Below are 128,136 nucleotides of genomic sequence, written 5' to 3'. Positions count from 1 at the left end.
GAAGCTTCTAAAGCCATGACATCATTTTCTGGAATTTTCCAAACTGTTTAAAGGCACAGTCAACTTAGTGTATGTAAACTTCTGACCCACTGGAATTGTGATACAGTGAATTATAAGTTAAATAATCTGTCTGTAAACAATTGTTGGTAAAATTACTTGTGTCCTGCACAAAGTAGATGTCCTACCCGACTTGCCAAAGCTGTAGTTTGTTATCAAGACATTTGTGGAGTGGTTGAAAAACGTGTTTTAATGACTCCAACCTAAGTGTATGTTAACTTCCGACTTCAACTGTACATGCAATCTGTTTTGCTCTATGACGCTCACAAGCCAGGCAGGAGAAGATGGAAGGCACATAGACCCCAGGAAATCCCAGGACATAGTGTCTATAATACTGTAAGGGGTTCTACATAGACCACAGGAAATCCCAGGACATAGTGTCTATAATACTGTAAGGGGTTCTACATAGACCCCAGGAAATCCCAGCTCATAGTGTCTATAATACTGTAAGGGGTTCTACATAGACCACAGAAAATCCCAGGTCACAGTGTCTATAATACTGTAAGGGGTTCTACATAGACCCCAGGAAATCCCAGGTCATAGTGTCTATAATACTGTAAGGGGTTCTACATAGACCACAGAAAATCCCAGGTCACAGTGTCTATAATACTGTAAGGGGTTCTACATAGACCACAGGAAATCCCAGGACATAGTGTCTATAATACTGTAAGGGGTTCTACATAGACCCCAGGAAATCCCAGGTCATAGTGTCTATAATACTGTAAGGGGTTCTACATAGACCACAGGAAATCCCAGGTCATAGTGTCTATAATACTGTAAGGGGTTCTACATAGACCCCAGGAAATCCCAGGACATAGTGTCTATAATACTGCAAGGGGTTCTACATAGACCACAGGAAATCCCAGGACATAGTGTCTATAATACTGTAAGGGGTTCTACATAGACCACAGGAAATCCCAGGACATAGTGTAATAAGCTCACATAGTTACTGTCAGAAACTCCCCACAGTTGTCACTGGGTAGTTGGATATTTATTTCCCACTGAGCAAACTATTTCTGTACTTACAGGATTCTTATACATTCATTTTTTATCCGATTTTTGCTTGGCGGGCCTTATTTGTCAATAAAACTCATGAATGCAACTGTTTATGTCAATTATTTATGTTTTGTGTTCGACTTGTAGCCCTGATTTTCCTGATATGAAAATTGTAAAACACTTAATTGTGAAGCTAAATATAAGGGCTGGACATGGAGATAAATAAAAGTAGTGAAAAAGAAAAAAAAATTGCAGAGGTCCTCGGGCCTCTGAATCAATATTATACATATGAACCGCACAGTTTCCGGTTATGTTCACAACAGTGTGTTTTCAGTTATGTTGACAACAGTGTGTTTTCAGTTATGTTGACAACAGTGTGTTTTCAGTTATGTTGACAACAGTGTGTCTTCAGTTATGTTGACAACAGTGTGTTTTCAGTTATTTTGACAACAGTGTGTCTTCAGTTATGTTGACAACAGTGTGTCTTCAGTTATGTTGACAACAGTGTGTCTTCAGTTATGTTGACAACAGTGTGTCTTCAGTTATGTTGACAACAGTGTGTTTTCAGTTATGTTGACAACAGTGTGTCTTCAGTTATGTTGACAACAGTGTGTTTTCAGTTATGTTGACAACAGTGTGTCTTCAGTTATGTTGACAACAGTGTGTTTTCAGTTATGTTGACAACAGTGTGTTTTCAGTTATGTTGACAACAGTGTGTTTTCAGTTATGTTGACAACAGTGTGTTTTCAGTTATGTTGACAACAGTGTGTCTTCAGTTATGTTGACAACAGTGTGTCTTCAGTTATGTTGACAACAGTGTGTCTTCAGTTATGTTGACAACAGTGTGTTTTCAGTTATGTTGACAACAGTGTGTTTTCAGTTATGTTGACAACAGTGTGTCTTCAGTTATGTTGACAACAGTGTGTCTTCAGTTAATAGTTGATTCTAAGATTTGTATTTGATCATGTATATGTTTTTGCTGGTTGTTCATTGTTATAGAGCCAATAAGATTGGAGAAGTGGTTTACCCATACATCTCCATTTTGGATAGATAATTATTCGTGTTGTTGTTTGTTTAGTGTTTTCCAATTTTCCCAGAAGTGGTTAGAGTCTATGGATTCTTCAATTACATTGAGCTGATTTCTGACGTGCTGGTCCTTCTTTTTCCGTAGTGTATTTCTGTATTGTTTTAGTGATTCACCATAGTGAAGGCGTAGACTCAGGTTTTCCGGGTCTCTATGTTTTTGGTTGGACAGGTTTATCAATTTCTTTCTTAGGTTTTTGCATTCTTCATCAAACCATTTGTCATTGTTGTTTATTTTCTTCAGTTTTCTATTTGAGATTTTTTTATTTGATAGGGAAGCTGAAAGCTCAAATATACTGTTTAGGTTTTCTACTGCCTAGTTTACACATTCACAATTACAGTGGAACATTTTGTCCAGGAAATTGTCTAGAAGGGATTGAATTTGTTGTTGCCCAATAGCTTTTTGGTAGATTTCCAAACTGCATTCCTTCCATCTATAGCATTTCTTATTGTTACTCAGTTCCTTTGGCTTTGATGCCTCATGATTGAGTATTGCTCTGTTCAAGTAGACTGTGATTTTGATGTGGTCTGATAGGGGTGTCAGTGGGCTGACTGTGAACGCTCTGAGAGACTCTGGGTTGAGGTTTGTCCGCCTGTGTGCTGAGGGTGTCAGGTTCTTGTCCAGTTCTGGCATTTAGGTCGCCACAGACTAGTACATGTCCCTGGGCCTGGAAATGATTGATTTCCTCCTCCAGGATGGAGACGCTGTCTTCATTAAAGTTTGGGGATTATAGTGGGGGGATATAGGTAGCACACAGGAGGAAATTTTTTCTCTGTTAAGATGAGTTAGGTCTGCTCTATACCAAATTAGCATTAGTCCCTTCCCTGTTTCACACCTGGTAGTGTGGTGGATGGGACTACCAGCTCTCTGTAACCTAGGGGGAAACCAGTGGGTCCATCTCCTCTATACCACCCACCTGGTAGTGTGGTGGATGGGACTACCAGCTCTCTGTAACCTAGGGGGAAACCAGTGGGTTCGTCTCCTCTATACCACCCACCTGGTAGTTTAGTGGATGGGACTACCAGCTCTCTGTAACCTAGAGGGGAACCAGTGGGTTCGTCTCCTCTATACCACCCACCTGGTAGTGTGGTGGATGGGACTACCAGCTCTCTGTAACCTAGGGGGAAACCAGTGGGTTCGTCTCCTCTATACCACCCACCTGGTAGTGTGGTGGATGGGACTACCAGCTCTCTGTAACCTAGGGGGGAACCAGTGGGTTCGTCTCCTCTATACCAGGTTTCTTGTAGGATGACAATGTCTGTATTTCTTTGAAGTCCAGGTTCCTGCTCTTTAGGCCAAAGGCAGATGACCTCAGGCCTGGGATATTCCAGGATGAGATAGTGAAGGCTTTGTGTTCCATAAAGTGTCCAATGTTGTTGGTTGTGTGGTTTGGCCTCAGACCAGCAGAGCCTGCTGAGCATCTGGTACATTCCATGTGTGGGTGTGGGTTGGGCCTGTTTGCTTGCTTACGGCCTGGGCGTATGTGTGACTTCCATGTTGAGGCCCTTTTTGCTGGGGAGGGGTGCATGGGGTGGTCAGGAGGGGCATAGGTCTGATCTGAGGGGGCATAAATGGGGTGTGGGCATGGTTGACTTGGGGGATTGTTGATTGTTTGGAGTGGGGATGTGTATGTGACTGGTGGTGTTGTGGTCTGGATGTGAGTCCTCTCGGTGTGGGTCCTCTATGTGTAGGTCCAGGGGGAGGTCCCGCAGGTCTGGGAGAGTGTCTCGCTGGTCTGGGCGGGGTGTTTATTGATCTGTTTCTCCTGTGTGAAGTGTAGGGGCTACATTTGAGAGCGATGTCCTTTAGAGTCCGGGCGAAGGTGGGCACTGCTGCCTTGTAGAGGTGGACCTGGTCATAGAGGCTGGTCAAGTTCAGGGTGGAGTGGTGGGCCAGGGTGGAGTGGTGGGCCAGGGTGGAGTGGTGGGCCAGGGTGGAGTGGTGGGCCAGGTAAACATTTGGTTTTCACGGGAAATTCTTGCATTTACCTGTTGTATGGTAGCAGGGTGGAAGTCTTTTCGTGGTAGCAGGGTGGAGATAGCCACTTGTGCATTGGGGAAAGTAGAAGAAGCTTTTTCAGTCACTCCCTTCATTGCTGTGGCCACCCTTTCCTGCTGTGTTCTCGGGTGGTTTGTGCCTGTGTGTATTATTATGTGGCTGGGTGAACCTAGTTGGTCCTCAGACAGAAGGTCTAGGGCGCGCTGGGTGAAGCTAGTTGGTCCTCAGACAAAATGTATTGGGCGCGCTGGGTGAACCTTGTTTGTCCTCAGACAGAATGTATAGGGCACGCTGGGTGAACCTAGTTGGTTCTCAGACAGAAGGTCTAGGGCACGCTGGGTGTATTATTATGTGGCTGGGGGAACCTAGCTGGTTCTCAGACAGAAGGTCTAGGGCGCGCGCTGGGTGAAGCTAGTTGGTCCTCAGACAGAAGGTCTAGGGCGCGCTGGGTGAAGCTAGTTGGTCCTCAGACAGAAGGTCTAGGGCGTGCTGGGTGAAGCTAGTTGGTTCTCAGACAAAAGGTCTAGGGTGCGCTGGGTGAAGCTAGTTGGTCCTCAGACAGAAGGAGGGCTATCATGGTGGGCTTGGGGTTCTTCATTTGTCTGTTCTGCTGTGATGTCAACGCTGTGGTCAGGATCTGGTAGTCTGCAGCAGTCTGATCCTCTCCTCTAGTGCTCTGCTCTTCTCCTGATCCTGCTCTTTCTCCTGTTGAAGTTGTCTTACCACTGTCCAGAGTGCAGATATGTCTCTCTCCATCTCTCTCCATCTCCAGCATTCCGGGTCTGGTTAAGGGGGTGTTGTTGTGCTGGACTGTTGTCTGGGTCTGTGCTGACTGAAGTGTAATCACCTGCTGTTCCAGCTCCACCTGCCTTACCTCCAGCTGGGTGAATTTATCCTTCATTTCAATGAGGGAGTAGTAATCTGTGCTGGGAGGTTGACTCTCCGCTGGGGGTTGCTCGTCTGTGGGGTTACATAATGAAGAGGTCTGGTCTGACCCGCTCGGGGTGGGGGTATCTTTGTCAAGGGAGAGCTTCTCCTGCTGGGCTGATTCTTTAATTTGGTGAAAGTCCAGCTGAAACTGTTTGGGGTTACCCTGTACAAGTACTGTTCCGGACTTATAGAGGTTTATATTAGCTGACTCAGAGTCCTCGTTGTCAAGTATTCTGAGTTTCCACCCCTCGTTAACCCCCCTTCTCTTAACAAAGGGGTAGTGTGCTAATATAGCACTGTGCCATGCCAGGTTTGTGTGGAAGATAAGGTTGCTGATGTTCCCATTTTTGTAATAGTCAACAAAAAGTGTCTCTTGATTTTCCATAAGAAGCTTAATTTTGTCATCTTTTCTTGCCTTATCATTCTTTACATGCACAGGGTACTGTATTTTAATTACCTCTGAACAGCGGGAGGGAGCTTCTAAGGCCTCTCCATTTGGTTGGGGTAGACTGTGTGACTCTCCTGCCATTGTTGGGCTAATGGGCTTTGACACCTCTCACTTGACACGTCAGTGCTAGTTGAAGCTGTATCAAGCTTGGTAGAATTATGTTAGAATTCAGTCCTTATAAAGTAATGTTGTGTATTTTTCTTCTTGGCTTTTGGAAATAAAATATAGTTTCAGACTAAACATTACTCACTCAGTTCCAGGTTGGATGGTGTTTTCAGGTTTCTGTTGTTTTCCAGAGAGTTTGCTGTATAGAGTAATACATCTTGGTAGTTGTGAGCCTTCCAGGTGATTCCGTAATTCCGTCCAAAATCAGGTTGTAGGTTTTAAGTTTTGATTTGAACCATGTTGTAGAGGGTAGAATTCAGTATGTGTTCCTGACAAAAAATCCAAGTTTATCTAACTCCTAATCTATCTTTTTTTAAGAAAATGCTGAAAAATGCAGGAGCTCATCATGTCTGTTTATCTCCCTCTCTCCCCCCTATATGTCTCTCTCTCTCTCTGTCTCTCTCTCTCTGTCTGTCAGTCAGTCAGTCAGTCTCTCTCTCTCTCTCTTTCTCTGTCTCTCTGTCATTCAGTCTCTCTCTCTCTCTCTCAGTCAGTCAGTCAGTCTCTCTCTCTCTGTGTCTCTGTCTCTCTCTGTCTCTCTCTCTCTCTCTCTCTCTCTCTCTCTCTCTCTCTCTCTCTCTCTCTCTCTCTGTCCGTCTGTCTCTCTCTCAATTCAATTCAATCCAAGGGGCTTTATTGGCATGGGAAACGTGTTATTGCCAAAGCAAGTGAGGTAGATAATATACGAAAGTGAAGTAAACAATAAAAATTAACAGTAAACATTACACATACAGAAATTTCAAAACAATAAAGACATTACAAATGTCATATTATACATATATATATATATACAGTGTTGCAACAATGTACAAATGGTTAAAGAACACAAGGGAAAATAAATAAATAATAAATAATAATAAATATTGTTCTTCACTGGTTGCCCTTTTCTTGTGGCAACAGGTCACAAATCTTGCTGCTGTGATGGCACACTGTGGAATTTCCCACAGTAGATATGGGAGTTTATCAAAATTGGATTTGTTTTCAAATTTTTTGTGGATCTGTGTAATCTGAGGGAAATATGTATCTCTAATATGGTCATACGTTGGACAGGAGGTTAGGAAGTGCAGCTCAGTTTCCACCTCATTTTGTGGGCAGTGTGCACATAGCCTGTCTTCTCTTGAGAGCCAGGTCTGTCTACGGCGGCCTTTCTCAATAGCAAGGCTATGCTCACTAAGTCTGTACATAGTCAAATCTTTCCTTAAGTTTGGGTCAGTCACAGTGGACAGGTATTCTGCCACTGTGTACTCTCTGTTTAGGGCCAAATAGCATTCTAGTTTGCTCTGTTTTTTTGTTAATTCTTTCCAATGTGTCAAGTAATTATCTTTTTGTTTTCTCATGATTTGGTTGGGTCTAATTGTGCTGTTGTCCTGGGGCTCTGTGGGGTGTGTTTGTGTTTGTGAACAGAGCCCCAGGACCAGCTTGCTTAGGGGACTCTTCTCCAGGTTCATCTCTCTGTAGGTGATGGCTTTGTTATGGAAGGTTTTGGAATCGCTTCCTTTTAGGTGGTTGTAGAATTTAACAGCTCTTTTCTGGATGTTGATAATTAGTGGGTATCGGCCTAATTCTGCTCTGCATGCATTATTTGGTGTTTTACGTTGTACACGGAGGATATTTTTGCAGAATTCTGTATGCAGAGTCTCAATTTGGTGTTTGTCCCATTTTGTGAAGTCTTGGTTGGTGAGCGGACCCCAGACCTCACAACCGTAAAGGGCAATGGGCTCTATGACTGATTCAAGTATTTTTAGCCAGATCCTAATTGGTATGTTGAAATTTATGTTCCTTTTGATGGCATAGAATGCCCTTCTTGCCTTGTCTCTCAGATCGTTCACAGCTTTGTGGAAGTTACCTGTGGCGCTGATGTTTAGGCCAAGGCATGTATAGTTTTTTGTGTGCTCTAGGGCAACAGTGTCTAGATGGAATTTGTATTTGTGGTCCTGGCGACTGGACCTTTTTTGGAACATCATTATTTTGGTCTTACTGAGATTTACTGTCAGGGCCCAGGTCTGACAGAATCTGTACATAAGATCTAGGTGCTGCTGTAGGCCCTCCTTGGTTGGTGACAGAAGCACCAGATCATCAGCAGACATTTGACTTCGGATTCTAGTAGGGTGAGGCCGGGTGCTGCAGACTTTTCTAGTGCCCGCGCCAATTCGTTAATATATATGTTGAAGAGGGTGGGGCTTAAGCTGCGTCCCTGTCTCACCCCACGACCCTGTGTGAAGAAATGTGTGTGTTTTTTGCCAATTTTAACCGCACACTTGTTGTTTGTATACATGGATTTTATAATGTTGTATGTTTTACCCCCAACACCACTTTCCATCAGTTTGTATAGCAGACCCTCATGCCAAATTGAGTCGAAGGCTTTTTTGAAATCAACAAAGCATGAGAAGACTTTGCCTTTGTTTTGGTTTGTTTGGTTGTCAATTAGGGTGTGCAGGGTGAATACATGGTCTGTTGTGCGGTAATTTGGTAAAAAGCCAATTTGACATTTGCTCAGTACATTGTTTTCATTGAGGAAATGAACGAGTCTGCTTAATGATAATGCAGAGGATTTTCGCAAGGTTACTGTTCTCTCTCTCTCTTTGTCAGTCTGTCTCTCTCTCTCTCTCTCTCTCTCTGTCAGTCTGTGTCTCTCTCTCTCTCTCTCTGTCAGTCTGTGTCTCTCTCTCTCTCTCTCTCTCTCTCTCTCTCTCTCTCTCTCTCTCTCTCTCTGTCACTCTGTCTCTCTCTCTCTAGTATTTCCATTCTTAACTTTTTGACTGCCTTTTATTTTATTTGTAATAACAATAATAGTGATGTATATACAGTTATATAATGTTTATGAATGTAATGTAACTACTGAATCATGCTTTTTATTACACCTTTTAGTTGTGATACAGGAATTCTACCTGATGGAGAGAGAGTGTTATTTATACTTATTTTCCACCATAATTTGCGAATAAATTCATTAAAAGTCCTACAATGTGATTTTCTGGATTTGTTTTCTTCTCATTTGGTCTGTCATAGTTGAAGTGTACCTATGATTAAAATTACAGGCCCCTCTCATTTTTTTAAGTGGGAGAACTTGCACAATTGGTGGCTGACTAAATACTTTTTTGCCCCACTGTGTGTGTGTGTGTGTGTGTGTGTGTGTGTGTGTGTGTGTGTGTGTGTGTGTGTGTGTGTGTGTGTGTGTGTGTGTGTGTGTGTGTGTGGGTGGGTGGGTGGGTGGGTGGGTCCTATAGAATTGGTTTCTGGTTTGTCTGTGGAATGCAGAGTGGTAGCGTGTGTTAGTGTGTGGTGTTAGTGTGTGCTTGAACAGGTAGAACAGGATGAACATGGCCCGACAGGTTTGTTATGAAGATAGGAAGTATATAACGCAGAGAAACAGACCTGGACTGCGAGATACAGACACTAGCAACTAGAGAAACAGACACACCTGGACTGGGAGATCCAGACACTAGCAACTAGAGAAACATACACACCTGGACTGGGAGATCCAGACACTAGCAACTAGAGAAACATACACACCTGGACTGGGACGCTTCTGACCTGGGAAAATTAGAAATCAATCAACTTCATGGACATTGTGTACTTCCGGGGACTGTATGACATCACCATGACAACCCTGTTATGACCGTAACAGGGTCAGAAATGGCCAATGAGATGCTGCCCTGCTCCGAGACAGGTGAGGTACAACCACACCTCACAAGAGATCAACAAGGCTTCAGTTTGACAGAGTAACAAACCACATGGACTGTGCTAGCTAACGTTTGCAAACTATTTCACTTGAAGAACGCACCTTAGGCATCCCCTCTCTCTCTCTCTCTCTCTCTCTCTTTCTCTCTACCTTTGTCTCTGTCTTTATCTCTCTTCCTCTCTCTTCCTCTCTCGCTCAATTTCAATTCAAAGGGCTTTATTGGCATGGGAAACATGTTTATGTTGCCAAAGCAAGTCAAGTAGATTCTAAACCAAAGTAACAAAGTCAAAAAAAGTTTTACAGTGAACATTACACTCACATAAGTTCCAAAAGAATAAAGACATTACAAATGTCATATTATGTCTATATACAGTGTTGTAACGATGTGCAAATAGTAAAAATATATACATAATAATATATACAGTGTTGTAATGACGTACACATAGTTAAAGTACAAAAGGGAAAATAAATAAACATAAATGTGGGTTGTATTTAAAATGATGTTTGTTGACCTTTTCTTGTGGCAACAGGTCACAAATCTTGCTGCTGTGATGTCACACTGTATTTGTATTGGTATTTGTTTTGGATCCCCATTAGTTCCTGCCGAGGCAGCAACTACTCTTCCTGGGGTTTATTATGGATCTATATTAGTTCCTGCCAAGGCAGCAGCTACTCTTCCTGGGGTTTATTATGGATCCCCAATAGTTCCTGCCGAGGCAGCAACTACTCTTCCTGGGGTTTATTATGGATCTATATTAGTTCCTGCCAAGGCAGCAGCTACTCTTCCTGGGGTTTATTATGGATCCCCATTAGTTCCTGCCAAGGCAGCAGCTACTCTTCCTGGGGTTTATTATGGATCCCCATTAGTTCCTGCCAAGGCAGCAGCTACTCTTCCTGGGGTTTATTATGGATCCCCATTAGTTCCTGCCGAGGCAGCAGCTACTCTTCCTGGGGTTTATTATGGATCCCCATTAGTTCCTGCCAAGGCAGCAGCTACTCTTCCTGAGGTTTATTATGGATCCCCATTAGTTCCTGCCGAGGCAGCAGCTACTCTTCCTGGGGTTTATTATGGATCCCCATTAGTTCCTGTCAAGGCAGCAGCTACTCTTCCTGGGGTTTATTATGGATCCCCATTAGTTCCTGCCAAGGCAGCAACTACTCTTCCTGGGGTTTATTATGGATCCCCATTAGTTCCTGCCGAGGCAGCAGCTACTCTTCCTGGGGTTTATTATGGATCCCCATTAGTTCCTGCCAAGGCAGCAACTACTCTTCCTGGGGTTTATTATGGATCCCCATTAGTTCCTGTCAAGGCAGCAGCTACTCTTCCTGGGGTTTATTATGGATCCCCATTAGTTCCTGCCAAGGCAGCAACTACTCTTCCTGGGGTTTATTATGGATCCCCATTAGTTCCTGCCGAGGCAGCAGCTACTCTTCCTGGGGTTTATTATGGATCCCCATTAGTTCCTGCCAAGGCAGCAACTACTCTTCCTGGGGTTTATTATGGATCCCCATTAGTTCCTGCCAAGGTAGCAGCTACTCTTCCTGGGGTTTATTATGGATCCCCATTAGTTCCTGCCAAGGCAGCAGCTACTCTTCCTGGGGTTTATTATGGATCCCCATTAGTTCCTGCCAAGGCAGCAGTTACTCTTCCTGGGGTTTATTATGGATCCCCATTAGTTCCTGCCAAGGCAGCAGCTACTCTTCCTGGGGTTTATTATGGATCCCCATTAGTTCCTGCCAAGGCAGCAGCTACTCTTCCTGGGGTTTATTATGGATCCCCACTAGTTCCTGCCAAGGCAGCAACTACTCTTCCTGGGGTTTATTATGGATCCCCATTAGTTCCTGCCAAGGCAGCAGCTACTCTTCCTGGGGTTTATTATGGATCCCCATTAGTTCCTGCCAAGGCAGCAGCTACTCTTCCTGGGGTTTATTATGGATCCCCATTAGTTCCTGCCAAGGCAGTAGCTACTCTTCCTGGGGTTTATTATGACTGTGAAGACACATGACCTGGTAGTAGACCAGTCTCAACCTGACTGAGAAGACACATGACCTGGTAGTAGACCAGTCTCAACCTGACTGAGAAGACACATGACCTGGTAGTAGACCAGTCTCAACCTGACTGAGAAGACACATGACCTGGTAGTAGACCAGTCTCAACCTGACTGAGAAGACACATGACATGGTATGAAAGACAAAACAAAACTAAATGTGAAATATTATTGACATTACATTGTACTTTTCACTGGCTGTCCCTCAGGTTACGGCAGGAGGACACAAATTTGGCTTTTCTCCCAATAAATATCAGATTTTTGTTCATCTTTTATAGTTTGAAATTCGTTGTATTGAATGATTCTCTTATGTCTGAGTATTTGTCACAGTGTAATAGGAAATGCAGCTCTGTCTCTACCTCTCCCCTGGAGCAGAATGAGCACAGCCTGTCCTCTCTGGGCAGCCAGGTTTGTCTGTGACGACCGGTCTCTATAACCAGACTGTCCTCTCTGGGCAGCCAGGTTTGTCTGTGACGACCGGTCTCTATATCCAGACTGTCCTCTCTGGGCAGCCCGGTTTGTCTGTGACGACCGGTCTCAATAGCCAGACGGTCCTCTCTGGGCAGCCAGGTTTGTCTGTGACGACCGGTCTCTATAGCCAGACTGTCCTCTCTGGGCAGCCATGTTTGACAGCACCACCAGGTAATCTGTCTACAGCAGACCCTCCTTAGTGGGAGGCAGTAGCACCAGGTCATCTGTCTACAGCAGACCCTCCTTAGTGGGAGACAGCAGCACCAGGTCATCTGTCTACAGCAGACCCTCCTTAGTGGGAGACAGTAGACCCTCCTTAGTGGGAGACAGCAGCACCAGGTCATCTGTCTACAGCAGACCCTCCTTAATGGGAGACAGCAGACCCTCCTTAGTGGGAGACAGCAGCACCAGGTCATCTGTCTACAGCAGACCCTCCTTAGTGGGAGACAGCAGCACCAGGTCATCTGTCTACAGCATACCCTCCTTATTGGGAGACAGCAGCACCAGGTCATCTGTCTACAGCAGACCCTCCTTAGTGGGAGACAGTAGCACCAGGTCATCTGCATACAGTAGACAGTGTTGTGTAGGGTGAGACCAGGTGCTGCCGATTCCTCTGATGTGTTTGCCAATTCATTAATGTAGATGTTAAATAGTGTTGGACTTATTGGACAGCCCTGTTTCACTCCCCGTCCCTGAGAGAAGAAGTCTGTTGGCTTGATACCAATGTTAACCACACATTTGTTTTTAGTGTACATTGATTTAAAAACGTAATTTGTTTTCCCTCCAATAACACTTTCTAATAGTTATGGACTGGAGGGGGTAGAGGGGGGGCTGGTGGATGTTGTGTTGCAAGGCTGCTGTCCTGCTCTGTCCTCACTTTGGTTAGGAGCTCCTCTAAGGATGTCTGGTTGCTGTTTACACCTTGGTTAGGAGCTCCTCTAAGGATGTCTGGTTGCTGTTTACACCTTGGTTAGGAGCTCCTCTCAGGTGTGGATGTCTGGTTCCTGTTTACACCTTGGTTAGGAGCTCCTCTAAGGATGTCTGGTTGCTGTTTACACCTTGGTTAGGAGCTCCTCTAAGGATGTCTGGTTGCTGTTTACACCTTGGTTAGGAGCTCCTCTCAGGTGTGGATGTCTGGTTCCTGTTTACACCTTGGTTAGGAGCTCCTCTAAGGTGTAAATGTCTGGTTCCTGTTTAAACCTTGGTTAGGAGCTCCTCTAAGGATGTCTGGTTGCTGTTTACACCTTGGTTAGGAACTCCTCTAAGGTGTGGATGTCTGGTTGCTGTTTACACCTTGGTTAGGAGCTCCTCTAAGGTGTGAATGTCTGGTTGCTGTTTACATCTGGGTTAGGAGCTCCTCTAAGGTGTGAATGTCTGGTTGCTGTTTACACCTTGGTTAGGAGCTCCTCTAAGGATGTCTGGTTGCTGTTTACACCTTGGTTAGGAGCTCCTCTAAGGATGTCTGGTGGCTGTTTACACCTTGGTTAGGAGCTCCTCTAAGGATGTCTGGTTGCTGTTTACACCTTGATTAGGAGCTCCTCTAAGGATGTCTGGTGGCTGTTTACACCTTGGTTAGGAGCTTCTCTAAGGATGTCTGGTTGATGTTTACACCTTGGTTAGGAGCTCCTCTAAGGATGTCTGGTGGCTGTTTACACCTTGGTTAGGAGCTCCTCTAAGGATGTCTGGTTGCTGTTTACACCTTGGTTAGGAGCTCCTCTAAGGTGTGGATGTCTGGTTGCTGTTTGCACCTTGGTTAGGAGCTCCTCTAAGGTGTGGATGTCTGGTTGCTGTTTACACCTTGGTTAGGAGCTCCTCTAAGGTGTGGTTGTCTGGTTGCTGTTTACACCTTGGTTAGGAGCTCCTCTAAGGTGTGGTTGTCTAGTTGCAGTTTGCTCACGCATTACCTCAGCAGATGCACCTCCCCCTCCAGTCTGGTGAACTCATCCCTCATGGCAGCCATGGTGGTGAGGAGGGCCTGAGCCTGCTTTGCACTGAGGGGGTTGCTCTCCTCCTGGGGTGTGTCCTCCACTATGGTGGGAAGAGAGGTGCTGGATGTGCCTTTTTGGGTGGGAGGAGTAGGAGTGAGGGTGGTGCAGGATGTGCCTTTTTGGGTGGGGAGAGTAGGGGTGAGGGTGGTGCTGGTGGAGTTTGTCTTGTGGGAGGGCATGTCACTGGTGGTGTCCTTCTATCTCTGCTCTCTCCTTAATGGTCTGAAAGTCTGTTTCAAACAGCCTAATGTTACCTTGCACCATGACAGTCCCAGTCTGTTACCTTACACCATGACAGTCCCAGTCTGTTATAAACAGTCTGTTACCTGACACCATGACAGTCCCAGTCTGTTATAAACAGTCTGTTACCTGACACCATGACAGTCCCAGTCTGTTACCTTACACCCTGACAGTCCCAGTCTGTTATAAACAGTCTGTTACCTGACACCATGACAGTCCCAGTCTGTTACCTTACACCCTGACAGTCCCAGTCTGTTATAAACAGTCTGTTACCTGACACCCTGACAGTCCCAGTCTGTTACCTTACACCATGACAGTCCCAGTCTGTTACCTGACACCATGACAGTCCCAGTCTGTTACCTGACACCATGACAGTCCCAGTCTGTTACCTTACACCCTGACAGTCCCAGTCTGTTATAAACAGTCTGTTACCTGACACCCTGACAGTCCCAGTCTGTTACCTTACACCATGACAGTCCCAGTCTGTTACCTGACACCATGACAGTCCCAGTCTGTTACCTGACACCCTGACAGTCCCAGTCTGTTACCTTACACCATGACAGTCCCAGTCTGTTACCTGACACCATGACAGTCCCAGTCTGTTACCTTACACCATGACAGTCCCAGTCTGTTACCTGACACCATGACAGTCCCAGTCTGTTATAAACAGTCTGTTACCTGACACCATGACAGTCCCAGTCTGTTACCTTACACCATGACAGTCCCAGTCTGTTATAAACAGTCTGTTACCTGACACCATGACAGTCCCAGTCTGTTACCTTACACCATGACAGTCCCCGTCTGTTACCTTACACCATGACAGTCCCAGTCTGTTATAAACAGTCTGTTACCTTACACCATGACAGTCCCAGTCTGTTACCTTACACCATGACAGTCCCAGTCTGTTATAAACAGTCTGTTACCTGACACCATGACAGTCCCAGTCTGTTACCTTACACCATGACAGTCCCAGTCTGTTACCTTACACCATGACAGTCCCAGTCTTTTACCTTACACCCTGACAGTCCCAGTCTGTTATAAACAGTCTGTTACCTTACACCATGACAGTCCCAGTCTGTTATAAACAGTCTGTTACCTGACACCATGACAGTCCCAGTCTGTTACCTTACACCATGACAGTCCCAGTCTGTTACCTTACACCATGACAGTCCCAGTCTGTTATAAACAGTCTGTTACCTGACACCATGACAGTCCCAGTCTGTTATAAACAGTCTGTTACCTGACACCATGACAGTCCCAGTCTGTTACCTTACACCATGACAGTCCCAGTCTGTTATAAACAGTCTGTTACCTGACACCATGACAGTCCCAGTCTGTTACCTTACACCATGACAGTCCCAGTCTGTTATAAACAGTCTGTTACCTGACACCATGACAGTCCCAGTCTGTTATAAACAGTCTGTTACCTGGCACCATGACAGTCCCAGTCTGTTACCTTACACCATGACAGTCCCAGTCTGTTATAAAGAGTATGTTACCTGACACCATGACAGTCCCAGTCTGTTACCTTACACCCTGACAGTCCCAGTATGTTATAAACAGTCTGTTACCTTACACCATGACAGTCCCAGTCTGTTACCTTACACCATGACAGTCCCAGTCTGTTATAAACAGTCTGTTACCTGACACCATGACAGTCCCAGTCTGTTATAAACAGTCTGTTACCTTACACCATGACAGTCCCAGTCTGTTATAAACAGTCTGTTACCTTACACCATGACAGTCCCAGTCTGTTACCTTACACCATGACAGTCCCAGTCTGTTATAAACAGTCTGTTACCTTACACCATGACAGTCCCAGTCTGTTACCTGACACCATGACAGTCCCAGTCTGTTACCTGACACCATGACAGTCCCAGTCTGTTACCTTACACCATGACAGTCCCAGTCTGTTATAAACAGTCTGTTACCTTACACCATGACAGTCCCAGTCTGTTACCTTACACCCTGCCAGTCCCAGTCTGTTACCTGACACCATGACAGTCCCAGTCTGTTACCTGACACCATGACAGTCCCCGTCTGTTACCTGACACCATGACAGTCCCAGTCTGTTACCTTATACCCTGACAGTCCCCGTCTGTTACCTGACACCATGACAGTCCCAGTCTGTTATAAACAGTCTGTTACCTGACACCATGACAGTCCCAGTCTGTTATAAACAGTCTGTTACCTGACACCATGACAGTCCCAGTCTGTTATAAAGAGTATGTTACCTGACACCATGACAGTCCCAGTCTGTTACCTTACACCCTGACAGTCCCAGTCTTGTAGAGGTTGATTGTTATCATGGTGCTGTAATCTGTCTCTTTGACTTTCAGCTTCCACCCATTACAGATTCCCTATTTCTTTATGGATGGGTAGTGAGAGCAGACTGCTGAGTGCCAGGCATTTGGCTGGTCTGTGAGGAAGATGAGATTACTCACGTCACCGTGTTTGTCTGCTGCTAATGCTAGCTAGTTCTAATTTAGCACAAAAAAAAACAGCAAAAAGAGTGAAAAATCTTCACACAAAAAACTGAAGATATGTTCAACATTAGAGTCTCTGCTCCTTTCTGGTTTACTCACTCAGTTTGGTCGTTTGATGTCGTTTTATTAACTCCCCTTGCTAGTAGGTTTGTTCTAGCTCAATTTTTCTGGCTAGCTTGTTAGCCCGCTGGCTAGGTTTTCCTTGTGTAGCTAGCTAGCGAGAGTCAAAACTTAATCTAAACTTTGTCACCTCTTAATTTGAGGTGAAAAGTTACTTTTTCATCTATTCTTTTTAGATTCTTGTGTTTATCTCATTCGGGGCGGCAGGGTAGCCTAGTGGTTAGAGCGTTGGACTAGTAACCGAAAGGTTCCAAGTTCATATCCCCGAGCTGACAAGGTACAAACCCACTGTTCTTAGGCCGTCATTGAAAATAAGAATTTGTTCTTAACTGACTTGCCTAGTTAAATAAAGGTTTTAAAAAAATGAAATTCTAAAAACAAAGAAACTGAGAAATACATATCTCTTCCTCTCTCTCTCCATCTATCTCTCTCTCTCTCTTCCTCTCTCTCTCTCTCTGAGTTGGTGATAACTGACAAAAATGTGTGGTTTTCCACTTTAATTTTGAGTGTGACTCCAAATCCAGACCTCCATGGGTTGATACATTTGATTTCCATTGATAATTTTTGTGTGATTTTGTTGTCAGCACATTCAATTATGTAAAGAAAAAAGTATTTAATAAGAATATTTCATTCATTCAGATCTAGGATGTGTTATTTTAGTGTTCCCCTCAGAGGGGACATACAATAGTTCCAGACACATTCCCATAAGAAGACAAGCCTCCATTCTGTCCTCCTCCCCTTCTGATATTCTTCATAGCATCACATGGTTTAACAGATACATTGACATATGAAGACAAGCCTAACCTCTCAGCTCTCTGGGCCCCTAGTGACTAAGCCCGAGCTGAGAAGGAATAACTGCAACTGCCAACAGTATAGTCCAAAAGAAGACATTCTAATGACAAGAAAAATATGAAACATCTTATTTATCTATGTTACCTCACTAATTCTGAATCAGCCACGACAGTACTCCTGGCCAACAAAATCGCAAAAGCTCTTCAGTCTTTCTACTCTGACGGTGAAAATATGAAAATATCTTGGTGAGCAGGTACTCAACATCAAGGGGAATCATATCCAAAGCTGTTCTGGGCGTGTTATGAATGGTGTGGGCAGAACAACCTCAGCCAATCACCTCCCACTACAGAGCATTTTTAACTTTGGTATGGACATTGACCCTCCCCAGCCTATTCAGTCCTCCAAGGTTGGTATGGACATTGACCCTCCCCAGCCTATTCAGTCCAAAGTTGGTATTTGTGTTGTCGGCAGAGAATGCCACGACTTTGTTTTGCAGGTTACATTTTTGGATGACCACCAGGACCTCAGCTGCAATCTCCTCTGCTGTTTCTCCTTTCAATTCAACACAATCAAGCAGTTTTTATTTCCACAGATGTGTTGCCACCATATATCTGACAATATCTGACTACTACTGGCAGCAGCTTTACATGTCCATGATTGGACACATCAATGGGCAGGGACACATATTCAACCTGGTCTAGGTCCTGTGTTACCAAAGTAGTTGCCCGTGGTGCTAACACGCTACTGACTATGGCTTCACATTGTGTCCTAGCACATGGTGCTAACACGCTACTGACTATGGCTTCACATTGTGTCCTAGCACATGGTGCTAACACGTTACTCACTATGGCTTCACATTGTGTCCTAGCACATGGTGCTAACACGCTACTGACTATGGCGTCACATTGTGTCCTAGCACATGGTGCGAACACGTTACTGACTATGGCTTCACATTGTGTCCTAGCACATGGTGCGAACACGTTACTCACTAGGGCTTCACATTGTGTCCTAGCACATAATGCTAACACATTACTGACTATGGCTTCACATTGTGTCCTAGCACATGGTGCTAACACGTTACTCACTATGGCTTCACATTTTGTCCTAGCACATGTAAACTTTGGCTCATAAAGCTTCCGTGTGAGTTGTGCTGTGCAGTTCATAGATCTGTAACTATGATTGTGTCACATAGTGTGGTATGCAAAGACACCCTCCTGCACAGCTAAATCATATTGTTCTTGGGAAGGCTCTACCTTCTTGAAGAATGTGGTGACAGAGGGCAAACCAACACAGCCAATCAAAGAGGCTTTATGCGTTTTTGTCTGCTGATGTTCTACCACTGCCGTTCTTCCCCCTCTGCCATTTGAAAGAGAGGAATGACAAAGGGTGCAGTGAACCATTCTATCGTCTTGACCTGAGCGTATACATGGAAATTCTCTCATCATGTTGTCATTAAAATGGCATTTCCGTTTCTGGGAAAGAGCCATTGTGCCTCCTCTGTTTGCTCTTCTTCACTCTCTTTGGGTCACTCTTCTTACTCTCTTAACTTTTTCTTCTTCTCCAGTCTTTCTCCTCTTTTCTTCACTCGTCTTCCTTTCCTTCTCTTCACCTTTCCACCTCACTCTTCCACACTCTCCTTGCTTCACTCTTTTTACTCCCTTAATTTTTCCTTCTCCTTCCTCTCCAATCTTTAATAATAAATAGTACACTATTAGATAAAATACTTTGGTTAACAGATTCCCATTGCTTGCCTCATTTTTGTATTTTATCTCAAAAACATTGTTTGGAAAAATAAATTGGCAGGCTCTGCAATCATTTACTCTGCAATCATTTATCTTTACCTTTCCTCCTCTATCTCACTCTTCTTCCTATCCAGTCTTCCTCCTCTCCACTCTAACAGAAAACATTATGCTAATGTTATCCAGGAAAATTTCTAAATATATTTTCACACTACTTATAATGCCAAACCATTAAAATTGTAATCTACAAATAAATATTCCCAGAATTGTGCATTAATTTAATATATTCATATTTTCAAAATAGCCCGTCCACTGCATGTTTGTTTACATGTGAACATTTTTTAACCTAGCTACCATTAAAGCAGCTAGTGAACCTAGCTAGATAACGTTAACTTAGTCGACATAGCTAATGTTTAAAACCTATTTAAACTTGAAAATAAAAGAGAGCCGCACACTCTAGGAACTCAGATGCAAAAATGTAATTACCAACGTTTCGACAGCCAAGCTGTCTTCATCAGGGTATAATCACAAACACTGCGGGATGACTCGTTTATGTAGTGTCAAAAGACACAGGTGTCTGTAATCATGGCCAAGAGTGGCCTAATATCATTGGTTAATAATCAAATATTAAAATGTCATACAAAGAACAGCATACAAACAACAAATGGACAGCATACGATCATAGATTCATTTGACTATACAAGTTTACAAACAATTACAATGGCAAAGTCACAATAATCACAAGAATGGCTTCACGACTGCATGGCCAGGCACGACTCCAACACCATCATTAAGTTTGCAGACGACACAACAGTGGTAGACCTGATCACCGACAACGACGAGACAGACTATGGAGAGGAAGTCAGAGACCTGGCCGAGTGGTGCCAGAATACCATCCTGTCCCTCCACGTCACCAAGACTAAGGAGATGATTGTGGACTACAGGAAAAGGGGGACTGAGCACGCCCCCATTCTCATCGACGGGGCTGCAGTGGAGCAGGTTGAGAGCTTCAAATTCCTTGGTGTCACCATCAACATCAAACTAGAATGGTCCAAACACACCAAGACAGTCGTGAAGAGGGCACGACAAAACCTATTCCCCCCAGGAAACTAAAAAGATTTGGCATGGGTCCTGAGATCGTCAAAAGGTTCTACAGCTGGCGGTGTCAGAAGAAGGCCCTAAAAATTGTCAAAGACCCCAGCCACCCCAGTCATAGACTGTTTTCTCTACTACTGCATGGCAAGCGGTACCGGAGTGCCAAGTCTAGGACCAAAAGCCAACAGTTTTTACCCCCAAGACACAAGACTCCTGAACAGGAAATCAAATGGCTACCCAGACTACTTGCATTGTCCCACCCCCCAACCCCTCGTTCTACGCTGCTGCTACTCTCTGTTTATCATATATGCATTGTCATTTTAACTATACATTCATGTACTTACTACCTCAATCAGCATGACTAACCGGTGTCTGTATAGAGCCTCGCTACTTTTATAGCCTCGCTACTGTATATAGTCTGTCTTTATACTGTTGTTTTATTTCTTTACTTACCTATTGTTCACCTAATACATTTTTTGCACTATTGGTTAGAGCCTGTAAGTCAGCATTTCACTGTAAGGTCTACTACACCTGTTGTATTCGGAGCACATAACAACACAACATGACAACAACAACATGACAACACAGCATGTAACAACACAACATAACAACAACAACATGACCACAGCGTGGTAACAACACAACTTGACAACACAACATGACGACAACAACAACATGACAACAACAACATGACAACAACACATGACAACACAGCATGGTAACAACACGTGGCATCACAACATGGTAACAACACATGACAACACAGCATGGTAACAACACATGACAACACAACATAGTAACAACACATGACAACACAACATGGTAACAACACATGACAACACAACATGGTAACAACACATGACAACACAGCATGGTAACAGCACATGACAACACAGCATGGTAACAACACATGACAACACAACATGGTAACAACACATGACAAAAACAACATGGTAACAACACATGACAACACAGCATGGTAGCAACACAACATGACAACACAGCATGGTAACAACACAACATGACAACAACAACATGACAACACAGCATGTAACAACACAACATAACAACAACAACATGACCACAGCGTGGTAACAACACAACATGACAACACAAAATGACGACAACAACAACATGACAACAACAACATGACAACAACAACATGACAACAACAACATGACAACACAGCATGGTAAGAACACAACATGACAACATGACAACAACAACATGACAACAACAACATGACAACACAGCATGGTAGCAACACAATATGACAACATGACAACATAGCATGGTAGCAACACAATATGACAACAACAACAACATGACAACACAGCATGGTAGCAACACAATATGGCATCAGCACGTCATGGTAGCATCAGAAACATGGTACAAACATTGTAAGGCACGGACAACAGCACGAGGGGCAAAAAGGTAGAGACAACAATACATCATGCAAATCCTAACCCTGGGTTAATCTGTTGGCCAACCCTAACCTAACCCTGAATTAATTGGTTGGCCAACCCTAACCTAACCCTGGGTTAAATCTGTTGGCCAACCCTAACCTAACCCTGGGTGAAAATGTTGGCCAACCCTAACCTAACCCTGGGTTAATCTGTTGACCAACCCTAACCTAACCCTGAATTCATTTGTTGGCCAACCCTAACCTAACCCTGGGTTAATCTGTTGGCCAACCTTAACTTAATCCTGGGTTTATGCCACCACAGGGCTGCAGTGTCCATGTTGTACAAATTGACCAGGTGAGATTGAGAGGGAGGTGTCTCCATGGTGATGTGGCTTCAGTGTTCCATCTGTCTCTGGATCTTCCTCTGGCCTTCAGCAGGTAAAACCTGACTACACACACACTAATCGAACCCTGATTAACACCCTGATTAACAAAGATTCACTCACTTATTCACACTCTCACTAATTGTGTGTGTGTGTGTGTGTGTGTGTGTGTGTGTGTGTGTCAGGGTGTCTCTCCCCCCCTCAGAATGTGACTGTAGAGTTTCTGGACTTCCAAGGGAGAGTCCACTGGCTGGCCGGAGCTGGCAACACCAACCATACCCACTACTCTGTAGAGATTGGAGCACTCAGGTTAGTGGGGGGGGTTCAGTATGTGCCTTTCTGCGTGTGGTTGGATGACTGGATGACTGGATGGACAGATGACTAGATGACTAGATGGCTGGATGACTGGATGACTAGATCACTAGATGACTGGATGGTTGGATGACTGGATGACTAGATGACTGGATGACTGGATGGTTGGATGAGTGGATGACTGGATGACTAGATGACAGGATGGTTGGACGACTGGATGACTGGATGACTAGATGGCTGGATGACTGGATGGTCAGATGACTGGATGACTAGATGACTGGATGACTGGATGGCTGGATGACTGGATGGATGGATGGCTGGATGGATGGTGACTGGATGACTAGATGACAAGATGGCCGGATGACTGGATGGTTGCATGACTGGATGGTTGGATGACTGGCTGGTTGGATGACTGCATGATTGGATGACTAGATGACTGGATGACTAGATGAATGGATGACTAGATGACTAGATGACTGGATGACTAGATTACTCGATGACTGGATGGTTGGATGACTGGATGGTTGAATGACTGGATGACTGGATGACTAGATGGCTGGATGGTTGGATGACTGGATCGTTGAATGACTGGATGGTTGGATGACTGGATGACTAGATGACTAGATGACTGGATGGCTGGATGACTAGATGACTAGATGACTGGATGGCTGGATGGCTGGATGACTGGATGACTGGATGGCTAGATGACTAGATGACTAGATGACTGGATGGCTGGATGACTAGATGACTGGATGGCTGGATGACTAGATGACTGGATGACTGGATGGCTGGATGACTGGATGACTGGATGACTAGATGACTGGATGGTTGGATGACTGGATGACTGGATGGCTAGATGGCTGGATGACTGGATTACTGGATGACTGGATGACTAGATGGCTGGATGACTAGATGACTGGATGACTGGATGGTTGGATGACTGGATGACTAGATGACTAGATGGCTGGATGACTAGATGACAAGATGGCTGGATGACTGGATGGTTGGATGGATGGCTAGATGGCTAGATGGCTGGATGCCTGGATGACTAGATGGCTGGATGACTGGATGGCTGGATGACTGGATGGCTGGATGGATGGATGACTGGATGGATGGCTAGATGGCTGGATGACTGGATGGATGGCTGGATGACTGGATGGCTGGATGACTGGAAGGATGGCTGGATGGCTGGATGGATGGATGACTGGATGACTAGATGACTAGATTACTAGATGGCTGGATGACTGGATGACTAGATGGCTAGATGGCTAGATGACTGGATGGTTGCATGACTGGATGACTAGATGACTAGATGGCTGGATGACTGGATGGCTGGATGACTGGATGACTGGATGACTAGATGACTAGATGGCTGGATGACTAGATGACTGGATGGCTGGATGACTGGATGACTAGATGATGGATGGTTGGATGGCTGGATGACTGGATGACTGGATGGTTGGATGACTGGATGACTAGATGACTGGATGACTGGATGACTGGATGGCTGGATGACTGGATGACTAGATGGCTGGATGACTGGATGACTGGATGACTAGATGGCTGGATGACTGGATGGTTGGATGACTGGATGACTAGATGACTAGATGACTAGATGGCTGGATGGCTGGATGGTTGGATGGCTGGATGACTAGATGACTAGATGGCTGGATGACTGGATGGCTGGATGACTGGATGACTGGATGACTAGATGACTAGATGACTGGATGGCTGGATGACTAGATGACTGGATGGCTGGATGACTGGATGACTAGATGATGGATGGTTGGATGGCTGGATGACTGGATGACTGGATGGTTGGATGACTGGATGACTGGATGGCTGGATGACTGGATGACTAGATGGCTAGATGACTGGATGGCTGGATGACTGGATGACTAGATGACTAGATGGCTGGATGACTGGATGGTTGGATGACTGGATGACTAGATGACTAGATGACTAGATGGCTGGATGGCTGGATGGTTGGATGGCTGGATGGTTGGATGACTAGATGGCTAGATCTGGATGGCTGGATGACTGGATTACTAGATGACTAGATGACTAGATAACTGGATGGCTGGATGACTGGATGACTAGATGACTAGATGGCTGGATGACCTGATGGTTGGATGACTGGATGACTAGATGGCTGGATGACTGGATGACTGGATGACTGGATGACTAGATGGCTGGATGACTGGATGGTTGGATGACTGGATGACTAGATGACTAGATGGCTGGATGGCTGGATGGATGGATGACTGGATGGTTGGATGACTGGATGACTAGATGACTAGATGGCTGGATGACTAGATGACTAGATGGCTGGATGACTGGATGGTTCGATGGATGGCTGGATGGCTGGATGGCTGGATGACTGGATGACTAGATGACTGGATGACTAGATGGCTGGATGACTGGATGACTAGATGGCTGGATGACTGGATGACTGGATGGATGGCTGGATGACTGGATGACTGGATGACTGGAAGGATGGCTGGATGACTGGATGACTGGATGGCTGGATGACTGGATGGCTGGATAACTGGATGACTGGATGGCTGGATGACTGGATGACTAGATGACTGGATGACTGGATGGCTGGATGACTGGATGACTGGATGACTGGATGACTGGATGGATGGTTGGATGACTGGATGGCTGGATGACTGGATGGATGGATGGTTGGATCGATGGATGGATGGATGGTTGGATGGCTGGATGACTGGATGGATGGTTGGCTGGATGGGGTACAGGGATAAGAAGAGAATGTGAGAGCAAAAGCAGGATGAGGTGGAGGGATTGAAAGAAAGTGTGAAAGAGAGTGAAGTAGAAAGAGTGAAGGGGAGAGAGCGTGAAAGAAAGAAGGAGAGCGAGAGTGAAGGAGAGAAGGAGAGAGAGAGTGAAGGAGAGAAGGAGAGAGAGAGTGAAGGAGAGAAGGAGAGAGAGAGTGAAGGAGAGAAGGAGAGAGAGAGTGAAGGAGAGAAGGAGAGAGAGAGTGAAGGAGAGAGAAAAAGAGAGAGAGAGTGAAGGGGAGTGAAGGAGAGAAGGAGAGAGAGAGTGAAGGAGAGAAGGAGAGAGAGAGTGAAGGAGAGAAGGAGAGAGAGAGTGAAGGAGAGTGAAGGAGAGAAGGAGAGAGAGAGTGAAGGAGAGAAGGAAAGAGAGAGAAAAAGAGAGAGAGTGAAGGAGAGAAGGAGAGAGAGAGAAGGGAGAAGTGATGATGTGTCCTCTTGTGATGTAGTGAGTCATGGTGGCAACCCTGTAACTGCAGCAACCCCGTTGCCATGGCGTGCCCCCTGGACATTCCGCTGGAGGACCTTTTAAAGAATTACAACGTCAGAGTGAGGGCGGAGCTGGAAGAGCAGACGTCAGACTGGAAATACCTGGAGAACACAGTACAGCCCTACTCAGACAGTGAGACACAGTACAGCCCCACTCAGACAATGAGACACAGTACAGCCCTACTCAGACAGTAAGACACAGTACAGCCCTACTCAGACAGTAAGACACAGTACAGCCCTACTCAGGCAGTAAGACACAGTACAGCCCTACTCAGACAGTAAGACACAATACAGCCCTATTCAGACAGTAAGACACAGTACAGTCCTATTCAAACAGTAAGACACAGTACAGCCCTACTCAGACAGTAAGACACAGTACAGCCCTACTCAGACAGTAAGACACAGTACAGCCCTACTCAGACAGTAAGACACAGCACAGCCCTACTCAGACAGTGAGACACAGTACAGCCCTACTCAGACAGTAAGACACAGTACTGCCCTACTCAGACAGTGAGACACAGTACAGCCCTACTCAGACAGTAAGACACAGTACAGCCCTACTCAGACAGTAAGACACAGTACAGCCCTACTCAGACAGTAAGACACAGTACAGTCCTACTCAGACAGTGAGACACAGTACAGCCCTACTCAGACAGTAAGACACTGTACAGCCCTACTCAGACAGTAAGACACAATACAGCCCTACTCAGACAGTAAGACACAGTACAGCCCTACTCAGACAGTGAGACACAGTACAGCCCTACTCAGACAGTAAGACACAGTACAGCCCTACTCAGACAGTAAGACACAGTACAGTCCTACTCAGACAGTGAGACACAGTACAGCCCTACTCAGACAGTAAGACACTGTACAGCCCTACTCAGACAGTAAGACACAATACAGCCCTACTCAGACAGTAAGACACAGTACAGCCCTACTCAGACAGTGAGACACAGTACAGTCCTACTAAGACAGTGAGACACAGTACAGCCCTACTCAGACAGTGAGACACAGTACAGCCCTACTCAGACAGTGAGACACAGTACAATCCTACTCAGACAGTAAGACACAGTACAGCCCTACTCAGACAGTAAGACACAGTACAGCCCTACTCAGACAGTAAGACACAGTACAGCCCTACTCAGACAGTAAGACACAGTACAGCCCTACTCAGGCAGTAAGACACAGTACTGCCCTACTCAGACAGTGAGACACAGTACAGCCCTACTCAGACAGTAAGACACAGTACAGCCCTACTCAGACAGTAAGACACAGTACAGTCCTACTCAGACAGTGAGACACAGTACAGCCCTACTCAGACAGTAAGACACTGTACAGCCCTACTCAGACAGTAAGACACAATACAGCCCTACTCAGACAGTAAGACACAGTACAGCCCTACTCAGACAGTGAGACACAGTACAGTCCTACTCAGACAGTGAGACACAGTACAGCCCTACTCAGACAGTGAGACACAGTACAGCCCTACTCAGACAGTGAGACACAGTACAATCCTACTCAGACAGTAAGACACAGTACAGCCCTACTCAGACAGTAAGACACAGTACAGCCCTACTCAGACAGTAAGACACAGTACAGCCCTACTCAGACAGTAAGACACAGTACAGCCCTACTCAGGCAGTAAGACACAGTACAGCCCTACTCAGACAGTAAGACACAGTACAGCCCTACTCAGACAGTAAGACACAGTTCAGCCCTACTCAGACAGTGACACACAGTACAGCCCTACTCAGACAGTAAGACACAGTACAGTCCTACTCAGACAGTGAGACACAGTACAGCCCTACTCAGACAGTGAGACACACAGTACAGCCCTACTCAGACAGTGACACACACAGTACAGTCCTACTCAGACAGTGACACACACAGTACAGTCCTACTCAGACAGTGAGACACAGTACAGCCCTACTCAGACAGTGAGACACAGTACAGCCCTACTCAGACAGTGAGACACAGTACAGCCCTACTCAGACAGTGAGACACCCAGTACAGCCCTACTCAGACAGTAACACACAGTACGGCCCTACTCAGACAGTAACACACAGTACAGCCCTACTCAGACAGTAAGACACAGTACAGCCCTACTGAGACAGTGAGACACAGTACAGCCCTACTCAGACAGTAAGACACAGTACAGTCCTACTCAGACAGTAAGACACAGTACAGCCCTACTCAGACAGTAAGACACAGTACAGCCCTACTCAGACAGTAAGACACAGTACAGTCCTACTCAGACAGTAAGACACAGTACAGCCCTACTCAGACAGTAAGACACAGTACAGCCCTACTCAGACAGTAAGACACAGTACAGTCCTACTCAGACAGTAAGACACAGTACAGCCCTACTCAGACAGTAACACACAGTACGGCCCTACTCAGACAGTAACACACAGTACAGCCCTACTCAGACAGTAAGACACAGTACAGCCCTACTCAGACAGTGAGACACAGTACAGTCCTACTCAGACAGTAAGACACAGTACAGTCCTACTCAGACAGTAACACACAGTACAGCCCTACTCAGACAGTAAGACACAGTACAGCCCTACTCAGACAGTGAGACACAGTACAGCCCTACTCAGACAGTAAGACACAGTACACTAACGTGTGTGTGTGTGTGTGTGTGTGTGTGTGTGTGTGTGTGTGTGTGTGTGTGTGTGTGTGTGTGTGTGTGTGCAGCAGTGTTGAGTGCCCCAAGTCTGGAGTTGTGGGTGGAGAACCAGAGTCTATGTGTCCAGCTTCACCATCCTGCTCAGAACATCTTCAAATTATACAACATCACACTGCTGAAGAATGTTCAGGAACACAACGCCACGGTGAGAACACACACACACACACCAAAATCACGTTTTCAACAGAGTTCTCATTGATTTGTGTGTGTAGGTTATGTCAGACATTGAGTCGGGCTCAAAGAGAGTGTTCTACCATCTCAGTCCAGACCACACCTACTGCCTCTTGGCCTCAGCCAATCACTACAGCCTACGCCGTCACATGACTGCTCAGGGGTGTGTCAACCTGACGAGACACAGACCAGATACCCAAGGTACTGTACAGCACACAGTCCAACTCTATACACACAGCCCACCTCTATAAAAATAGCCCACCTCTACACACACAGTCCACATCTATACACACAGCCCACCTCTACACACACAGTCCACCTCTATACACACAGCCCATCTCTATACACACATCCCACCTCTATACACACAGCCCACCTCTACACACAGCCCACCTCTACACACAGCCCACCTCTATACACACATCCCACCTCTATACACACAGCCCACCTCTATACACACAGCCCACCTCTATACACAGCCTACCTCTACACACAGCCCACCTCTATACACAGCCCACCTCTATATACACAGCCCACCTCTATACACACATCCCACCTCTATACACACAGCCCACCTCTACACACAGCCCACCTCTACACACAGCCCACCTCTACACACAGCCCACCTCTATACACACAACCCAACTCTATACACACAGCCCACCTCTACACACAGCCCACCTCTACACACACAGCCCACCTCTATACACACATCCCACATCTACACACAGCCCACCTCTACACACAGCCCACCTTTACACACATCCCACCTCTACACACAGTCCACCTCTATACACACAGCCCACCTCTACACACACAGTCCACCTCTATACACACAGCCCACCTCTATACACACATCCCACCTCTATACACACAGCCCACCTCTACACACAGCCCACCTCTACACACAGCCCACCTCTATACACACATCCCACCTCTATACACACAGCCCACCTCTATACACACAGCCCACCTCTATACACAGCCCACCTCTACACACAGCCCACCTCTATACACAGCCCACCTCTATATACACAGCCCACCTCTATACACACATACCACCTCTATACACACAGCCCACCTCTACACACAGCCCACCTCTACACACAGCCCACCTCTACACACAGCCCACCTCTATACACACAGCCCAACTCTATACACACAGCCCACCTCTACACACAGCCCACCTCTACACACACAGCCCACCTCTACACACAGCCCACCTCTACACACAGCCCACCTTTACACACATCCCACCTCTACACACAGCCCACCTCTACACACAGCCCACCTCTATACACACATCCCACCTCTATACACACAGCCCACCTCTATACACACAGCCCACCTCTATACACAGCCCACCTCTACACACAGCCCACCTCTATACACACAGCCCACCTCTATATACACAGCCCACCTCTATACACACAGCCCACCTCTATACACACATACCACCTCTATACACACAGCCCACCTCTACACACAGCCCACCTCTACACACAGCCCACCTCTACACACAGCCCACCTCTATACACACAGCCCAACTCTATACACACAGCCCACCTCTACACACAGCCCACCTCTACACACACAGCCCACCTCTACACACAGCCCACCTCTACACACAGCCCACCTTTACACACATCCCACCTCTACACACAGCCCACCTCTACACACAGCCCACCTCTATACACACATCCCACCTCTATACACACAGCCCACCTCTATACACACAGCCCACCTCTATACACAGCCCACCTCTACACACAGCCCACCTCTATACACACAGCCCACCTCTATATACACAGCCCACCTCTATACACACATCCCACCTCTATACACACAGCCCACCTCTACACACAGCCCACCTCTACACACAGCCCACCTCTACACACAGCCCACCTCTATACACACAGCCCAACTCTATACACACAGCCCACCTCTACACACAGCCCACCTCTACACACACAGCCCACCTCTATACACACATCCCACCTCTACACACAGCCCACCTCTACACACAGCCCACCTTTACACACATCCCACCTCTACACACAGCCCACCTCTACACACAGCCCACCTCTATACACACATCCCACCTCTATACACACAGCCCACCTCTACACACAGCCCACCTCTACACACATCCCACCTCTACACACACAGCCCACCTCTATACACACATCCCACCTCTACACACAGCCCACCTCTACACACAGCCCACCTTTACACACATCCCACCTCTACACACAGCCCACCTCTACACACAGCCCACCTCTATACACACATCCCACCTCTATACACACAGCCCACCTCTATACACACAGCCCACCTCTATACACAGCCCACCTCTACACACAGCCCACCTCTATACACAGCCCACCTCTATATACACAGCCCACCTCTATACACACATCCCACCTCTATACACACAGCCCACCTCTACACACAGCCCACCTCTACACACAGCCCACCTCTACACACAGCCCACCTCTATACACACAGCCCACCTCTATACACAGCCCACCTCTATATACACAGCCCACCTCTATACACACAGCCCACCTCTACACACAGCCCACCTCTACACACAGCCCACCTCTACACACAGCCCACCTCTATACACACAGCCCAACTCTATACACACAGCCCACCTCTACACACAGCCCACCTCTACACACACAGCCCACCTCTATACACACATCCCACCTCTACACACAGCCCACCTCTACACACAGCCCACCTCTACACACAGCCCACCTCTACACACAGCCCACCTCTACACACAGCCCACCTCTATACACACAGCCCACCTCTACACACAGCCCACCTCTACACACGCAGCCCACCTCTACACACAGCCCACCTCTACACACAGCCCACCTCTACACACGCAGCCCACCTCTACACACAGCTCACCTCTATACACAGACACAAACTACCCTCAGACAAAGGATCTCAATACCAAACCACATAACTACCCTTAGACAAAGGAACTCAATGCCATATTTGAAGAAGCTGATCTACAACACAAATTTAGAAACAGGTTATGATGCAACGCCAACGTGATCAGAAGTTACTTGTAGAAGGCCAGCATCCCGGAGTCGCCTCTTCACTGTTGACGTTGAGACTGGTGTTTTGTGAGTACTATTTAATGAAGCTGCCAGTTGAGGACTTGTGAGGCGCCTGTTTCTAAAACTAGACACTCTAATGTACTTGTCCTTGTGCTCAGTTGTGCACCGGGGCCTCTCAGTCTTTCTATTCTGGTTAGGGCCAGTTTGCGTGGTCAGTGAAGGGAGTAGTAAACAGCATTGTACGAGTTCTTCAGTTTCTTGGCAATTTCTCGCATGGAATAGCCTTCATTTCTCAGAACAAGAATAGACTGACGAGTTTCCAAAGAAAGGGCTTTGTTTCTGGCTTAATGCGTTCGAGGCAATCAGTTGTGACAAGGTAGGGTTGGTATACAGAAGATAGCCCTATTTGGTAAAAGACAAGTCCTCCATACTATGGCAAGAACAGCTCAGATAAGCAAAGATAAATGACAGTCCATCATTACTTTGTGACATGAAGGTCAGTCAAGAACTTTGAAAGTTTTTTCAAAAGCAGTCGCAAATTTACCACCACAGAACGAAGCACTAAGACCAACTCTATAAAGCCATAAGCAAAGAAGAAAATGCTCACCTAGAAGCAGCGCTCCTAGTGGCCGGGGACTTTAGTGCAGACAAACTTAAATCAGTTTTACAACATTTTTACCAGCATGTCACGTGCAACCAGAGAAAAAAACAACTAAAGCAGGAAGTACCGGTGACTCAATACGGAAGTGGTCAGATGATGCGGGTGCTACGCTACAGGACTGTTTTGCTAGCACAGACTAGAATATGTTCCGGGATTCATCCAATGGCATTGAGGAGTCATCGACTTCATCAATAAGTGCATTGACAACATTGTCCCCACAGTGACTGTACGTACATATCCCAACCAGAAGCCTTGGGTTACAGGCAACATCTGCATCGAGCTAAAGAGCAGGAGACTAATCCGGATGCTTTTAAGAAATCCCGCTCTGCCCTCAGATGAACCATCAAACAAGCAAAGCGTCAATACAGGATTAAGGTTGAATCCTACTACACCGGTTCTGATGCTCGTTGGATGAGGCTTGAAAACTACAGACTACAAAGGGAAACCCAGGCGTGAGCTGCCCAGTGACACGAGCCTACTGCCGTTTATGCTCGCTTCGAGTCAAGCAACACTGAAGCATGCACGAGAGAACCAACTTTTTAGATTCCTTTGTAGGCATGTTGGGAAAGTTGGAACAGGTGGATTCTGAATCAAACGCGCCAAATAAACTGAAATTTTTGGGATATAAAGAAGGACTTTATCGAACAAAACAACCATTCATTGTGTAACTGGGACCCTTTGGATTGCAAAAAGATGAAGATCTTCAAAGGTAAGTGATTCATTTTATCGCTGTTTTTGAGTTTTGTGACACCTGTGCAGGTTATGAATTCATGTTAATGCAGGAAGTGTCCTCAGTCGATCAAATGCTATGCTTTCGCCGTGAAGCCTATTGTAAATCGGACAAAGCGGTTCGATTACCAAGATTCTAAGCTAAAGAATGGTGTATAACACTTGTATTTTTATGAATGTTTAATATTACTACTTTTGTTTTTTGAATTTTGTGCAATTTCACAGGATGTTGTCGAGGTAGCTAGCGTCCCAATGATCCAAAAGAAATTAACAAAGAAAAAAGAAGAAGTTAACAAAAATGATGTCATGGCTTTAGAAGCTTCTGATAGGCTATTTGAGTGAATTTGAGTCAATTGGAGATGTATTTCAAGGTCAACCTTCAAACTCAGTGTCTCTTTGCTTGACATCATGGGAAAATCAAAAGAAATCAGCCAAGACCTCAGAAAATAAATTGTAGACCTCCACAAGTCTGGTTCATCCTTGGGAGCAATTTCCAATGCCTGAAGGTACCACGTTAATCTCTACAATAGTATGCAAGTATAAACACCATGGGACCATGCAGCCGTCATACCGCTCAGGAAGGAGACGCGTTCTGTCTCCTAGAGATGAACGTACTTTGGTGCGAAATGTGCAAATCAATCCCAGAACAACAGCAAAGGACCTTGTGAAGATGCTGGAGGAAACAGGTACAAAACTATCTATATCCACAGTAAAACAAGTCCTATATCGACATAACCTGAAAGGCCGCTCAGCAAGGAAGAAGCCATTGCTCCAAAACCGCCATAAAAAAAGCAAGACTACGGTTTGCAACTGCACATGGGGACAAAGATTGTACTTTTTGGAGAAATGTCCTCTGGTCTGATGAAACAAAAATAGAACTGTTTGGCCATAATGACCATCGTTATGATTGGAGGAAAAAGAGGGACGCTTGCAAGCCGAAGAACACCATCCAGACCGTGAAGCACGGGGGTGGCAGCATCATGTTGTGGGTGTGCGTTGCTGCAGGAGGGACTGGTGCACTTCACAAAATATATGGCATCATGAGGATGGAAAATGATGTGGATATATTGAAGCAACATCTCAAGACATCAGTCAGGAAGTTAAAACTTGGTCGCAAATGGGCCTTCCAAATAGACAATACTTCCAAAGTTGTGGCAAAATGGCTTAAGGACAACAAAGTCCATCACAAAGCCCTGACCTCAATCCCATAGAAATTGTGTGGGCAGAACTGGAAAAAAAAGCATGTGCGAGCAAGGAGGCCTACAAACCTGACTCAGTTACACCAGCTCTGTCAGGAGGAATGGGCCACAATTCACCCAACTTATTGTGGGAAGTAGGGAAGGGTACCTGAAACATTTGACCAAAGTTAAACCATTTAAAGGCAATGCTACCAAATACTAATTGAGTGTATGTAAACTTCTGACCCACTGGGAACGTGATGAAGAAATAAAAGCTGAAATAAATAATTCTCTCTGATTTTATTCTGACATTTCACATTCTTAAAATAAAGTGATGATCCGACTTCAACTATATGTGAAAATGCTGTTCATAGACTTTAGCTCAGCATCCCTCTAGGCTGGTCACCAAACTCCATGACCATCAGCCACTCTCTATACACACACACAGCCCACCTCTACACACACAGCCCACCTCTACACACACTCTCAGCATCCCTCTAGGCTGGTCACCAAACTCCATGACCATCATCTCTGTGTAACTGGACTTTGGACCCACGTCTGTCAGACAACTTCACCTCCTCAACCCTGAACTTGAACTCCAGCTGCGTGCTGAGCCCCCTCCACTCCCTCTTCACCTATGACAAAGAAAACCAAGGAGCTCATTGTGGATTACAGGAAGTCTAAAAGCTGCAGCCACGCCCCAGTTTTCATTGATGGCACTGAGATGGCGCGTGTGCCCAGCTTCAAATTCCTAGTGTCTACATCTCCGACGACCTCTCCTGGACCCTCAACATGTCAACCCTGGTCAAAGAGGCACACCTTTTTGAGGAGGCTGAAGAAGGCCTGTCTCCCAAGATCCTGGTGAACTGTTAACTTCTTGGTGACAGGGGGCAGTATTTTCACGTCCAGATGAAATGCATGCCCAGATTCAACTGCCTACTACTTATCCCCAGAATATAATATATGCATATTATTAGTAGATGTGGATAGAAAACACTCTGAAGTTTCTGAAACTGTTTGAATCATGTCTGTGACTATAACAGAACTTATTTAGCAGGCGAAACCCCGACGAGGTCACTCTCTTTTCAATGGGTTTTCATTGGGAATCCAGAGTTCTACGGGACCTTCTTGCAGTTCCTACCGCTTCCACTAGATGTCACCAGTCTTTATAAATTGGTTGAGGTTTTTCCTTTGTGTAATAAAGAAGTAGCCCTGCTCAAAACGAGGGTCACTTCAAGTGTACTGTTAGATAGAGGCGTGTGACCAGAAAGCTAGCTACAGTTTGTTTTCCTCCAGTATTGAAAACAGATCATCCCGTCTTCAATTTCATCGATTATTTACATTAAAAAATACCTAAAGTTGTATTACAAAAGTAAAAAAGTTGAAAAGTTTACAGGTAACTTTTGAGATATTTTGTCACGTTGCGCAAGTTGGAACCGGTGTTTTTCTGGATCAAACTCACCAAATACATGGACATTTTGGATATACAGTGCCTTGCGAAAGTATTCGGCCCCCTTGAACTTTGCAACCTTTTGCCACATTTCAGGCTTCAAACATAAAGATATAAAACTGTATTTTTTTGTGAAGAATCAACAACAAGTGGGACACAATCATGAAGTGGAACGACATTTTTAGGATATTTCAAACATTTTTAACAAATCAAAAACTGAAAAATTGGGCGTGCAAAATTATTCAGCCCCTTTACTTTCAGTGCAGCAAACTCTCTCCAGAAGTTCAGTGAGGATCTCTGAATTATCCAATGTTGACCTAAATGACTAATAATGATAAATACAATCCACCTGTGTGTAATCAAGTCTCCGTATAAATGCACCTGCACTGTGATAGTCTCAGAGGTCCGTTAAAAGCGCAGAGAGCATCATGAAGAACAAGGAACACACCAGGCAGGTCCGAGATACTGTTGTGAAGAAGTTTAAAGCCGGATTTGGATACAAAAATATTTCCCAAGCTTTAAACATCCCAAGGAGCACTGTGCAAGCGATAATATTGAAATGGAAGGAGTATCAGACCACTGCAAATCTACCAAGACCTGGCCGTCCCTCTAAACTTTCAGCTCATACAAGGAGAAGACTGATCAGAGATGCAGCCAAGAGGCCCATGATCACTCTGGATGAACTGCAGAGATCTACAGCTGAGGTGGGAGACTCTGTCCATAGGACAACAATCAGTCGTATATTGCACAAATCTGGCCTTTATGGAAGAGTGGCAAGAAGAAAGCCATTTCTTAAAGATATCCATAAAAAGTGTCGTTTAAAGTTTGCCACAAGCCACCTGGGAGACACACTAAACATGTGGAAGAAGGTGCTCTGGTCAGATGAAACCAAAATTGAACTTTTTGGCAACAATGCAAAACGTTATGTTTGGCGTAAAAGCAACACAGCTGAACACACCATCCCCACTGTCAAACATGGTGGTGGCAGCATCATGGTTTGGGCCTGCTTTTCTTAAGCAGGGACAGGGAAGATGGTTAAAATTGATGGGAAGATGGATGGAGCCAAATATAGGACCATTCTGGAAGAAAACCTGATGGAGTCTGCAAAAGACCTGAGACTGGGACGGAGATTTGTCTTCCAACAAGACAATGATCCAAAACATAAAGCAAAATCTACAATGGAATGGTTCAAAAATAAACATATCCAGGTGTTAGAATGTCCAAGTCAAAGTCCAGACCTGAATCCAATCGAGAATCTGTGGAAAGAACTGAAAACTGCTGTTCACAAATGCTCTCCATCCAACCTCACTGAGCTTGAGCTGTTTTGCAAGGAGGAATGGGAAAAAAAATCAGTCTCTCGATGTGCAAAACTGATAGAGACATACCCCAAGCGACTTACAGCTGTAATCGCAGCAAAAGGTGGCTCTACAAAGTATTAACTTAAGGGGGCTGAATAATTTTGCACGCCCAATTTTTCAGTTTTTGATTTGTTAAAAAAGTTTGAAATATCCAATAAATGTCGTTCCACTTCATGATTGTGTCCCACTTGTTGTTGATTCTTCACAAAAAAATACAGTTTTATATCTTTATGTTTGAAGCCTGAAATGTGGCAAAAGGTCGCAAAGTTCAAGGGGGCCGAATACTTTCGCAAGGCACTGTATATGGACGGAATTAATCGAACAAAAGGACCATTTGTGATGTTTATGGGACATATTGGAGTGCCAACAAAAGAAGCTCGTCAAAGGTAAGACATGAATTATATTTTTATTTCTACGTTTTGTGTCGCATCTGCAGGGTTGAAATATGCTATTCTCTCTTTGTTTACGGAGGTGCTATCCTCAGATAATACCATTGTTTGCTTTTGCCGAAAAGTCTTTTTGAAATCTGACACGTTGGCTGGATTCACAACAAGTGTAGCTTTAATTTGCTATCTTGCATGTGTGATTTAATGAAAGTTAGATTTTTATAGTAATTTATTTGAATTTGGCGCACTGCATTTTCCCTGGCTTTTGGCCAGGTGGGACGCTAGCACATATCCCAAAGAGGTTAACGCTGCACGGTCGAGAGCATTCTGACTAACTGCCCACTGTGTGGTTTGGCGGATGCTCCGTGGCCGACCGGAAGGCCCTGCAACAGGTGGTGAAAACCACCCAGCACATCACTGGTGCCCCTGCCGTCGTAAACCTCCAGCGCAAGCTGTGTCTGCGTAGGGCGCGGCATCATCAGGAACCCTTCACATCCATGCCACAAACTGTTTGCCCTCCTACCATCAGGCAGGCGGTGCAGGTCTTTACGTTCCCTCACTAGCAGGCTCAAGAACAGTTTCTTTCCAGCTACTGTAACCCTGCTGAACTCTGTGGCACGGGACTAGCCATATCCACCCGACCACATCTTAGTACTGCCTCTCAGGGACCTTGTTGCATTACTCTCTTTGCACACTTCACAGTACTACTGGTCTCTGACATTGCTTTGCAAAGTCTGATTAACTTCATTAGGGTAGGGGGCACTATTTTCACCTCCGGATGAAATGCATGTCCAAAGTAAACTGCCTGTTACTCAGGCCCATTAGATCCAACTTTCAGACTGAACAGAGCTTCATTAGATCCAACTGTTTCAGACTGAACAGAGCTTCATTAGATCCAACTGTTTCAGACTGAACAGAGCTTCATTAGATCCAACTGTTTCAGACTGAACAGAGCTTCATTAGATCCAACTGTTTCAGACTGAACAGAGCTTCATTAGATCCAACTGTTTCAGACTGAACAGAGCTTCATTAGATCCAACTGTTTCCTTCCTTGTTTCTGTTACAGGTTAGATAGATCCTTTTTTACTTTGTGTGTATGTGTGTTTGTGTGTGTGTGTGTGTGTCTTTCCAGGTCATCAGAGATTGGTGGGCATGGCTGTGGGCGTGTTCCTGCTTCTGGCTGTTCTAATTGGTCTGATCGCTGTGACACGCTATGTCCTGAAGAGCACAGACCCCACCCCCACAGCTCTGGTACCCACCCACTAAACCATAATAATAATCATAATAATAACAATAATAATAATATATGTGTGTTTGCAACAAGATCACTGTGAAGGTGACGCATTATTGACAAAAGTCATTTTTTTTAACCTGTTTAGGACTGCTTTCATTCCATGTGTTTAGAGGTTTTACAACAGGGTTGAATCAGAAACACCTTGACAGGTAACAGTTAAGACATTCATTCAGACTGGTTAAGAATAGGACTAAGGTTTGCGATGATGTTAAATATATATATATATTATGGTGATAGCTTCGTGGAGTAAGCTGTTGCCTATGGCTCTGAGGTTCGTGGGTTTGACCCCAGTGCTAAGCAGTAAGCTGTTGCCTATGGCTCTGAGGTTCGTGGGTTTGACCCCAGTGCTAAGCAGTAAGCTGTTGCCTATGGCTCTGAGGTTTGTGGGTTTGACCCCAGTGCTAAGCAGTAAGCTGTTGCCTATGGCTCTGAGGTTCGTGGGTTTGACCCCAGTGCTAAGCAGTAAGCTGTTGCCTATGGCTCTGAGGTTCGTGGGTTTGACCCCAGTGCTAAGCAGTAAGCTGTTGCCTATGGCTCTGAGGTTTGTGGGTTTGACCCCAGTGTTCAGAAGTCTTTCTTCATTTTTGGGGTGAGTGCAAAATAGATCAGTTTTTAATGTTTGGGGAACATGGACAAACATCTAATATTGAAGTCCAAATTTAGTGATCTCCCTGGTGTGTGCTTGTGTGTGTTTGGGTGTTAACTCTGTCTCGGTGTGTGTGTGTGCAGTCTGTGTGTGTGCGTTCAGCAGGGTGCATGGTGACTCCGGAACAGGTGGTGTGTCACCCAGTGATGTGTGGGACTGCCCCCTCTGGTTACCTGAGAGCTGTCATGACTTTTCACCTTGACATCCGCCTGGAGACAGAGACTCTCCTTCCCTGTTCCCTTGACAACCACCTGGAGACAGAGACACTCCTACCCTGTTCACTTGACGACCACCTGGAGACAGAGACCCTCCTGCCCTGTTCCCTACATACAGATATAGGATCAGCTTCCCCTCTCACAGTCTTTACCTTAACCATTAGTGGAGGAAATACAAAATGGACCCAAGATCAGCGTCTAGGGGCAACTTCACCTCACACCCTACTATCCCTGTCTACCTCCCCCTCTCCCTTGTCTTCCTCGTCTCTCTCCCCCCCTCTCTCCTCTCCCTCCTCCACTCTCTCCTCTGGCTATGCTCTGGCCTGGGACAGTGTATCCAACCAGAGCGACACAGAGACACACACAGACAGAACTACTGACATAACTACTGACAGAACCGCCGACAGAACTGCAGACGGAACTACTGACAGAACTACTGACATAACAACTGACATAACTACTGACATAACTACTGACAGAACTACTGACAGAACTACTGACATAACAACTGACATAACTACTGACATAACTACTGACAGAACTACTGACAGAACTACTGACAGAACTACTGACAGAACAACTGACAGAACTACTGACAGAACTACTGACATAACTACTGACAGAACTACTGACATAACTACTGACAGAACTACTGACAGAACTACTGACAGAACTACTGACATAACTACTGACAGAACTACTGACAGAACTACTGACAGAACTACTGACATAACTACTGACAGAACGACAGACGGAACAACTGACAGATGGGACAGGAGGTCCCAGCAGTCTCAGGATAGACTATCTGACTGTAAACTGTATTCTCCCGAGTTAGAGGTCAGGGGTCAGGGGTCGTGCTTAGATGTGCATTCTCCCGGAGCTAGTCTATGCTCCTTCAGTACATATGAACCTCGTCCTGACCCAACCCTAAACCTACCCTGACCTCTAACCCCTGACTCCTAACTATGTATGGTTAAGGATGGCAGGGCTACTTGTATTTCTGATGCACATATTTACCTGTTTATTTTGAGTTGATTGTTTTAGTCCTGCCTGTCTTTCCCACCAAGGACCAATTGGTGTTGGGGCCCAAATCTTACATTTATGATTGACTAATAAAGGCACACACCCAGAACTTGTCCTTTGGAATGAGCATGGGAACCCCTGTCCTCGGTCTGACGTGTCAGTCACTTCAGTTGGAAATAAGTGTTGTTGCTGTCATGTGTTTTTGTACTCTGTTGTCGGTTCTCTGTACAATGTTTTTATTCAAAATAAACCAATCAGATGTTCTCTACCATGTTTCTATTAAAAAATAAACAAATCAGATTCATGTTCAGAGTGTTCAATAGTCACATGTACAGGGTTGAGGTGTGACTGCAGGGTACAGTGTTTAATATCCAGGCTGTATCACATCCGGCCGTGATGGGGAGTCCCATACGGCGGCGTACAATTGGCCCAGCGTCGTCCGGGTTTGGCCCGGGTAGGTCGATATTGTAAAGAAGAATGGGGTCCCTGATGATCTTCTTGGCCTTCCTGCGACACCTGGTGGTGTAGCTGTACTGGAGGGCAGGCAGTGCGTACTCAATGGTGCGTTCGGCTGCACGTATCACCCTCTGAAGCACCTTGCAGTCCACGGCGGGGGATTTGCCGTACCAATCTGTGATGCAGCCCGACCACATGCTCTCGAAGAACACTGTGAGGGCCCTCGGGACATGCCGAATTTCTTCGGCAACCTGAGAGGATGAAGAGTCGCTGTCATGCCTTCTTCACCACGGTGTCCATATGGTTAGATAATTTAAGCTTCTCTGGGGTCTCAACGTCAACAGTGAAGGGAGGCTGGCCTTCTAGGCAGAGTTGCAAAGAAAAAGCCACATCTCAGACTGGCCAATAAAAATAAAATATTAAGATGGGCAAAAGAACACAGACACTGGACAGAGGAATAGTACCCTCAAAACACCAGCCTCAACGTCAACAGAGGAACTGTTGGTGTTGAGACTGGTGTTTTGCGGGTACTATTTAATGTACTTGTCCTCCTGCTCAGTTGTGCACCGGGGCCTCCCACTCCTCTTTCTATTCTGGTTAGGGCCAGTTTGCGCTGTTCTGTGAAGGGAGTAGTACACAGCGTTGTACGAGATCTTCAGTTTCTTAGCAATTTCTCACATGGAATTGCCTTCATTTCTCAGAACAAGAATAGACTGATGAGTTTCAGAAGAAAGGTCTTTGTTTCTGGCCATATTGAGCCTGTAATCGAACACACAAATGCTGATGCTCCAGATACTCAACTAGTCTAAAGGCCAGTTTTATCTCTTCTTTACAGTTTAACAGTTTTCAGCTGTACACAGGAGTGATGGTTGCTGATAATGGGCCTCTGTACGCCAATATAGATATTCCATTAAAAATCAGCCGTTTCCAGCTACAATAGTCATTTACAACATTAACCATGTCTACACTGTATTTCTGATCAATTTGATGTTATTTTAATGGACATTTTTTTAAATTTTCTTTCAAAAACAAGGTCAATTCTAAGTGACTCCAAACTTTTGAATGGTAGTGTATATGTCTATAAACACAATAGTATCATGAATGTATATACTGTATATAAACACAATAGTATCATGAATGTATATACTGTATATAAACACAATAGTATCATGAATGTATATACTGTATATAAACACAATAGTATCATGAATATACTGTATATAAACACAGTATCATGAATATACTGTATATAAACACAATAGTATCATGAATATACTGTATATAAACACAATAGTATCATGAATATACTGTATATAAACACAATAGTATCATGAATATACTGTATATAAACACAATAGTATCATGAATGTATATACTGTATATAAACATAATAGTATCATGAATATACTGTATATGAACATAATAGTATCATGAATATACTGTATATAAACACAATAGTATCATGAATATACTGTATATAAACATAATAGTATCATGAATATACTGTATATAAACACAATAGTATCATGAATATACTGTATATAAACACAATAGTATCATGAATGTACTGTATATAAACACAATAGTATCATGAATATACTGTATATAAACACAAAAGTATCATGAATATACTGTATATACACACAATAGTATCATGAATATACTGTATATACACATAATAGTATCATGAATATACTGTATATAAACACAATACTAACATGAATATACTGTATATACACACAATAGTATCATGAATATACTGTATATACACACAATAGTATCATGAATATACTATATATACACACACAATAGTATCATGAATATACTGTATATACACACAATAGTACCATGAATATACTGTATATAAACACAATAGTACCATGAATATACTGTATATAAACACAATAGTATCATGAATATACTGTATATAAACACAATAGTACCATGAATATACTGTATATAAACACAATAGTATCATGAATATACTGTATATAAACACAATAGTATCATGAATATACTGTATATAAACACAATAGTATCATGAATATACTGTATATAAACACAATAGTATCATGAATATACTGTATATAAACACAATAGTATCATGAATATACTGTATATAAACACAATAGTATCATGAATATACTGTATATAAACACAAGAGTATCATGAATATACTGTATATAAACACAGTATCATGAATATACTGTATATAAACACAGTATCATGAATATACTGTATATAAACATAATAGTATCATGAATATACTGTATATAAACATAATAGTATCATGTATATACTGTATATAAACACAGTATCATGAATATACTGTATATAAACATAATAGTATCATGAATATACTGTATATAAACACAATAGTATCATGAATATACTGTATATAAACACAATAGTATCATGAATATACTGTTTATAAACACAATACTATCATGAATATACTGTATATAAACACAATAGTATCATGAATATACTGTATATAAACACAATAGTATCATGAATATACTGTATATAAACACAATAGTATCATGAATATACTGTATATAAACACAAGAGTATCATGAATGTATATACTGTATATAAACATAATAGTATCATGAATATACTGTATATAAACACAATAGTATCATGAATATACTGTATATAAACACAATAGTATCATGAATATACTGTATATAAACACAATAGTATCATGAATATACTGTATATAAACACAATAGTATCATGTATATACTGTATATAAACACAATAGTATCATGAATATACTGTATATAAACACAATAGTATCATGAATATACTGTATATAAACACAATAGTATCATGTATATACTGTATATAAACACAATAGTATCATGAATATACTGTATATAAACACAATAGTATCATGAATATACTGTATATAAACACAATAGTATCATGAATATACTGTATATAAACACAATAGTATCATGTATATACTGTATATAAACACAATAGTTCCATGAATATACTGTATATAAACACAATAGTATCATGAATATACTGTATATAAACACAATAGTATCATGAATATACTGTATATAAACACAATAGTATCATGAATATACTGTATATAAACACAATAGTACCATGAATATACTGTATATAAACACAATAGTATCATGAATATACTGTATATAAACACAATAGTATCATGAATATACTGTATATAAACACAATAGTATCATGAATATACTGTATATAAACACAATAGTATCATGTATATACTGTATATAAACATAATAGTATCATGAATATACTGTATATAAACACAATAGTATCATGAATATACTGTATAAACACAATAGTATCATGTATATACTGTATATAAACATAATAGTATCATGAATATACTGTATATAAACACAATAGTATCATGTATATACTGTATATAAACACAATAGTATCATGAATATACTGTATATAAACACAATAGTATCATGAATATACTGTATATAAACACAATAGTATCATGTATATACTGTATATAAACACAATAGTATCATGAATATACTGTATATAAACACAATAGTATCATGAATATACTGTATATAAACACAATAGTATCATGAATATACTGTATATAAACACAATAGTATCATGTATATACTGTATATAAACACAATAGTATCATGAATATACTGTATATACAGCTCCTTGCATAATGTTTTCAGACCCCTTGGATTTCTTCATATTTTATTGTGTTATGAAAATGTGGGATGAAAAAATGTATTTCATTGTCATAAATCCATAAAGGGCTGAATCATTTTGCAAGGCACTGTATATACACAGTAGAACATTCTAAATATACACAGTAGAACATTCTAAATATACACAGTAGAACATTCTAAATAGACACAGGAGAACATTCTAAATATACACAGTAGAACATTCTAATTATACACAGTAGAACATTCTAAATATACACAGTAGAACATTCTAAATATACACAGTAGAACATTCTAAATAGACACAGTAGAACATTCTAAATATACACAGTAGAACATTCTAAATATGCACAGGAAAACATTCTAAATATACACAGTAGAACATTCTCAACATTACATGGGCGTGGTATAGTATTGTAATGAGCCTGTAAGGCCACCAACAGGCGCATGTAGTTTGTTGACTAGCGTAAACAGTCTAGGACACTGATTTCCCATAAAATAATCAAGTTATAATTTATTTGGATGAACACAGACAGTGCACACCAGCATTGACCCGCTGCACAAATGCCTCACCAAAAACTACCCCCAGTATCCTCACATACAGGAACTAATTTGCATAACATTGTGTGATAGGCTGAAAGACTTTCGAATGTGTAAAACATTACAGTATAAACTAAATATCTTAATGTTTAACCATGTGATCTATATTTCAATATTTACATCAAATACCTGTCCTCTCTTTCCCCCTCTCCCCCGTTTCTCTGTCCCTCCATCTCTCTATTCATCCCCTTTAAAGAGAGAAGAGAAGAATCCTCCTTTCCCTCTCTCTCCTCTGACTCTCATGGACCGGGTTCTCTGCAGCCCCTTCCTCTTGCTCTCTTTCTCTCGTTCCTTTTCTCTCTCTTTCTCCTCTGCCTGCTGTTGCACCTGCTGACTTATCAGCTGCCGCATGTCCTCCTGAAAGAAAGAGAGAGAGAGGGGGGAGCGGGAGAGAGAGAAGGGGGAGAGCGAGAGGAGAGAGAGAGAAGGGAGAGAGAGCAGAGTGGAGTGGAGAGAGCGAGAGGGGGAGAGGAGAGTGAGGGGGAAGAGGCCAAGAGGGGGGGAAGAGAGCGAGAGTGTAGGAGAGAGCGAGAGGGAGGGGGGAGAGAGAGGTAGGGAGAGAGAGAGGGAGGAGAGAGGGAGGGAGTGGGAGAAGGAGGGGAGAGAGCGAGAGAGAGCGATAGAAGGGGTTGAAAGTGGGGAAGAGAGGTCGATAAAATAAAATAGTAAATTGAAATGTTTTCTTCTTTGTACTGTAACTGTCAGTCTGAGAAAACAAGTCCACCGTCACCCCCCAGACCCACCTGCCATGCGTCGACCTCCTGCGACAGCACCACCTTGTGTTGAATGGTGTTCAGCAGCTGCTGGGTCAGACTGTCTCTCTCCGCTCGCACCGTACACACCTCGCTCTCCAGGGAGCTACACACACAGAGAGAGAGAGAGATCTTCAAAACCAAATGTTTTCCTGGCCCACCACTCCACCCTGAACTTGAACAGCCTCTATGACCAGGTCCACCTCTACAAGGCAGCAGTGCCCACCTTTGCCCGGACTCTAAAGGACATCGCTCTCAAACGTAGCCCCAACACTTCACACAGGAGAAACAGATCAATAAACACCCCGCCCAGACCAGCGAGACACTCTCCCAGACCTGCGGGACCCCACCCTGGACCTACACATAGAGGACCCACGCCGAGAGGACTCACATCCAGACCACAACACCATCAGCCACATGCACACCCCCACCCCAAACAATCAACAATCCCCCAAGTCAACCATGCCCACACCCCATTTATGCCCCCTCAGATCAGACCTATGCCCCTCCTGCCCACCCCATGCCTCCTGCCCACCCCCTCCCCAGCAAAGAGGGCCCCAACATGGAAGTCACACATATGCCCAGGTAGTGAGAGGGCAAACAGGCTACCAGGTGGGTGGTATAGAGGAGATGGACCCACTGGTTCCCCCTAGTTACAGAGAGCTGGTAGTCCCATCCACCACACTACCAGGTGTGAAACATGGTATAGAGGAGACGAACCCACTGGTTTCCCCCTAGGTTACAGAGAACTGGTAGTCCAATCCACCAAACTACCAGGTGTGAAACATGGTATAGAGGAGATGGACCCACTGGTTGCCCTCTAGGTTACAGAGAGATGGTAGTCCCATCCACCACACTACCAGGTGGGTGGTATAGAGGAGATGGACCCACTGGTTACCCTCTAGGTTACAGAGAGCTGGTAGTCCCATCCACCACACTACCAGGTGGGTGGTATAGAGGAGACAGACCCACTGGTTACCCTCTAGGTTACAGAGAGCTGGTAGTCCCATCCACCACACTACCAGGTGGGTGGTATAGAGGAGATGGACCCACTGGTTGCCCTCTAGGTTACAGAGAGCTGGTAGTCCCATCCACCACACTACCAGGTGGGAGGTATAGAGGAGATGGACCCACTGGTTGTCCTCTGGGTTACAGAGAGCTGGTAGTCCCATCCACCAAACTACCAGGTGTGAAACATGGTATAGAGGAGATGGACCCACTGGTTGTCCTCTGGGTTACAGAGAGCTGGTAGTCCCATCCACCAAACTACCAGGTGTGAAACATGGTATAGAGGAGATGGACCCACTGGTTGTCCTCTAGGTTACAGAGAGCTGGTAGTCCCATCCACCACACTACCAGGTGGGTGGTATAGAGGAGATGGACCCACTGGTTTCCCTCTAGGTTACAGAGAGCTGGTAGTCCCATCCACCACACTACCAGGTGGGTGGTATAGAGGAGATGGACCCACTGGTTTCCCTCTAGGTTACAGAGAGCTGGTAGTCCCATCCACCACACTACCAGGTGGGTGGTATAGAGGAGATGGACCCACTGGTTGCCCTCTAGGTTACAGAGAGCTGGTAGTCCCATCCACCACACTACCAGGTGGGTGGTATAGAGGAGATGGACCCACTGGTTGCCCTCTAGGTTACAGAGAGCTGGTAGTCCCATCCACCAAACTACCAGGTGGGTGGTATAGAGGAGATGGACCCACTGGTTGCCCTCTAGGTTACAGAGAGCTGGTAGTCAAATCCACCACACTACCAGGTGTGAAACATGGTATAGAGGAGATGGACCCACTGGTTACCCTCTAGGTTACAGAGAGCTGGTAGTCCCATCCACCACACTACCAGGTGGGTGGTATAGAGGAGATGGACCCACTGGTTACCCTCTAGGTTACAGAGAGCTGGTAGTCCCATCCACCACACTACCAGGTGTGAAACATGGTATAGAGGAGATGGACACACTGGTTGCCCTCTAGGTTACAGAGAGCTGGTAGTCCCATCCACTAAACTACCAGGTGTGAAACAGGGAAGGGACTCAGGGGGTATCATAATTTGGTATAGAGCATACATAACTCACTCTATTAAATTAATCAAAACAGGAACAGTTTATATTTGGCTAGAAATTCCAAATGAAATGATCACAACAGAGAAAAATGTCCTCCTGTGTGCTACCTATATCCCCCCCACTAGAATCCCTGTTCAACAGAGACAAATGTCCTCCTGTGTGCTACCTCTATCCCCCCACTAGAATCCCTGTACAACAGAGAAAAATTTCCTCCTGTGTGCTACCAATATCCCCCCACTAGAATCCCTGGACAACAGAGACAAATGTCCTCCTGTGTGCTACCAATATCCCCCCACTAGAATCCCTGGACAACAGAGACAAATGTCCTCCTGTGTGCTACCAATATCCCCCCACTAGAATCCCTGTACTTTAACCAAGACAGCTTCTCCATCCTGGAGGGGGAGATCAACCAGCCTTTCAAAGCACTGTCTGGAGCCACTACCGGTTCCTCATCGTCTCTAGTCTCATATCTCTGGACTTACAGTAGGCCTACAGTATGTGATCTATATGATTACAGTATGTGTTCTAGAAGATTACAGTAGGACTACAGTATGTGTTCTAGAATATTACAGTAGGCCTACAGTATGTGTTAATTTAAAAAAAAAATATATATTTTACCTTTATTTAACCAGGTAGGCAAGTTGAGATTTACAATTTACAATTGCGACCTGGCCAAGATAAAGCAAAGCAGTTCGACAGATACAACGACACAGAGTTGCACATGGAGTTAAACAAACATACAGTCAATAATACAGTATAAACAAGTCTATATACAATGTGAGCAAATGAGGTGAGAAGGGAGGTAAAGGCAAAAAAGGCCATGGTGGCAAGGTAAATACAATATAGCAAGTAAAACACTGGAATGGTAGTTTTGCAATGGAAGAATGTGCAAAGTAGAAATAAAAATAATGGGGTGCAAAGGAGCAAAATAAATTAATTAATTAAATACAGTTGGGAAAGAGGTAGTTGTTTGGGCTAAATTATAGGTGGGCTATGTACAGGTGCAGTAATCTGTGAGCTGCTCTGACAGTTGGTGCTTAAAGCTAGTGAGGGAGATAAGTGTTTCCAGTTTCAGAGATTTTTGTAGTTCGTTCCAGTCATTGGCAGCAGAGAACTGGAAAGAGAGGCGGCCAAAGAAAGAATTGGTTTTGGGGGTGACTAGAGAGATATACCTGCTGGAGCGTGTGCTACAGGTGGGAGATGCTATGGTGACCAGCGAGCTGAGATAAGGGGGGACTTTACCTAGCAGGGTCTTGTAGATGACATGGAGCCAGTGGGTTTGGCGACGAGTATGAAGCGAGGGCCAGCCAACGAGAGCGTACAGGTCGCAATGGTGGGTAGTATATGGGGCTTTGGTGACAAAACGGATTGCACTGTGATAGACTGCATCCAATTTGTTGAGTAGGGTATTGGAGGCTATTTTGTAAATGACATCGCCAAAGTCGAGGATTGGTAGGATGGTCAGTTTTACAAGGGTATGTTTGGCAGCATGAGTGAAGGATGCTTTGTTGCGAAATAGGAAGCCAATTCTAGATTTAACTTTGGATTGGAGATGTTTGATATGGGTCTGGAAGGAGAGTTTACAGTCTAACCAGACACCTAAGTATTTGTAGTTGTCCACGTATTCTAAGTCAGAGCCGTCCAGAGTAGTGATGTTGGACAGGCGGGTAGGTGCAGGTAGCGATCGGTTGAAGAGCATGCATTTAGTTTTACTTGTATTTAAGAGCAATTGGAGGCCACGGAAGGAGAGTTGTATGGCATTGAAGCTTGCCTGGAGGGTTGTTAACACAGTGTCCAAAGAAGGGCCGGAAGTATACAGAATGGTGTCGTCTGCGTAGAGGTGGATCAGAGACTCACCAGCAGCAAGAGCGACCTCATTGATGTATACAGAGAAGAGAGTCGGTCCAAGAATTGAACCCTGTGGCACCCCCATAGAGACTGCCAGAGGTCCGGACAACAGACCCTCCGATTTGACACACTGAACTCTATCAGAGAAGTAGTTGGTGAACCAGGCGAGGCAATCATTTGAGAAACCAAGGCTGTTGAGTCTGCCGATGAGGATGTGGTGATTGACAGAGTCGAAAGCCTTGGCCAGATCAATGAATACGGCTGCACAGTAATGTTTCTTATCGATGGCGGTTAAGATATCGTTTAGGACCTTGAGCGTGGCTGAGGTGCACCCATGACCAGCTCTGAAACCAGATTGCATAGCAGAGAAGGTATGGTGAGATTCGAAATGGTCGGTAATCTGTTTGTTGACTTGGCTTTCGAAGACCTTAGAAAGGCATGGTAGGATAGATATAGGTCTGTAGCAGTTTGGGTCAAGAGTGTCACCCCCTTTGAAGAGGGGGATGACCGCAGCTGCTTTCCAATCTTTGGGAATCTCAGACGACACGATAGAGAGGTTGAACAGGCTAGTAATAGGGGTGGCAACAATTTCGGCAGATAATTTTAGAAAGAAAGGGTCCAGATTGTCTAGCCCGGCTGATTTGTAGGGGTCCAGATTTTGCAGCTCTTTCAGAACATCAGCTGAATGAATTTGGGAGAAGGAGAAATGGGGAAGGCTTGGGCGAGTTGCTGTTGGGGGTGCAGTGCTGTTGACAGGGGTAGGAGTAGCCAGGTGGAAAGCATGGCCAGCAGTAGAAAAATGATTATTGAAATGTTCAATTATGGTGGATTTATCAGTGGTGACAGTGTTTCCTATCTTCAGTGCAGTGGGCAGCTGGGAGGAGGTGTTCTTATTCTCCATGGACTTTACAGTGTCCCAGAACTTTTTTGAGTTAGTGTTGCAAGAAGCAAATTTCTGCTTGAAAAAGCTAGCCTTGGCTTTTCTAACTGCCTGTGTATAATGGTTTCTAGCTTCCCTGAACAGCTGCATATCACGGGGGCTGTTCGATGCTAATGCAGAATGCCATAGGATGTTTTTGTGTTGGTTAAGGGCAGTCAGGTCTGGGGAGAACCAAGGGCTATATCTGTTCCTGGTTCTAAATTTCTTGAATGGGGCATGTTTATTTAAGATGGTTAGGAAGGCATTTAAAAAAAATATCCAGGCATCCTCTACTGACGGGATGAGGTCAATATCCTTCCAGGATACCCCGGCCAGGTCGATTAGAAAGGCCTGCTCGCTGAAGTGTTTCAGGGAGCGTTTTACAGTGATGAGAGGAGGTCGTTTGACCGCTGACCCATTACGGATGCAGGCAATGAGGCAGTGATCGCTGAGATCTTGGTTGAAGACAGCAGAGGTGTATTTAGAGGGGAAGTTGGTTAGGATGATATCTATGAGGGTGCCCGTGTTTAAGGCTTTGGGGAGGTACCTGGTAGGTTCATTGATAATTTGTGTGAGATTGAGGGCATCAAGTTTAGATTGTAGGATGGCTGGGGTGTTAAGCATGTTCCAGTTTAGGTCGCCTAGCAGCACGAGCTCTGAAGATAGATGGGGGGCAATCAGTTCACATATGGTGTCCAGAGCACAGCTGGGGGCAGAGGGTGGTCTATAGCAGGCGGCAATGATGAGAGACTTGTTTTTAGAGAGGTGGATTTTTAAAAGTAGAAGTTCAAATTGTTTGGGTACAGACCTGGATAGTAGGACAGAAATCTGCTCGCTATCTTTGCAGTAGATTGCAACACCGCCCCCTTTGGCAGTTCTATCTTGTCTGAAAATGTTGTAGTTTGGAATTAAAATGTCTGAATTTTTGGTGGTCTTCCTAAGCCAGGATTCAGACACAGCTAGAACATCCGGGTTGGCAGAGTGTGCTAAAGCAGTGAATAGAACAAACTTAGGGAGGAGGCTTCTAATGTTAACATGCATGAAACCAAGGCTATTACGGTTACAGAAGTCATCAAAAGAGAGCGCCTGGGGAATAGGAGTGGAGCTAGGCACTGCAGGGCCTGGATTCACCTCTACATCGCCAGAGGAACATAGGAGGAGTAGAATAAGGGTGCGGCTAAAAGCAATAAGAATTGGTCGTCTAGAACGTCTGGAACAGAGAGTAAAAGGAGGTTTCTGGGGGCGATAAAATAGCACCAAGGTATAATGTACAGACAAAGGTAAGGTGGGATGTGAATACAGTGGAGGTAAACCTAGGTATTGAGTGATGAAGAGAGAGATATTGTCTCTAGAAACATCATTGAAACCAGGAGATGTCATTGCATGTGTGGGTGGTGGAACTAATAGGTTGGATAAGGTATAGTGAGCAGGACTAGAGGCTCCACAGTGAAATAAGCCAATAAACACTAACCAGAACAGCAATGGACAAGACATATTGACATTAAGGAGAGGCATGCTTAGTCGAGTGATCAAAAGGGTCCAGTGAGTGGAGAGGTTGGTTGAGGGTCACGGCGATTTAGACAGCTAGCCAGGCCATCGGTAGCAAGCTAGCATAGGATGGAGGTCTGTTGTTAGCCACCTCTTGCGTTCGGTCAGTAGATTAGTGGGGTTCCGTGTGGTAGAGGGGATTAATCCAAATCACACAACAACAACAAAAATAAGAACAATAGATATAGTTATAGAGGCCCGAGAAGAAAACATAATAATAATAAAAATAAATAAATTGTCCGATTGTCTATTCAGATAGCAGCCGGTAAGACAGCTAACGGTTAGCGGGCCGCAGATGGGCGTTCAGGTAACGTCGCGACGGAGGAGCCAGCCGGATCTCCTTCAGGTAGATGACGTCGGCAGTCCAGTTGTGAAGGCCCGGTGGGGCTCCGCGTAGGCAGTAAAACGGGTCCGGATAGGTGACTGCAGCCCAGGAGTGAATGATGGAACTCAGGAGTGATTGGCGGAGCTGGCTAGCACCGGAACAATCGATGTTTGCTCCGGAATCGACGAAAGCCGACTGTCACACGGATAGCAGCTAGCTAGCTGTGATATCCGGGTATGAATGTCCAGAGAGCAGTTGAAATCCAGGGACATGGAGAGAAAAATTGGTCCGGTATGTTCCGAGCCGCGCTGCGCCGTACAAAACTGGCGATAGATTTTCGAGCTAAAGGATAGCTGATGACCACAAACCGTGGTTAGCTGAATACTAACGATTTGCCAGTAAAGAAGCTAACTAGCTTCTGATTAGCTTCTGGATTAGCTTCTGGGCTAGCTCCTGGCTGGCTTCTGGCTAGTTTCTGGCTAGCTTCTGGCTAGTTTCTGGCTAGCTTCTTGGAGTTTCTGGCTAGCTTCTTGGAGGATTACAGATCTGAGGTAAATAATACTTTTTTATAAATATAAATTGGTGAGGCTGGTTGCAGGAGAGTGTTTAGAAGATGAGTTGATGGAAAATAAAAATAAAATGTATGTGAAAAAAGTTGTAAATATATATATATACAGGACACGACAAGACGAGGACAAAAGACGTCTGAACTGCTATGCGATCTTGGAGTGAGTTTATATGATTACAGTATGTGTTCTAGAAGATTACAGTAGGCCTACAGTATGTGTTCTATATGATTACAGTGTGTGTTCTAGAAGATTACAGTAGGACTACGGTATGTGTTCTGGAAGATTTCAGTAGGACTATAGTATGTGTTTTATATGATTATAGTATGTGTTCTAGAAGATTACAGTAGGACTACAGTATGTGTTCTATATGATTACAGTATGTGTTCTAAATGTTTACAGTAGGACTACAGTATGTGTTTATATGATTACAGTAGGACTACAGTATGTGTTCTATATGATTACAGTAGGACTACAGTATGTGTTCTATATGATTACAGTAGGACTACAGTATGTGTTTATATGATTACAGTAGGACTACAGTATGTGTTCTATATGATTACAGTAGGACTACAGTATGTGTTTATATATGATTACAGTAGGCCTACAGTATGTGTTCTATTTGATTACAGTATGCCTACAGTATGTGTTATACATGATTACAATATGTGTTCTATATGATTACAGTAGGACTACAGTATGTGTTTATATGATTACAGTAGTACTACAGTATGTGTTCTATATGATTACAGTATGTGTTCTATATGATTACAGTAGGCCTAGAGTATGTGTTTTACATGATTACAGTGGGACTACAGTATGTGTTTTATATGATTACACTAGGACTATAGTATGTGTTTTATATGATTACAGTAGGCCAACAGTATGTGTTTTACATGATTACAGTAGGACTACAGTATGTGTTTTACATGATTACAGTAGGAAATACAGTAGGACTACAGTATGTGTTTTATATGATTACACTAGGCCTACAGTATGTGTTCTATATGATTACAGTAGGCTGACAGTATGTGTTCTAAATGATTACAGTAGGGCTACGGTATGTGTTCTAAATGATTACAGTAGGACTACAGTACGTGCTCTAAATTATTACAGTAGGAAATACAATAGGACTACAGTATGTGTTCTATAAGATTACAGTAGGCCTACAGTATTTGTTTTATATGATTACAGTAGGAAATACAGTATGCATTCTATATAATTACAGTAGGACAACAGCATGGGTTTTATGACTACAATAGGACTACAGTATGTGTTTTATATGATTACAGTAGGCCTACGGTATTTAATTTTATTTACCCATTATTTAACCTGGTAGGCCAATTGAGAACAAGTTCTCATTTTACAACTGTGACCTGGTCAAGATAAAGCAAAGCAGCGCAACACAAACAACAACACAGAGTTACACATGGAATAAACAAGCGTACAGTCTATAATACAGTAGAATAAAAGAAAGTCTATATACAGTGTGTGCAAATGGCGTGAGGAGGTAAGGTAAATAACAGGTTGTGTGTATTCTAGACGACTGTGTGGTCACGCTCTCCGTAGCCGATGTGAGGAACGTCAACGTTCACAAGACCACAGAACAAGACGGATGACCAGGACACGAACTGAGAGCACGTTGACCATCTGGCAGGTGTCTTCACTGACATTTTCAACCTGTCCCTGTCTTTAATACCAACCTATCCCTGTCTGAGTCTGTAGTACCAACCTGTCCCTGTCTGTAGTACCAACCTGTCCCTGTCTGAGTCTGTAATACCAACCTGTCCCTGTCTGAGTCTGTAATATCAACCTGTCCCTGTTTGAGTCTGTAATACCAACCTGTCCCTGTCTGAGTTTGTAATACCAACCTGTCCCTGTCTGAGTCTGTAATATCAACCTGTCCCTGTCTGAGTCTGTAGTACCAACCTGTCCCTGTCTGAGTCTGTAATACCAACCTGTCCCTGTCTGTAGTACCAACCTGTCCCTGTCTGAGTATGTAGTACCAACCTGTCCCTGTCTGAGTCTGTAATACCAACCTGTCCCTGTCTGTAATACCAACCTGTCCCTGTCTGTAGTACCAACCTGTCCCTGTCTGAGTCTGTAGTACCAACCTGTCCATGTCTGTAGTACCAACCTGTCCCTGTCTGAGTCTGTAATATCAACCTGTCCCTGTCTGAGTCTGTAGTACCAACCTGTCCCTGTCTGAGTCTGTAATACCAACCTGTCCCTGTCTGTAGTACCAACCTGTCCCTGTCTGAGTATGTAGTACCAACCTGTCCCTGTCTGAGTCTGTAATACCAACCTGTCCCTGTCTGTAATACCAACCTGTCCCTGTCTGTAGTACCAACCTGTCCCTGTCTGAGTCTGTAGTACCAACCTGTCCATGTCTGTAGTACCAACCTGTCCCTGTCTGAGTCTGTAATACCAACCTGTCCCTGTCTGAGTCTGTAATACCAACCTGTCCCTGTCTGAGTCTGTAATACCAACCTGTCCCTGTCTGAGTCTGTAATACCAACCTCTCCCTGTCTGCAGTACCAACCTGTCCCTGTCTGAGTCTGTAATACCAACCTGTCCCTGTCTGAGTCTGTAATACCAACCTGTCCCTGTCTGAGTCTGTAGTACCAATCTGTCCCTGTCCCTGTCTGTAATACCAACCTATCCCTGTCTGAGTCTGTAGTACCAACCTGTCCCTGTCTGAGTCTGTAATACCAACCTGTCCCTGTCTGAGTCTGTAATATCAACCTGTCCCTGTTTGAGTCTGTAATACCAACCTGTCCCTGTCTGAGTCTGTAATACCAACCTGTCCCTGTCTGAGTCTGTAATATCAACCTGTCCCTGTCTGAGTCTGTAATACCAACCTGTCCCTGTCTGTAGTACCAACCTGTCCCTGTCTGAGTCTGTAATACCAACCTGTCCCTGTCTGAGTCTGTAGTACCAACCTGTCCCTGTCTGAGTCTGTAGTACCAACCTGTCCCTGTCTGAGTCTGTAATACCAACCTGTCCCTGTTTGAGTATGTAGTACCAACCTGTCCCTGTCTGAGTCTGTAATACCAACCTGTCCCTGTCTGTAGTACCAACCTGTCCCTGTCTGTAGTACCAACCTGTCCCTGTCTGAGTCTGTAGTACCAACCTGTCCATGTCTGTAGTACCAACCTGTCCCTGTCTGAGTCTGTAATACCAACCTGTCCCTGTCTGAGTCTGTAATACCAACCTGTCCCTGTCTGAGTCTGTAATACCAACCTGTCCCTGTCTGAGTATGTAGTACCAACCTGTCCCTGTCTGAGTCTGTAATACCAACCTGTCCCTGTCTGTAATACCAACCTGTCCCTGTCTGTAGTACCAACCTGTCCCTGTCTGAGTCTGTAGTACCAACCTGTCCATGTCTGTAGTACCAACCTGTCCCTGTCTGAGTCTGTAATACCAACCTGTCCCTGTCTGAGTCTGTAATACCAACCTGTCCCTGTCTGAGTCTGTAATACCAACCTGTCCCTGTCTGAGTCTGTAATACCAACCTGTCCCTGTCTGCAGTACCAACCTGTCCCTGTCTGAGTCTGTAATACCAACCTGTCCCTGTCTGAGTCTGTAATACCAACCTGTCCCTGTCTGAGTCTGTAGTACCAATCTGTCCCTGTCTGAGTCTGTAATACCAACCTGTCCCTGTCTGAGTCTGTAGTACCAACCTGTCCCTGTCTGAGTCTATAGTACCAACCTGTCCCTGTCTGTAGTACCAACCTGTTCCTGTCTGAGTCTGTAATATCAATCTGTCCCTGTCTGAGTCTGTAGTACCAACCTGTCCCTGTCTGTAATACCAACCTGTCCCTGTCTGAGTCTGTAATACCAACCTGTCCCTGTTTGAGTCTGTAATACCAACCCTGTGCCCAAGAACACCAAGGTAACCTGCCTAAATGACTACCGACCCGTAGCACTCACGTCTGTAGACATGAAGTCCTTTGAAAGGCTGGTAATGGCTCACATTACCAGCCTGAGTGTGAGTGTGTGTGTGTGAGTGTGAGTGTGAGTGTGTGTGTGTGAGTGCGTGTAAGTGTGTGTGAGTGTGTGAGTGTGTGTGTGTGTGTGTGTGTGTGTGTGTGTGTGTGTGTGTGTGTGTGTAAGTGTGTGTGAGTGCATACGGGTGTACCTGTAGCTGGGTTTTCCTTGACAGCTCCTGAATGGCTGTAGCTCCTCCCTCAGAGAATCAAGCTCCGCCTCTCTGGAGCATAGCTGAGGAGAACAAGAGAGAGAGGTTAGAGAGAGGTTAGAGAGAGGTTAGTGTGTTAGAGAGAGGTTAGAGAGAGGTTAGTGTGTTAGAGAGAGGTTAGAGAGAGGTTAGTTTGTTAAAGAGAGGTTAGCGAGAGGTTAGTGTGTTAGAGAGAGGTTTGTGTGTTAGAGAGAGTTTAGAGAGAGGTTAGTGTGTTAGAGAGAGGTTAGTGTGTTAGAGAGAGGTTAGAGAGAGGTTATAAGTTAGAGAGAGGTTAGAGAGAGGTTAGTGTGTTACAGAGAGGTTTGTGTGTTAGAGAAAGGTTAGCGAGAGGTTAGTGTGTTAGAGAGAGATTTGTGTGTTAGAGAGAGGTAGAGAGAGGTTAGTGTGTTAGAGAGAGGTTAGAGAGAGGTTTGTGTGTTAGAGAGAGGTTAGAGAGAGGTTAGTGTGTTAGAGAGAGGTTAGAGAGAAGTTAGTGTGTTAGAGAGAGGTTAGAGAGAGGTTAGTGTGTTAGAGAGAGGTTAGAGAGAGGTTTGTGTGTTAGAGAGAGGTTAGGGAGAGGTTAGTGTGTTAGAGAGAGGTTAGAGAGAGGTTTCTGTGTTAGAGAGAGGTTAGAGAGAGGTTAGTGTGTTAGAGAGAGGTTAGAGAGAGGTTAGAGAGAGGTTTGTGTGTTAGAGAGAGGTTAGGGAGAGGTTAGTGTGTTAGAGAGAGGTTAGAGAGAGGTTTGTGTGTTAGAGAGAGGTTAGAGAGAAGTTAGTGTGTTAGAGAGAGGTTAGTGTATTAGAGAGAGATTAGAGAGAGGTTAGTGTGTTATAGAGAGAGGTTCAAGAGAGGTTCGAGAGAGGTTCGAGAGAGGTTAGTGTGTTAGAGAGAGGTTAGTGTGTTTGAGAGAGGTGTGTTGGAGGTTAGTGTGTTTTTTATTTGATTTATTAGGATCCTCAATAGTTGTCGCCAATGGCGACAGCGAGTCTTACCTGGCTCCAACATTAAACTAAAAATACATTACAGACAAAAGACTACAATTTACATACAGTGCCAGTCAAAAGTTTGGACACACCTACTCATTCAAGTGTTTTTCTGTTTTAAATGTTTTACTATTTTCTACATTGTAGAATAATAGCGAAGACTTCAAAACTATGAAATAACACATGGAATCATGTAAAAAGTGTTAAACAAATAAAAACATAATTTATATTTGAGATTCTTCAAAGTAGCCACCCTTTGCCATGATGACAGCATTACACACTTAAATAAGCTTAAATAAGCAAAGATAAACGACAGTCCATCAAGGCACACTTAACCAGCATGGATACCACAGCATTCCTGCAGTGATATGCCATCCCATCTGGTTTGTGCTTAGTGGCATCATCAGCATACATGAACCCACATGCTTTTTTTAATGCCAGTGGCAGATCATTGGTAAAAATAGAAAATAGTAGAGGGCCTAGAGAGCTGCCCTGTGGTACACCACACTTTCCATGTTTGACATTAGAGAAGCTTCCATTAATCCCCTAAGGTTGATGTCCTCGGAAATCTAATTAGTATAATGAAAAAAATCCCCATTAAAATCTTTCAATTTAAGATAGAGACACAGTATCTGTTATTTTTCATTGGATGTGACTCAATCCACCATATCCGCCTATGTCACACTTCCGCATCTGTGGTGAAAGAGCTAGAGCGATGTCTGTCAGACCATGAGACATCTGTGGTGAAAGAGCTAGAGCGATGTCTGTCAGACCATGAGACATCTGTGGTGAAAAAGCTAGAGCGATGTCTGAAAGACCATGAGACATCTGTGGTGAAAGGTGACAGCTAGAGCGATGTTTGTCAGACCATGAGACATCTGTGGTGAAAGGTGACAGCTAGAGCGATGTTTGTCAGACCATGAGACATCTGTGGTGAAAGGTGACAGAGCTAGAAGGGTGGTTGTCAGATCATGAGACATCTGTGGTGAAAGGTGACAGAGCTAGAGTGATGTCTGTCAGACCATGAGACATCTGTGGTGAAAGGTGACAGAGCTAGAGCGATGTTTGTCAGACCATTAGACATCCCGAAAATCGGTCTTCTCACAAAATTATTTTTAGCTTCTGAACGGTTTGTCCTACAAACTATTCAAATATGAACTACTGTGGAAAGGTGAGACTCTCACAAACACGTACATATTGGTTGTTTTGCTCTAGGATGCCCACAGGCTTGAATGTCCCCAGGTACCAGTTGAAAGAACTAATGGAAGTACAGTATATATTGAGACTTTAGTAACAAAAAATTAGGGGTTAAATATATCTAAAAAAATATATATGTTTTCTGATCTTTCTTATATCGCTCTGATAAAGGACAGACAGAATAAACTTCCTTTAGGAGTACTATCTGTTGCTCCATGTAGTGGTCTTCAAAATCAAATAGCAAAATTATCCCTGATAGGACCTTTTTAAAACAATTTCCAATACCTTAGTATATATCCACATAGCAAGAGGTAGCTTTTGGGAGTCTCAACCCGTTGGAATGTTGTCAAGGTGGGCGGTGTGTAAGGCATGAGCCGAAAGAGGGGGAAGTGGTACTCGCTATACAAGCAGAGTGATGTCCTTTACATGTGTGTGTGTATTAACTCACCTTTTCTCTCAGTGTGTCTATCTCCTGGTCTTTCTCTTGTAGGATGGTAGAGTGGGCCAACAGTGTCTCTGTAGCCTGGACAACAAGACACACTGTCATAGCAACAACGCACTGTCATAACAACAACACACACTGTCATAGCAACAACACACACTGTCATAGCAACAACACACACTGTCATAACAACAACACACACTGTCATAACAACAACACACACTGTCATAACAACAACAAATACTGTCATAGCAACAACACACACTGTCATAGCAACAACACACACTGTCATAACAACAACAAACACTATCATAGCAACAACACACACTGTCATAACAACAACAAACACTGTCATAACAACAACACACACTGTCGTAATAACAACACACACTGTCATAACAACAACAAACACTGCCATAACAACAACACACACTGTCATAACAACAACAAACACTGTCATAGCAACAACACACACTGTCATAGGAACAACACACACTATCATAACAACAAGACACACTGTCATAGCAACAACACGACACACTGTCATAGCAACAACACACACTGTCATAGCAACAACACACACTATCATAACAACAAGACACACTGTCATAGCAACAACACACACTGTCATAACAACAACAACACACACTGTCATAACAACAACGAGACACACTGTCATAGCAACAACACGACACACTGTCATAGCAACAACAACACACACTGTCATAGCAACAACACACGCTGTCATAACAACAACACACACTGTCATAGCAACAACAACACACACTGTGATAGCAACAACACACACTGTCATAACAACAACACACACCGTCATAGCAACAACAACACACACTGTCATAGCAACAACAACTCACACTGGCATAGCAACAACACACACTGTCATAACAACAACAACAATACACACTGCCATAACAACAACACACACTGTCATAGCAACAACAACAACACACACTGTCATAGCAACAACAACAATACACACTGTCATAACAACAACACACACTGTCATAGCAACAACAACACACACTGTCATAGCAATAACAAGACACACTGTCATAACAACAACAACACACTGTCATAGCAACAACACAGACTGTCATAGCAACAACACACACTGTCATAACAACAACGACAATACACACTATCATAGCAACAAAACCCACACTGTCATAACAACAACACACACTGTCATAACAACAACAGTACAAACTGTCATAACAACAACAACATACACTGGCATAACAACAACAACACAGATTGTCATAGCAACAACACACACTGTCATAACACCAATGACAATACACACTGTCATAACAACAAAACACACACTGTCATAACAACAACAGTACAAACTGTCATGACAACAACAACATACACAGGCATAACAACAACAACACACACTGTCATAACAACAACAACACGCACTGTCATAAGAACAACACACACTGTCATAACAACAACAACACGCACTGTCATAAGAACAACACACACTGTCATAAAAACAACAGTACAAAATAAGCTCGAGATTCCATCCTAGCTGTGCTATAGAGGGGTCTGGGATTCCATCCTAGCTGTGCTATAGAGGGGTCTGGGATTCCATCCTAGCTGTGCTATAGAGGGGTCTGGGATTCCATCCTAGCTGTGCTATAGAGGGGTCTGGGATTCCATCCTAGCTGTGCTATAGAGGGGTCTCGGATTCCATCCTAGCTGTGCTATAGAGGGGTCTGGGATTCCATCCTAGCTGTGCTATAGAGGGGTCTGGGATTCCATCCTAGCTGTGCTATAGAGGGGTCTGGGATTCCATCCTAGCTGTGCTATAGAGGGGTCTGGGATTCCATCCTAGCTGTGCTATAGAGGGGTCTGGGATTCCATCCTAGCTGTGCTATAGAGGGGTCTGGGATTCCATCCTAGCTGTGCTATAGAAGTGTCGGAGATTCCATCCTAGCTGTGCTATAGAGGGGTTGGTTATTTAGCCACAAAACTGAGGCGGGTGCAACTATGTGGCAATGCAGACGGGGTTGGCTTAAACTGTTGACAACATGTAAACCATATTTAGTCTCAAATGTTTGTTGAAAACATACATATGTTTGTACAATGAGCACTTGTTGTCTCTCCTTAGTGTTATTGGTTAGCTATCGATAAGCCATATTAGCATATTGTTATGAAATCAGTCAAAACAAGAACAAGATGATACTAGCTGAAACAGGCCACATGGCAGGGTCTTGTCATTGTTGTTAGCTATGTGGCCATCCAGAATCACAACACCTTACAGACTTTGAAGAGAGTGCATTGTTTTCGTGCCGTTGTCAGCTAACCCCTCTATAGTGCAAGTCACTATACAGCCAACAACCTTTTTTAAGGCCTTAACTTAGACATTCATGATGAACGCTGTGCGGTGGGCTCAACCATGAATAACCTTTAAAAGTCTGTTACAGTGAACTGTGATATAGCACTGCATTACTCCACTGCTTTCCAGTCTTTAAAAACGGTACAGAAAACAGGCTGTTAGTATTTTAGTGTGTGTGCCAAAGGAGGTTGGTGGCACCTTAATTGGGGAGGACAGGCTTGTGGAATTGGCTGGAGCCGAATCAGTTGAATGGTGTCAAATACATGGTTTCCATGTTTTTGATGACATTCCATTTTCTCCATTCCAGACATTATTATGAGCCGTCCTTCCCTCAGGAGCCTCCACTGGTGTGTGAGTACCTGAGTCTGCTGTATCTCACTGAGCGGGGACAGAGGGTGTGTGAGTACCTGAGTCTGCTGTATCTCACTGAGCAGGGACAGAGGGTGTGTGAGTACCTGAGTCTGCTGTATCTCACTGAGCAGGGACAGAGGGTTGTGTGTGAGTACCTGAGTCTGCTGTACCTCACTGAGCAGGGACAGAAAGTGTGTGAGTACCTGAGTCTGCTGTATCTCACTGAGCAGGGACAGAGGGTGTGTGAGTACCTGAGTCTGCTGTATCTCACTGAGCAGGGACAGAGGGTGTGCGAGTACCTGAGTCTGCTGTATCTCACTGAGCAGGGACAGAGGGTGTGTGAGTACCTGAGTCTGCTGTATCTCACTGGGCAGGGACAGAAGGGGGGGGGTGTGAGTACCTGAGTCTGCTGTATCTAACTGAGCGGGGACAGAGGGTGTGTGAGTACCTGAGTCTGCTGTATCTCACTGAGCAGGGACAGAGGGTGTGTGAGTACCTGAGTCTGCTGTATCTCACTGAGCAGGGACAGAGGGTATGTGAGTACCTGAGTCAGCTGTATCTCACTGAGCAGGGACAGAGGGTGTGCGAGTACCTGAGTCTGCTGTATCTCACTGAGCAGGGACAGAGGGTGTGTGTGAGTACCTGAGTCTGCTGTATCTCACTGGGCAGGGACAGAAGGGGGGTGTGTGAGTACCTGAGTCTGCTGTATCTCACTGAGCAGGGACAGAGGGTATGTGAGTACCTGAGTCTGCTGTATCTCACTGAGCAGGGACAGAGGGTGTGCGAGTACCTGAGTCTGCTGTATCTCACTGAGCGGGGACAGAGGGTGTGTGAGTACCTGAGTCTGCTGTATCTCACTGAGCAGGGACAGAGGGTGTGTGTGTACCTGAGTCTGCTGTATCTCACTGAGCAGGGACAGAGGGTGTGTGTGAGTACCTGAGTCTGCTGTATCTCACTGAGCAGGGACAGAGGGTGTGTGAGTACCTGAGACTGCTGTATCTCACTGAGCAGGGACAGAAAGTGTGTGAGTACCTGAGTCTGCTGTATCTCACTGAGCAGGGACAGAGGGTGTGTGTGAGTACCTTAGTCTGCTGTATCTCACTGAGCAGGGACAGAGGGTGTGTGTGAGTACCTGAGTCTGCTGTATCTCACTGAGCAGGGACAGAGGGTGTGTGTGAGTACCTGAGTTTGCTGTATCTCACTGAGCAGGGACAGAGGGTGTGTGTAAGTGTGTGTGTCGTCCAGACTGGTGTCCTCTTCCAGCCTCTGGACTCTCCGCTCTAGAGAACGGCTCAGTGTCCGCAACTCAAACACCACACTCTGTTCCAGCTCCAACTACACACACACACACACTCACACACACACACACACACACACACACACACACACACACACACACACACACACACACACACACACACACACACACACACACACACACACACAGGCTTGGGTTAGCAGGGTTAGTTCCCCCCCCCCACCCTACTCCCTGACTCTATCCCCAATGTCCCTCCCCCCACCCCCCCATCCTACTCCCTGTCTCTATCCCAATGTCCCTCCCACTCCCCCCCACCCTACTCCCTGTCTCTACCCCAATGTTCCTCCCACCCCCCACCCTACTCCATGTCTCTATCCCCAATGTCACCCCCCTACCCTACTCCATGTCTCTATCCCCAATGTCCCCCCCCACCACCCCACCCTACTTCCTGTCTCTATCCCCAATGTCCCTCACACCCCCCACCCTACTCCCTGTCTTTATCCACAATGTCCCTCCCACCCCCCCCCCCACCCTACTCCCTGACTCTATCCCCAATGTCCATCCCACCCCCCCACCCTACACCACACTCTGTTCCTGCTCCAACTACACACACACACACACACACACACACACACACACACACACACACACACACACACACACACACACACACACACACACACACACACAGGCTTGGGTTAGCAGGGTTAGTTCCTCCCACCCCCCCCCCCCCCCCCCCACCCTACTCCCTGTCTCTATCCACAATGTCCCTCCCACCCTACTCCATGACTCTATCCCCAATGTCCATCCCCCCCCCCCCCCCCCCCCCCCCACCCTACACCACACTCTGTTCCTGCTCCAACTACACACACACACACACACACACAGGCTAGGGTTAGCAGGGTTAGTTCCTCCCCCCCCCCCCCCACCCCCACCCTACTCCCTGTCTCTATCCCCAATGCCCCCCCCACCCCCCCACCCTACTCCCTGTCTCTATCCCCAATGTCCCTCCACCTACATCCAAATTAAGCAATCAACCCAGTCCCTCCAAGACCCACCCCCTGTGTTCTCACCTGGGCTTCTCTCTCTCTCAGATTGGTCTGTAGATCTGTCAGTCTGTCTCTCTGCCTCTCCCTCTCTCCTCTCAGCCTATCACAGTCCTCCTGCCACAGCCTCAACTGTTCCTCCATATTACCCAGCCTCTCCTTCAACACCCTGTTCTGAAGAGGAGAGGAGAGAGGGATGAGAGGAGAGAGGGAGGAGTGTGTGTGTGTGTGTGTGTGTGTGTGTATGTGTGTGTGTGTGTGTGTGTGTGTGTGTGTGTGTGTGTGTGTGTGTGCGTGCGCGTGTGTGTGTGTGTGTGTGTACCTCTGCTTGTGTGTTGTCTAGTTGTGTAGAACTAATGGTTTTGCTGAGGGAGGAGTCTTCCATCTCTTCTCGGAGTGAACGGAGTTCCACACGCAATGAGTGTTCTACTGACACTGCCTGGGGGAGTAGAACAGGATGGGGAGGGGGAGGACAGGGAGGGAGGGGGAGGGAGGGAGGAGAGGGGGTAGGGGGGAGGACAGGGAGGGAGGAGAGGGGGGAGGGGGGAGGACAGGGAGGGAGGAGAGGAGGGAGGGAGGAGAGGAGGGAGGGGTGACAGGGTGGGAGGAGAGGAGGGAGGGGGGAGGACAGGGAGGAAGGAGAGGAGGGAGGGGGGAGGACAGGGAGGGAGGAGAGGAGGGAGTGGGGAGGACAGGGTGGGAGGGGAGGGGGGAGGACAGGGAGGGAGGAGAGGAGGGAGGGGGGAGGACAGGGAGGGAGGGGGGAGGGAGGACAGGGAGGAAGGAGAGGAGGGAGGGGGGAGGACACGGAGGGAGGAGAGGAGGGAGGGGGGAGGACAGGGTGGGGGGAGAGGAGGGAGGGGGGAGGACAGGGAGGGAGGAGAGGAGGGAGTGGGGAGGACAGGGTGGGAGGGAGGGGGGAGGACAGGGAGGGAGGAGAGGAGGGAGGGGGGAGGACAGAGAGGGAGGGGGAGGGAGGAGCGGAGGGAGAGGGAGGGAAGAGAGGAGTGAGGGGGGAGGACAGGGAGGGAGAGAGGGAGGAGAGGCGAGAACGAGTTATATTGTGTTGTCTGTCTGACGTGTGATTAATGTAGGTGTGGTTGATTCAGCTGGCTGGTCTACATTCCATTCCACAGACCGTGGTCGAGTTCCTGTCTGACTACATTGAAGAAGTTGCATTGCATCAACCAATTGTGTGCCACGCCACAGTTTGAAGCTTTGGAAGACATCTCCCAATGTCCTTGTGACCTGGACGAACGTCGACTATTCCATTGGATCTGGTGTGGCCACCCTGGTTAAACACCTTTCCAGGAGTTGAGATCTAGCAGGCGTCTACAATGTAGTCAGCCTGGAACTCATCTATGTGTGTGTTTGTCTGTACCTCTGCCAACTCTTCCACTAGGCGGTGGTTGTGATTGGCCAGCTCAGTCAGCTGTGTGTTCTCCTCCCGCTTCTGGCCCTGCCCCCGGCTGTGATGTCGGTCCAGCTCGGCCAGTAAGGAGGAGAGTTCAGAGGTTAGCTCCGCCTCTCTCTGTTGTGACGACAGCTCACATACCTCCAATCTCCTCCGGAGAACATGCTTCTCCTGCTGCAGGACCTGACACACACACACAACCACACACGCACACACATGCACACACATACACACACAACCACACACACACACACACACACATGCACACACATACACACACAACCACAAAAAACACTACATCTATACATCGTTGCTCCTAAAACACTGGTTCTCTCTTAGCTGTCTGTCTCTCTGTGTCAGTTGTCTGCTCTCTGTCAGTTGTCTCTCCTCTACCTGTCTGTGTCAGTTGTCTCTCCTCTACCTGTCTGTGTCAGTTGTCTCTCCTCTACCTGTATGTGTCAGTTATCTCTCCTCTACCTGTCTGTGTCAGTTATCTCTCCTCTACCTGTCTGTGTCAGTTAACTCTCCTCTACCTGTCTGTGTCAGTTATCGCTCCTCTACCTGTCTGTGTCAGTTATCTATCCTCTACCTGTCTGTGTCAGTTGTCTCTCCTCTACCTGTCTGTGTCAGTTGTCTCACCTCTACCTGTCTGTGTCAGTTATCTCTCCTCTACCTGTCTGTGGCAGTTGTCTCTCCTCTACCTGTCTGTGTCAGTTGTCTATCCTCTACCTGTCTGTGTCAGTTGTCTCTCCTCTACCTGTCTGTGTCAGTTGTCTATCCTCTACCTGTCTGTGTCAGTTGTCTCACCTCTACCTGTCTGTGTCAGTTGTCTCTCCTCTACCTGTCTGTGTCAGTTATCTCTCCTCTACCTGTCTGTGTCAGTTATCGCTCCTCTACCTGTCTGTGTCAGTTATCTATCCTCTACCTGTCTGTGTCAGTTGTCTCTCCTCCACCTGTCTGTGTCAGTTGTCTCACCTCTACCTGTCTGTGTCAGTTGTCTCTCCTCTACCTGTCTGTGTCAGTTATCTCTCCTCTACCTGTCTGTGGCAGTTGTCTCTCCTCTACCTGTCTGTGTCAGTTGTCTATCCTCTACCTGTCTGTGTCAGTTGTCTCTCCTCTACCTGTCTGTGTCAGTTGTCTATCCTCTACCTGTCTGTGTCAGTTGTCTCACCTCTACCTGTCTGTGTCAGTTGTCTCTCCTCTACCTGTCTGTGTCAGTTATCTCTCCTCTACCTGTCTGTGTCAGTTATCTCTCCTCTACCTGTCTGTGTCAGTTGTCTCTCCTCTACCTGTCTGTATCAGTTGTCTATCCTCTACCTGTCTGTGTCAGTTATCTCTCCTCTACCTGTCTGTGTCAGTTATCGCTCCTCTACCTGTCTGTGTCAGTTGTCTCTCCTCTACCTGTCTGTGTCAGTTGTCTATCCTCTACCTGTCTGTGTCAGTTGTCTCTCCTCTACCTGTCTGTGTCAGTTATCTCTCCTCTACCTGTCTGTGTCAGTTGTCTCTCCTCTACCTGTCTGTGTCAGTTATCTCTCCTCTACCTGTCTGTGTCAGTTGTCTCTCCTCTACCTGTCTGTGTCAGTTGTCTCACCTCTACATGTCTGTCTCTCTGTGTCAGTGCCTCGGCCAGCTCCACATTCCTCTCCAACAGAGCCTGGCCCAACTCAGCAGCCAGGATCAGATCTGTCTCTAGACCCGCCTCCAGCTCTGCCTTTAACCCCGCCTTCCCCATGGAGCCACTCCCACCCTGGCAGCAGGAGGAGGAACTGGAGGAGGGATAAGCGAGAGAGAGAGAATGGGAGGAGGTGGAGGAGAGGGGGAAGAAGGAGTCTTCCAAGCTGGGGGAGGGAAGGCTGTCCTTTCTGGAGAACATCGGAGGAGCCACAGGGGTTGGAGGTTACACCACCTTGTTAGTGTCCGGGGTCAGAGAGCCCTACCCCTCATCTCTCAGTCCGCTACGCCTTAAACAACTTGATCGGGACTGGTCTGGTCTGGTTTGAACTGGTTTCGTTCTGGTCTGGGTCTGGTTCTGATCTGGACTGGTCTGATCTGGTCTGGGATAGGGTGGAGAGGTGAAGGCCCCCCTGGATTGGTTGGCTCTCTGAAACTAAAACAAACAGAAACAGTCCCTGATTGGCTGAATGGTGATGATGTGAAAGCTGATTGGCTGAATGGTGATGATGTGAAAGCTGATTGGCTGAATGGTGATGACGTGAAAGCTGATTGGTTAAATGGGGATGATGTGAAAGCTGATTGGCTGAATGGTGATGATGTGAAAGCTGATTGGATGAATGGTGATGATGTGAAAGCTGATTGGATGAATGGTGATGATATGAATTGTAAGACGTTATTACGTTTACTTAATACAATACTACCCCTATACTACCACTATACTACAATATTACCACAATACTGCTGCTATACTACCACGAAACTACCACTATACTGCAATATCTACACTATACTGCTACAATACTAACAGTATACTACAATATGATCACAATACTACTCCCTGCTACCACTATACCACGGTACTGCCACTATTCTACTACATTGCCACCACTATACTACAACACTACCGCTAATAAACCACAATACTAACACTATTCTACTACAATACTACTACTGTCCTAAAATACTACCGCCATACTACTGTGATACTACCACTATACCACAATACTACCACTATACTACAACACTGCCACGATGCCACAATACCACCACTATACTACAACACTGCCAATAAACTACAACACTACCACTATGCTACTATGCGGAGACTATACTACAACACTACCACTATACTACAACACTACCACTATACTATTATACCAACACTATACTACTATGCTGACACTATACTACTATGCTGACACTATACTACAACACTAACACTATACTACTATACTGACACTATACTAAAATACTGCCACTATGCTATTATACTGACACTATACTACAACACTACCACTACACTACTACACTGCCACTATACTACAACACTACCACTACACTACAATACTACAACACTACCACTACACCACAACACTAACACTACACTACAACACTAACACTATACTACTACGCTGACACTCTACTACAGCATTACCACTACACTACAACACTACCACTATACTACAACACTACCACTACACTACAACACTACCACTACACTACAACACTACCACTATACTACTGCGCTGACACTATACTACAGCACTAACACTATACTACAGCACTACCACTACACTACACCACTACCACTATACTACAGCACTACCACTATACTACAACACTACCACAATACCACAACACAACCACTACACTACAACACTACCACTATACTACAACACCACCACCATACTACAACACTACCACTATACTACAACACTACCACTATACTACAACACTACCACTATACTACAACACTGCCACTATACTACAACACTACCACTATGCTACAGCACTACCAGTATACTAAAACACTACCACTATACTACAGCACTACCACTATACTACAGCACTACCACTACACTACAACACTACCACTATACTACAACACTACCACTACACTACAGCACTACCACTATACTACAACACTACCACTATACTACAACACTACCACTATACTACAACACTATCACTATACTACAACACTACCACTATACTACAACACTACCACTATACTACAACACTACCACTACACTACAGCACTACCACTACACTACAACACTACCACTACACTACAGCACTACCACTATACTACAACACTATGACTACACTACAGCACTACCACTACACTACAACACTACCACTATACTACAACACTACCACTACACTACAACACTACCACTACACTACAACACTACCACTATACTACTGCGCTGACAGTATACTACAGCACTAACACTATACTACAGCACTACCACTATACTACACCACTACCACTATACTACAGCACTACCACTATACTAAAACACTACCACAATACCACAACACAACCACTACACTACAACACTACCACTATAGTACAACACCACCACTATACTACAACACTACCACTATACTACAACACTACCACTATACTACAACACTACCACTATACTACAACACTGCCACTATACTACAACACGACCACTATGCTACAGCACTACCACTATACTACAGCACTACCACTATACTACAACACTACCACTATACTACAACAGTACCACTCTACTGCAACACTGCCACTATACTACTATGCTAACACTATACTACAACACTAGCACTATACTACAACACTACCACTATACTACAACGCTACCACTATACTACTACGCTGACACTATACTACAGCACTACCACTATACTACTACGCTGACACTATACTACAGCACTATCACTATACTACTATGCTGACACTATACTACAGTACTACCACTTAACTGCTACACTACCACTATACTACAACACTACCACTATACTACAACACTACCACTATACTACAACACTATGACTACACTACAACACTACCACTATACTACAGCACTACCACTATACTACAACACTACCACTATACTACAACACTACTGCTATACTACACCACTACCACTATACTACAACACTACCACTATACTACAACACTACTGCTATACTACAACACTACCACTATACTACAACATTACCACTATACTACTACACTGACACTATACTACAGCACTACCACTATACAACAACACTACTGCTATACTACAACACTACCACTATACTACAACATTACCACTATACTACTACGCTGACACTATACTACAGCACTACCACTATACTACAACACTACCACTATACTACTACACTGACACTATACTACAACACATCGCTATACTACAACACTACCACTATACTACAACACATCGCTATACTACTGTGCTGACACTATACTATTATACTACTACAACGCTGCTGCAGTAATGCTGCAATACTACCACTATACTACTATGCTGACACTATACTATTATACTACCACACTACTACCACTATACTGCTGCAATGCTACCACTATACTACTATGCTGATACTATACTATTACACTATTACATTACTACCACTATACTGCTGCAATACTACCACTATACTACTGTGCTGACACTATACTATTATACTACCACAATACTACCACTATACTGCTGCAATACTACCACTATACTCCTATGCCGACACTATACTATTATACTACCACACTACTACCACTATACTGCTGCAATGCTACCACTATACTACTATGCTGGCACTATACTATTACACTACTACATTACTACCACTATACTGCTGCAATACTACCACTATACTACTATGCTGACACTATACTATTATACGGCTGCAATACTACCACTATACTACTGCATTACTATAAATAGCAGTTTCAGTGGCATACCCTATCCACCTCCCCATTCCACAGTCACACCGATACACACCCTTCTCTAAAAGCTGGTTTGGGTTGCATAAGCAGACAGTATGGAACAGAGAGAACTGTACTGTCCTCTACACACACACTAACCGTTAACATCAAACACTAACCGTTAACACCAAACACTAACCGTTAACACCAAAGACTAACCGTTAACACCAAACACTAACCGTTAACACCAAACACTAACCGTTAACACCAAACACTAACCGTTAACACCAAACACTAACCGTTAACACCAAACACTAACCGTTAACACCAAACACTAACCGTTAACACCAAACACTAACCGTTAACACCAAGCACTAACCGTTAACACCAAACATGAACTATTAACACCAAACACTAACCTGTGTGTGTTGTGTCTCCTACCTGCTCCTGCTGCTGTTGCTGCCAAACAACTTCTACTGCTCTTCCTGTTTGCCTCCTCAGGTGTGTGTGATTCATCGGGTTTCTGTGGGGCTGCCCCTCACCCTCTGCATACTAGTAGGTGGGAGTGGGATGTATGATGGGGGGTTACTCCACGTATTCATGTATTTATGTGGAAGTAGCAGCACTCTCTGATGTCCTAGTCAATTTTCACCATTGCGGACCAGAAAATATATCATATCATATCTGCGTCTAAGGGAGCGGGGCATATGCAAATGAGGCTGGAAGCTCCACCTACAAGTGACACACAGAACAGTCAGTGATTGTCCTCTCTCTCTCTCTCTCTCTCTCTCTCTCTCTTTCTATGTCTTTCTCTCTCTCTCTCTCTCTCTCTCTCTACCTTCCTCTCCCTCTCTATACCTTCCTCCCTCTCTCTCTCTCTCTCTCTCTCTCTCTCTCTCTTTCTTTCTCCAACTCTCCTCTCTCTTTTCACATATCTCTCTCTCTGATGTTACCTCTCTCTCTCTCCCTCTCACCCCTTGATCACAATCTTGAGTTCAGATTGCTTTATTGGCATGTAATACAAAGTGTAGATAATGGCAAAGCAGTATAGTGGTACAGCTCTCTCTGTCTCTCCTCACCTGTAGTGGTACAGCTCTTTCTGTCTCTCCTCACCTGTAGTGGTATAGCTCTCTCTGTCTCTCCTCACCTGTAGTGGTACAGCTCTCTATCTCTCCACACCTGTCCGCTCTGTCTCTCCTCACCTGTAGTGGTACAGCTCTCTCTGTCTCTCCTCACCTGTAGTGGTACAGCTCTCCCTGTCTCTCCACACCTGTCCTCTATGTCTCTCCTCACCTGTAGTGGTACAGCTTTCTCTGTCTCTCCTCAATGGAACCATCATCATGTTGTTGTATATAACTGACAGTAATACACAGTGGAAGCATCATCATGTTGTATATAACTGACAGTAATACATAGTGGAACCATCATCATATTGTTGTATATAACTGACAGTAATACACAGTGGAACCATCATCATGTTGTTGTATATAACTGACAGTAATACACAGTGGAACCATCATCATGTTGTTGTATATAACTGACAGTAATACATAGTGGAACCATCATCATGTTGTTGTATATAACTGACAGTAATACACAGTGGAACCATCATCATGTTGTTGTATATAACTGACAGTAATACATAGTGGAACCATCATCATGTTGTATATAACTGACAGTAATACACAGTGGAACCATCATCATGTTGTTGTATATAACTGACAGTAATACACAGTGGAACCATCATCATGTTGTTGTATATAACTGACAGTAATACACAGTGGAACCATCATCATGTTGTTGTATATAACTGACAGTAATACACAGTGGAACCATCATCATGTTGTTGTATATAACTGACAGTAATACACAGTGGAACCATCATCATGTTGTTGTATATAACTGACAGTAATACACAGTGGAACCATCATCATGTTGTTGTATATAACTGACAGTAATACACAGTGGAACCATCATCATGTTGTATATCACTGACAGTAATACACAGTGGAACCATCATCATGTTGTTGTATATAACTGACAGTAATACACAGTGGAACCATCATCATGTTGTTGTATATAACTGACAGTAATACACAGTGGAACCATCATCATGTTGTTGTATATAACTGACAGTAATACACAGTGGAACCATCATCATGTTGTTGTATATAACTGACAGTAATACATAGTGGAACCATCATCATGTTGTATATAACTGACAGTAATACACAGTGGAACCATCATCATGTTGTTGTATATAACTGACAGTAATACATAGTGGAACCATCATCATGTTGTTGTATATAACTGACAGTAATACACAGTGGAACCATCATCATGTTGTTGTATATAACTGACAGTAATACACAGTGGAACCATCATCATGTTGTTGTATATAACTGACAGTAATACACAGTGGAACCATCATCATGTTGTTGTATATAACTGACAGTAATACACAGTGGAACCATCATCATGTTGTTGTATATAACTGACAGTAATACACAGTGGAACCATCATCATGTTGTATATAACTGACAGTAATACACAGTGGAACCATCATCATGTTGTTGTATATAACTGACAGTAATACACAGTGGAACCATCATCATGTTGTTGTATATAACTGACAGTAATACACAGTGGAACCATCATCATGTTGTTGTATATAACTGACAGTAATACACAGTGGAACCATCATCATGTTGTTGTATATAACTGACAGTAATACACAGTGGAACCATCATCATGTTGTATATAACTGACAGTAATACACAGTGGAACCATCATCATGTTGTTGTATATAACTGACAGTAATACACAGTGGAACCATCATCATGTTGTTGTATATAACTGACAGTAATACATAGTGGAACCATCATCATGTTGTTGTATATAACTGACAGTAATACACAGTGGAACCATCATCATGTTGTTGTATATAACTGACAGTAATACACAGTGGAACCATCATCATGTTGTTGTATATAACTGACAGTAATACACAGTGGAACCATCATCATGTTGTTGTATATAACTGACAGTAATACACAGTGGAACCATCATCATGTTGTTGTATATAACTGACAGTAATACACAGTGGAACCATCATCATGTTGTTGTATATAACTGACAGTAATACACAGTGGAACCATCATCATGTTGTTGTATATAACTGACAGTAATTCATAGTGGAACCGTCATCATGTTGTTGTATATAACTGACAGTAATACATAGTGGAACCATCATCATGTTGTATATAACTGACAGTAAGACATAGTGGAACCATAATCATGTTGTATATAACTGACAGTAATACATAGTGGAACCATCATCATGTTGTTGTATATAACTGACAGTAATACACAGTGGAACCATCATCATGTTGTTGTATATAACTGACAGTAATACACAGTGGAACCATCATCATGTTGTATATAACTGACAGTAATACACAGTGGAACCATCATCATGTTGTTGTATATAACTGACAGTAATACACAGTGGAACCATCATCATGTTGTATATAACTGACAGTAATACACAGTGGAACCATCATCATGTTGTTGTATATAACTGACAGTAATACACAGTGGAACCATCATCATGTTGTATATAACTGACAGTAATACACAGTGGAACCATCATCATGTTGTTGTATATAACTGACAGTAATACACAGTGGAACCATCATCATGTTGTATATAACTGACAGTAATACACAGTGGAACCATCATCATGTTGTATATAACTGACAGTAATACACAGTGGAACCATCATCATGTTGTATATAACTGACAGTAATACACAGTGGAACCATCATCATGTTGTATATAACTGACAGTAATACACAGTGGAACCATCATCATGTTGTATATAACTGACAGTAATACACAGTGGAACCATCATCATTTTGTTGTATATAACTGACAGTAATACACAGTGGAACCATCATCATGTTGTTGTATATAACTGACAGTAATACACAGTGGAACCATCATCATGTTGTTGTATATAACTGACAGTAATACACAGTGGAACCATCATCATGTTGTATATAACTGACAGTAATACACAGTGGAACCATCATCATGGTGTATATAACTGACAGTAATACACAGTGGAACCATCATCATGTTGTTGTATATAACTGACAGTAATACACAGTGGAACCATCATCATGTTGTTGTATATAACTGACAGTAATACACAGTGGAACCATCATCATGTTGTATATAACTGACAGTAATACACAGTGGAACCATCATCATGTTGTTGTATATAACTGACAGTAATACATAGTGGAACCATCTTCATGTTGTTGTATATAACTGACAGTAATACATAGTGGAACCATCATCATGTTGTTGTATATAACTGACAGTAATACACAGTGGAACCATCATCATGTTGTTGTATATAACTGACAGTAATACACAGTGGAACCATCATCATGTTGTTGTATATAACTGACAGTAATACACAGTGGAACCATCATCATGTTGTTGTATATAACTGACAGTAATACATAGTGGAACCATCATCATGTTGTATATAACTGACAGTAATACATAGTGGAACCATCATCATGTTGTTGTATATAACTGACAGTAATACACAGTGGAACCATCATCATGTTGTTGTATATAACTGACAGTAATACACAGTGGAACCATCATCATGTTGTTGTATATAACTGACAGTAATACACAGTGGAACCATCATCATGTTGTATATAACTGACAGTAATACACAGTGGAACCATCATCATGTTGTTGTATATAACTGACAGTAATACACAGTGGAACCATCATCATGTTGTATATAACTGACAGTAATACACAGTGGAACCATCATCATGTTGTTGTATATAACTGACAGTAATACACAGTGGAACCATCATCATGTTGTATATAACTGACAGTAATACACAGTGGAACCATCATCATGTTGTTGTATATAACTGACAGTAATACACAGTGGAACCATCATCATGTTGTTGTATATAACTGACAGTAATACACAGTGGAACCATCATCATGTTGTATATAACTGACAGTAATACACAGTGGAACCATCATCATGTTGTTGTATATAACTGACAGTAATACATAGTGGAACCATCATCATGTTGTTGTATATAACTGACAGTAATACATAGTGGAACCATCATCATGTTGTTGTATATAACTGACAGTAATACACAGTGGAACCATCATCATGTTGTTGTATATAACTGACAGTAATACACAGTGGAACCATCATCATGTTGTTGTATATAACTGACAGTAATACACAGTGGAACCATCATCATGTTGTTGTATATAACTGACAGTAATACATAGTGGAACCATCATCATGTTGTATATAACTGACAGTAATACATAGTGGAACCATCATCATGTTGTATATAACTGACAGTAATACATAGTGGAACCATCATCATGTTGTTGTATATAACTGACAGTAATACACAGTGGAACCATCATCATGTTGTTGTATATAACTGACAGTAATACACAGTGGAACCATCATCATGTTGTATATAACTGACAGTAATACACAGTGGAACCATCATCATGTTGTTGTATATAACTGACAGTAATACACAGTGGAACCATCATCATGTTGTATATAACTGACAGTAATACACAGTGGAACCATCATCATGTTGTTGTATATAACTGACAGTAATACACAGTGGAACCATCATCATGTTGTATATAACTGACAGTAATACACAGTGGAACCATCATCATGTTGTTGTATATAACTGACAGTAATACACAGTGGAACCATCATCATGTTGTATATAACTGACAGTAATACACAGTGGAACCATCATCATGTTGTATATAACTGACAGTAATACACAGTGGAACCATCATCATGTTGTATATAACTGACAGTAATACACAGTGGAACCATCATCATGTTGTATATAACTGACAGTAATACACAGTGGAACCATCATCATGTTGTATATAACTGACAGTAATACACAGTGGAACCATCATCATGTTGTTGTATATAACTGACAGTAATACACAGTGGAACCATCATCATGTTGTTGTATATAACTGACAGTAATACACAGTGGAACCATCATCATGTTGTTGTATATAACTGACAGTAATACACAGTGGAACCATCATCATGTTGTATATAACTGACAGTAATACACAGTGGAACCATCATCATGTTGTTGTATATAACTGACAGTAATACACAGTGGAACCATCATCATGTTGTTGTATATAACTGACAGTAATACACAGTGGAACCATCATCATGTTGTTGTATATAACTGACAGTAATACACAGTGGAACCATCATCATGTTGTATATAACTGACAGTAATACACAGTGGAACCATCATCATGTTGTTGTATATAACTGACAGTAATACATAGTGGAACCATCATCATGTTGTTGTATATAACTGACAGTAATACATAGTGGAACCATCATCATGTTGTTGTATATAACTGACAGTAATACACAGTGGAACCATCATCATGTTGTTGTATATAACTGACAGTAATACACAGTGGAACCATCATCATGTTGTTGTATATAACTGACAGTAATACACAGTGGAACCATCATCATGTTGTTGTATATAACTGACAGTAATACATAGTGGAACCATCATCATGTTGTATATAACTGACAGTAATACATAGTGGAACCATCATCATGTTGTTGTATATAACTGACAGTAATACACAGTGGAACCATCATCATGTTGTTGTATATAACTGACAGTAATACACAGTGGAACCATCATCATGTTGTTGTATATAACTGACAGTAATACACAGTGGAACCATCATCATGTTGTATATAACTGACAGTAATACACAGTGGAACCATCATCATGTTGTTGTATATAACTGACAGTAATACACAGTGGAACCATCATCATGTTGTATATAACTGACAGTAATACACAGTGGAACCATCATCATGTTGTTGTATATAACTGACAGTAATACACAGTGGAACCATCATCATGTTGTTGTATATAACTGACAGTAATACACAGTGGAACCATCATCATGTTGTATATAACTGACAGTAATACACAGTGGAACCATCATCATGTTGTTGTATATAACTGACAGTAATACACAGTGGAACCATCATCATGTTGTATATAACTGACAGTAATACACAGTGGAACCATCATCATGTTGTTGTATATAACTGACAGTAATACACAGTGGAACCATCATCATGTTGTATATAACTGACAGTAATACACAGTGGAACCATCATCATGTTGTTGTATATAACTGACAGTAATACACAGTGGAACCATCATCATGTTGTATATAACTGACAGTAATACACAGTGGAACCATCATCATGTTGTATATAACTGACAGTAATACACAGTGGAACCATCATCATGTTGTATATAACTGACAGTAATACACAGTGGAACCATCATCATGTTGTATATAACTGACAGTAATACACAGTGGAACCATCATCATGTTGTATATAACTGACAGTAATACACAGTGGAACCATCATCATGTTGTTGTATATAACTGACAGTAATACACAGTGGAACCATCATCATGTTGTTGTATATAACTGACAGTAATACACAGTGGAACCATCATCATGTTGTTGTATATAACTGACAGTAATACACAGTGGAACCATCATCATGTTGTATATAACTGACAGTAATACACAGTGGAACCATCATCATGTTGTTGTATATAACTGACAGTAATACATAGTGGAACCATCATCATGTTGTTGTATATAACTGACAGTAATACATAGTGGAACCATCATCATGTTGTTGTATATAACTGACAGTAATACACAGTGGAACCATCATCATGTTGTTGTATATAACTGACAGTAATACACAGTGGAACCATCATCATGTTGTTGTATATAACTGACAGTAATACACAGTGGAACCATCATCATGTTGTTGTATATAACTGACAGTAATACATAGTGGAACCATCATCATGTTGTATATAACTGACAGTAATACATAGTGGAACCATCATCATGTTGTTGTATATAACTGACAGTAATACACAGTGGAACCATCATCATGTTGTTGTATATAACTGACAGTAATACACAGTGGAACCATCATCATGTTGTTGTATATAACTGACAGTAATACACAGTGGAACCATCATCATGTTGTATATAACTGACAGTAATACACAGTGGAACCATCATCATGTTGTTGTATATAACTGACAGTAATACACAGTGGAACCATCATCATGTTGTATATAACTGACAGTAATACACAGTGGAACCATCATCATGTTGTTGTATATAACTGACAGTAATACACAGTGGAACCATCATCATGTTGTATATAACTGACAGTAATACACAGTGGAACCATCATCATGTTGTTGTATATAACTGACAGTAATACACAGTGGAACCATCATCATGTTGTATATAACTGACAGTAATACACAGTGGAACCATCATCATGTTGTATATAACTGACAGTAAGTCACAGTGGAACCATCATCATGTTGTATATAACTGACAGTAATACACAGTGGAACCATCATCATGTTGTATATAACTGACAGTAATACACAGTGGAACCATCATCATGTTGTATATAACTGACAGTAATACACAGTGGAACCATCATCATGTTGTTGTATATAACTGACAGTAATACACAGTGGAACCATCATCATGTTGTTGTATATAACTGACAGTAATACACAGTGGAACCATCATCATGTTGTTGTATATAACTGACAGTAATACACAGTGGAACCATCATCATGTTGTATATAACTGACAGTAATACACAGTGGAACCATCATCATGTTGTATATAACTGACAGTAATACACAGTGGAACCATCATCATGTTGTTGTATATAACTGACAGTAATACACAGTGGAACCATCATCATGTTGTTGTATATAACTGACAGTAATACACAGTGGAACCATCATCATGTTGTATATAACTGACAGTAATACACAGTGGAACCATCATCATGTTGTTGTATATAACTGACAGTAATACATAGTGGAACCATCATCATGTTGTTGTATATAACTGACAGTAATACATAGTGGAACCATCATCATGTTGTTGTATATAACTGACAGTAATACACAGTGGAACCATCATCATGTTGTTGTATATAACTGACAGTAATACACAGTGGAACCATCATCATGTTGTTGTATATAACTGACAGTAATACACAGTGGAACCATCATCATGTTGTTGTATATAACTGACAGTAATACATAGTGGAACCATCATCATGTTGTATATAACTGACAGTAATACATAGTGGAACCATCATCATGTTGTTGTATATAACTGACAGTAATACACAGTGGAACCATCATCATGTTGTTGTATATAACTGACAGTAATACACAGTGGAACCATCATCATGTTGTTGTATATAACTGACAGTAATACACAGTGGAACCATCATCATGTTGTATATAACTGACAGTAATACACAGTGGAACCATCATCATGTTGTTGTATATAACTGACAGTAATACACAGTGGAACCATCATCATGTTGTATATAACTGACAGTAATACACAGTGGAACCATCATCATGTTGTTGTATATAACTGACAGTAATACACAGTGGAACCATCATCATGTTGTATATAACTGACAGTAATACACAGTGGAACCATCATCATGTTGTTGTATATAACTGACAGTAATACACAGTGGAACCATCATCATGTTGTTGTATATAACTGACAGTAATACACAGTGGAACCATCATCATGTTGTATATAACTGACAGTAATACACAGTGGAACCATCATCATGTTGTTGTATATAACTGACAGTAATACATAGTGGAACCATCATCATGTTGTTGTATATAACTGACAGTAATACATAGTGGAACCATCATCATGTTGTTGTATATAACTGACAGTAATACACAGTGGAACCATCATCATGTTGTTGTATATAACTGACAGTAATACACAGTGGAACCATCATCATGTTGTTGTATATAACTGACAGTAATACACAGTGGAACCATCATCATGTTGTTGTATATAACTGACAGTAATACATAGTGGAACCATCATCATGTTGTATATAACTGACAGTAATACATAGTGGAACCATCGTCATGTTGTATATAACTGACAGTAATACATAGTGGAACCATCATCATGTTGTTGTATATAACTGACAGTAATACACAGTGGAACCATCATCATGTTGTTGTATATAACTGACAGTAATACACAGTGGAACCATCATCATGTTGTATATAACTGACAGTAATACACAGTGGAACCATCATCATGTTGTTGTATATAACTGACAGTAATACACAGTGGAACCATCATCATGTTGTATATAACTGACAGTAATACACAGTGGAACCATCATCATGTTGTTGTATATAACTGACAGTAATACACAGTGGAACCATCATCATGTTGTATATAACTGACAGTAATACACAGTGGAACCATCATCATGTTGTTGTATATAACTGACAGTAATACACAGTGGAACCATCATCATGTTGTATATAACTGACAGTAATACACAGTGGAACCATCATCATGTTGTATATAACTGACAGTAATACACAGTGGAACCATCATCATGTTGTATATAACTGACAGTAATACACAGTGGAACCATCATCATGTTGTATATAACTGACAGTAATACACAGTGGAACCATCATCATGTTGTTGTATATAACTGACAGTAATACACAGTGGAACCATCATCATGTTGTTGTATATAACTGACAGTAATACACAGTGGAACCATCATCATGTTGTTGTATATAACTGACAGTAATACACAGTGGAACCATCATCATGTTGTATATAACTGACAGTAATACACAGTGGAACCATCATCATGTTGTATATAACTGACAGTAATACACAGTGGAACCATCATCATGTTGTTGTATATAACTGACAGTAATACACAGTGGAACCATCATCATGTTGTTGTATATAACTGACAGTAATACACAGTGGAACCATCATCATGTTGTATATAACTGACAGTAATACACAGTGGAACCATCATCATGTTGTTGTATATAACTGACAGTAATACATAGTGGAACCATCATCATGTTGTTGTATATAACTGACAGTAATACACAGTGGAACCATCATCATGTTGTTGTATATAACTGACAGTAATACACAGTGGAACCATCATCATGTTGTTGTATATAACTGACAGTAATACACAGTGGAACCATCATCATGTTGTTGTATATAACTGACAGTAATACACAGTGGAACCATCATCATGTTGTTGTATATAACTGACAGTAATACATAGTGGAACCATCATCATGTTGTATATAACTGACAGTAATACATAGTGGAACCATCATCATGTTGTTGTATATAACTGACAGTAATACACAGTGGAACCATCATCATGTTGTTGTATATAACTGACAGTAATACACAGTGGAACCATCATCATGTTGTTGTATATAACTGACAGTAATACACAGTGGAACCATCATCATGTTGTATATAACTGACAGTAATACACAGTGGAACCATCATCATGTTGTTGTATATAACTGACAGTAATACACAGTGGAACCATCATCATGTTGTATATAACTGACAGTAATACACAGTGGAACCATCATCATGTTGTTGTATATAACTGACAGTAATACACAGTGGAACCATCATCATGTTGTATATAACTGACAGTAATACACAGTGGAACCATCATCATGTTGTTGTATATAACTGACAGTAATACACAGTGGAACCATCATCATGTTGTATATAACTGACAGTAATACACAGTGGAACCATCATCATGTTGTATATAACTGACAGTAATACACAGTGGAACCATCATCATGTTGTATATAACTGACAGTAATACACAGTGGAACCATCATCATGTTGTATATAACTGACAGTAATACACAGTGGAACCATCATCATGTTGTATATAACTGACAGTAATACACAGTGGAACCATCATCATGTTGTTGTATATAACTGACAGTAATACACAGTGGAACCATCATCATGTTGTTGTATATAACTGACAGTAATACACAGTGGAACCATCATCATGTTGTTGTATATAACTAACAGTAATACACAGTGGAACCATCATCATGTTGTATATAACTGACAGTAATACACAGTGGAACCATCATCATGTTGTATATAACTGACAGTAATACACAGTGGAACCATCATCATGTTGTTGTATATAACTGACAGTAATACACAGTGGAACCATCATCATGTTGTTGTATATAACTGACAGTAATACACAGTGGAACCATCATCATGTTGTATATAACTGACAGTAATACACAGTGGAACCATCATCATGTTGTTGTATATAACTGACAGTAATACATAGTGGAACCATCATCATGTTGTTGTATATAACTGACAGTAATACATAGTGGAACCATCATCATGTTGTTGTATATAACTGACAGTAATACACAGTGGAACCATCATCATGTTGTTGTATATAACTGACAGTAATACACAGTGGAACCATCATCATGTTGTTGTATATAACTGACAGTAATACACAGTGGAACCATCATCATGTTGTTGTATATAACTGACAGTAATACATAGTGGAACCATCATCATGTTGTATATAACTGACAGTAATACATAGTGGAACCATCATCATGTTGTTGTATATAACTGACAGTAATACACAGTGGAACCATCATCATGTTGTTGTATATAACTGACAGTAATACACAGTGGAACCATCATCATGTTGTTGTATATAACTGACAGTAATACACAGTGGAACCATCATCATGTTGTATATAACTGACAGTAATACACAGTGGAACCATCATCATGTTGTTGTATATAACTGACAGTAATACACAGTGGAACCATCATCATGTTGTATATAACTGACAGTAATACACAGTGGAACCATCATCATGTTGTTGTATATAACTGACAGTAATACACAGTGGAACCATCATCATGTTGTTGTATATAACTGACAGTAATACACAGTGGAACCATCATCATGTTGTTGTATATAACTGACAGTAATACACAGTGGAACCATCATCATGTTGTATATAACTGACAGCAATACACAGTGGAACCATCATCATGTTGTATATAACTGACAGTAATACACAGTGGAACCATCATTATGTTGTTGTATATAACTGACAGTAATACACAGTGGAACCATCATCATGTTGTATATAACTGACAGTAATACACAGTGGAACCATCATCATGTTGTTGTATATAACTGACAGTAATACACAGTGGAACCATCATCATGTTGTTGTATATAACTGACAGTAATACACAGTGGAACCATCATCATGTTGTTGTATATAACTGACAGTAATACACAGTGGAACCATCATCATGTTGTATATAACTGACAGTAATACACAGTGGAACCATCATCATGTTGTTGTATATAACTGACAGTAATACACAGTGGAACCATCATCATGTTGTTGTATATAACTGACAGTAATACACAGTGGAACCATCATCATGTTGTTGTATATAACTGACAGTAATACACAGTGGAACCATCATCATGTTGTATATAACTGACAGTAATACACAGTGGAACCATCATCATGTTGTTGTATATAACTGACAGTAATACACAGTGGAACCATCATCATGTTGTTGTATATAACTGACAGTAATACACAGTGGAACCATCATCATGTTGTATATAACTGACAGTAATACACAGTGGAACCATCATCATGTTGTTGTATATAACTGACAGTAATACACAGTGGAACCATCATCATGTTGTTGTATATAACTGACAGTAATACACAGTGGAACCATCATCATGTTGTTGTATATAACTGACAGTAATACATCGTGATACAGTAATACATCCTCTCCTTGTTTTGGCGGCGCTCGGCGCTCGGGCGCTCGGCGCTCGGGCGCTCGGCGCTCGGCGCTCGGCGCTCGGCTTCGCCGGTCTTCCAGCCATCATCGATCCACTTTTTATTTTCCATGCGTTTTCTTTTTGTCTTGTTTTTCCTCACACCTGGTTTCAATTCCCTCAGTCATTTGTTGTGTATTTAACCCTCTGTTTCCCCCATGTCTTTGTGTGGGATTGTTTACTGTAAGTGCTTGTGCACATGTTGTTTGGTGCGCAACGGGTTTTTGTACCCAATTTTTATTTTTATGCCGTGGGTTTTGCTATTAAACGGCTCCGGCTAATTACCAAGTTCTGCTCTCCTGCGTCTGACTTCCCTGCCACCGATTACGCACCCCTTACAAATGTAGATATTATTATATAGACACTGTCTTTATTAATGTAGATATTATTATATAGACACTGTCTTTATTAATGTAGATATTATTATATAGATACTGTCTTTATTAATGTAGATATTATTATATAGACACTGTCTTTATTAATGTAGATATTATTATATAGACACTGTCTTTATTAATGTAGATATTATTATATAGATACTGTCCTTATTAATGTAGATATTATTATATAGATACTGTCTTTATTTATGTAGATATTATCATATAGATACTGTCTTTATTAATGTAGATATTATTATATAGACACTGTCTTTATTAATGTAGATATTATTATATAGACACTGTCTTTATTTATGTAGATATTATTATATAGATACTGTCTTTATTAATGTAGATATTATTATATAGACACTGTCTTTATTAATGTAGATATTATTATATAGACACTGTCTTTATTAACGTAGATATTATTATATAGATACTGTCTTTATTAACGTAGCTATTATTATATAGACACTGTCTTTATTAATGTAGATATTATTATATAGACACTGTCTTTATTAACGTAGATATTATTATATAGACACTGTCTTTATTAATGTAGATATTATTATATAGACACTGTCTTTATTAATGTAGATATTATTATATAGATACTGTCTTTATTAATGTAGATATTATGATATAGACACTGTCTTTATTAATGTAGATATTATTATATAGACACTGTCTTTATTAATGTAGATATTATTATATAGACACTGTCTTTATTAATGTAGATATTATTATATAGACACTGTCTTTTTTAATGTAGATATTATTATATAGACACTGTCTTTATTAACGTAGATATTATTATATAGATACTGTCTTTATTAACGTAGATATTATTATATAGACACTGTCTTTATTAATGTAGATATTATTATATAGACACTGTCTTTATTAACGTAGATATTATTATATAGACACTGTCTTTATTAACGTAGATATTATTATATAGACACTGTCTTTATTAATGTAGATATTATTATATAGACACTGTCTTTATTTATGTAGATATTATTATATAGACACTGTCTTTATTAATGTAGATATTATTATATAGATACTGCCTTTATTAATGTAGATATTATTATATAGATACTGTCTTTATTAACGTAGATATTAATATATAGACACTGTATTAATGTAGATATTATTATATAGATACTGTCTTTATTAATGTAGATATTATTATATAGACACTGTCTTTATTAATGTAGATATTATTATATAGACACTGTCTTTATTAATGTAGATATTATTATATAGACACTGTCTTTATTAATGTAGATATTATTATATAGATACTGCCTTTATTAATGTAGATATTATTACATACATATTGTCAATATTAATAAAGACTGTATGTAATAATATGTACATACATGAAGACTTTATACTGGCGGATTATAATATTATCTACAACGGTCTTGAAGGAGTTTCCACATATGCAGAGAACTTGTTGGCTGCTTTTCTTTCACTCTGCGGTCAAACTCATCCCAAATCACCTCAATGGGGTTGAGGCCAGGTGATTGTGGAGGCCAGGTCATCTGATGCAGTACTCCATCACTCTCCTTGGTCAAATAGACCTTACATAGCCTGGAGGTGTGGTTTGGTCATTGTCCTGTTGAAAAACAAATGATAGTCCCACTAAGCACAAACCAGATGGGATGGCGTATTGCTGCAGAATGCTGTGGTATCCATGCTGGTTAAGTGAGCCTTGAATTCTAAATCAATCAAGACAGTTTCACCAGCAAAGCACCCCCCACACCATAACACCTCCTCCATGCTTCATGGTGGGAACCACACATGCGGAGATCAAAAATCTCAAATTTGGACTAATCAGACCAAAGGACAGATTTCCACCGGTCTATTGTCCATTACTCGTGTTTCTTGACCCAAGCAAGTCTCTTCTTATTATTTGTCACGTTCTGACCTCTATTTCCTTTGTGTTGTATTTCTTTAGTATGGTCAGGGCGTGAGTTGGGTGGGCAGTCTGTTTGTTTTTCTATGTTGTGGGGCAGTTCTATGTTTTCGGCCTAGTATGGTTCTCAATCAGAGGCAGGTGTCATTAGTTGTCTCTGATTGAGAATCATACTTAGGTAGCCTGGGTTTCACTGTGTGTTTGTGGGTGATTGTTCCTGTCTTTGTGTAGTGTTCACCAGATAGGCTGTATTAGGTTTCACGTTCCGTTTGTTGTTTTCGTATTTATTTAGTTATTTCATGTATCGTCATTCATTCATTAAAGAACATGAGTGACCACCACGCTGCATTTCGGTCCTCTCTTTCAACAAACGAAGAACGCCGTTACAGAATCACCCACCACACTCGGACCGAGCAGCGTGTTAACAGGCAGCAGCGAAAGGAGGACGTTATGGACAGCAATGGCATGGAGTATACTACTTGGGAGGAGATCGACAGGTGGCCGGCCGACCCAGGGAGAGTGCCGGAGCCCGCCTGGGATTCGATGGAGCAGTGCGCGGAAGGTTATCAGAGAATGGAGTTGGCGAAGCAGGCACGGCGGCGCGGAAGGAAGCCCGAGAGGCAGCCCCAAAAATTTCTTGGGGGGGGGGCTAACAGGGAGTATGGCTACGCCAGGTAGGAGACCTGGGCAGACTCCCTGTGCTTACCGGGGGGCTAGAGAGACCGGACAGGCACCGTGTTATGCAGTAGTGCGCACGGTGTCTCCAGTGCGGGTGCATAGCCCGGTGCGGTATATTCCAGCTCCGCGTGTCTGCCGGGCTAGATTGAGCGTCGAGCCTAATGCCATGAAGCCGGCTCTACGCAGCTGGTCCCCAGTGCGTCTCCTTGGGCCGGCTTACATGGCACCAGCCTTGCGCTCGGTGTCTCCGGTTCGCCTGCATAGCCCAGTGCGGGCTATTCCACCACGCCGCACTGGCAGGGCGACCGTGAGCATTCAACCAGGTAAGGTTGGGCAGGCTCGGTGCTCAAGAGCTCCAGTGCGCCTGCACGGTCCGGTCTATCCGTCACCACCTCCACACCCCAGCCCTCCGGTGGCAGCTCCCCGTACCAGGCTGTCTCTCCGGCCCATCCGTCCAGAGCCTTCCTCCTCTCCAGCGCTGCCGGAGTCTCCCGCCTCTCCGGCGCTACCAGAGCCTTCCTCCTCTCCAGCGCTGCCGGAGCCTCCCGCCTGTCCGGCGCCTCTGCCGGAGCCTCCCGCCTGTCCGGCGCCGCTGCCGGAGCCTCCCGCCTGTCCGGCGCCGCCATCGGAGCTTCCCGTCTGCCCAGCGCCATCGGAGCTTCCCGTCTGCCCAGCGCCATCTGAGCTTCCTGTCTGCCCAGCGCCATCTGAGCTTCCCGTCTGCCCAGCGCCAGTGCCGCCCGTCTGCCCAGTGCCGCCCGTCTGCCCAGCGCCGCCAGTGCCGCCCATCTGTCCCGAGCAGCTGTCCCTCTGTCCCGAGCAGCTGCCCCTCTGTCCCGAGCAGCTGCCCCTCTGTCCCGAGCAGCTGTCCCTCTGTCCCGAGCAGCTGCCCCTCTGTCCCGAGCAGCTGTCCCTCTGTCCCGAGCAGCTGTCCCTCTGTCCCGAGCAGCTGTCCCTCTGTCCCGAGCAGCTGTCCCTCTGTCCCGAGCAGCTGTCCCTCTGTCCCGAGAAGCTGCCCCTCTGTCCCAAGCAGCCCCTCTGTCCAGTGGGGTCATTGAGAGGGGTGGGCATGGTGAGTAAGCCACGGAGGCGGACAATAAGGCGGACTAAGACAATGGCGAAGTGGGGTCCGCGTCCCGCGCCAGAGCCGCCACCGCGGACAGACGCCCACCCAGACCCTCCCCTATAGGTCAAGGTTTTGCGGCCGGAGTCCGCACCTTTGGGGGGGGGTACTGTCACGTTCTGACCTCTATTTCCTTTGTGTTGTATTTATTTAGTATGGTCAGGGCGTGAGTTGGGTGGGCAGTCTGTTTGTTTTTCTATGTTGTGGGGCAGTTCTATGTTTTCGGCCTAGTATGGTTCTCAATCAGAGGCAGGTGTCATTAGTTGTCTCTGATTGAGAATCATACTTAGGTAGCCTGGGTTTCACTGTGTGTTTGTGGGTGATTGTTCCTGTCTTTGTGTAGTGTTCACCAGATAGGCTGTATTAGGTTTCACGTTCCGTTTGTTGTTTTCGTATTTATTTAGTTATTTCATGTATCGTCATTCATTCATTAAAGAACATGAGTGACCACCACGCTGCATTTCGGTCCTCTCTTTCAACAAACGAAGAACGCCGTTACATTATTGGTGTCCTTTAGTGGTGGTTTCTTTGCAGCAATTCGACCATGAAGGTCTGATTCACACAGTACTCTGAAAAGTTGATTTTGAGATTTGTCTGTTACTTGAACTCTGTGAAGCATTTATTTGGGCTGCAATTTCTGAGGCTGGTAACTCTAATGAACTTATCCTCTGCAGCAGAGGTAACTCTGGGTCTTCCTTTCCTGTGGCGGTCCACATGAGAGCCAGTTTCATCATAGAGCTTGAAGGTTGTTGTGACTGCACTTGAAGAATAGTTCAAAGTTCTTGAATTTTTACATATTGACTGAACTTCATGTCTTAAAGTAATGATGGACTGTCCTTTCTGTTTGCTTATTTGAGCTGTTCTTGCCATAATATGACTACCTCATGAAGCTGGTTGAGAGAATGCCAAGAGTGTAAAAAGCTGTCAAGGCAAAGGGTGGCTATTAGAAGAATCTCAAATAGGAAATATATTTTTGATTTGTTTACACTTCTTTGGTTACTACATGATTCCATTTGTGTTATTTCATAGTTTTGATGTCTTCACTATTATTCTACAATGTAGAAAATAGTAAAAATAAGGAAACCCCTTGAATGAGTAGGTGTGTCCAAACTATTGACTGGTACTGGATTTAGGTATTTTAGCTGAAATTTGTATTTTCAAAATACAAAATACTTTTCTATACCATTTTTTAAAAAGTGGTTTACAATTGTGGGTCCCCCTTTTACCCTGCATTGGTATCAGAAATCCTATGGCATTATGGTGTGATAAGTTAACTACATGTAAATGTACAGATATTCTAATGAGCTCCACCCCAAAACAAGGCCAATAATAATACCCAGTGTGCTTTGCACTTGATTTTAGCATGCTCATTTTCACATATACAGCCGAAACAGTTAGAAAGAGTTTGTGCATGTCTTATGATGACATTTTGTGACGTTTTTGTTCGTTTTGGACTTAGTGAGGTTCTTTTTCATCTGTTCATTTTTTCTAGAGGCAAGTCGAAGTTAGGACCCAAAGTCTACGCCCCTTCGTCTGTGATTGGTCAACAGTTGGGATTCTTCAACAGATTCTTCCACATTCAACAACAGATGACTTGTTTTCATGCACATTTTTTTCTTTGAGAAACACCAAACATCTTAGTTAGTAAAATGACCCTTGGCAAAAACGTCAAAATTAATGACAGATTTCTTGAGTTATTTTAAATACACACATCCTCGCTGCAGAGAGCCAGACTACAGAAATCACAGATATCCCCTTAGTCTTAAAACTTGACTTTTATTATTCACAGAACCAATCTAAAAAGATCACAAAACAATTGTATCGACTAGCGACCCGCTTGGACAGTTATGTGCCTGTGTTCTGATATTCTGTCGGCCAATCAAAGGAAGGAAATGTTTCGGCGCCTGGCATCCTTGGGTTGGTGCAACGGCCGGATGACTGGGGAGGGCGCTGGGCACTACAGGTTTGATGTGTTGCCATGTTTGCATTGTTCTGCCTCTTTCACATCTTAACAGAGTGTTGAATTGGGAGTAATTTGGTGGAGGCTAAGACCAAACAGTAGCATGTGTGAGTTCCGGTTAATAAACCATTCAATTCGGGAACTCAATCCTTGTTTATTCATTTATTTATGATCTATGGAGATCATTAGACTTTATTCTAGTTTAAGAAACAACACTATTGTTTATTGCAAAAACAATAGGTATATTTTATTGTAAACTAGAGCATCACTAAGCAACAATAAAAATATTCAGAAATGTCTAAATATTATGCAGCGAAAACAGACAAATATATCCAAATGGGATTGTAAAAACCACATTGTGGGCCTGATAGAACACATCGATGGGATTGTAGAAACCACATTGTGGGCCTGATAGAACACATCAATGGGATTGTAGAAACCACATTGTGGGCCTGATAGAACACATCAATGGGATTGTAAAAACCACATTGTGGGCCTGATAGAACACATCAATGGGATTGTAGAAACCACATTGTGGGCCTGATAGAACACATCAATGGGATTGTAGAAACCACATTGTGGGCCTGATAGAACACATCAATGGGTATTGTAGAAACCACATTGTGGGCCTGATAGAACACATCAATGGGTATTGTAGAAACCACATTGTGGGCCTGATAGAACACATCAATGGGATTGTAGAAACCACATTGTGGGCCTGATAGAACACATCAATGGGATTGTAGAAACCACATTGTGGGCCTGATAGAACACATCAATGGGTATTGTAGAAACCACATTGTGGGCCTGATAGAACACATCAATGGGATTGTAGAAACCACATTGTGGGCCTGATAGAACACATCAATGGGATTGTAGAAACCACATTGTGGGCCTGATAGAACACATCAATGGGATTGTAGAAACCACATTGTGGGCCTTGATTAATATCCACCATGTTAGATCAGCATCGCTGAATGGGCACCAATGATGGTGACTTATGCCCCACAGTCTGCTATCCCCTACAGTCTGCTATCCCCTACAGTCTGCTATCCCCTACAGTCTGCTATCCCCTACAGTCTGCTATCCCCTACAGTCTGCTATCCCCTACAGTCTGCTATCCCCTACAGTCTGCTATCCCCTACAGTCTGCTATCCCCTACAGTCTGCTATCCCCTACAGTCTGCTATCCCCTACAGTCTGCTATCCCCTACAGTCTGCTATCCCCCACAGTCTGCTATCCCCTACAGTCTGCTATCCCCTACAGTCTGCTATCCCCTACAGTCTGCTATCCCCTACAGCCTGCTATCCCCTACAGTCTGCTATCCCCTATAGTCTGCTATCACCCACAGTCTAATATCCCCCACAGTCTGCTATCCCCTACAGTCTGCTATCCCCTACAGTCTGCTATCCCCTACAGTCTGCTATCCCCCACAGTCTGCTATCCCCTATAGTCTGCTATCACCCACAGTCTAATATCCCCTACAGTCTGCTATCCCCTACAGTCTGCTATCCCCTACAGTCTGCTATCCCCTACAGTCTGCTATCCCCTATAGTCTGCTATCACCCACAGTCTAATATCCCCTACAGTCTGCTATCCCCTACAGTCTGCTATCCCCTACAGTCTGCTATCCCCTACAGTCTGCTATCCCCCACAGTCTGCTATCCCCTACAGTCTGCTATCCCCTACAGTCTGCTATCCCCTATAGTCTGCTATCACCCACAGTCTAATATCCCCCACAGTCTGCTATCCCCTACAGTCTGCTATCCCCTACAGTCTGCTATCCCCTACAGTCTGCTATCCCCCACAGTCTGCTATCCCCTACAGTCTGCTATCCCCTATAGTCTGCTATCACCCACAGTCTAATATCCCCCACAGTCTGCTATCCCCTACAGTCTGCTATCCCCCACAGTCTGCTATCCCCTACAGTCTGCTATCCCCTATAGTCTGCTATCACCAACAGTCTGCTATCTCCCACAGTCTGCTATCCCCTATATTCTGCTATCCCCCACAGTCTGCTATCCCCTACAGTCTGCTATCCCCCACAGTCTGCTATCCCCTACAGTCTGCTATCCCCTATAGTCTGCTATCACCAACAGTCTGCTATCTCCCACAGTCTGCTATCTCCCACAGTCTGCTATCCCCTACAGTCTGCTATCCCCTACAGTCTGCTATCTCCCACAGTCTGCTATCCCCCACAGTCTGCTATCCCCCACAGTCTGCTATCACCTACAGTCTGCTATCACCTACAGTCTGCTATCCCCCACAGTCTGCTATCCCCTACAGTCTGCTATCCCCCACAGTCTGCTATCACCTACAGTCTGCTATCCCCCACAGTCTGCTATCCCCCACAGTCTGCTATCACCTACAGTCTGCTATCCCCCACAGTCTGCTATCCCCCACAGTCTGCTATCACCTACAATCTACGTTCCTTGTACTGTCCCCCACGGTCTACGGTCCTTGCTCTATCTCCCACGGTCTACCTTCCTTCTAATGTCCCCCACGGTCTACGGTCCTTGCTCTATCTCCCACGGTCTACGTTCCTTCTACTGTCTCCCACGGTCTACGTTCCTTCTAGTATCCCCCATGGTCTACGGTCCTTGTTCTATCTGCCACAGTCTCCTATCCCCCACAGTCTACTAACCCCCACAGTCTCTGTTCCTTCTGCTTTCCCCCACGGTCTTCATTCCTTGTTCTTTCCCCCACGGTCTGCGTTCCTTGTTCTATCTCCCAAGGTCTGCGTTCCATATATTTCATTCCAAGTGGTATTGGGGTTGATCCATGACAGAGGACACTGGGGGGTATTGGGGTTGATCCTATAGGGTGTTGGGGTTGATCCATGACAGAGGACACTGGGGGGTATTGGGGTTGATCCTAGAGGGTGTTGGGGTTGATCCATGACAGAGGACACTAGGGGGTATTGGGGTTGATCCTAGAGGGTGTTGGGGTTGATCCATGACAGAGGACACTAGGGGATATTGGGGTTGATCCATGACAGAGGACACTAGGGCGTATTGGGTTTGATCCTAGAGGGTATTGGGGTTGATCCATGACAGAGGACACTAGGGGGTATTGGGGTTGATCCATGACAGAGGACACTAGGGGGTATTGGGGTTGATCCATGACAGAGGACACTAGGGCGTATTGGGGTTGATCCATGACAGAGGACACTAGAGGGTATTGGGGTTGATCCATGACAGAGGACACTAGGGGGTATTGGGGTTGATCCTAGAGGGTGTTGGGGTTGATCCTAGGGGCAATTGGGGTTGATCCTAGAGGGTATTGGGGTTGATCCATGACAGAGGACACTAGAGGGTATTGGGGTTGATCCTAGAGGGTGTTGGGTTGATCCTAGAGGGTATTGGGGTTGATCCTAGAGGGTGTTGGGTTGATCCTAGAGGGTGTTGGGGTTGATCCTAGAGGGTGTTGGGGTTGATCCTAGAGGGTGTTGGGGTTGATCCTAGAGGGTGTTGGGGTTGATCCTAAGGAGAATTGAGGTTGATCCTAAGGGGAATTGGGGTTGATCCTAGAGGGTGTTGGGTTGATCCTAGAGGGTGTTGGGGTTGATCCTAGAGGGTGTTGATGTTGATCATAGGGGGAATTGGGGTTGATCCATGACAGAAGACACTGGGGGGTATTGGGGTTGATCCTAGAGGGTGTTGGGGTTGATCCATGACAGAGGACACTAGGGGGTATTGGGGTTGATCCTAGAGGGTGTTGGGGTTGATCCATGACAGAGGACACTAGGGCGTATTGGGTATGATCCTAGAGGGTATTGGGGTTGATCCATGACAGAGGACACTAGGGGGTATTGGGGTTGATCCATGACAGAGGACACTAGAGGGTATTGGGGTTGATCCATGACAGAGGACACTAGGGGGTATTGGGGTTGATCCTAGAGGGTGTTGGGGTTGATCCTAGGGGCAATTGGGGTTGATCCTAGAGGGTATTGGGGTTGATCCATGACAGAGGACACTAGAGGGTATTGGGGTTGATCCTAGAGGGTGTTGGGTTGATCCTAGAGGGTATTGGGGTTGATCCTAGAGGGTGTTGGGGTTGATCCTAGAGGGTGTTGGGGTTGATCCTAGAGGGTGTTGGGGTTGATCCTAGAGGGTGTTGGGGTTGATCCTAGAGGGTGTTGGGGTTGATCCTAGGGGGAATTGGGGTTGATCCATGACAGAGGACACTAGAGGGTATTGGGGTTGATCCTAGAGGGTGTTGGGTTGATCCTAGAGGGTATTGGGGTTGATCCTAGAGGGTGTTGGGTTGATCCTAGAGGGTGTTGGGGTTGATCCTAGAGGGTGTTGGGGTTGATCCTAGAGGGTGTTGGGGTTGATCCTAGAGGGTGTTGGGGTTGATCCTAAGGAGAATTTAGGTTAATCCTAAGGGGAATTGGGGTTGATCCTAGAGGGTGTTGGGTTGATCCTAGAGGGTGTTGGGGTTGATCCTAGAGGGTGTTGGGGTTGATCCTAGGGGGAATTGGGGTTGATCCATGACAGAAGACACTGGGGGGTATTGGGGTTGATCCTAGAGGGTGTTGGGGTTGATCCATGACAGAGGACACTAGGGGGTATTGGGGTTGATCCTAGAGGGTGTTGGGGTTGATCCATGACAGAGGACACTAGGGGGTATTGGGGTTGATCCATGACAGAGGACACTAGGGGGTATTGGGGTTGATCCATGACAGAGGACACTAGGGCGTATTGGGGTTGATCCATGACAGAGGACACTAGAGGGTATTGGGGTTGATCCATGACAGAGGACACTAGGGGGTATTGGGGTTGATCCTAGAGGGTGTTGGGGTTGATCCTAGAGGGTGTTGGGGTTGATCATAGGGGGAATTGGGGTTGATCCATGACAGAAGACACTGGGGGGTATTGGGGTTGATCCTAGAGGGTGTTGGGGTTGATCCATGACAGAGGACACTAGGGGGTATTGGGGTTGATCCTAGAGGGTGTTGGGGTTGATCCATGACAGAGGACACTAGGGCGTATTGGGTATGATCCTAGAGGGTATTGGGGTTGATCCATGACAGAGGACACTAGGGGGTATTGGGGTTGATCCATGACAGAGGACACTAGAGGGTATTGGGGTTGATCCATGACAGAGGACACTAGGGGGTATTGGGGTTGATCCTAGAGGGTGTTGGGGTTGATCCTAGGGGCAATTGGGGTTTATCCTAGAGGGTATTGGGGTTGATCCATGACAGAGGACACTAGAGGGTATTGGGGTTGATCCTAGAGGGTGTTGGGTTGATCCTAGAGGGTATTGGGGTTGATCCTAGAGGGTGTTGGGGTTGATCCTAGAGGGTGTTGGGGTTGATCCTAGAGGGTGTTGGGGTTGATCCTAGAGGGTGTTGGGGTTGATCCTAGAGGGTGTTGGGGTTGATCCTAGGGGGAATTGGGGTTGATCCATGACAGAGGACACTAGAGGGTATTGGGGTTGATCCTAGAGGGTGTTGGGTTGATCCTAGAGGGTATTGGGGTTGATCCTAGAGGGTGTTGGGTTGATCCTAGAGGGTGTTGGGGTTGATCCTAGAGGGTGTTGGGGTTGATCCTAGAGGGTGTTGGGGTTGATCCTAGAGGGTGTTGGGGTTGATCCTAAGGAGAATTGAGGTTAATCCTAAGGGGAATTGGGGTTGATCCTAGAGGGTGTTGGGTTGATCCTAGAGGGTGTTGGGGTTGATCCTAGAGGGTGTTGGGGTTGATCCTAGGGGGAATTGGGGTTGATCCATGACAGAAGACACTGGGGGGTATTGGGGTTGATCCTAGAGGGTGTTGGGGTTGATCCATGACAGAGGACACTAGGGGGTATTGGGGTTGATCCTAGAGGGTGTTGGGGTTGATCCATGACAGAGGACACTAGGGGGTATTGGGGTTGATCCATGACAGAGGACACTAGGGGGTATTGGGGTTGATCCATGACAGAGGACACTAGAGGGTATTGGGGTTGATCCATGACAGAGGACACTAGGGGGTATTGGGGTTGATCCTAGAGGGTGTTGGGGTTGATCCTAGAGGGTGTTGGGGTTGATCATAGGGGGAATTGGGGTTGATCCATGACAGAAGACACTGGGGGGTATTGGGGTTGATCCTAGAGGGTGTTGGGGTTGATCCATGACAGAGGACACTAGGGGGTATTGGGGTTGATCCTAGAGGGTGTTGGGGTTGATCCATGACAGAGGACACTAGGGCGTATTGGGTATGATCCTAGAGGGTATTGGGGTTGATCCATGACAGAGGACACTAGGGGGTATTGGGGTTGATCCATGACAGAGGACACTAGAGGGTATTGGGGTTGATCCATGACAGAGGACACTAGGGGGTATTGGGGTTGATCCTAGAGGGTGTTGGGGTTGATCCTAGGGGCAATTGGGGTTGATCCTAGAGGGTATTGGGGTTGATCCATGACAGAGGACACTAGAGGGTATTGGGGTTGATCCTAGAGGGTGTTGGGTTGATCCTAGAGGGTATTGGGGTTGATCCTAGAGGGTGTTGGGGTTGATCCTAGAGGGTGTTGGGGTTGATCCTAGAGGGTGTTGGGGTTGATCCTAGAGGGTGTTGGGGTTGATCCTAGAGGGTGTTGGGGTTGATCCTAGGGGGAATTGGGGTTGATCCATGACAGAGGACACTAGAGGGTATTGGGGTTGATCCTAGAGGGTGTTGGGTTGATCCTAGAGGGTATTGGGGTTGATCCTAGAGGGTGTTGGGTTGATCCTAGAGGGTGTTGGGGTTGATCCTAGAGGGTGTTGGGGTTGATCCTAGAGGGTGTTGGGGTTGATCCTAGAGGGTGTTGGGGTTGATCCTAAGGAGAATTGAGGTTAATCCTAAGGGGAATTGGGGTTGATCCTAGAGGGTGTTGGGTTGATCCTAGAGGGTGTTGGGGTTGATCCTAGAGGGTGTTGGGGTTGATCCTAGGGGGAATTGGGGTTGATCCATGACAGAAGACACTGGGGGGTATTGGGGTTGATCCTAGAGGGTGTTGGGGTTGATCCATGACAGAGGACACTAGGGGGTATTGGGGTTGATCCATGACAGAGGACACTAGGGGGTATTGGGGTTGATCCATGACAGAGGACACTAGGGCGTATTGGGGTTGATCCATGACAGAGGACACTAGAGGGTATTGGGGTTGATCCATGACAGAGGACACTAGGGGGTATTGGGGTTGATCCTAGAGGGTGTTGGGGTTGATCCTAGGGGCAATTGGGGTTGATCCTAGAGGGTATTGGGGTTGATCCATGACAGAGGACACTAGAGGGTATTGGGGTTGATCCTAGAGGGTGTTGGGTTGATCCTAGAGGGTATTGGGGTTGATCCTAGAGGGTGTTGGGGTTGATCCTAGAGGGTGTTGGGGTTGATCCTAGAGGGTGTTGGGGTTGATCCTAGAGGGTGTTGGGGTTGATCCTAGAGGGTGTTGGGGTTGATCCTAGGGGGAATTGGGGTTGATCCATGACAGAGGACACTGGGGGGTATTGGGGTTGATCCTAGAGGGTGTTGGGGTTGATCCATGACAGAGGACACTAGGAGGTATTGGGGTTGATCCTAGAGGGTGTTGGGGTTGATCCATGACAGAGGACACTAGGGGATATTGGGGTTGATCCATGACAGAGGACACTAGGGCGTATTGGGTTTGATCCTAGAGGGTATTGGGGTTGATCCATGACAGAGGACACTAGGGGGTATTGGGGTTGATCCATGACAGAGGACACTAGGGGGTATTGGGGTTGATCCATGACAGAGGACACTAGGGCGTATTGGGGTTGATCCATGACAGAGGACACTAGAGGGTATTGGGGTTGATCCATGACAGAGGACACTAGGGGGTATTGGGGTTGATCCTAGAGGGTGTTGGGGTTGATCCTAGGGGCAATTGGGGTTGATCCTAGAGGGTATTGGGGTTGATCCATGACAGAGGACACTAGAGGGTATTGGGGTTGATCCTAGAGGGTGTTGGGTTGATCCTAGAGGGTATTGGGGTTGATCCTAGAGGGTGTTGGGTTGATCCTAGAGGGTGTTGGGGTTGATCCTAGAGGGTGTTGGGGTTGATCCTAGAGGGTGTTGGGGTTGATCCTAAGGAGAATTGAGGTTGATCCTAAGGGGAATTGGGGTTGATCCTAGAGGGTGTTGGGTTGATCCTAGAGGGTGTTGGGGTTGATCCTAGAGGGTGTTGGGGTTGATCCTAGGGGGAATTGGGGTTGATCCATGACAGAGGACACTAGGTCGTATTTTGGTTGTGTCTGTGTGTCGTCACTAGGTTGTCTTGTCGGTGTGTGTGTGTATGATATGCGTGTGTGAAGAGGGCGGGTCGGGGGTTGTCCGGGGAGCGGAGACAGAGAGGATGCCGTCGTGTGATAGGTCGACGAAGAGCAGTAGAGGGTCGACACCCACAGGAAGTATGTAGGTCCTCGTAAACGACCGACTGATGAACCCGTGGACATCTTGTCTCTGGGAGTGGTTACCACTGACCTGACACACACACACGCACAAACACACACCACAACGAACCAAGGAAGAGGGAGAGAGAGAGACACGTCTTTAACTCCAGAAGGTTTGATTAGGGGTTTGAGGTCAGGGGTAACAGGTCATGTTAATCAGGGGAATAGAGCATGATAGAGGTATTTTTAGCGTGGGCATCGCCATTGAGGACCATTTTGAAGTGTCGCTCGGATGCAACCCCTTCACGGGGTGGGGGCAATAAGTTGACCAGAGTGGCCAACACTGGGACAACTCCTCAATAAGTTGACTAGAGTGGCCAACAATGGGACAACCACTCAATAAGTTGACTAGAGTGGCCAACAATGGGACAACTCCTCAATATGTTGACCAGAGTGGCCAACACTGGGACAACCACTCAATAAGTTGACTAGAGTGGCCAACACTGGGACAACCACTCAATAAGTTGACCAGAGTGGCCAACACCGGGACAACTCCTCAATAAGTTGACCAGAGTGGCCAACACTGGGACAACCACTCAATAAGTTGACTAGAGTGGCCAACACTGGGACAACCACTCAATAAGTTGACCAGAGTGGCCAACACTGGGACAACCACTCAATAAGTTGACTAGAGTGGCCAATACTGGGACAACCACTAATACGTTGACTAGAGTGGCCAACACTGGGACAACCACTCAATAAGTTGACCAGAGTGGCCAACACTGGGACAACCACTCAATAAGTTGACTAGAGTGGCCAACACTGGGACAACCACTCAATAAGTTGACCAGAGTGGCCAACACTGGGACAACCACTCAATAAGTTGACTAGAGTGGCCAACACTGGGACAACTCCTCAATAAGTTGACTAGAGTGGCCAATACTGGGACAATCACTAATAAGTTGAGTAGAGTGACCAACACTGGGACAACCACTAATAAGTTGAGTAGAGTGGCCAACACTGGGACAACCACTCAATAAGTTGTCTAGAGTGGCCAACACTGGGACAACTCCTCAATAAGTTGACCAGAGTGGCCAACACTGGGACAACCACTCAATAAGTTGACTAGAGTGGCCAACACTGGGACAACCACTCAATAAGTTGACCAGAGTGGCCAACACTGGGACAACCACTCAATAAGTTGACTAGAGTGGCCAACACTGGGACAACCACTAATAAGTTGACTAGAGTGGCCAACACTGGGACAACCACTCAATAAGTTGACTAGAGTGGCCAACACTGGGACAACCACTCAATAAGTTGACCAGAGTGGCCAACACTGGGACAACCACTAATAAGTTGACCAAAGTGGCATTCAAAGCCACCTAGTCTTAGAGCATTTCATATTATTCTGTAAGTAAATCAGAGACACTCCATTACGTGTGATACTTTATATTGTGTTTCATATGGTATGTATTAATTTGTTGATGTCCATCAACCATTTCGTTAGAGGTCAGGGGTTAGAAGTCTTTACCTCCAGTAGGTTGTCGACAGTGCGAACAGTGACTTCATCAGGAGTGAACTGACACACGTCCAATCGAACGGTCCACTTCCCTGGCTCCGCCTCTATATCAGAGAAGCCCCGCCCTAGCTGCTTGGTGATTCTTGGACGGACATAGTAACCATGGTACAGGGTGGGGGTGAGGAGGTCCTGGGGGGTAAGAGCTGGGGGAGGAGTCAGATATCAGAATCATACAGCTGGGGGAGGAGTCAGATAATAGAATCATATAGCTGGGGGAGGAGTCAGAGAAAAAAAATCATATAGATGTGGGAGGAGTCAAATAATATAATCATATAGCTGGGGGAGGAGTCAAATAATAGAATCATATAGCTGGGGGAGGAGTCAGATAATAGAATCGTATAGATGTGGGAGGAGTCAGATAATAGAATCATATAGCAGGGGGAGGAGTGAGATAATAGAATCATATAGATGGGGAAGGAGTCAGATAATAGAGTCATATAGATGTGGGAGGAGTCAGATAATCGACTGATATAGCAGGGGGAGGAGTGAGATAATATATCATATAGATGGGGGAGGAGTCAAGTAATAGAATCATATAGCTGCGGGAGGAGTCAAATAATAGAATCATATAGCTGGGTCAGGAGTTAGATAATAGAATCATATAGATGGGGAGGAGTCAAGGTTTACAGTAGTTTGATAGTTCTCTCAGGGCTGGGGGGGAAGAGATTTACAGTAGTTCGATTGTTCTCTCAGGGCTGGGGGGGGAAGAGATTTACAGTAGTTTGATAGTTCTCTCAGGGCTGGAGGGAAAGAGGTTTACATTAGTTTGATAGTTCTCTCAGGGCTGGGGGGGGGGGGTAAGAGATTTACAGTAGTTACTATAAAACCCAGTGCAGCTGTTCTAGGATGGTGTGTGGGTCAGAAAACATACCTCAGGCTACAAGGCTTAGGAGAAACTCACCCCTGTTATTTTTCTGCCTCTCCTCTAATCAGACATGTTTTTCCATACCCAGTCTCTATGCAGGCTTTACAGCCCTGTGTGTGTGTTCCAGGCTGCCATAGGTTATTATGGAACCCTGTTCAGCTGGACGTTCTATTTATACACACAGTCCTTCTGAGGAGCGGGGTTCCCTAGTTCAGGGGAAAACAATATTGGACATTCATCTCTGTTTGTTTTGGATTTATAGTGACTAGTGACACACACACACACACACACCACTCATTACTAGTACTGAGATATAGCATGTTAGCTACAGACAGTGATCCAGTGATAGTTTTATAGCGTAGCTTTCGCTAGATCACAAACTAAATACACCTCTGATTTAAAAACACACAGAGAGACAAAGACAGACAGAGAGCGACAGAGAGACAGACAGAAAGCGACAGAGAGAGGGAGAGGTTCCTACCCTCTCCAAAGTTCTGGTCGTAGATCCTTCTGGGAGAGTTCAGTTCACACTGAGTACTCATGGGATATGCATGAGGCACTGTCCGCTCCGCCATCATGACTCAATGACTGACAGAAGGAGAAAGAGAGAGTGAGGCAGATGGAGGGAGGGAGTGAGGGAGTGAGTAAGGGGATAGAGAGTGAGGGTATGAACGAGGACAGGGAGAGGAGAGGGAACAGGGGGAGTTTATCCAAAAGAATGTTTGGCTCCACGGAGATTGATAAAAAGGCTACAAATAGAGTACACACACACATTCTACTCCATTTAGCTCATACACAGACTGATGGCAGACTAATAACAGACTAATAACAGACTAACAACAGACTAATAACAGACTAATAACAGACTAACAACAGACTAATAATAGACTAATAACAGACTAATAATAGACTAACAACAGACTAATAACTAATAACAGACTAATAACAGACTAACAACAGACTAACAACAGACTAATAACAGACTAACAACAGACTAATAACAGACTAATAACAGACTAATAACAGACTAATAATAGACTAACAACAGACTAATAACTAATAACAGACTAATAACAGACTAATAACTAATAACAGACTAATAACAGACTAATAACAGACTAATAGCAGACTAACAACAGACTAATAGCAGACTAATAACAGACTAACAACAGACTAATAGCAGACTAATAACAGACTAATAACAGACTAATAGCAGACTAACAACAGACTAACAGCAGACTAATAACAGAATAATAACAGGCTGACAACAGACTAATAACAGACTAATAACAGACTAACAACAGACTAACAACAGACTAATAACAGACTAATAACAGACTAACAACAGACTGACAACAGACTAACAACAGACTAATAACATACTAATAACAGACTAACAACAGACTGACAACAGACTAATAACAGACTAATAACAGACTAATAACAGACTGACAACAGACTAATAACAGACTAATAACATACTAATAGCAGACTAATAACATACTAATAACAGACTAACAACACACTAATAACAGACTAATAACAGACTAACAACATTAAATTAATGTTTCCAGAGCTGTAGGAGCTGTGTCTACTATGCTTGTTTCAGGACCAGGCAATTGTTTTGCTTGCCGAGGATTATACAGTAGGATTGAAGTGGCTTCCTTAGACACTATATAAAAGATCCATCATATCTGGCCCTGATCCCTCTCTGAATCGTGGCATTGTACGCTTCAGCAGGATTCTCTCTCTTCACAACTGGCTATGTGATTATTGCAGCTCAATGGGTGTAACTTTTGTTGACAATTTCAACACCTTTTGGAAACAAAACACGTTGTATAAGGACGATGGGAACCACCCAAATCATTTGGGTTCCTGGATCCTTTCACAGAATTATAAGGCTGCATTGAGGCAATGACTTATCAATGACTCAAGCCCAGCTCAGTTAATCCCTACCATTGTGATGCAGAGATGTCATAATGCTTCAGCAAATGCACATTAAACCAGGGGAGTTAGTAGACACAATGTAGTCTGAGGACCAAGGTGCTGAATACCTCTGCTGATCCTACAGCTATTGTAAGCAGTAATCATGAGCCTATGAACCAGATTTACACTGTTAGAACGGAGGCGGTGTGCCCTAGTAGGAAGTCCACTGTGTGCAGCTCACCCTGCACTAACAGAAATAACATGAGCATGTGTAACAGCTGTCGTTGGTGGAAGAAGGTGAGGACCAAGGTGCAGCGTGGTACGTGTTTGGCATTTTATTAAATATAACTGAACACTAGATAACCAAGTAACAAAAGGCACAACCGAAACAGCTCCGTCAGGTGCAACACACACTAAATAGAAAATAACTACCCACAACCCATAGTGGGAAAACAGGCTGCCTAAGTATGGTTCTCAATCAGAGACAACGATAGACAGCTGTCCCTGATTGATACCCGGCCAAAAACAAAGAAATACAAAAACATAGAAAAAAGAACATAGAACGCCCACCCTAGTCACACCCTGGCCTAACCAAAATAGAGAATAAAAGCCTCTCTTTGGCCAGGGCGGGACAGCATGTCTACTTCTGCTAAGCTTCCCAATAAAGCAATTAAAACAATCAAACGTCCCAGAAAAGTGCTAAAAATAGTCAATGAACAAGGTTCCTGAAATCAGTAACATGCTAGTAACAGATTACATTCATATTCTGACTATCTCTGAAACTCACTTAGATAACACCTTTGATGGTACAGTCGTAGCAATACATGGTTATAACATCTACAGAAAAGACAGAAATGCCAAAGGTGGAGGTGTTGCTGTTTATATTCAGAACCACATTCCTGTAAAGATTAGAGACGATCTCATGTTAAATACTGTTGAAGTCATATGGCTACAGATTCATCTGCCTCACCTAAAGCACATTCTCATGGGAAGCTGCTATAGACCAAGTGCTAACAGTCACTATCTGGATAACATGTGTGAAATGCTTGATAATGTATGTGATATCAACAGAGAGGTATATTTTCTGGGTGATTTAAATATTGACTGGCTTTTATCAAGCTGCCCACTCAAGAAAAAGCTTCAAACTGTAACCAGTGCCTCCAACCTGTTCTGTAGTGATTCATATGTTGTTGATGTAAAGAATATTTGCTGGTCTGTGGTGTGTAATGAGGAGCAACCAGATGCTGCTGGTCTGTGGTGTGTAATGAGGAGCAACCAGATGTTGCACTTGACACATTTATGAAATTGCTAATCCCAGTTACTAATAAGCACACACCCATTTTACAAATGACTGTAAAAAACTGTTTTTCCCCTTGAATTGATGAGGAGTTGAAAAATTGTATGGTTGAGAGGGAGATGTATGGCAAATAAGTCTGGCAGCCCAACTGATTGGCAAACGTACTACAAATTAAGAAATCATGTGACTAAACTGAATACAAAGAAGAAGAAACTACACTATGAAACAAATATAAATTATATAAAGAATGATAGTAAAAAGCTCTGCAGCACCTTAAATGAAATTTTGGGCAGAAAGGTAAACTCAGCTCCATGATGTTTTTATTTGTATTTATTTAACCTTCATTTAACTAGGCAAGTCAGTTAAAACCTCTTTGGGCTAGGGGGTGGTATTTTCATGTCCGGATGAAAACGTGTCCAAAGTAAACAGCCTGCTACTCAGGCCCAGAAGCTAGGATATGCATATTATTAGTAGATTTGGATAGAAAACACTCTGAAGTTTCTACAACTGTTTGAATAATGTCTGTGAGTATAACAGAACTGATTTGACAGGTGAAACCCCGAGCACAATCGATCCAGGGAAAAAAAGTTTTGAGGTCAATCTGTTTTCTATTCGATTTCTATGGTGGTGAGTAATAGTGGTATATAGATGTTAGATGGTGGTGTGTATTAGTGGTATATAGATGGTGGTGTGTATTAGTGGTATATAGATGGTGGAGTGTAATAGGGGTATATAGATGGTGGTGTGTAATAGGGGTATATAGATGGTGGTGTGTAATAGTGGTATATAGATGGTGGTGTGTAATAGGGGTATATAGATGGTGGTGTGTAATAGTGGTATATAGATGTTAGATGGTGGTGTGTAATAGGGGTATATAGATGGTGGTATGTAATAGTGGTATATAGATGGTGGTGTGTAATAGTGGTATATAGATGGTGGTGTGTAATAGTGGTATATAGATGGTGGTGTGTAATAGTGGTATATAGATGGTGGTGTGTATTAGTGGTATATAGATGGTGGTGTGTAATAGGGGTATATAGATGGTGGTGTGTAATAGGGGTATATAGATGGTGGTGTGTAATAGTGGTATATAGATGGTGGTGTGTAATAGGGGTATATAGATGGTGGTGTGTAATAGTGGTATATAGATGTTAGATGGTGGTGTGTAATAGGGGTATATAGATGGTGGTATGTAATAGTGGTATATAGATGGTGGTGTGTAATAGTGGTATATAGATGGTGGTGTGTAATAGTGGTATATAGATGGTGGTGTGTAATAGGGGTATATAGATGGTGGTGTGTAATAGTGGTATATAGATGTTAGATGGTGGTGTGTAATAGGGGTATATAGATGGTGGTGTGTAATAGTGGTATATAGATGGTGGTGTGTAATAGTGGTATATAGATGGTGGTGTGTAATAGTGGTATATAGATGGTGGTGTGTAATAGTGGTATATAGATGGTGGTGTGTAATAGTGGTATATAGATGGGGGTATATAGATGGTGGTGTGTAATAGTGGTATATAGATGGGGGTATATAGATGGTGGTGTGTAATAGTGGTATATAGATAGTAGTATGTAATAGTGGTATATAGATGGGGGTATATAGATGGTGGTGTGTAATAGTGGTATATAGATAGTAGTATGTAATAGTGGTATATAGATGGGGGTATATAGATGGTGGTGTGTAATAGTGGTATATAGATGGGGGTGTGTAATAGTGGTATATAGATAGTAGTATGTAATAGTGGTATATAGATGGGGGTATATAGATGGTGGTGTGTAATAGTGGTATATAGTTGGTGGTGTGTAATAGGGGTATATAGATGTTAGTTGGTGATGTGTAATAGTGGTATATAGATGGGGTGTGTAATAGTGGTATATAGATAGTAGTATGTAATAGTGGTATATAGATGGGGGTATATAGATGGTGGTGTGTAATAGTGGTAAATAGTTGGTGGTGTGTAATAGGGGTATATAGTTGGTGGTGTGTAATAGAGGTATATAGATGTTAGTTGGTGATGTGTAATAGTGGTATATAGATGGGGTGTGTAATAGTGGTATATAGATAGTAGTATGTAATAGTGGTATATAGATAGTAGTATGTAATAGTGGTATATAGATAGTAGTATGTAATAGTGGTAAATAGATAGTAGTATGTAATAGTGGTATATAGATAGTAGTATGTAATAGTGGTATATAGATAGTAGTATGTAATAGTGGTATATAGATAGTAGTATGTAATAGTGGTATATAGATAGTAGTATGTAATAGTGGTATATAGATAGTAGTATGTAATAGTGGTATATAGATAGTAGTATGTAATAGTGGTATATAGATGGGGGTATATAGATGGTGGTGTGTAATAGTGGTAAATAGTTGGTGGTGTGTAATAGGGGTATATAGATGTTAGTTGGTGATGTGTAATAGTGGTATATAGATGGTGGTATGTATTAGTGGTATATAGATGGTGGTGTGTAATAGTGGTATATAGATGGTGGTGTTTAATAGTGGTATATAGATGGGGGTATGTAATAGTGGTATATAGATGGTGGTATGTAATAGTGGTATATAGATGGTGGTATGTAATAGTGGTATATAGATGGTGGTATATAGATAGTGGAGTGTAATAGTGGTATATAGATGGTGATGTGTAATAGTGGTATATAGATGGTGGTGTGTAATAGTGGTATATAGATGGGGGTATGTAATACTGGTATATAGATGGTGGTATGTAATAGTGGTATATAGATGGTGGTATGTAATAGTGGTATATAGATGGTGGTGTGTAATAGTGGTATATAGATGGTGGTATGTAATAGTGGTATATAGATGGTGGTATGTAATAGTGGTATATAGATGGTGGTGTTTAATAGTGGTATATAGATGTTAGATGGTGGTGTGTAATAGTGGTATATAGATGGTGGTGTGTAATAGTGGTATATAGATGTTAGATGGTGGTGTGTATTAGTGGTATATAGATGGTGGTGTGTAATAGTGGTATATAGATGGTGGTGTGTAATAGTGGTATATAGATGGTCGTATGTAATAGTGGTATATAGATGTTAGTTGGTGGTGTGTAATAGAGGTATATAGATGGTGGTGTGTAATAGGGGTATATAGATGGTGGTGTGTAATAGTGGTATATAGATGTTAGATGGTGGTGTGTAATAGAGGTATATAGATGGTGGTGTGTAATAGTGGGATATGGATGGTGGTATGTAATAGTGGTATATAGATGTTAGTTGGTGGTATGTAATAGTGGTATATAGATGGTGGTGTGTAATAGGGGTATATAGATGGTGGTGTGTAATAGTGGTATATAGATGTTAGATGGTGGTGTGTAATAGTGGTATATAGATGGTGGTGTGTAATAGTGGTATATAGATGTTAGTTGGTGGTATGTAATAGGGGTATATAGATGTTAGATGGTGGTGTGTAATAGAGGTATATAGATGGTGGTGTGTAATAGTGGTATATAGATGTTAGATGGTGGTGTGTAATAGAGGTATATAGATGGTGGTGTGTAATAGGGGTATATAGATGGTGGTGTGTAATAGTGGTATATAGATGTTAGATGGTGGTGTGTAATAGAGGTATATAGATGGTGGTGTGTAATAGTGGGATATGGATGGTGGTATGCAATAGTGGTATATAGATGTTAGTTGGTGGTATGTAATAGTGGTATATAGATGGTGGTGTGTAATAGGGGTATATAGATGGTGGTGTGTAATAGGGGTATATAGATGGTGGTGTGTAATAGTGGTATATAGATGGTGGTATGTAATAGTGGTATATAGATGTTAGATGTAATAGTGGTATGTAGATGGTGGTATGTAATAGTGGTATATAGATGTTAGATGTAATAGTGGTATATAGATGGTGTGTAATAGTGGTATATAGATGGTGGTATGTAATAGTGGTATATAGATGTTAGATGTAATAGTGGTATATAGATGGTGGTATGTAATAGTGGTATATAGATGTTAGATGTAATAGTGGTATATAGATGGTGGTATGTAATAGTGGTATATAGATGTTAGATGTAATAGTGGTATATAGATGGTGTGTAATAGTGGTATATAGATGTTAGATGTAATAGTGGTATATAGATGTTAGATGTAATAGTGGTATATAGATGGTGGTATGTAATAGTGGTATATAGATGTTAGATGTAATAGTGGTATATAGATGGTGTGTAATAGTGGTATATAGATGGTGTGTAATAGTGGTATATAGATGTTAGATGTAATAGTGGTATATAGATGGTGTGTAATAGTGGTATATAGATGGTGGTATGTAATAGTGGTATATAGATGGTGGTATGTAATAGTGGTATATAGATGTTAGATGTAATAGTGGTATATAGATGTTAGTTGGTGGTATTTAATAGTGGTATATAGATGGTGGTGTGTAATAGTGGTATATAGATGTTAGTTGGTAGTGTGTAATAGTGGTATATAGATGAAGATGTAATCTTGGCTATTTTTTGTCCTTTCCCCTTTCTTTTTATTTTTGTATCACAAAATGCAACCTGGCCGATCACACACTCCTGCACAGCAGCTGTAAGCATGCACAAATAAATGTCCTAACGCCTTGATACCAAAGAAGGAGAAGAAGGATTTGACGCCATGATACCAAAGAAAGAGAGGAAGGATTAGGTAAGGGGTATGGTTACGGTAAGGAGTTAATTTTAGGGTTAGGTTATGGACGTCCCAAGGAACCTTCTATACCATTAGTTTTGTTTCCGTCCATACTACTGTAAGTGTGACACCGACCTTATTGTTTTGCTCATTCTACTCGTGCCGACCGGCTCCACTGCTGATGACAAAATAACATGAATCTTATGATCGATAATTACCCCAACTCGATGTTTCCCCTGCTGATTATTATTGACGATAAACCGTTTTTCATTGATGAGCGGCAGTGAGGCAGAGGCTAATGGGGACAGAACGTCACTGTTCAAATCTACCGGGAGGAAACGTGAGTTGCTTTGCCAATGTTAGCAACATTATTATATTACATACATTGGCAAGCTAGATCAATGCGAGTAGACAGACAAATGGCTAAGTTAGCAACTCTTCTTTCTGAAAGCCTCGTCTCGTGCATTGAGCTATGGAATAACTAGTGGGGGGCGTCCCTATAGTCTGAAGAGGCTTCCTCACATTGGGAGCATCTCAATTGTATTTCCTTGATACCCCGAGTGTCCCTCTTCTTCTCTTCTCAAAGCACATTGGAGCAGAAGATCTGAGGATCCTGACTACTTCATTCCAGTGTTCTGTCAAAACGGCCTCTGAGGAAATGCTTTTGAGAGGGTTTGAGAACAATGGCTGTCTTCTGCGCTGACCTGACAAACATCAGGACGGACACCAAAATATAGCTTTGGTGCAATTTTCAGAGGTAGGCGGTACATTTTCACAACTAAGTACAAAACTCAAAGCAGATCATCAACAATGCAGTTGATTCAAAACTCATTTTAAATTGACTTAGTACAATACACCAAATCAGTCACTTTTCCACCAAATGTAGTGTTTCATCTAGAAATACATGTTTCACATTGCAATACATGTTCATATAAAGTAATTGCCTTTCACAATGCTCACATTACCTTTGGCTATGATTGTCTTCTCTTTTGTTGAAATACATTTTACTATTACTTAATCCGACTGTTCTTAATTGATGATCACTTAAGCATTTAAAAAAAAAATCTAACTTTATTTGTCACATGCGTCGAATACAACAAGTGTAGGCTTTACCGGGAAATGTTTACTTACCAGCCCTTAACCAACAGTGCAGCTCAAGAAGAAGAACATATTTACCAAGTAGACTAAAATAAAAAGTAACACAATAAGAATAACAATAACGAGTCTTTAAACAGGGGGCACCGGTACCGAGTCAGTGTGCAGGGGTACAGGCTAGTTGAGGTAATCTGTACATGTAGGTGGAGGCGGAGTGACTAAGCATATGTAACAACCAACCAGCGAGTAGCAGCAGTGTACAAAAGGGAGGGGATGGGTGGTGGTGTCATTGTAAATTGTCCAGTGGCGAATTTATACATTTTTCAGCAGTCTTATGGCTTGAGGGTAGAAGTTGTTGAGGAGCCTTTTGGTCCTAGACTTGGTGCTCCGGTACCGCTTGCCATGTGGTAGCAGAGAAAAGTCTATGACTTGGGTGACTGGAGTCTCTGACAGTTTTATGGGCTTTCCTCTGACACTGCCTGGTATAGAGGTCCTGGATGGCAGGAAGCTTGGCCCCAGTGATGTACTGGGCCATTCGCACTACCCTCTGTAGCGCCTTATGGTCAGATGCCGAGCAGTTGCCATACCAGGCGGTGATGCAACCGGTCAGGATGCTCTCGATGCTGCAGCTGTAGAACCTTTTGAGGATCTGAGGACCCATGCTAAATCAGTCTCCTGAGGGGGGAAAAGGTTTTGTCGTGCCCTCTTCACGACTGTCTTAGTGTGCTTGGACCATGTTAGTTTGTTGGTGATGTGGACACCAAGGAACTTGAAGCTCTCAATCTGCTCCACTGCAGCCCCGTTGATGAGAATGGGGGCGTGCTCGGTCCTCCTTTTTCTTGTAGTCCACAATCATCTATCTTCTTAGTCTTGCTCACATTGAGGGAGAGGTTGTTGTCCTTGCACCACAATGCCAGTTTTCTGACCTCCTCCCTATAGGCCGTCTCATCGTTGTCGGTGATCAGGCCTACCACTGTTGTGTCGTCAGCAAACTTAAGGATGGTGTTGGAGTCTTGTTTGGCCACGCAGTTGTGGGTGAACAGGGAATACAGGAGGGGACTAAGTACACACCCCTGAGGGGCCCCAGTGTTGAGGATCAGTGTGGCAGACGTGTTGTTGCCTACCCTTACCACCTGGGGGTGGCCCGGCCTGTCAAGAAGTCCAGGATCCAGTTGCAGAGGGAGGTGTTTAGTCCCAGAGTCCTTAGCTTAGTGATGAGCTTCGTGGGCATTATGGTGTTGAACACTGAACTGTAGTCAATGAACAGCGTGATTGATGTGTGGATCTGTTGTGCCGGTATGAGAATTTAAGTGGGTCTAGGGTGTCCGGGAGGATGCTGTTGATGTGAGCCATGACCAGCCTTTCAAAGCATTTCATGGCTACCGACGTGAGTGCCACGGGGCGGAAATAATTTAGGCAGGTTACCTTCGCTTCCTTGGGCACAGGGACTATGGTGGTTTGCTTGAAACATGTAGGTATTACAGACTTGGTCAGGGAGAAAATGTCAGTGCATGTCAGTGCATGCTTTGAGTACACGTCCTGGAAATCCGTCTGGCCTAGCGGCTTTGTGAATATTGGTCTGTTTTAAATGTTTTGTTCACATTGGCTGCCAAGAGCATTATCACACAGTCATCCAGAACAGCTGGTGCTCTCATGCATACTTCAGTGTTGCTTGCCTCGAAGCGAGCATAAAAGTAATTTAGCTTGTCTGGAAGGCTCGCGTCACTGGGCAGCTCGCGTCTGGGTTTCCCTTTGTAGTCCGTAATAGTTTTCAAAACCTGCCACATCTGACGAGCATCAGAGCCGGTGTATTAGGATTCAATCTTAATCCTGTATTGACCGATTAATCGGCCGATGTTTTTACAATTTATTTGTAATAATGACAATTACAACAATACTGAATGAACACTTATTTTAACTTAATATAATACATCAATAAAATCAATTTAGCCTCAAGTAAATAATGAAACATGTTCAATTTGGTTTAAACAATGCAAAAACAAAGTGTGGGGAAGAAAGTAAAAGTGCAATATGTGCTATGTAAGAAAGCTAACATTTCACTTCCTTGCTCAGAACATGAGAACATATGAAAGCTGGTAGTTCCTTTTAACATGAGTCTTCAATATTCCCAGGTAAGAAGTTTTAGGTTGTAGCTATTATAGGAAATTATAGGACTATTTCTCTCTATACCATTTGTATTTCATTAACCTTTGACTATTAGATGTTTAGTTGTTTAGATGTCTTTATAGGCACTTTAGTATTGCCAGTGTAACAGTATAGCTTCCGTCCCCCTCCTCGCTCCTCCCTGGGCTCGAACCAGCAACACAACAACAACAGCCACCATCGAAGCAGCGTTACCCATGCAGAGCAAGGGGAACAACTATTAGAAGGCTCAGAGTGAGTGACGTTTGAAACGCTATTAGCGCGCGCTAACTAGCTAGCCATTTCACTTCGGTTACACCAGTCTCATCTCGGGAGTTGATATGCTTGAAGTCATAAACGGCGCAATGCTTGACGCACAACGAAGAGCTGCTGGCAAAACGCACGAAAGTGCTGTTTGAATGAATGTTTACGCGCCTGCTTCTGCCTACCACCGCTCAGTCAGATACTTAGATACTTGTATGCTCAGTCAGATTATAGGACACGCTAGATAATATCTAGTAATATCATCAATCATGTGTAGTTAACTAGTGATTATGATTGATTGTTTTTTGACTGTCCGTCCGTCGGTGCAGAGTGATGACGTCATCAGAAGGTAGGGAGGCGGTGCTTCTGGTTGGAGAGGGGAACTTCTCGTTCTCTGCCGCTCTGAGCCGGATCGTCGCCACGGAGACAAATGACATCACCTCAGGGACCGATGACATCACAAGGGAGACCGATAACATCACCACGGGGACCGATGACATAGCCGGTGGGAGGGGTTTGAGGATCACAGCCACCTGTCTCCAGACCAAAGAGGAGGCGCTACGACACCACGGCTCCGCCCACAACATACACACAATCACACACTCAGGTAGCTCTGCCCACAACATACACACAATCACACACTCAGGTAGCTCCGCCCACAACATACACACAATCACACACTCAGGTAGCTTTGCCCACAACATACACACAATCACACACTCAGGTAGCTCCGCCCACAACATACACACAATCCCTCACTCAGGTAGCTCCGCCCACAACATACACACAATCACTCACTCAGGTAGCTCCGCCCACAACATACACACAGTCACACACTCAGGTAGCTTTGCCCACAACATACACACAATCACACACTCAGGTAGCTCTGCCCACAACATACACACAATCACACACTCAGGTAGCTCCGCCCACAACATACACACAATCACTCACTCAGGTAGCTCCGCCCACAACATACACACAATCACACACTCAGGTAGCTCCGCCCACAACATACACACAATCACACACTCAGGTAGCTCCGCCCACAACATACACACAATCACACACTCAGGTAGCCCCGCCCACAACCGCACCATTAAAGATTGTGGATAAATGAAGACGACTCAAGCCATTTACAGATTTGTGTTAATGGTTTCTGTCTGTGTAAGTGGGTGTTGCTTTTCTTCATAACATCTGGCTTGGAGAGAGGGTATTGCTGCTTCTGGTCTACTTATTGCCCCACCTATCCTTTCTCTGCCGTCTCTGGGGCACCCCCTCCACGGTTCCGGGGCAATAAGAAGACCAGTGTGGCCCGCCTCAATCAAAAAATATAATGTCTCACTTTCTCTTCCGTCTCTGACACCATCACACACTCCAATTAGAGACAGTTTTGTTTCTGAATGGACAATATGATGTCCTTATATACAGTTGGTCTAATGTCTGTGTGTGTGTGTGTGTGTGTGTGTGTGTGTGTGTGTGTGTGTGTGTGTGTGTGTGTGTGTGTGTGTGTGTGTGTGTGTGTGTGTGTGTGTGTCAGGTGGGGAGGTGCTGTTTGAGGTGGATTGTACGCGTCTGTCAGAGTGTGTGTGTCTGCGTGGTCGACAGTTTGACCGCGTCATCTTTAACTTCCCTCACTGCGGTCGGAAGAGTGGCGTGAAGAAGAACAGGCTGCTGCTCAAACACTTTTTCCTCAGGTGAGACACACACACACACACACACACACAACACTGTTGAATCTCATCTCACCTCTAAGTGTGTGTGTGTAGCTGTGTGGGGGTGCTGAAGGAGGAAGGGGAGGTGCTTGTGTCTCTGTGCAACGGGCAGGGCGGGACTCCAGCCGACCGGCCAATGAGAGAGTGGCACAACAGCTGGCAGGTGGTCGCCATGGCAGCAGAGGCAGGGCTTATCCTGAACGAGGTCCGCCCCTTCGATGGCGAGAAACCTGACAGTTACCAATCCACCGGGTACAGGTGAGCTGATGGCGTCTCGGAGTAGGAGTGCTGATCTAGGATCAGATCAAAATGAATGAGAGGATATGGACATCGTGGCAAACCAACCAATCAATCAAATGTATTTACAAAGCCCTTTACCCAGCCTAAAAGTCCACAGAGCAGATACCGGGCCTAAAAGCCCACAGAGCAGATACCCACAGAGCAGATACCCAGCCTAAATGCCCACAGGGCAGATACCCAGCCTAAATGCCCACAGGGCAGATACCCAGCCTAAAAGCCCACAGAGCAGATACCTGGCCTAAAAGTCCACAGAGCAGATACCGGGCCTAAAAGCCCACAGAGCAGATACCGGGCCTAAAAGCCCACAGAGCAGATACCGGGCCTAAAAGCCCACAAAGCAGATACCGGGCCTAAAAGCCCACAGAGCAGATACCCGCCCTAAAGCCCACAGAGCAGATACCGGGCCTAAAAGCTGACAGAGCAGATACCCACAGAGCAGATACCCAGCCTAAATGCCCACAGGGCAGATACCCGGCCTAAAAGCCCACAGAGCAGATACCCGGCCTAAAAGCCACAGAGCAGATACCCAGCCTAAAAGCCCACAGAGCAGATACCGGGCCTAAAAGCCCACAGAGCAGATACCGGGCCTAAAAGCCCACATAGCAGATACCGGGCCTAAAAGTCCACAGAGCAGATACCGGGCCTAAAAGTCCACAGAGCAGATACCCGCCCTAAAGCCCACAGAGCAGATACCGGGCCTAAAAGCTGACAGAGCAGATACCCGCCCTAAAGCCCACAGAGCAGATACCGGGCCTAAAAGCTGACAGAGCAGATACCCACAGAGCAGATACCCAGCCTAAATGCCCACAGGGCAGATACCCGGCCTAAAAGCCCACAGAGCAGATACCCAGCCTAAAAGCCACAGAGCAGATACCCAGCCTAAAAGCCCACAGAGCAGATACCGGGCCTAAAAGCCCACAGAGCAGATACCGGGCCTAAAAGCCCACATAGCAGATACCGGGCCTAAAAGTCCACAGAGCAGATACCCGCCCTAAAGCCCACAGAGCAGATACCGGGCCTAAAAGCTGACAGAGCAAATACCCACAGAGCAGATACCCAGCCTAAATGCCCACAGGGCAGATACCCGGCCTAAAAGCCCACAGAGCAGATACCCGGCCTAAAAGCCCACAGAGCAGATACCCAGCCTAAAAGCCACAGAGCAGATACCCAGCCTAAAAGCCCACAGAGCAGATGCCGGGCCTAAAAGCCCACAGAGCAGATACCCAGCCTAAAAGTCCACAGAGCAGATACCGGGCCTAAAAGCCCACAGAGCAGATACCGGGCCTAAAAGCCCACAGAGCAGATACCGGGCCTAAAAGCCCACAGAGCAGATACCCACAGAGCAGATACCCAGCCTAAAAGTCCACAGAGCAGATACCCGTCCTAAAAGACCACAGAGCAAATGCCGGGCCTAAAAGCCCACAGAGCAGATACCCAGCCTAAAAGCCCACAGAGCAGATACCGGGCCTAAAAGCCCACAGAGCAGATACCCACAGAGCAAATACCCAGCCTAAAAGCACACAGAGCAGATACCCGGCCTAAAAGCCCACAGAGCAGATACCCTGCCTAAAAGCCCACAGAGCAGATACCCGTTCTAAAAGCCCACAGAGCAGATACCCGGCCTAAAAGCCCTCAGAGCAGATACCCACAGAGCAGATACCCAGCCTAAAAGCTCACAGATCAGATACCCAGCCTAAATGCCCACAGAGCAGATACCCAGCCTAAAAGCCCACAGAGCAGATAACCACAGAGCAGATACCCAGCCTAAAAGCCCACAGAGCAGATATCCAGCCTAAATGCCCACAGAGCAGATACCCGGCCTAAAAGCCCTCAGAGCAGATACCCACAGAGCAGATACCCAGCCTAAAAGCTCACAGAGCAGATACCCAGCCTAAAAGCTCACAGAGCAGATAACCAGCCTAAATGCCCAGAGAGCAGATACCCAGCCTAAAAGCCCACAGAGCAGATACCCACAGAGCAGATACCCAGCCTAAAAGCCCACAGAGCAGATATCCAGCCTAAATGCCCACAGAGCAGATACCCGGCCTAAATGCCCACAGAGCAGATACCCGGCCTAAATGTCCACAGAGCAGATACCCGGCCTAAATGCCCACAGAGCAGATACCCGGCCTAAATGCCCACAGAGCAGATACCCGGCCTAAATGCCGACAGAGCAGATACCCGTCCTGAAAGCCCACAGAGCAGATACCCGTCCTGAAAGCCCACAGAGCAGATACCCGGCCTAAATGCCCACAGAGCAGATACCCGGCCTAAATCCCAAAGAGCAGATACCCGTCCTGAAAGCCCACAGAGCAGATACCCAGCCTAAATGCCCACAGAGCAGATACCCGGCCTAAATGCCCACAGAGCAGATACCCAGCCTAAATGCCCACAGAGCAGATACCCAACCTAAATGCCCACAGAGCAGATACCCAACCTAAAAGCCCACAGAGCAGATACCCAGCCTAAAAGCCCACAGAGCAGATACCCAGCCTAAAGGCCCACAGAGCAGATACCCAGCCTAAAAGCCCACAGAGCAGATACCCAGCCTAAAAGCCCACAGAGCAGATACCCAGCCTAAAAGCCCACAGGGCAGATACCCAGCCTAAAAGCCCACAGGGCAGATACCCAGCCTAAAAGCCCACAGAGCAGATACCCAGCCTAAAAGCCCACAGGGCAGATACCCAGCCTAAAAGCCCACAGGGCAGATACCCAGCCTAAAAGCCCACAGGGCAGATACCCAGCCTAAAAGCCCACAGGGCAGATACCCAGCCTAAAAGCCCACAGGGCAGATACCCAGCCTAAAAGCCCACAGAGCAGATACCCAGCCTAAAAGCCCACAGAGCAGATACCCAGCCTAAAAGCCCACAGGGCAGATACCCAGCCTGAAAGCAGAAGGCAATGCAGCAGCAAACATACCTCACTGGTTGTTAAAGAACGTAGAAAACATTGAATTGAGGTGAAGGCACCCAAGAGGAAGGGTTTTGTTGACTGTGTGTTTGTGTGTGTTGTCAGGAGCCAGGATAAGTGTTTCCATGCAGAGCAGGGCGTGACTCATGTGTTCAGTCGTAGTGTGGCCTGCAGCGCCCCCCAGAGGAAGGACATGAAGCAGCACATTCTGGGAGGACGACCATTGACCTACCACATACCTGCTGAACTTTCACATTACATACACAGGTACACACACACACACACACTGACCTACCACATACCTGTAGGGTGACCACATTTAAAATCCCCAAATGTGGGACAACAGGATGATTTTGTGGGACAACAGGATGATTTTGTGGGACAACAGGATGATTTTGTGGAACAACAGGATGATTTTGCGGGACAGTGTTGCCTACATGAATAAAAACAGATGAATATCATTATGGTTCCTCCAACGTCTGGCACTGCCCACACACACTGCCCACACACACTGCCCACACACACTGTCCACACACACTGCCCACACACACTGCCCACACACACTGCCCACACACACTGCCCACACACACTGTCCACACACACTGCCCACACACACTGCCCACACACACTGCCCACACACACTGTCCACACACACTGCCCACACACACTGCCCACACACACTGCCCACACACACTGTCCACACACACTGCCCACACACACTGTCCACACACACTGCCCACACACACTGCCCACACACACTGTCCACACACACTGCCCGCACATACTGCCCACACACACTGCCCACACACACTGCCCACACACATACTGCCCACACACACTGCCCACACACACACTGCCCACACACACAATGCCCACACACACTGCCCACACATACTGCCCACACACACTGCCCACACACACTGCCCACACACACTGCCCACACATACTGTCCACACATACTGTCTCAAGTTAGGCATACCTCATTTCAAATTTCATCATCACTGTCCATCCTGAATGATAATTTTTCACCTATTTTCCAGGGAAATGTCCAAACTGTGTCTGCATGCCAGTCATTTGATATCAATTTGTTTCATTCAAACTAGAGATACCAAACCAACGTTCACATGTTCAGGCTATCCTATCCACTGGCAACATTTATTTTTAAAGAGCTGAAGAAAGGCACATCATTTTCCTTCATATGAAAGTGCCACCTAGTTGCCATTGAAATGCATTGGGAGCTCATTTAAATATTGCTGTAGCACAAACAGTATTAATGCCTTCACTACTATTTTCTCCAGCATTCTAAGTTGGGCCCTCCTGTAGGCTTTTTAAAAGGCGTTTTCATGTTAAGAGCTTCAAATATTTCAGCTTTAAATAGTTTCCGCTGCCAATAGTCTGGGTAGTCATTTGATTAGATGTTCAGGAGTTTTATGGCTTGGGGGTAGAAGCTGTTCAGAAGCCTCTTGGACCTAGACTTGGTGCGTCAGTACCGCTTGCCGAGCGGTAGCAGAGAGAACAGTCTATGACTAGGGTGGCTGGAGTCTTTGATAATTTTTAGGGCCTTCCTCTGACACCGCCTGGTGTAGAGGTCCTGGATGGCAGGACGCTTAGCCCCAGTGATGTACTGGGCCGTTCGCTCTACCCTCTGTTATGCCTTGCGGTCGGAGGCCGAGCAGTTGCCGTACCAGGAAGTGATGCAACCCGTCAGGATGAAGTCAAATAATAATAGTGGTAATTACATGGTAATTGTCCATTAAGATAAACTGTGACTTGCTTCAGCTCTTTAAAAGTACTTTTGCAGTGTATTTGTACTATTCTTCCTGGGGTTTGTCATGGATCCCCATTAGTTCCTGTCAAGGCAACAGCTACTCTTCCTGGGGTTTATCATGGATCCCCATTAGTTCCTGTCAAGGCAACAGCTACTCTTCCTGGGGTTTATTATGGATCCCCATTAGTTCCTGCCAAGGCTATCTATAATAAACCCTAGGAAGAGTAGCTGCTGCCTTGGCAGGAACTAATGGGGATCCATAATAAACCCCAGGAAGAGTAGCTGCTGCCTTGGCAGGAACTAATGGGGATCCATAATAAACCCCAGGAAGAGTAGCTGCTGCCTTGGCAGGAACTAATGGGGATCCATAATAAACCCCAGGAAGAGTAGCTGCTGCCTTGGCAGGAACTAATGGGGATCCATAATAAACCCCAGGAAGAGTAGCTGCTGCCTTGACAGGAACTAATGGGGATCCATAATAAACCCCAGGAAGAGTAGCTGCTGCCTTGGCAGGAACTAATGGGGATCCATAATAAACCCCAGGAAGAGTAGCTGCTGGCTTGGCAGGAACTAATGGGGATCCATAATAAACCCCAGGAAGAGTAGCTGCTGCCTTGGCAGGAACTAATGGGGATCCATAATAAACCCCAGGAAGAGTAGCTGCTGCCTTGGCAGGAACTAATGGGGATCCATAATAAACCCCAGGAAGAGTAGCTGCTGCCTTGGCAGGAACTAATGGGGATCCATAATAAACCCCAGGAAGAGTAGCTGCTGGCTTGGCAGGAACTAATGGGGATCCATAATAAACCCCAGGAAGAGTAGCTGCTACCTTGGCAGGAACTAATGGGGATCCATAATAAACCCCAGGAAGAGTAGCTGCTGGCTTGGCAGGAACTAATGGGGATCCATAATAAACCCCAGGAAGAGTAGCTGCTGCCTTGGCAGGAACTAATGGGGATCCATAATAAACCCCAGGAAGAGTATCTGCTGCCTTGGCAGGAACTAATGGGGATCCATAATAAACCCCAGGAAGAGTAGCTGCTGCCTTGGCAGGAACTAATGGGGATCCATAATAAACCCCAGGAAGAGTAGCTGCTGGCTTGGCAGGAACTAATGGGGATCCATAATAAACCCCAGGAAGAGTAGCTGCTGCCTTGGCAGGAACTAATGGGGATCCATAATAAAAACAAATACAAACAACAATTATTTTTTATTTAACTAGGCAGGTCAGTTAAGAACAAATTCTTATTTACAATGAGTCGATGATCGGAGATTCGATCTAGCAATCTTTTGGGTACTGGCCCAACGCTTTAACCACTAGGCTACCTGCCGCCCCAAATAATCAAGAGTCAAAACAACCACACATTGAACATTAACAATAAGCATAGAGGACAGGTTGGTCTGTCAGACACTGTCCCTCATCTTATGGCAGGCAGCAATGTAGTGGTCTGTCAGACACTGTCCCTCATCTTATGGCAGGCAGCAATGTAGTGGTCTGTCAGACACTGTCCCTCATCTTATGGCAGGCAGCAATGTAGTGGTCTGTCAGACACTGTCCCTCATCTTATGGCAGGCAGCAATGTAGTGGTCTGTCAGACACTGTCCCTCATCTTATGGCAGGCAGCAATGTAGTGGTCTGTCAGACACTGTCCCTCATCTTATGGCAGACAGCAATGTAGTGGTCTGTCAGACACTGTCCCTCATCTTATGGCAGGCAGCAATGTAGTGGTCTGTCAGACACTGTCCCTCATCTTATGGCAGACAGCAATGTAGTGCCCTGCCAATCCACAGCTCTCTGCATCCTCCCCCCAACAGGGGGATAAGTTTTATATTTTTAACAGTCACACAAGTTCTAAAAGAATAAAGACATTTCAAATGTCATTATGTCTTTATACAGTGTTGTAACTCTCTCTCTCTCTCTACAGGGGTTTTCTCTCGAATTCTAATCATCCCGTCAGGCTGGTTCAGGACTTTCTGGTTCAGGCCCTGGAGAGGGAATGGCCTGTCTCCATGGTTACAGAGCCCCTCCCCCTGCTCATACACTCCTCCCCCCAGAGACTAAATGCATGTTGCCCTGAGATACAAGACACACACACACATTGCTACTGGCTACACCCCTCCCACACACACACCACTTCACACACACCCTCAGATGATCACAAATACATAGACACTCTACTGGCAGACACACACATAACCTACGACTCAGAGGATGAGGGAAGGGAGAGAGAGTGTAGCAGCCGTTTTAAGGAGTGTGTAGGTGAGGGAGAGGAGTGTGTAGGTGAGGGAGAGGAGTGTGTAGGTGAGGGAGAGGAGTGTGTAGGTGAGGGAGAGGAGTGTGTAGGTGAGGGAGAGGAGTGTGTAGGTGTTGGGGGATACGTGCTGCGTCCTTCTCTACTGCCTCAGATGGAGATACTGAGAGAGGAGAGAGAACACAGAGAGAGAGAGGAGGTTCTGCATGGTGTGAGCGGCCTAGTCTTTCAGAGAGTTCACATCAGTCCCTGGTCCCCCCCTGCCTTCCACCAGCTCCTCCTCTGGGGAGCATGGCCCAAAGCCTCTCAGTCAATCCCTGACCTGGGGCGGAGTTTGGAGCGTCTGCTGACCCCCTATGGGCTTTCCCTGGCTGAGGAGCAGGGGTCTCTGTGGCTGGCAGCCGAGCCGATGGGACGGCTAGGCCGGCTGTGGGCTGATGACCTCACTGATGGCGTCAGTGTGTGTCTGAACCTTGACCTCCTGGCGTCACTGGTCTACTCCCTACCTGACTGGCGCCTGCTCTGGTCACCTGACCCCCGCTTCCTCAACCACTTCCTGCTCCGCCCATTGCCAGAGCAACCGTTCCATCCCTTCTCCCTGTTTCCACAGAGCTTTGTTTATGACATCAGCTTCTGGGCGGGGCCAGACTGGCAGGAGGCAGCGTTTCATGCTCTAGTCAGGGAGGCCAGTAGAGAGATGGTAGAGAACGTTACGCTCATCGACACCTACACACCCAACACACAGACCGACACACACCCTGACATAACACACACCTACACACCCAACACACAGACCGACACACACCCTGACATAACACACACCTACACACCCAACACACAGACCGACACACACCCTGACGTACCACACACCTACACACCCAACACACAGAACGACACACACCCTGACGTACCACACACCAGCTACTGTTACAGACTCACCTATCGCTCACACACACATGCCCTCTCACACACGTGCGCGCTCAAACTCCACACACACCTGCAAAGCCTGCTATCCACACGCATGCATCTCACCGTCAGGTAGTGTATGTCTGTCTGGGAGAGATGAGTGCAGTGTTGTAATATGCTGTTGGTGTCAGGATGGTGTTGATGTCAGGATGGTGTTGGTGTCAGTACGGTGTTGGTGTCAGGATGGTGTTGATGTCAGCATGGTGTTGGTGTCAGTACGGTGTTGGTGTCAGGATGGTGTTGATGTCAGGATGGTGTTGGTGTCAGTACGGTGTTGGTGTTGTGTTGATGTCAGGATGGTGTTGATGTCAGGATGGTGTTGATGTCAGGATGGTGTTGATGTCAGGATGGTGTTGGTGTCGGGATGGTGTTGGTGTCAGTACGGTGTTGGTGTTAGGATGGTGTTGATGTCAGGATGGTGTTGGTGTCAGTACGGTGTTGGTGTTGTGTTGATGTCAGGATGGTGTTGATGTCAGGATGGTGTTGATGTTGTGTTGGTGTCAGGATGGTGTTGGTGTTGTGTTGTGGAATTATGTTTGTGTCATTGGACTCCACACTTACCCTGTAAGGTCAAAGTGGAATGATGTTTTTCAAAATTTTGACAAATTAATAAAAAATGAAAAGCTGAAATGTCATGAGTCAATCAGTATTCAACCCCTTTGTTATGGCAAGCCTAAATACGTTCAGGAGTACACATTTGCTTAATAAGTCACATAATAAGTTCCACGTAAGTGGGCTCCCTAGTGATGCAGCGGTCTCAGGAACTACATCTCAACGCTAGAGGGCTCCCTAGTGGTGCAGCGGTCTCAGGAACTGCATCTGAACGCTAGAGGGCTCCCTAGTGGTGCAGCGGTCTCAGGGACTGCATCTCAACGCTAGAGGGCTCCCTAGTGGCGCAGCGGTCTCAGGGACTGCATCTCAATGCTAGAGGGCTCCCTAGTGGTGCAGCGGTCTCAGGGACTGCATCTGAACGCTAGAGGGCTCCCTAGTGGTGCAGCGGTCTCAGGAACTGCATCTCAACGCTAGAGGGCTCCCTAGTGGTGCAGCGGTCTCAGGAACTGCATCTGAACGCTAGAGGGCTCCCTAGTGGTGCAGCGGTCTCAGGGACTGCATCTCAACGCTAGTGGTGCAGCGGTCTCAGGGACTGCATCTCAACTCTAGAGGGCTCCCTAGTGGTGCAGCGGTCTCAGGGACTGCATCTCAACGCTAGAGGGCTCCCTAGTGGTGCAGCGGTCTCAGGGACTGCATCTGAACGCTAGAGGGCTCCCTAGTGGTGCAGCGTTCTCAGGAACTGCATCTCAACGCTAGAGGGCTCCCTAGTGGTGCAGCGGTCTCAGGGACTGCATCTCAACGCTAGAGGGCTCCCTAGTGGTGCAGCGGTCTCAGGGACTGCATCTCAACGCTAGTGGTGCAGCGGTCTCAGGGACTGCATCTCAACTCTAGAGGGCTCCCTAGTGGTGCAGCGGTCTCAGGGACTGCATCTGAACGCTAGAGGGCTCCCTAGTGGTGCAGCGTTCTCAGGAACTGCATCTCAACGCTAGAGGGCTCTCTAGTGGTGCAGCGGTCTCAGGGACTGCATCTCAACGCTAGAGTGCTCCCTAGTGGTGCAGCGGTCTCAGGGACTGCATCTCAACGCTAGAGGGCTCCCTAGTGGTGCAGCGGTCTCAGGGACTGCATCTGAACGCTAGAGGGCTCCCTAGTGGTGCAGCGGTCTCAGGGACTGCATCTCAACGCTAGAGGGCTCCCTAGTGGTGCAGCGGTCTCAGGAACTACATCTCAACGCTAGAGGGCTCTCTAGTGGTGCAGCGGTCTCAGGAACTGCATCTCAACGCTAGAGGGCTCCCTAGTGATGCAGCGGTCTCAGGGACTGCATCTCAACGCTAGAGGGCTCCCTAGTGGTGCAGCGGTCTCAGGGACTGCATCTCAACGCTAGAGGGCTCCCTAATGGTGCAGCGGTCTCAGGGACTGCATCTCAACTCTAGAGGGCTCCCTAGTGGTGCAGCGGTCTCAGGGACTGCATCTCAACGCTAGTGATGCAGCGGTCTCAGGGACTGCATCTCAACTCTAGAGGGCTCCCTAGTGGTGCAGCGGTCTCAGGGACTGCATCTCAACGCTAGTGATGCAGCGGTCTCAGGGACTGCATCTTAACGCTAGAGGGCTCCCTAGTGGTGCAGCGGTCTCAGGGACTGCATCTCAACGCTAGAGGGCTCCCTAGTGATGCAGCGGTCTCAGGGACTGCATCTCAACGCTAGAGGGCTCCCTAGTGGTGCAGCGGTCTCAGGGACTGCATCTCAACGCTAGAGGGCTCCCTAGTGGTGCAGCAGTCTCAGGGACTGCATCTCAACGCTAGAGGGCTCCCTAGTGATGCAGCGGTCTCAGGGACTGCATCTCAACGCTAGTGGTGCAGCGGTCTCAGGGACTGCATCTCAACGCTAGAGGGCTCCCTAGTGGTGCAGCGGTCTCAGGGACTGCATCTCAATGCTAGAGGGCTCCCTAGTGGTGCAGCGGTCTCAGGGACTGCATCTCAACCCTAGAGGTGTCACTACAGTCCCTGGTTTCAATCTAGGCTGTATTACATCCGACCGTGATAGGGAATCCCATAGGAATGGGTGGCCAATAATAAACTGGTCCTGAACATCTCTACATTTTAGAGCGTTGTATTTGGTGCTAGCCATTCTCTAAGCCTTAGACCACAATTGAATTTGGTGATGAATAGTGTGGCTGTTGAGCAAGTTGAAGCAGAGTAAATGCTGGGTTTATCTTAGATTGTAAACTGTCATGTTCAAAACATGTACAAGCATTTACTTTGACATTCTCTACATTTTGTTACATTACAGCCTTTTTCGAAAATGTATTAAATAGTTTTCCCCCCCTCATCAATCTACATACATAATACAATACCCCATAACGACAAATATATTTTTTTAAAACAGGTTTTTAGAAATTTTGCACATATAAAATATCACATTTACATAAGTATTCAGACCCTTTACTCAGTACTTTGTTGAAGCACCTTTGGCAGTGATTACAACCGTGAGTATTATTGGGTATAACTCTACAAGCTCGGCACAATTTGGGGAGTTTCTCCCATTCTTCTCTGCAGATCCTCTCAAGCTCTGTCAGGTTGGAAGGGGAGTGTTGCTGCACAGCTATTTTCAGGTCTCTCCATGTTTCGATTGGGATCAAGTCAGGACTCTGGCTGGGCCACTCAAGGACATTCAGAGACTTGTCCCGAAGCCACTCCTGCGTTGTCTTGTCTGTGTGCTTAGGGTCATTGGCAGCTGAACCTTTGCCCAAGTCGGAAGGCCCTGAGCGCTCTGGAGCAGGTTTTCATCAAGGATCTCTGTACTTTGATGCTGCCACCACCATGCTTCACCGTATGAATGGTGCCAGGTTTCCTCCAGACGTGACGCTTGTCATTCAGGCCAAAGAGTTCGATCTTGGTTTCATCAGACCAGAGAATCTTGTTTCTCATGGTCTGAGAGTCTTTAGGTGCCTTTTGGCGAACTCCAAGCGGGCGGTCATGTATGTTTTACTGTAGAGTGGCTTCCGTCTGGCCAGTCTACCATAAAGGCCTGATTGGTGGAGTGCTGCTGAGATGGTTGTCTTTCTGGAAGGTTCTCCCATCTCCACAGAGAAACTCTGGAGCTCTGTCAGAGTGACCATCAGGTTCTTGGCAGTGGTGTAAAGTACTTAAGTAGTACTTAAAAGTATTTTTACTTAAAACCGGATCAGTGGGACGCTAGCCAACATCCAGTGAAATTGCTGAGAGCGAAATTCAAAATCCAAAATTAGTAATATTAAACATTCATGAAAATACAAGTGTTACACATCAGTTAAAAGATTAACTTCTTGTTAATCCATCCGATGTGTCAGATTTCAAAAAGGCTTTATGGCGAAAGCATACCATCTGAGGACAGCGCCCAGCATACAAAAGCATTAAAAACATGTTCCAACCAAGCAGAGGCGTCACGAAAGTCAGAAATGGC

At 44.4% G+C, this 128,136-nt stretch overlaps 4 protein-coding genes and 1 long non-coding RNA gene across 15 annotated transcripts; 2 read left to right on the top strand and 3 right to left on the bottom strand.

Annotated features, from left to right (window-relative positions):
• The first annotated feature begins 9,030 nt into the window (after positions 1-9,030).
• Positions 9,031-40,898, top strand: crfb12 (cytokine receptor family member B12). Of its 2 annotated transcripts, NM_001124415.1 has the most exon segments (8): positions 9,061-9,345; positions 22,064-22,179; positions 22,310-22,433; positions 25,681-25,853; positions 28,421-28,557; positions 28,625-28,784; positions 38,555-38,673; positions 39,446-40,898. In NM_001124415.1, coding segments are annotated over 7 exon segments (1,845 nt in total). In that variant the 5' UTR covers positions 9,061-9,345; positions 22,064-22,121; the 3' UTR covers positions 40,520-40,898.
• Positions 40,899-44,746: 3,848 nt separating this feature from the next.
• bicdl2 (BICD family like cargo adaptor 2) lies at positions 44,747-72,707 on the bottom strand. 5 transcript variants are annotated; one of them, XM_036968076.1, is made up of 10 exons: positions 72,418-72,707; positions 68,213-68,728; positions 66,589-66,804; positions 65,530-65,646; positions 65,235-65,381; positions 64,086-64,238; positions 60,194-60,268; positions 57,524-57,606; positions 46,101-46,215; positions 44,747-45,714 (listed from the first exon to the last, which is right to left on the bottom strand). In XM_036968076.1, the coding sequence occupies exons 2-10, from the start codon at positions 68,492-68,494 to the stop codon at positions 45,535-45,537; spliced, it is 1,368 nt and encodes a 455-aa protein (XP_036823971.1). In that variant the 5' UTR covers positions 68,495-68,728; positions 72,418-72,707; the 3' UTR covers positions 44,747-45,534. The 5 variants fall into 5 exon arrangements, with proteins under 5 accessions (XP_036823971.1, XP_036823972.1, XP_036823973.1 ...); XM_036968077.1 differs by having other exon boundaries at positions 72,440-72,707; XM_036968078.1 differs by lacking the exon at positions 60,194-60,268.
• Positions 72,708-91,841: 19,134 nt separating this feature from the next.
• On the bottom strand, positions 91,842-96,405 carry LOC118945344. The gene is made up of 2 exons (XR_005040506.1): positions 94,462-96,405; positions 91,842-94,410 (listed from the first exon to the last, which is right to left on the bottom strand). It is a non-coding gene; the product is annotated as an uncharacterized LOC118945344 (long non-coding RNA).
• Positions 96,406-98,277: 1,872 nt separating this feature from the next.
• On the bottom strand, positions 98,278-103,537 carry hspb2 (heat shock protein, alpha-crystallin-related, b2). Its single transcript, XM_036968194.1, has 3 exons — positions 103,351-103,537; positions 101,957-102,147; positions 98,278-100,513 (listed from the first exon to the last, which is right to left on the bottom strand). The coding sequence occupies exons 1-3, from the start codon at positions 103,445-103,447 to the stop codon at positions 100,298-100,300; spliced, it is 504 nt and encodes a 167-aa protein (XP_036824089.1). The 5' UTR covers positions 103,448-103,537; the 3' UTR covers positions 98,278-100,297.
• Positions 103,538-110,831: 7,294 nt separating this feature from the next.
• On the top strand, positions 110,832-124,777 carry fdxacb1 (ferredoxin-fold anticodon binding domain containing 1). 6 transcript variants are annotated; one of them, XM_036968191.1, is made up of 8 exons: positions 110,832-111,075; positions 111,322-111,492; positions 114,151-114,227; positions 114,566-114,843; positions 115,777-115,933; positions 116,006-116,209; positions 119,267-119,428; positions 122,855-124,777. In XM_036968191.1, exons 4-8 carry the CDS (start codon positions 114,570-114,572, stop codon positions 124,221-124,223), a joined length of 2,166 nt encoding a protein of 721 aa, XP_036824086.1. In that variant the 5' UTR covers positions 110,832-111,075; positions 111,322-111,492; positions 114,151-114,227; positions 114,566-114,569; the 3' UTR covers positions 124,224-124,777. The 6 variants fall into 6 exon arrangements, with proteins under 6 accessions (XP_036824086.1, XP_036824084.1, XP_036824088.1 ...); XM_036968189.1 differs by lacking the exon at positions 114,151-114,227; XM_036968193.1 differs by lacking the exon at positions 114,151-114,227 and having other exon boundaries at positions 110,837-111,492; positions 122,855-123,189; positions 123,232-124,777.
• The last annotated feature ends 3,359 nt before the right edge of the window (positions 124,778-128,136 follow it).

This window comes from Oncorhynchus mykiss, chromosome Y (genome assembly GCF_013265735.2).
Source record: "Oncorhynchus mykiss isolate Arlee chromosome Y, USDA_OmykA_1.1, whole genome shotgun sequence".
In the NCBI taxonomy this organism is placed as follows: Eukaryota; Metazoa; Chordata; class Actinopteri; order Salmoniformes; family Salmonidae; genus Oncorhynchus; species Oncorhynchus mykiss.
Note: the sequence above shows the minus strand (reverse complement) of the source record. Positions and strands in the feature narration are given on the sequence as shown.

Excerpts from the sequence above, each read along its gene's own strand:
- crfb12 (XM_036967178.1), top strand. The coding sequence starts at position 22,122 with ATGGTGATGTGGCTTCAGTGTTCCATCTGTCTCTGGATCTTCCTCTGG. Across the intron at positions 22,434-25,680 it reads GTAGAGATTGGAGCACTCAG|TGAGTCATGGTGGCAACCCT; the intron begins GTTAGTGGGGGG and ends CTTGTGATGTAG. Across the intron at positions 25,854-28,420 it reads AGTACAGCCCTACTCAGACA|CAGTGTTGAGTGCCCCAAGT; the intron begins GTGAGACACAGT and ends GTGTGTGTGCAG.
- bicdl2 (XM_036968076.1), bottom strand. The coding sequence starts at position 68,494 with ATGTTCTCCAGAAAGGACAGCCTTCCCTCCCCCAGCTTGGAAGACTCC. Across the intron at positions 65,647-66,588 it reads TAGTGGAAGAGTTGGCAGAG|GCAGTGTCAGTAGAACACTC; the intron begins GTACAGACAAAC and ends CTACTCCCCCAG. Across the intron at positions 57,607-60,193 it reads TAGACACACTGAGAGAAAAG|CTATGCTCCAGAGAGGCGGA; the intron begins GTGAGTTAATAC and ends TGTTCTCCTCAG.
- hspb2 (XM_036968194.1), bottom strand. The coding sequence starts at position 103,447 with ATGATGGCGGAGCGGACAGTGCCTCATGCATATCCCATGAGTACTCAG. Across the intron at positions 102,148-103,350 it reads CGACCAGAACTTTGGAGAGG|CTCTTACCCCCCAGGACCTC; the intron begins GTAGGAACCTCT and ends CTCCTCCCCCAG. Across the intron at positions 100,514-101,956 it reads CTGTCGACAACCTACTGGAG|GTCAGTGGTAACCACTCCCA; the intron begins GTAAAGACTTCT and ends TGTGTGTGTCAG.
- fdxacb1 (XM_036968189.1), top strand. The coding sequence starts at position 114,570 with ATGACGTCATCAGAAGGTAGGGAGGCGGTGCTTCTGGTTGGAGAGGGG. Across the intron at positions 114,844-115,776 it reads ACACACAATCACACACTCAG|GTGGGGAGGTGCTGTTTGAG; the intron begins GTAGCTCTGCCC and ends TGTGTGTGTCAG. Across the intron at positions 115,934-116,005 it reads CTCAAACACTTTTTCCTCAG|CTGTGTGGGGGTGCTGAAGG; the intron begins GTGAGACACACA and ends GTGTGTGTGTAG.